General features: G+C 37.8%; 5 protein-coding genes across 12 annotated transcripts; 1 reads left to right on the top strand and 4 right to left on the bottom strand.

Annotated features, from left to right (window-relative positions):
• Positions 1-3,056: 3,056 nt before the first annotated feature.
• On the bottom strand, positions 3,057-8,792 carry LOC113068945 (proliferation-associated protein 2G4-like). Its single transcript, XM_026241906.1, has 13 exons — positions 8,560-8,792; positions 7,682-7,810; positions 7,213-7,318; positions 7,069-7,138; positions 6,903-6,995; positions 6,446-6,509; positions 6,291-6,369; positions 6,126-6,204; positions 5,900-6,033; positions 5,370-5,464; positions 4,977-5,104; positions 3,940-3,993; positions 3,057-3,849 (listed from the first exon to the last, which is right to left on the bottom strand). Exons 1-13 carry the CDS (start codon positions 8,645-8,647, stop codon positions 3,784-3,786), a joined length of 1,185 nt encoding a protein of 394 aa, XP_026097691.1. The 5' UTR covers positions 8,648-8,792; the 3' UTR covers positions 3,057-3,783.
• A 3,779-nt stretch (positions 8,793-12,571) lies between these two features.
• Positions 12,572-38,483, bottom strand: LOC113068944 (receptor tyrosine-protein kinase erbB-3-like). 2 transcript variants are annotated; one of them, XM_026241904.1, is made up of 29 exons: positions 37,956-38,480; positions 30,643-30,794; positions 30,370-30,550; positions 29,580-29,705; positions 28,879-28,941; positions 26,260-26,378; positions 25,977-26,118; positions 25,269-25,382; positions 25,015-25,132; positions 24,664-24,737; positions 24,441-24,531; positions 23,090-23,098; positions 22,535-22,731; positions 22,302-22,434; positions 22,132-22,225; positions 20,868-21,025; positions 20,699-20,752; positions 20,463-20,604; positions 19,540-19,659; positions 19,347-19,445; positions 19,081-19,266; positions 18,838-18,993; positions 18,242-18,317; positions 18,024-18,170; positions 17,834-17,931; positions 17,577-17,747; positions 14,920-14,985; positions 13,806-14,043; positions 12,572-13,716 (listed from the first exon to the last, which is right to left on the bottom strand). In XM_026241904.1, the coding sequence occupies exons 1-29, from the start codon at positions 38,032-38,034 to the stop codon at positions 12,920-12,922; spliced, it is 4,200 nt and encodes a 1,399-aa protein (XP_026097689.1). In that variant the 5' UTR covers positions 38,035-38,480; the 3' UTR covers positions 12,572-12,919. The 2 variants fall into 2 exon arrangements, with proteins under 2 accessions (XP_026097689.1, XP_026097690.1); XM_026241905.1 differs by lacking the exon at positions 23,090-23,098 and having other exon boundaries at positions 37,956-38,483.
• A 1,692-nt stretch (positions 38,484-40,175) lies between these two features.
• On the bottom strand, positions 40,176-85,849 carry wnk3 (WNK lysine deficient protein kinase 3). 7 transcript variants are annotated; one of them, XM_026241896.1, is made up of 25 exons: positions 85,389-85,849; positions 76,142-77,216; positions 63,451-63,623; positions 62,872-63,092; positions 61,861-62,018; positions 61,367-61,455; positions 61,066-61,285; positions 60,052-60,382; positions 59,829-59,935; positions 59,438-59,659; positions 53,806-57,168; positions 53,317-53,357; positions 53,100-53,229; positions 52,898-53,014; positions 52,664-52,765; positions 52,300-52,348; positions 51,936-52,088; positions 50,139-51,715; positions 49,692-49,947; positions 47,355-47,437; positions 46,490-46,818; positions 46,182-46,408; positions 45,982-46,080; positions 43,896-44,077; positions 40,176-42,777 (listed from the first exon to the last, which is right to left on the bottom strand). In XM_026241896.1, exons 2-25 carry the CDS (start codon positions 76,838-76,840, stop codon positions 42,313-42,315), a joined length of 9,393 nt encoding a protein of 3,130 aa, XP_026097681.1. In that variant the 5' UTR covers positions 76,841-77,216; positions 85,389-85,849; the 3' UTR covers positions 40,176-42,312. The 7 variants fall into 7 exon arrangements, with proteins under 7 accessions (XP_026097681.1, XP_026097685.1, XP_026097682.1 ...); XM_026241900.1 differs by having other exon boundaries at positions 49,833-49,947; XM_026241897.1 differs by having other exon boundaries at positions 50,145-51,715.
• Positions 85,850-87,369: 1,520 nt separating this feature from the next.
• Positions 87,370-94,740, bottom strand: fam3a (FAM3 metabolism regulating signaling molecule A). The gene is made up of 10 exons (XM_026241895.1): positions 94,481-94,740; positions 94,017-94,079; positions 93,823-93,930; positions 89,822-89,845; positions 89,602-89,725; positions 89,227-89,285; positions 89,091-89,141; positions 88,925-89,009; positions 88,652-88,778; positions 87,370-88,175 (listed from the first exon to the last, which is right to left on the bottom strand). The coding sequence occupies exons 2-10, from the start codon at positions 94,027-94,029 to the stop codon at positions 88,077-88,079; spliced, it is 690 nt and encodes a 229-aa protein (XP_026097680.1). The 5' UTR covers positions 94,030-94,079; positions 94,481-94,740; the 3' UTR covers positions 87,370-88,076.
• Positions 94,741-95,018: 278 nt separating this feature from the next.
• On the top strand, positions 95,019-102,750 carry LOC113068940 (isocitrate dehydrogenase [NAD] subunit gamma, mitochondrial-like). Its single transcript, XM_026241894.1, has 14 exons — positions 95,019-95,155; positions 95,511-95,558; positions 95,741-95,752; positions 95,876-95,973; positions 96,060-96,175; positions 96,245-96,305; positions 96,548-96,680; positions 99,851-99,984; positions 100,067-100,169; positions 100,284-100,430; positions 100,892-100,986; positions 101,208-101,268; positions 101,473-101,596; positions 101,832-102,750. Exons 1-13 carry the CDS (start codon positions 95,093-95,095, stop codon positions 101,572-101,574), a joined length of 1,173 nt encoding a protein of 390 aa, XP_026097679.1. The 5' UTR covers positions 95,019-95,092; the 3' UTR covers positions 101,575-101,596; positions 101,832-102,750.
• The last annotated feature ends 6,418 nt before the right edge of the window (positions 102,751-109,168 follow it).

Here is a 109,168-nt window from a genome sequence, read left to right as displayed (position 1 = left end):
GGAAAGCAACAAAGTAAAGTTTTTAGTACCTCAAGCGGTTTACGAGCTTTGGCAAAAAAAATTTTGAACTATAGCGCCCCTATTAGGCCGGATCTTTGCCAGGATGCCCCCTCTGGGAGCTCTACATTCTGACAAAGTTTCAAGTCTCTAGTCTCTTTCAAGTCTTTCCTAAAGGAAAACAGTTTTAAATTCAAGTAGAGTACTTCAGATAACATGCTATAATTCTGTATTCTAGAAGTAATGCAATAAACTGATTTAAAGCCAATCTAGACTGGGTTAAAAAAAAAAAAAGTTCTAGCACAAGGGAGTGACATGCACAAGTTAACACGAATACAGATTTAAAGCCTTCTACACATTGTGCCTCCCAACACTGGATTCTGCAATACCCTAGTTTGATCTTCCAAGTTTTATACAGCACAAATAAATCCAATAACTTCATACAAGAGAAAACACTAGGCAAGAGGACTCTTTAAACCGAAAGATTTATTGAAGACATTAACAAGTGTACTGAGCTGACAGGTCTGAGGAGTGTCCAAAACAGTTCACATGGTCATCAAGACCAGGATGCTTCTGCAGAACTAGGTGATGGAAAACCAAATCCTCATTCAGAAGCAGGCCTCACAGATGGTGGATGAGTGGAGCTTCAGTTGGGCTTCCAGCAGATGCTTGCTGAGGAGATAGAAGTGGAGGAGCACTCTCAGCTTCAGCAAACAGGGTCCAGTTTACTTTGACCTCTGCCTCATCTTTCTCCTTTTACGCTTCAGCCTAAAATAAAAAGGGAATTAAAAAAAAAAAACTATGCCCATTCCAAAGAGAAAAAAATATATAGAGATATAGCTCTTATATAGTTACACATTTACCTGCGCATGCGCTTCTTTCGCCACTGCAAGAAGAGTAACACCATTAATAAACAGATTAAGCGGTTATAAAAAAAAAGAAAAAAAAACACATTACAACTCGATCCCACACATGCGCATTTGTAGCTGGCGCCATTAGCTACATCTTCACCATGCAGCATGGCCGTTCAGACTGAACGGTTAAAATAAAACAATTAAACGATAAAAAACGACTACATTTAGAATAAGCCACCACTATCAACGTTAATAAGCAAGTTAAATAAGAAAAGCAATAAATGTGCAGCGACTGCAAGCTCAATCTGGTAGCCCTGCGACAAAGTGTGTTAGCAGGCTAGCGGAGTAACGTTAGGCCCGAGTGTGTAACACTACAAAACACTGAATCTCAGTTAATGACTATACTAACTGGTTAAATAAGAGTACAGTAAATTAGTTTAAAATGGCAACAAACAGTTGCATGGTTTACACTATATTAGTCAACAAGTAACGTTAACTAGCAAGATTAGCCAGATAACAAGACGCTCCATTTCACTTTAACATGAAAAAATGTACTTACCTTCGCTCTCATGATGAGAAGATGGTTCTGTAAACAAACAAATAATGTTAGTTATCGATGGATGGTGTGTAAATGTCTTAGATTGCGGTGGATTGTATGAGATGGTAACACAGCATCAGAGACAGAGCGCTCCTCACCTCGTCAAGCGAAAGCAACGACTCAAGAGAACGTCATGTGGGAGGACGGACGCTTTTATACGCTTCGGTTGCGTCATTTTTCAGCGACCACAAAAAGAAACGCGTGCCACACCTGTCAATAATTTTATCAAATTTATACAGTGGTCAGGATTTTTCAGTGTGTTCATGATGTGCCTTTGACTGATCGTTGAGCTTATTTATGTGATGCTTAAGCAGTGTTTATGGTACGTGGCCTGAAATAATAGGAAACGTTACAGTTAAAATATAATTTTAATTATTTTAAATATAAACCTATAATTAATTATATACTATTATTAGTTATGTTTCGATTTATAATTAATAAAATAAACCAATGGGTTTAATTAATATGTTTCAGAACTTATAGGGTGTTACCACCATGCGATTTATATTTTTGAATTTCACATAGATGACGCACTGTGTATTCTATAACAGTAGAGAGAAAAAAAAGATATTTAAAACAAAAAATTATGTAATTTCATTATGTCCAATTTAACGGACAAGTATGGCTCCTCTCACATTTACCTCTTTTTTTATTTTACTTGTGTTAAGAAACTATCGTATAAATGTAACATTCACAGGCATTTGGCGAACAGAAATGGAATAATGAGTCCCTGAACAAAGAGTGTCCTGTTTGACACCGGCAGCTGCTCATCCTCATGGACTACTCCAGATTAGCCTCTTCTTTCTGTGAGAGGTCTCGTGCATGTGTGGTTTGCCACTGCAAGGATGATCAGCTGTCCTTCCCACCTGCGTCTGACATCACAGACAAGGCTGTTTATTGCCCTGGTCACATCTGCGGTCCTCGTGCCTCCCTGCAGCAAGTTTATATATGGCATGTTCATACAGGTGAAAAGGAGCCCTGGGCGGACATCTTTCCTCTAATGTTTTTTTTTAATGAGTCAATAGAAAGGTCTTTAACGTAGCAATTTACTATAACTGTGACCTTAATCGCCTGCAGACATTGCATGTGCAATAACTGTTAATTGAACAAGTATGTAAAATATTGTTTAAATCCTTTCCAATAAATATCCCTAAAGCCTATTTGCCTTTTTTTTTTTTTTTTTTGCTGATTTTACCAAAACCGTGGTTTGGACCAACAACATATTCAGTAAAGGCTTATCATGAAGTATTTGGGCACTTGGAAAACAAAAATGAGTTAGGTTTAAGTCTTTATAAGTATTTCAACACTTTCTAGTTGTCAAACTTAGTAGACTATTTTGATAGTTAATATGAACTAAACTTGTGGATAATCTACTAGCACAACTAAAGACAGTAAATAACTCCATAGTTCCTGTTAAATTGCCTTGTGACCAGTTGCTTAACAGTTAAATTATCTCCTTACACACGTCATTGGTTTACAGATGACACTGGGTTTGACTTTTTTTTCTCTCATAAATGTTTTCTGTACACCGTATGACTGCTGTATTCTAATAGATTAATACATTTTATGATACTTGTGTTTGAACTGAAACAAACCAGGCTCTCATCTAACAAATGGCTAATTAAATTTATTAGATGTACGTTTATAAAATGGCAGGATCATTTCATCAGTTAAGTCAATAAACAATGGTTTCAGAAGTCAGGCCAATAAGCTGAGGGGGAGATCTACATCGAAACAGACTCTGGAAAAGCATTTTCATAATCCTGGAAACACTAGAAAACGAATGCTGAATGTCATCTAACAGATCAAGCTTACCAAATTGATTAACAGTGCTTCCAGTGTAGATGGTTTGCTATATTTAAGGTGTAGTGAGGCAGTTATCGCTCCAAAGACTCATTACAGGTCATCAATACAAATTATGATCATTTCCCAACTGACAAAAACTCAACCTTTAACAGACCTCAAACAGGGAACTCATTTGCATGGACACGAATGGCACTTTGTAGCAAAACTGCCTAAAGAGTGCCACCGTTAGACTTTTATTTTTCATGATGGCTTGTACAGTGACAGAGAGGGTCAAAAGAAACCCAGCACTCGCCTCCTGTCAACACAGTTGGACAGTATCTACCTGTTCATCCGTACACTCCCAGCCGCATTCAGAGACAACCAAATGTAAGTAAACTGCGCAAACCCTGTAGCAGTCTTATGTAACTAAATAGGAGGTATTCAAAAAGACAGAAGGCTCTCAGTGGGGCAGGTCATAATTAGCTTTAACGGTTCTGTTCTTTGGGCTGTGCAGAGGCTCTGTCAGTCAGATTGGTTGGCAGTGGGAGTCTATGCAGCAGCTTCGCTCTCAGCCTCCACTGCTTGTCCTGTGGCACTCTCCACAGTTTTGGATGCCTGGGAAAAGACAAATGATGCAAATAAATGTTTCATATTCACAACAAAGTGCCATTAGAAATAGGGAAAGGGGATGGTGATGAAGCAAACCTTCTTTTTCTTCTTCTTCTGTGCCTTGCGGCTGGCTGAGCTTTGCAGTAATGTCTGCAAATAAAACACATTGCCAGTTAATCTTGAATGTAAAAATCAACTAGAGAATTCCATTACCTAGAGTAGGTTTTTTTTTTTTGCTTATGGCCCCTAAATATTTGTCCCTTGTTCACTTACTAAAACAAATCAAAAAAATAATACAATGAACTAATAATGAATGATATTGAATTATAGACAACATTAGGGGTAGATATTGACACAAATGATTAAATTCAATTTTGATTTAGATAATTTTGGGTATATTTATCATGTACAACATTACAAAAAAACAAAACAAAAACAAAAACGAACTCTCTAAAATATACATGAGAGTTAGTTGGTACTACATTACTATATATTGAATGTTAAAATTAACTGATTTGTATATAAACACTTTACATTAAATGAAGTTATAATAAATTAAACATTGAAGACTATTAAAAAATATAATGAATATGCTATATGGTACATATATTTAGCTAAATACTCCTCTTTAGAGTAAAGTTTAGTTGCTGACAAATAAGTTTATGGTCGATAAATACACTTTTTCTAAAGTAAATGTGACGTTACGTGACATTTTTTACAAGCTGTTATACTAACATCTTTCTGCAGCTGAAACACGATTGTTTAACTTCCGTTTCATTAAAATTTTAATCATTTAAAGTTAAGAAATCAATACTTTTACCCAGCCCAAGAAGTTTATTTCAATATAATTTTGACAATAATGTTTTATTAACATTTTATTTTGAAAATACTTTTCATACTTTGACAATTATTCATACTTGGGATCCTTCTACCTATTATTAAAATATTTACATACATAAAATAAAATGTTCAACTAGTATTTAAACAGCAGAATAAAAAAATGCAAAACTTCTTTTAGTAATAATTCTACCAATTCTGTAAATATGAACTTTTAATTCATTCATTATTAAACCTCTAATGTAGCTTCCCTAGCAGCTCCCTGTATGTGTCTCCAGAAGCCCTGATTGTCTCACCTTGAGCTCTGGGTCTTGTACTTCATGCTCAGACTTGTAAAGCTCTGGATCAAACAGTCCAGTGGTGATACGCAGAGGGCCGTTTGCCATGAGCAGCACTGTGAATTTAAACTGTGCTACGTATTCACCTTGAAAGAAAAGAAGGGGAAGAAAGAGACAGATGGTTTGACAATGTGACTCTCGAGACTTTGCTGATGGCACCAAACTTCTAAAATAAGAACAGTCTTTGACCTGGTCATGTCATGCGGCAGATGTGCTGGACGCACTTCACTCCAGCGTGAAAGAAAATTACTTTTCATTTTCATTTTATGACTCGTTGCAAAGGTTTACCCTTTTCATCTTAATGCTTGGCTGAAGGTTTAACATTTTATGACTGTAGGTCTAATGCCTCACCTTCCTTCTCATGCAGGACACTGAAGGGCTGAAGCAGCTCATGTTTGGCACACTCGACCACTCCGAGTCGAGCTTTACTCTCATCCTCAAATGCCCTGAGAGCACAGACACCAGACCACACAAAGACAAGGAGAGCAAGAAATGTGATGAGCAACAGAGGTGAAGAGTTTGTTTTTTCCCATGCACTTTCATTTGACATGCTAGTAAATTCTAAGTCATACATTTGTTTTGGAGGGAAATGCACAAACATATAGCTTGAATACATTATCAGTTTAATGTTTATATATTTATATTATGCATTTATATCATTTATACATTAGCATTCAAAAAGGGCCAGTAGGATTTTGTTGTTGTTGAAGGAAATTAATACTTTTTAATAGTTTCATTAACAGCTTACCTCCCCTTTAATAATGGATTTCTTCATTTTAGTTTTAAGTGACTGCCCTTCTTTAAATGCAAATGCAAGTTTAACTAACTTTCATCTAGTGACAATAAAAATATCAAACCTCATTGAACATAAAACAGATTACCTCAGAGTGAATGGCATGGTATCAAATCGCCGCTCGACCTCACTGAAGAACACCCTGGAGGTCTTCATCTTCAGTCCATACTGCTTGTTGGGGTCCCGCTTGTAAACAGTGGTCCTCTGTCCAGAGTCTCTAGCCTGCAGGAAGAGAGAGAGCGCTGTGATCAGCTATCTGTCGCATGTTAACAGCAGACATCAAGAGACCAGTTGATGCTGAGATGAGTCTTCACCTTTCCCTCTCCGGTGCTAATGAGCACGTCCACAGCGTACACCTCATGCACTTCAAATTCTGCCTTCTCATGGTCTTTCCTTAGAGCAGACAAGGACAGAAAGCATTGAGCATAGAGGAACGCTCAATCATTTTCAAAAACAATCTAGCACTTCATTATCCTGACCTTTGCTGATCGCTGGGGTTCTGAATGATGGTCTTCTCTCCATCAATGACGTGCTGCTTTAACTGATGAGACAGCATGCCTGTGTAGAGACAGAAGGAGCTTTAAAAGCATGCTATGATGCTTCAACAGAAGAGTTCAGGTTTCGGTCAGCTCACCCTCGATGGCCATGCATTTGAATGATTGGGCAATCTTGTTCCAGGCCTCTGTGACCTGAGTGTTCTGAGAAAAGCAGAAAAACAGGCGCTTGATCCATTGCAACTTCCTACAATGCATTTGAAACTCTTTATGAACCACATTTAAATAATTGTTAATGGCTAAAAATTATTTTATTCAAGAAAAATAGAAAACTAATTACTAAAACTATTTTTTCATATAATTGCTATAATAGCACATAAATAATAACACTAAAATAACAATATTTTTTATATATTTTCCAATTTATTAAGTAGCATTCTTCTGAAGATACTGTCCCTTATGTGTAGACCAAGGTTTAAAGTTGGCCCCCACAAAGGGAATTATCCATTTTATATTTTATATTATATTAAAAAAATAGTTTTATTCGTGAGGATGTTATTAGCAGTTAAATACAAGACCGGATTGATTCTAACTAACCTGATTCCCAGGTTTAACCAGCCGGAGAGCAGCTTCTGCACACAAGTGGGCAGCTTTGATCACATCCGCTTTCCGTCCTGTCACAGGAGCATCCTAAAAGAACAGCAAAATTAAGTGCACTTAAAATGAAAAATGAGTTCTGTGGCATTCAAAACAGGAGACATACCTTGGATGCGCCAACCACAAAGCTATGGGCAATGTTGGAGATGAAGCCATCCACATGCACTCCAAGATCACTGTGAAAAAAACAATGTAATAATGAAGAAATGTGCATGCATACATTTATATGTCGAACAGAAATAATACTCACATTTTAACCAAGTCACCGTCCTTGATTGTGTAGTCTGGATCACTCTTCAGCGGTGAGAAGTGACACACACAGTTGTTCACGGACACACAGGTGGGAAAGGCAATCCCTGTCACACAAGAATAAACATTTATCTACTTTTTCATATAGAGTACTTTGTTATAAGTTTGGAATCAATGTTCAATGGTTTCTTATTCTCAGCAAGGCTGCATTTATTTGATCATAAATACAGGAATACTGTAAAATATTACAATTTAAAATAACTATTCATAAGGAACGGATGCTGAAAATTCTGTTTTGCCATCACAGGAATAAGTGACAAAAAACAAAACACTTTTTTTAAATAAATACATTTTTACATACATGACATTTTTTTTAAATAAAGAAAAAAAACAACACATTTAAAATCACTGGTTAAGGTCACTTTTGATTGTAATGAATATTATTTAGCTCTTTTCAGAAGCATTCTTACCTTTCTTGATCTCTTTCTCTTTCTTGAAGACCTTGCCTGTTTCGGCAGTGATGAAAGCGTCTCCTTTCTGGCACAGGCTGAGGACAGACACACCAGGCTTGGCTGCTTCGATGACCACCTTCAAAGCCTCTGAAAGAGAACAATTTCGCATTAAACAACAAAATCTCATACCCAAAGGATTCTGAAGCTCTCACTAAAGCAATATGTGACAGGACCCGGTATGAAGAAGATCAATTCACATGAATTCAGTAAGCACTTCTAATAAAAATAAAGAAATAAAAGATTTCGGTAGCTGACAGTAGCTAAAACTTTCTCAGAACCTGCCAATAAATCTACTGGATGCCTTTTTTCTTATTTTACTGCAGTATAATACCTACTTCTATATATATATATATATATAAAAACTGAAATGCAACAGGAGACGTTAGGCAGAATGACAGGGTCAGTCGCCATTAACTCTCATTGTAAAGAACAAGACGCAATGAAAGTGAATGGTGACTCAGAGACTATCAGTCACTTACATTGCGTCAAACATGTTCTATTGTGGTTCATAGTCATGCAGGGTTTAAAGTAACATCACGGTGAGTAAATGATGACAGAATTTAACTTTTGTGGTGAACAATCACTTTAAATCGGTACGTTACAACTACAGCTAACTGGCTAATCTGCTAGCCAAATATTTATAAACATAAATACCGCTCTTAAAATTACAAAACATCGGCTGCTGATGCTTGTCCGTAAGATTTCAAGTTAAGTGAAGTAAAAAAAAAAACTAGAAATGACTGACATCGATGTCTATCTCACTACTGTTCACAGACACATGGCCGAGCGCTAAAATCAACCCGTTATCACGCATAAAGCTCCAGAATCAATCTTACGGTTCGCTATGTCGGCCCCCATCTTGTACTTGGTGACAACCAAGTCATCAGCGATGGTGTGCTCTTGCTGGTCGTCGTCTCCTGACATGCTTGTCAGTGGTGGGATTCAAGACAAGAGAAGCTCGTAACTTTTTCCCTCGCTTCGCTTGTGGGATGATGGAGCTCAGCACGCTTCAGATCTCACAGCCTGCGCCAGCAGCAGCCGTGGGAACGCGCAAGATGGCCGATCCCTGCACCGCACTTCAAAATAAAAGCCGCAGAGCAGCGGATAAACTGACAGAGTGACCTCTGCGGGAGCTCGAGGAAATTATATCTCGTCACAAATGTTCCAGTTTTTTTGCAGATGCCGAAGAGGGTTTTATGTATAAACAAAGCATATTTAGGATAAATCTTTAACATCGTACATTTCTCATTCTCTCACACCCCACCTCAAGTTTGGCGGGGTGGGGGCCAGTGTTGCCAACTTAGCGACTTTTCAGACCCTCATAGCGACTTTTTTCCAAAAAAGCGACTAGCGACAAATCTGGCGACTTTTTTGACATACCTTATTTAGTCTCTGAGACTCTCCGGTACTGCCGCACGAGCTCTCTCTCTCTCTCCCAGCGTGCGCACACGCCTCTCTCTCTCTGCATCTGCTTCTGCTATGTTCAGCGGGCAGAAAGGAGCAGCACTTTCTGTTAAAAAATATATTCTGTTGCTTCTAACTCTATTTTACATACAAGTATAGCCGAAATCACAATACAATCACTATCTTAATCTTATGTGTATGTGATTTAATTAGACAATGTCGTGAATAGGATTTTAGTGCAGAGATTAACATCTTTGAGAGCTAGTTATGTATTCTTAATGGACCGCGTTTCAGTCATTATAATATTAATTCCGTTGTCGGACAACAAAAACATTAAAATATAATAATAAAAAACTTTTATTGAGAATTTTGGCTGCCTTAAAACGCAGTACATGAGCATAGAAAGGGCGAGATAATATGACGCACTTACGTCATGAATATGCTAATAAGCCTATGACGTCATCTAGCGACATTTAGCGACTTTTCAGGCAGGGTTTAGCTACTTTCCATTGAAAGAAGTTGGCAACACTGGTGGGGGCACTGGTCTGCTCATTTCAAACAATTGGAAATGTTCAACCCACTCTCCCCTCTGCAATTATAACTCATTTGAATCTCATGCATCACTATAACAGCTCCTATAAAACTCCTATAACAACCTTCCGGAGCTGAATGGACTGCTGTGCTCATTTCTGGAGGATGGCAGTCCACTTTAAGTCTTTGGCGACTTCAACATTCATCTGGACAAGTCATACGCTATAGACTTCCATTCACTCCTTGCTTCATTTGATCTCAAACACCTTACCACTACAAGCAAACACAAATCAGGCAAGCAACTTGACTTAATTTACAGAAGCAAAACAGATGACAATTTTTAGAACCCCTATGTCTCTCTGACCATTTCTTTATTACATTTAAACTATACATTTTGCTATGTGCCACCAACCACATACTGGTTACATTTAGACAAAAATACACTCCCTTTCACCCTCCTATCTTTCCTCTGTAGTATCCTACTCTCGTCCCTCACCTACCCATTTCTCTAATTGTGGATGTGAGTGCAGCAACTTGATTTCTTTACTGTAACCTCTTTTCTAGGCAATATTTGTCCTCTCTCATCCAGCATTGGCTGCCCCTGATTATCCAATGTTCTTCATGAGCATTGGACCAAACTCAGGGCAGCAAAGAGAAATGGCCCAAATCAAAAGATCCGTCAGACTCTGCTGAAGTCCATAACGCCAAATCTTCATACTGTATTTCAACAACAAGATCAACAGCGCTCCAGACACATGTAATCTCTTCAAAACATTTCATTCTCTCCTATGTCCCCCTCCACCCCCTCACACCACTTCTATAACAGCTGATGATTTTGCCACATTCTTCACAGACAAAACTAGAGCAATGAGTAGTAAATTCTCAGCCCCACACACACAGGACCTCAAACCTACCACACCCACAGCTAAAACTCCCATCTTCTCCTTTTGTCCCCTCACTGTTGCAGAAGTATCTAAATTTCTCCTCTCCAGTCATCCTACAACAAAGCCTCTCTAGACCCAATCCCCTTACACCTCCTCCAAGCAATCTCTTCTACACATTTACCAGCACTCACACACATCATCAACACATCTCTCCTCACAGGCACCTTCACCAGTGCATTCAAGCAGGCTGGGGTAACCCCACTGCTCAAAAAAAAACCCTACACTAAACACTTAATTTACAGATAGCTACAGACCTGTCCTCCTTCCATTCATAGCAAAAATCCGCAAATTAGTTGTTTTCAACCAGGTATCACTGTTTCTTTCACAGAACAACAAACTGGACACTAAACTGTCAGGTTTCAGGAGTAGCCATTCGACTTAGACTGCACTACTGTCATGGAAGCCCCCTGGATTACAAGTCAACAGTTCTTATTCTGCTGGATCTATCTGCTGCGTCCACTCTCTCATCACTGGGCATCACAGGGAATCCAGTTCACAGGTTTGAATCTCACTGGTAGGTCTTTCAGGGTGGTCTGGGGAGGGGAGGGGAGGGGAGGGGAGCTATCCAAAGCACATCAACTGGTCATTGGGGTTCCTTGGACCCGTTTTCTTCTCCATAAACACTACATCTCTGGGACACATTATACAGGCATATGGTTTTTCCTATAGTTATGCTGACGACACACAGCTCTATCTCTTATTTCAACCAGTTGATCCACTGGTAGCTTACCTCCTTGCATAGGCTACCGGTTGTGGCTTACATCAAGTTCAAGACATTGCATAATGCATATAGAACAGCCACAGGCTCAGCACCTGCCTACTTCCACTCACGCTTACAAAACTACATCCTCTCCAAATGTCTGAGATCCGCTAGTGAGCGATGCCTTGTGGTACCATCACAGAGAAGCTCAAAATCACTTTCCAGAACATTCTCTTTCCCCATTCCTGGCTGGGGGAATGATCTTCCCACCCCTATGTGGAATAATGTTCAAGCGACAGCTGAAAATTCATCTATTTCAACACTGCTTGACTTGAAAAAACATTATATATATATAAATATATATATATATATATATATATATATATATATATATATATTCCTAATCTAATATTTATTAATAATCTAAATAATTTAAATATTTATCAACACACACACACCTACACAAAATGTTATGTTCTTCTAAACCCTAATCTGCTAATCTGTGAAGAAAACAAAGAAAAATTCATAACAAATATCATGGCATTTTTTTTTGTGTAATTTCCTTTCCAATCAATCTGTATTTTTTCAAAACTGTCCTTCTTCAGATTTTGTGTTGTCTCTATCCTCAAAGTAACATGCATGCTCTTTGTATGAAATTACAGTTACAATAGTTTGCACTTTAAATGTGCCAACTGATGTCATTTTCAATGACCTTGCTGAGTTTATTGTGGTTCATGAAACGACTCTAGATCTGCTGTTTATCAAACTGTGAACATGTTAATTTTATTATTCCTGTGAAGAAATCTAAATCAATGTATTGAGTTTGACGGGTTTAGGATGTCCAAACAAATTATTCTTAAAATTCCATTAATTAAAGTGAATCAAAACACTGGTGGTTAAAGTAAATCCTAAATTGTCATGTTCGACTTGAAAAACCAAATGTAGTAGTTAATACTAGTAAAAGCTGACAAGTAAAATTTATAAACTGTGTTGCTAACTGGTAGGCTATTTTATATAATGTATAAATGAAATCAGGTAAACACCTAACAAAACAGTATTTTTATTTTAGACAAACAATGATCTAAATTTATTTATTTTTTCTAACTGCAACAATCTGACTCACAGACTTTGTTTAGTCTTTATGTATATTTTTTATAAAAAAAAAATTTAATATAATTTAATATAATGACCTGCTCTAACTTGACAAAACATTGGTGACAGCTAAATACTTTCCTATAATAATAATTAAACATGGGAGACAATAAACTTGAAAGATTCCTTTTACTGACAGAGAAAAATCAATATACAAAATTTTTTTTTTTTAAACTTGTTCCTCATTGAGTACACAAAAATCATCGTCTTAAAAAACGAGCTTAAATCTATACAAAACCACAGGAGTTGCACATCAGAGACACACACGTGGAGGTAGGACAATCTTCAACAAAACAAGTGATTTTATACTATAATAAAGTATAATATTTTGTTGGCACCATAGCTTCCATTTATATGTTCAAATACTGAACACATTGTAGATATATGTCCTTAGAAACTGCCAGTCCATTCTGTTTCCACCACTGATCCATCACATTATTTATGTTAGTCAGATGAAGTCAATAATTATGTGCAAACGGCATCCTGCTTGTGGAACTGTCTGCTGTGCCAGTAGTCTGGGTTGTCAAATGAAGTGTTTTGCGCCTCCACTCCCGCACACACTTTTATGTAGGATCTGAGACCAGTCTTTTGTGACTCCTCTCCCATAACCGGTCTTCCCTTTACCTGAAAGTTCTGATAATCAGCCTGATCTCTGTCCTCAGAGCCAGCTCTTCCAGAAGCCTCCATGTCCACATATTCACTACGCCGTGTAGTGAGATCAGAATCCTCGTTCTCCTTGTTCTCTCTTGCACATACATTTTGGTAAATCACTTCTCTTCTGTCACTCTCCACTTCATCTGGACTGCTCGGGGGACTGTTTTGCTGCGTTATGTCTATACGTATGTCCATGTATTCATACTCGACCACCTCTTCTTGTGGCAGTGGCTCTGTTGGTGGCTCTTCCTCTACAGGGCTGCTCTCAGACTGGTTCTCAGCAGTACATGTTACTGTTCCAACCAGGCTGTATTCACCAGCAGCAGCAGACTCCACACTGGACCCTTCAGGCGAACTAGCACCCTTATCTGACTGTTCAGTTTGTGTTGAGTCAGTATCTCTCTTCTGTGGTAAAATGCTGTATGTGTAGGGAGAAGCAGAGGAGGATGGGTTGCACAGTGCTGATGAACCGTTGTCTGTGGGTGAAGCAGAAAGCCGAGTGGGCCGTTTGTTCATTAGCTCATACTCTTGTACATCAGTTTTTGGTGGCGGAAGAGCACTCTTGGAGTTTCTGGATGCCCTACCATGAAGAACACTGCTTCTAGAACCTAAATGAAAATATATGTCTCATAAAAATGGCATACATTTGAGTTTCAATAATGACTAAACCGAAACTGTGAGTCCAGTGTTGGTTTACCTCTTTCTGAGGGCAACACGTATCCATAATGGTCCTCGTCTACACCTTCCTGACCTGAAGAAAACGGATCTGAGGCCACAGACACACCGGTGGACATGTAGGCACTGTCCATACGGCTGCGGCCTCTACGAAGGCTACCTGTTTGAGAAGAAATTTCAATGTCCACCATGGTTTCTCTGCCCTCTGAACACTCTGACTCTGTCCTCACTGAGCCCATCTTTCTCCTCTGGGCTCTCCTCTGTGTGGGAACAATACAAATAGATTACTTCATATTCATATATTATTTATATACATATACAAATAGGAAGGTTTGATTCCTCTGAGAAGTATGGTTTGGTTCAATACAGCATGGTATGCAACGTTGTGGTGCTCTTGTGAGTGGAAGACACGGACGAGAAGAAATTGTTGGGTAAAGTTGTTATTTTTGTTTACTTTGGACAAAAAAAGTATTCTCGTAGCTTCTTAACATTACAGTTGAACCACTGATGTCACTTGGACTTTTTTAACAATGTCCTTACTACATTTCTGGGCCTTGAACGTGTCAGTTATATTGTGTCTATGGAGGGTCAGAAAGCTCTCGGATTTCATCAAAAAATCTTGATTTGTGTTCCAAAGATAAACGAAGCTCTTATGGGTTTGGAACAACATGAGGGTGAGTAATTAATGACATAATTTAAAATGTTTTGGGTGTCCTATCCAATTAATCCACAAAATTAATTAGTTAAGTAATGTTATATGTCAATAAAAACAAGCAGCTTTGTCATTTTTTACAATGGAATTCCCGGAAATTCCTTTGAATCAAAAAGGTTGAAACCACTGCTTAATGCAAAGTCAGTATTTTCAATATCAATTATTTTGCTCCACTATGGTAATATAATGCATAATAAATCAAAAATATTTCATAATAAGTAATAAAAAACCTATTATTTAATGTTGCTTTCACTTACACAGTATAAAGTCTTTAAACAAACATATAAAGCTGACATTAGATTTGAACAGGGTTTCTTGTAAATATAAGGGGGTCCTTGGCAACAAAAAGTTTGAAACCCCTGATAAAATGCATGTTCATACTGTAATATAATTAAAAAACTTGAAGTTATTAAAGAAAGCTGACCTGTCTATGGTCTTCTCCGGGGGTCATGGGGAGATAGCCTATCGGTGGTGTGTGTTCTGTGATGCCCTGAAGAGAGAGAAAAATGATTTCAATTCAATGCTGTTCTTTTGAATTTAGGGCCATCAAAGAAACCTGAAAGAAATCAGGGATCATGTGACTCTGAAGCAGAGATGGGACCAAGTCACACATGTGCAAGTCTCAAGTAAGTCTCAAGTCCTAACCTTCAAGTCTCAAGTAAGTCCCAAGTATTTTTTTCTTGGGCAAGTCAAGTCAAGTCAAGTCACAAGCTATGTCAAGTCAAGTCCAAGTCAAGTCACCTTAATATTGTTATTTTATCTGCAGAATCTGATCTTAATAAAGTTAAAAGACAAGATATAAGTAACTGTCAGTAAATTAAAATAATTTAAATGTAAATACTCATGTTCAGTAAAATACATCATGGAATCAAACAAAATTGTAAGTTCCTAAAATTATTTATTTTTCACTTCTGCCAACAGTGTTTGAAATGTTTTACATTTTCAACATTGAGTCCATAAAACTAAACATCCAACAGACTCCTCTCTGAACACCTCTCTCTCTCTCTCTCTCTCTCTCTCTCTCAACACAGTTTACATACAACATTAAACTGTTACATTTCTCCTCTCTCTCTCTCTCTCTCTCTCTCTCACACACACACTCTCTCTCTCTCAGAGTATAGAATATAAATATGACGTATTTTCAGTTGTTTCATACTTTTTTGTTATGTACAGTACAGACCAAAAGTTTGGACACACCTTCTCATTCAAAGAGTTTTCTTGATTTTCATGACTACTGACTATTGTAGAGTCACACTGAAGGCATCAAAACTATGAATTAACACATGTGGAATTATATATGGAATTATATACATAACAAACAAGTGTGAAACAACCGAAAATATGTAATATTCTTGGTTCTTCAAAGTAGCCACCTTTAGCTTTGATTACTGCTTTGCACACTCTTGGCATTCTCTTGATGAGCTTCAAGAGGAAGTCACATGAAATGGTCTTCAACAGTCTTGAAAGAGTTCCCTGAGAGATGCTTAGCACTTGTCGGCCCTTTTGCCTTCTGTCTGCGGTCCAGCTCACCCCTAAACTATCTCGATTGGGTTCAGGTCCGGTGACTGTGGAGGCCAGGTCATCTGGCACAGCACCCCATCACTCTCATCTTGCTCAAATAGCACTTGATGCCTTCAGTGTGACTCTACAATAGTCAATAGTCATGAAAATCAAGAAAACTCTTTGAATGAGAAGGTGTGTCCAAACTTTTGGTCTGTACTGTACATAACAAAAAAGTATGAAACAACTGAAAATATGTCATATTTATATTCTGTACTGTGTATATATATATATATATATATATATATATATATATATATATATATATGTATGTAATATGCACTTGTCATGACTGGGTAATCGCGGCAGCTACATTTGTTTTTCTGATCAATTGTTTTGCTCTATGAGAAAGACAAGGTAACAAAATATTCGGGGCTTATGCCCCCTTAGCCCAACCCTAGCGCCGCCCCTGGAATGCGTTTTTTTGACGGCCTGCTAGCGGATCATTGGGGGCTGTTCACATCACGTATTTTGTGCGCGCAAGTTCGTTATTTCCAATGTAGGCGCGCGGTATGCGCGCTTATAATGGAAGCAACGCGCTCAACATCTAAACTTTTCAGAATGCCGCAAGCGCACCGCAGGTCATGTGACAATAACTAACCAATCAGCTTCATCCTTTCTCGTATCAACGTTGAAAGCTCAGCTAAGATGAAGGAACAGCTGTTCATAGCTGTATATGGATTGCCATTTTAAAATGAATTTAGTAGCAGAGCTACTGCGAGCGATTTTTAGTGCTGCAAATCCATTTATCCTTTGCTGAAATTTCCGCGTTTTCATTGAGAGAGAGCGTGTCATGGATGCTTAGCAACGACAGACGCCCCAGGAGCACTTCTGCCCGAGCGCTTTGGAAAGAAGGAGAAAGCGGCGCGACTAGCGTTTTCCACGCGTTTTTAGGCGCGAACTATTGAAGACAAAAGCGATGACCCTCGGTACCTCTCAGGCTGACATGTCGATGTGATGTGATATCTGATCTAAGTGGGCGTGGTGTGTGTAAGGTAGAGAGGACATGACTGATGATAGTGTCCTGATCCAGTCACGACGCTATTCTCAGCCTGCGCTCCAGCTGAGTAATCAACTTTATTTTAAAAAATAATTTATATATTTTATATTCAAACTGAAAACATGATGTAATTAACACTCAAGTCATTCAAGTCATCGTGTCTCAAGTCAAGTCAAGTCCCGAGTCTTTAACTTCCAAGTCCGAGTCAAGTCTCAAGTCCTAAAAATAGCGACTCGAGTCGACTCGAGTCCAAGTCACCAAGTCACAAGTCCCCATGTCTGCTCTGAAGACTGGAGTCATGACTGATGAAAATTAAGCTAGCAATCACAGGAATTTTAAAATACAATAAAATAAAAATGTATTTTCAATTGTAATAATATTTCATAATTCTACTGTTTTTACCGCATTGAATCAATTCAGCCTTGGTAAGTATAAGAGACTTCTTTCAAAAATCTCACTGAGCCCAAACTGAGTGTAAACATGAAAAAGATGTTTGTTGAAGTGTATTGCAGACTTGTTACCTTGTAGGAGGACATACGGAGGCGAGAATGACTTCTAGAAGGTGACATCTGGAGTGGAGGAGTATCAAACCCATCCTGCAATACCTCATCATCATCATCATCGGCCTCTAAATGACAGCTTTTAACATATCGTTGGTGGCTTTCATCTGCACCAACGCAATTCTGAGGATGCTACATCAGAAACAGAATTCAATGTTAAAATCAATCACAAACCTGCTTCCTAGTGAACATTTTCAAATCAAATCTTGTTTTCTTACTTTCACCACAAGGTATCGTGGTGGATCTCTTGCCATTTTCGTAAATTCACTGGCGAGCTCTTTAAATGTAGGCCTTACATTCTCATCAATCATCCAGCCTGAGGATAGAGGGGTTACAATTGTGTTTATAAAGATTTTCAGTGCTCTAACAGCGCTTAAAATCATTAAATCATTCTATCATCTGCCTTACACTTGACCATGACCATGTAGACATCTATGGTGCAGATCTGAGGTTGAGCCAGTCGCTCTCCTTTCTCCAGTAGACCTGGCACATCATGAGGATGCATGGATGCATATGGCTCGGCTCCATATGACATCATCTCCCATACAGTCACCCCTGGAAGAAGCAAGACTTCAAACAAACTGAACAAAACCAAACACCTGATATTCAACAGCACCGAGACTCACCGTAGCTCCACACATCACTCTGATGAGTGTATCTTCTGAAGAGGATGCTCTCTAATGCCATCCATTTGATTGGAATCTGAAAAACAGACCATATTAAAACATCAACACATCATACACATTTTTATTATTCATATTTTGTATTAACAGCTTACATTAATTTCATATATTTTTATACACTACTGTTGAAAGGCTACATTTAGCAATAATGCATTAAATGGATCAAAAGTAAATATTTGCAAATAAATGCTGCTCTTTTGAACTTTTTATTCCTCAAAGTGTCATAAGTTTCCACAAAACATTAAGCAACAAAACAGCGTTCAACATTGAAAACAATAAAAATGCTACAAATCAGCATATTAGAATGATTTCTGAAAGATCATGTGTGACTGTAGACTGAAGTAATGGTTATTTTGCCATCACAAATTGCATTTTTAAAATATATTATAAAATAAAAAAAAGTTGGAATTTTGTATAAACTGTAATCATGTTAAATTATTACTGCTTCACTGTTTTTAAATGCAGCCTTGGTGAGCATAAATGGAAAAAAAAACCCTAAACTTAACACCAGTGTTTCAGAAGTTGTATCTGTAAATTACCTTTTGTTCACTGTACACATATTTCTTATCATCTGGATACAGCAGGTCTACCACCCCAAAGTCTGAGATCTGTACCATGTAGTCACTCTTGAGCAGCACGTTGCGTGCAGCGAGGTTCCTATGGGCTATGCAGTGCTCCTCAAGATAATACATTCCCTAAAGATTCATACAGATGTTGTGTATAAACATTATGCACCGACACGTTTTGAAAAACATGCTATTTCTCATCTTCAGTCATCTCACCTTTGCAATCTGCACACACCAGTTGAGCAGACGCTGGGGATCCAGGCGGTCTTTGTGTTGGCGAAGGTGTTGCAGTAAGGATCCTTGAGGACTGAGCTGGGTGACTAGCTGCAGACTTGTTCCCGGACAGATCCCAAGGAGACGCACTATATACGGGTGATCTAGGCTTCCCATCGCAAGCATGTGCTGTGGACAGGTGAAAAATAAATATGAAAGCATGAAGGAACATATGTATTAATGTACATTATTGCAAGCTATTGTCTCACATCAGTAATCTCTGTGAAGGTCTGCCGGCCGCTGCGGTCCTCGATGCTCTTTACTGCCACAGGGATTTTTACAGAGTCTCCTTCAGGAATCCAAAAGCCCTGAGGATAAAGTCACTTAAGCTTGATCACAGTTCCGGTAACTCAGTTTAAGATTGATTCGAGGAAAAGCAAACTTAATGTAAGTCGTTCCAACCTTATTCACAGTGCCGAAGACTCCATGGCCCAGAAGTTTGCCCTTTCGCAGCTCTTGTGGTTTTAGGATGCGAGCATGCACTTTTGTGCCCTTCTCTCCTGGATCCAGCGGCTCCATGCTCTGTGTGAGGACAGCAGGAAATCCATCATGTGATATTTATTCAGTTGCTCAATATTAATACAATACAATGTTAATCTAGACTAGCTTTGCTGTATGTACAAAAATTTGGGGTCGATCTTTTTATGCTTTTGAAAGACTTTCATGCTCACCAAGGCTACATTTATCTGCTTAAAAATACAGTACAAACAGTAATACTGTAAAATATTATTACAACTAAATGTTTTGTATTTGAATATATTTTTGAATAAAATGTATTCCTGTGATGCCAAAGCCAAATTTACAGCAGCTATTACTTCAGTCTTCAGTGTCACATGATCCTTCAGAAATCATTGTAATGTGAAGATTTGTTGTACAGGAAACATTTTATGATCAATGTTGAAATCAGTTATGCTGCCTAATATCTTTATGAAAACATTGATTTACATACTACATTGTCTTCAGGATTTATTGACTAATAGAAAGTTTAAATGAACAGAATTAATTTGAAACAATAACATTTCGTTTTTACTTATTTACTTTTACCTCGCTTTTGATCAATTTCATATGTTTTTCTTAATACAAGTATTGGTAAACCTTACAATAAGTTCTCATTTGTTAACAATGATTAACACGTTAACTAACAAGCTCTAACAATGAACTATGAATTTTAAAGCATGTTACAGAAGCATGTATTTATAAAAAAAAAATCTGAGCTATTGTATAGATTGTAAATATAGATTTTAAAATACATGCTACCTTTGTTTAACTTTCATGTAGGTTAAGTAAGTGCTTTCTTTTGTATTTAAGCAGAAGAAATGGCTCACCTCACCACTCTCCAGGTACCTTCGCAGTGCTCTTTTGCGGCGGATGTTCAGGCCTCTGTGATACAGAAAACCAAGCGCAAACATTGCCAGGAGCACGATGATGCCAGCAAACACAGCAACTGATATACCTGCGATCTGAGAACTATGAGGAAGATGTGTGGTTAACAAAAACATGGTTGATGTTTACATCTGACGTTTGTACTTTCTGATTGTAACCAGAAGAGGGCGCTACTAACCTGTTCACAAGTCTGTTGAACTCAAAACAGCTTGTGAGTGCTGGGCCTGAGCATCTGGTGAGGGAACAAAATAACCACAAATGAAGTTTTTTCATTTCATCCACAATTTTCCCAGAATGAACAATTGGAACTGACACCTGTAGAGCACATTAGTTTTAGCCTGACTCACCCTGTGGTGCAGTTGAGGTGACAGAGCTTACAATGACCTTCTGCATTTGGATATTTAAAAATGGTCTGACCCTTTTCCCCATTCACTCCATTAGGACAAGTAGAAACACAGTGAGGGCCATCCATCAGGTTCAAACATGCTACACACTGATCAGCTCCCTGAAGCACAAAAAAAGACTAACTTATATAAGTTATTTATTAGTAGAACAAATATTCCTGTAACCAAGCACCTGTGCTAAGACAAACAGTTCGCATGAATTTCTTTTATTAAGTCACTGTTGTCACAAAAGTGATGTATTGCACAATGAACAGTTCTGAATCAAAGAGCCTGCAAAGCCTGTCTGGCAGGTTACTGTAATCAACCGAACATGCAGACATTACACAGAGAGTGTGTGGGATGGAATTTTCTTTTACCGTAAAATTGTTTTGGTCACATCATTATAATAACACCCTCTAGCACTATCATATACAATAAGAAAGATGTGAGAGGTTGATTCAAAGTATGTCAGATAGGCACAGGCAAAACCAAACCACATGAACAGCAGATCTAAGCCGGGAAAAATCTAAGCTAGTTTTCATGTTCTCTAAAATCGAACTAAAAGAGGATATGCAGACTGTGTTATTTTATAGACTACAAAAGCTAGGATATGACTTGTGCACAGAAACAGAAACTTGTATCTGAACGTTCAAGTTGCTTCATGCCTAAAATGGATGAACAGACTGATAGATGAAATCTATAAAGATGAGAGAGGGAGAAAGCTATGGAGCCCCAAATGTGGATGAAATAATCAGAATCAATTATCAAAACTTATAAATAAACAAATGAGTCACAAGTTCATTGCATTTTATTTTAAGTGCCACATCTGCACCAGTGTTATTTTAGTATTATTTATATACTATAAGTATTTAACAGTCATATGTTGAATTCATATATATATATATATATATATATATATATATATATATATATATATATATATATATATATATATATTTATTTTTATTTTTTTCAAATTCTTCATTTTGATTTATTTTTAGTTATTTTGCTATTCAGTGTATTTAGCTTTATTTTTTATTTCAGTTTCAATACAACATAAATTTGTAATATTGGCAAAACAAAAAGACATTTTATTTATATTTTATATTTGATATATCTAATATTTATATTTTATGTCAGTTTTATTTAATTCAATCAAATTAACAACAATATCAACACTGAAATGTTCCCACTGTGGACAGCTAGGCTAAGTAAAAGTGTTGCATACTTCTCCTCTGCATGTCGGTTTTCCATTTTGGGGTAAACACTCAGGGTGACAAGCAAGGCACTCTCCATTTGATGCTGCAAACTCCCGTGGCTCTCTGTGGACACACACAGCCCTTCAGACACTGTCCCAGCTTTTAATAAACTTACAATAAATCTACCAAGCACACTGACCCAGAGTAGAGGTTGCAGTGAGATACACAGGTGCCATGCCGACTGTGGTTCCTGCACGACAAACACTGCCCAGGCCCCGGGCCCCAACATCCTGCGTCTGAGCACAGTGGGTCACACACATGGCCCTCTTCCTCTGTTTACATGAAAACAGACATGCAGAACTGTTTGTGTACAGGTCAAAATAATAACATGCATATGTGAAAGAAGTAGCATGCATTCTAAACTTTATTTACCACACTTGATCTGGGGTTTGTTCTCCTTGATGTCATTATCACAGTTACTGGTGATAATCTGGGTCCAGTTAATGGTGTAATGGTAGCACAGGTTTTTATTTTGAGTGATGTACACACAGCCATCACTGATTTCACGCAAAGAGTGCAGTCCCAGAGACGTGAGGGAGGGAATCTTCATCACCAACAAAGAGAAGGGCCTGATGGAGAGGATCAAATGAATGAGAAATTGGATCGAAAAAGGGAGAACGAATGAAGGAAGAGACAGACCCACAGTGATTTCCCTTTAGAATTTACCGGTATATATAAGCACCCGTGCCAGATTACAAAACGAAACCAGATGAACCATTCGTGACCCTGAGTATGTGCTCATGCATGCCCCTCTTATCCCCACGGAAACATTTCACAACTCTCTTATTCAAAAGTAATACTTTCGTCATTACTTGGAACCCACAGCCGAAAAAAAGACAGTGTTTGTGCATTGAGAGACTGAGAGAGAGCAGTACAGGAATACCGGTTTTCAGACGGTTAGTTTTGTGGTTTGCAGGGAGTACATACCTCTTGCGGCTGTGGGACAGACATAAGCGCATGTGGAGAGTGAGGGGGGTAACATACAAAACAAGGGGAACACAAAAAAACAATGGTGAGATGCACACACAGTGTTAATCACTGAAGGATTAAAAAGCATTAAAACACTTAGTGGAGAGACAAGCATATTAAAGATTAAATAAACATGGGTTGTGATTGGGATACGAGAGAGGCACAAATTAATGGCTGATGTGCAACTGCATGAATGCACGTGCACACACACACACACACACACACGCACGCATGCATGCATGCACGCAAGCACGCACGCACGCACACACACACACACACACATAATTCAAAAGTACAGTGACAACCAGTGAATGATATTAAAATCAAAACAGAACACTAAAAACTAAAATCAATCTTTTTATTTTATTTATTTATTTTAGGCATGCAAATTATAATTTACATGAAAAAAATATATATTTATTTTGACACTTTCAGTAAGCATAAGATAGTGGTAAAAGGAGTGTTTACAATTAGCTAATGGGTGTAAACAATTAAATATTCAATACTGTCTGATATACCTGTATAAAGTACCATTTAAAAGTTGAGGATGATTAAGAATAAGAAATTCAAACTTTTTATCAGGGATGTATTAAATTATTTAAAAGAATGAAATGATCAAGTGACAGTGTTTATTTTTACAAGATTCCTCAATAAATGCTATTCTGAACAATTAAAAAAAGAAAGACAAAAACTCTGGAGACTGGAGTAATGGTGCTGAAAATCAGCTTTGCATAACAGGAATAAATAACATTGTTAAATGTATTATTAACGTGTATCTACTTGTCATCAGCCTGCCCAGGGACTACAGGTGGAAATTAGAATTGTGCTACAACCTGGTATAATGCATCTCTCCTTTTTAAGGGTAATGTATATTTTACAGTGTCCCTGTTCAGATAAATAAAGTAAAAAACAGAATATATATTAAGATATTTCACAACATAACCCTTTTAACTATATTTTTCTTAAATGTGCAGTCTTGGTGAGCACAAGAAACTTCTTTCAAATACATAAAAATAAAATTGACCCAAAATGTTATGTGCATCAATATTGAACAATATGTAAAGAAAAAAAACAAGTAAAGTAGAAAAAACTAAAAACTATATAACAATATATAATATAGAACAAAAGAACAAATATAGAACAATATATATAATGTTTGGAATAAGAATAATGCAGTATATAAATTTTAATGGCCAGTATAATTCACCCATATGAATGTGAATTCTATGTGTGGCAAAAGGTAAATACTGGACCCTGCAAACACACATAAATCACATATTCTCACACACAACTACACACTCAGGCTTACTTGAGTAGAGACCTTCCTTGAATGGTAGTGAGACTGGAGAAAACAGACAGATCGCTGAGTTCATCAGGCCAAGACTGAATGTCCAGAGTGCCTACAAATCACACACACACACACACACACACACCTTTGAATCCAACATAACACAAAATGGCGTAACAGAAATTAAATCAACAAGAACACAAACAGAGAACAATCAGTTTAAGCGTAAAATAAAGTAGCATACCAGTAATTTCACTGACAGTGTTAAACACTTTGAGTTTTTCAGGCTCCAGAGGGGGGATGTTATGATAGACGTCTCTGCAGAATAAGAAAAGTGTGGATATTAGCATAAACAATTTCAGTAATGGACTCCCTGTGGTCGCTCATCAATCAGCTCTGTTTATTCAGCAGTTAATAATATGAAATGAATCTAAGCTGAGAAAAAGTCTGTGAATCACATGTAAAGGCCTACTTAAACATTTCGATGACATTGCAGGGCAAAGGTCTGGAATATAGCACAGACTGTTTATGGCACAGTGTTGTTAAGGGCTGAAAAGGAGCTTATAAAAGGAGTGTGTTTATGTTTGTGTCTTACCCTTTGATACCTAAGATCAGAAAATGTAGACTTCCTTGGATCTTGGTGCAGTTGATAAAGCTGTCTATGTTACTGGAGTCCACTGTCTGTCTATGACTGGCTCCCGTTCCTTCACATACTATACAGAAAAAGAGAAAAATCTGAGGGGCCATCTGACACCAAATGAACTGTATCTTATTCAAGACTCATACGCATACACTGCATTCAGTTGCTGTGGTCCAGTAAATTAAATAATGGTTAGATGTACACTTTACCTTTGGGGCACAGGCCATTGCAAGTTTCACACTGCTTAATGCCATTTTTATCTATTTCTCTTTTACCAGGAGGGCAACTGCTCACACATGCACTGCCATCCACAATAAAGTGACCTGAAGAAAAAAAGAGGAATAGGTACTCTGAGATACAGAATACTTGGTATCTCTGATTTGATGTTGATCAAGACTAGCAATCATAGATTGTGGTTTAAAACCATGTATTATGTTGCAATTGCTAAAAATGGCACTAGTAATCTCTCCTGTGTTTTATTTACTCTGCTACGCCAACGCAGGTGGTGTTTGGCGAGCGTTAATTGTGGACTCTCCAGCCACAAATTTAATCAAAAAGAACAACACAGTGAGGGGAGTGGTGTAGCACCATTCAAATCTGGCGTTTTCATGTTTACCAAGTTGTTCATGGTCTTCCATGGATACGTCAGTGCAGTTCTGATGCACCGTCAATGAGGCATAGAATTCAAATCTCTCACTGAATGCTCCCAGAGTTCATTCACAGTTCATTTACAATAATTTACTAACCTATACATCATTTCCAGAAGGTTTCACACCAGCTATCTTTAGATCTTAGCAATCCTAGATCTTTATCGACCAAAGCCACGATTTCCTCAGAAACGGGTTATTCATTTGCCAGCTCAAGCTTTAGTAAAACTCTCCTCTGTGGTAAACTGAGTACCGTCGCTCGAATCTTACCAGGACATTTGGGTACGCAGATGGAACCGTACTGATACATGGCTTCAGAGTTGGGCTCCAGCTGAAAGGTCTGTCGGTTGTACACCAGAGGCCAAGGGCAGTGAGGAACGCAGGCGCCCGAGTGATTTACATGTAGACAAGCCTGTTGGGAGAGTACCAGAGTCAAAAGCTTGAGAAAAGTTTGCTATAATGCTTTGTTTTGTTTTCAGTGTAATTATCCCTTACAATAGATGTGGCAGATCTTGAGCAATTAGAGTATAATGGCAATGGTGCTAGTACTCACAAAGCAGTCTGTGTCTCTTGGTCCAATGCAGCCTCCAGCACACTCTGTGTGGCAGCACTCATTAGGGTTGGTCCCGAAACAGTGGCTATGACACTGAGGCGCGCACACTGTTTTTGTCACTGAAACACAGACAAAACACCTTCATATTATTCTGTTTAACAGTAGGACAGTTCATAAGGGACAAATGACTCGAGATAAACTATCAAGAGCATATTTGTGTTTGCAATCTGGAGAGCGTCAAAAGCTTTCTATTTACATCATGTTTTTTTTTCAGCATTCAGTAGTGTAGCCAATGACAGACTGTTGAACACAACTGCCAATCAGAGGCATTAAAGTTACAATCTACTCACCACTCAAAACACCAGGGGCCGGTTGCACCAGCTAGACGTAAAAAAGCTGGGTGTAAGTTCTACGCTGGGCTTTGCAACGTCCAGCTTTACGATAAATATGTACACCTGTTGCACCTGTTGACTAGCCTTACGAAAGAAAAATATATTTACCAATATATTTCTTAAAATATAATGTGATATATTGTAATATATTATTTTCCTTTTTTTATTTTCTAATATTTAATATATTTGAATACATTTAATAATATATTGATGATACATATATTATATAATATATTGCAAAATATACAAATGATTGCCGCTTTTAATATATTGCAATATATTGGAAAAATGTAAATATATATAAGAATATATGCCTAATATATTACATGATATTTTCCAATATATTGCAATATATTTTTGTTTAATAAGGGTATAACTACTAATGTAGAACTGAATTGCTTAAGACATCATAACAAGTGAAGCCACACACCATGATTTCACTGAGTAAACATTTCCTAAGAAGTCCGCGTTGTTAAATCTGAAGTCTCTTCTCTCTAGAGTTTTTTTTTTTTTATAGCTGACTATCAAGTTTATGAACAATGAATGTCTTTCCTTTTGTGTTTTACTGTCGTCTTTCTGTGGCTGAAAAAAACCCATCACGTTTATAGTTTGTATTTTGTGAAAATATTTGAAAGCAAAATTTGAAAGCTGACCATTTATTTCTGATGAAAAGCAACAAAGCACAAAACTTGTTGCAATTATTGGATGACAGGCACGCTACAAATAACGAATGGAAGTAAAGACTTGAAATATTTCCAAGCATTTACACTGTCCAAGATCTCAAATGGTTCAGATTTTTTTAATAATCCCAGTTCATATATAATGTTTTACTGCATAATTATTAGGCTACAGGATGTACAGAAAAATATTTTGTATTCGATTACTGTCGGCAGTGTGGTAGGCTACATCGAGCTTCGCGATTAATATCTCTTATCCTGCCCGAAAAGACAAGACCATAAGCATTAAAGTTCGTCTGCAGTAAGAATTAACTAACAGACGTGAATCCTGAAAACATATAATGTCCGCACAAATCATGACTTTTCACTTTACACCTACCTCTGACTAGGCTTAAGACTTAGTCTCAGACATAGCACTACGCCGAGATGGTGCTACTGGTATAAATTCTATGCACGACTTAAAGTGCATTTTACGTCCAGCCTAGTCTTTACGACCGGGTCTACGTCCAGCTGGTGCAACCGGCCCCAGAGCTTTTGTCTATTGCTGAGTTTGCAAGCTTGCGAATCCTTTTATTATAATTAAGCTTCCTGATATCATGACTAAGATGAGGGACAGCTTTTTAGTGATTATAAAGGGTTGCTCTTTTTTGCATTCTAACTTTTCTAACTAATATATTAATCCGTTCAGTATTTGTATAACACTTTTGTTTTTTGGCCACATATTGTATAGTACACACCGCAAGTTTTGACATCTGCATATTTATGTGATTTATATTTTATGAACATTTCAGTGCATTGAGGCTAGAGCACACTCACTTAAATCTGAAGCACACTCAGAATTTAATTCTGGATAAAACTGTGTTTGAGCAGTTATCATTGTCAGTAGTTCATATTTAGGTGATTGCATGGAGTTTTATGTGGCAGGAATCAAGTTGGAAACATTTGTAGTATATTTGATAATTTCCTCTGTGGAAATCTATATACAGTAAACATGAATGCATCCGAGCTTCATCGGATACTCCTTGCATCTGTTGATTTCTTCTAATGTGTGAATTATTTGGTTTTATTTAGTCGAAAACTCTGGTTTCAACAGCTCTGATAAGTAATAAACAACCTGATATGTGACTGGCCAGTATTAACCTTTTTTGTCTGTTACACATTTATAAACATTTACACGTTTATTTATTTTAAAGTCTATGTGTTTCTGTTCATGAAGCAAACTCATCGAGTGTATCATTGCTTGTAGAAAAAGACTTGAAAAACGACCTAAAGACCTAGACCTAGTTTAACACTGAGTGATGATGTGTGGTTGGGAGGCGGTGGGGGGTGGGGGGTGTAGGGGTTGTGATTGTTACGGAGGTTGGGCACCCGCCAACACAAACACAACCTGGCGCCTATGAGACTGTGATTAAAAAAATAAATAAAATAAAAACTGTGCAAAATATCACACAAAATGCACTATTCAAAAGTTTGGGGTCAGTAAGATTTTTCTTTTTTTAAGAAATTAGCGAATTTGGAAAGAAACTGAAAACTGAATGTCGGTCGCTCACATTTCTGGCACTGATCTTTACGTGGACCCCAGCAGAAATCTCCACATGCAGAATCACAGGATCCTGTGAAACACACAGAGTGGTCAATGATCAAAATAAATGAAATCACAGGCATAATTCTCTCAAGAGTAAAGATTTTGACATCGGTACCAGACCCTCATTTGTTTCTGACCCCTGACTGTCTAATTTTATCTAATTTTGTCCTTTTGTATCAAAACAATTTTTAAACAGTGACATCAATGGCATTTAACAACATTGGTTCTTGAACATATTCAAGTGACTGTTCCACACATGCACACAAAAAAGATTTGGTTGGCAGCAAAAGCCTTGTATATTATAATATCAACATATTATAGCACCATTGCGCTTTGAGTGTCCCTTTCAGAAATAGTGTTTTATCCAAATTAAGACAAAATGCCAAAGAAATGTATCTTTAAATTTTTTTTACAAGGCATCAGAAAGCTTTTAGGCACTTTTTTTTCTATCAAATCATCTACTTTCATATCTAGTAAATGACAGCTCATATGTTCTTCCTCACACCTCCAATTGTGTTTTACAGAAGAAAGACAACAATATGAGAATGGGATGACATGGGGTTAAGTAAATGACAAAAACAGTTTCTGTACATAAATATTACACACACATACTGTATCTCACACTCTCAATCAATAACCACCCAATCAAGGTGTGAATGCACAAACCTCTTCTTCCATTGCTCTGGATCTGGATGGGAGCATCACTATGTCTGACAATGTCCCGCCAGTTGATCCACGGAGCATAACTGAGATTCCTGTTCTGGACAATCTGTACTCCTCCTTCCAAGATCTCTGCGGACCCAATGAAGGAAGTCTGATTCATTTCAGCCAGAACATGTTATGTATAGAGGTGGAACAAACACCTGTTTGCACTTGTGCTCGTCTAAATTGTCTATTAACTGCACTACATCAAGTGTGAAGAGTAATTATAAGTTTCATTTTACTGTCAAGACAGAAATAAAGAGGTGCTGTTCTTATTATTGTAAAAGTAAGACACTGCTTGCTCAGCTAACACAGAAGACATAAAATGTGTGTCCCTTTCTAACATCTCAGATGAGTCTGAACAAGTCAACTGATGTGACCTACAAAACACAGAGACACACTACTGCCAAGCTCAAGCTCTTCTGAGGGCCTGTCTGTGTAGTATTCTGCTCTATTGAGTGACATGGGTGTGCCAGTGCTACTCTATGCAAATGTTCCAGATTCCTAAACACTCCATCACATTTTCGCAAACCACTGATGTCAAATCAAGCTGTCACATTCTTTTGTCTTAAGAAGGTACAAGACATGGGTCAAAAATGCTTCACAGAAAGGAATGATACACAAGTATAAAAAAAATCCCTCTTCCTCTCCCTCCAATTTGGACAAATGACTCATTTTTATACTCAAATGTGACATCTGTTTGACTCTTTTAGCACATTTCCCTCACTAAGAGTTTAGTACAATCTCATCTCACCTGTGAGGTTGGAGAGGCCCAGCTCTTCCAGGCCACTGTTACTCTCAAAATTAGTGAAGACAGAAAGAGCCCATTCCTTCTCATACAGGCTGATGCCACGAATCACTCTTAGTTGGTCCAGCGGCAACCTGCTGAACTGGTTCACAGCAATGAGGATGTAACCTGTGACCTCTCGGATACTCTAAAAGAGAAGAATAAGATCAGAATTTTATCTAATGGCCAAATCAACCTTTATATATATATATATGTGTGTGTAAAAAAATATTCTCTTACTCCAAGAAAGGAGAAGTCGAGGTCACTCTCCATATGTGTGATCTCAAGATTGCCCATGACGATCTCACATCCGGTGTAGCGCTCCTTCAGGTTGTTGTAGTGTTGTGCAGGCGTGCCTGTGGAGCTCAGAGCATTCTTGGTGCCTGTGCAAACTGGTGGGGAAAGAAAATAATTAGATCTAACTATGCTATATATGTGTTTGTTGATCATTTGAATAGCAATTTACTGTCACAACTCATATTGTCTTTTATAAAGAAATAATACTTTTATTCAGCTAGGATGCATTGGGATAATTCAACCTAAAATGAAAATGACCCTGAAATTTACTCACCCTCGACTCATCCTAAATATATACGACTTTCTTCTTTAAAAAAAAAAAAAAAGTCATGGCTCTTCCAAGGATTTTAATGGCAGTAAATGGGGTTTAAGATTTTTTGACTCCTTCCATCATAACAAGTGCCTGACATGGCTCAAAATCGCTGGGTTTGTGTAAGAATAATATTCATATTTAAAACTTTATAGCTGTCATACATGTGTTCATATGTGTGTTTTTAATTCGTGACTGGTGTTTTGTTTCTCTCTCTCCTCTGTGCTACCGCGTTCATCACCGTGTTCACATACATCCTATAGGTCATCCACTGGAATGCCACTTTCTCGCGAACTTAAGTATGAATATGGATTTTTTTTTTTTTTTTTTTTTTACAAAAATGCATTGATTCACTCCAGAAGGGTTTACTAACCCCCCAGAGCCATGTGGAGTAATTTTAATGATGAAATTATGGACGAAGAACATATACACCTAGGATGGCTTGAGGGTGAGTAAATCATGGGGTCATTTTTATTTTTAGGTGAACCATCCCTTAAAGTTGATTAAAAGTGACAGTAAAGATATTTATAATGTTACAAAAGATTTAAATAATTGCTGTTCTTTTGATTAATAAAAAGTACTGAAATAAACGTATCACAATTTCTATATTAAGCAGCACAACCACTTTCAAAAATAAATGTTTTTTTTTTTTAAATCAGCATAGTAGAATGATTTCTGAAGTACCATGTGACACTGAAGACTGGAGTAATAGCTGCTGAAAATGAAACTTTGCCATCACAGGAATACAACTTTTTTTTTTTATAGTTATTAAATTGTAATAATATTTCACAATAATTATATATTGATATTTGACTGTATCAAATATATGCATCTTTGGTCAGTATAAAAGACTTCCTTCAAAAACATTTACAAATCTTACCAACCACAAAATTTTTATCAGTGTATTATTAGTGTATTACAGAGAATAATTTCAGCCCTTCCAGTTTAATACTGTGTGTTTTAAACATTACTGTCATGGTGCTACTCAGTTGCCTGCATGACTTCTAAGTTCAAGTGTATTAATTGTACATGTATTAACCATTTACAAACCAACAGCCAAATAAAATATTCTATAGTATTCATCATATGCTATCCATGTAGACATATTAAGTAGTTAGTAACCCAGAATTCGTCTTTGTGATAACCCATTTAATATAGGCTGAAACCATCTTGTAAATAGCACAATTGTATGAGACTGTTCTTGCAAGATGCAGAAGTAACCTCTGTACACAAATATAGCCCTTTTGAAGTGGCCACTTCCACACAAGGCACCCACTCACAGTGCACACAAAGACTTCATGCAGTGGCCATAACACAAGGTCATTAACATAATGAAGGCAAGGTCAGAGGTCGCCAAGAAGCTGCAGGTCAGCATGTAGTACAAGACAACTGAAAGTCCCCAAACAGACTTAAAAAGAGAAGAAAATAATAGTGGGAAACAGCTTCAGACAGAGATGGAATCCAGGGTCATTTGCCCGAGGTGACAGAGAGACATGACAACTGTTAGAAAAGACTCTCTCTCTTGCTCTCTCTCCCTTCACCCCACCTAGAAAATACACAAGGGTCTCCATGACTTTAGGCCGTAACTCTTGAGTGTACTGTACTGCAGTGCATCTGCAGAGAGGCAATACAGAGGACTGTTCACCATGAGCACTTTACTTAACTGACAGTACATGCAATATAATATAATTATCTTCTTTGGTGTGAACGGGTCTTGAAGGAACACTCCACTTTAAAAAAAAATAGAATAAATGAATCCATTCAGTCGATCTCCGGGTCTGGCGGTAGCACTTTTAGCTTAGCTTAGCATAGATCATGAATTTTCAGGCACTGCGTAATACAACTGCGCCTGCTGCACTAGTGGTACAGCAGCAAAGTTCCTTGATTTTATGCCGGAACGAAAGTATAGTTCCTAGACATATCGATCTAGAAAATCACAACATTTCATTTTCCATTGGTCTTAGTACACAATGCAACTACAGAACAGTTAAGTTTAAAATATGAAAAATATAGAAACTCTTTGAAACTCATTTTTAAATGAGATGCTAATCTTGAATCCAATGAGATTCAATGATCTATGCTAAGCTAAGCTAATAGTGCTACCGCAAGACCCAGAGATCAGCTGAATGGAACGGTAAAACTCAAGTGTTTAACTCTAGGAGAGCTGGAGAGTGAGCCTATTTAAAAAAAGTGGAGTGTTTTATTTTATAGGACAGCTTTTCTAACAGTCCCATAATGTTAAATGAAAACAACATTGTTTTTGAGTGTTAGGAAAATGTTCATAATAACCCCCCCCCCCCCCTAATTTATTTTTCTAAACGTTTTTTTTTTAGTTGAATTATGATTCAGTGAGATTTCTCGGAATCTGAGTCAAATCTGTCCATCACAACACAGATCACAGTTTTACTCTGAAAAAAAATAACAACCCTTATAGGTGGGACGAGCCAGCCACAAATATGTCAATGGGGCGTGAGTTTAACTTGGAATATTCCTTTAAGAACATAGAAGGACTTGAAAATGACATTGTAAAACAAACACAGCAAGTTCTGGCTGGTGAACCTGCATACATTCGCATTCAATAAACCCATCCATCAAAGCGTTGCTATAGAATATTAATTGTGTGCAAAGAACGCTCAAGAAGAACAAAACAAAACAAAAATATCTTTAAATGTTGGGAGCTGGAAACTGCTGCAGTCAGGGTTTTTTTTTTTTTCAGGCGTATTTTTGCGAGGGGTTAAACCGTATATTCCTGAGACTGGCAGTGTGTAGTGCTCAGCTGCATGTGTGGTGCCTAAGGCTGTATCTGGCTATGAGATCTACAGAGGCATTATTAATGAACAAAGCACAGTATTGTCACTTAGCTATAAATGTGTGGCTCTGTTAATGTGTAGCTGTGATTGACAGGGGTTCTGTGTGTGTCTGTGTGCAGGGCTGAGAACATGCAATCAGACAATCGGATGAGTGTGAGTGTAGTACTCTATCAAGAGGAGGGGGAGTCCAGAGAAGGGGACATAAGGACATAATCTAAGAGTGGCTGCTGTCCACTACACTGCTCTATTCTATTTGTTACTGCATCCCCAAATGTGTACAACTACACCACTGAGTGACTTTACAACTACAGCAGTCAAACACACCCGCCTGCCCTTCCTAAAGTCTCAGGAATGAGGCTGGAGGGGACGACTTATATTAGCATGTGTTCTGGGAATGCATACAAGGAAGTGGTGTAACATGGGTTTCTGTTACATATCCTGCATGTTTAGATGGATGCACTTTGTAAACATCTTAAATGGTGTTATATCTTTTATATCTTTATCTCAATTTTTTGCAATGTAAGTTGTTACATACTGGCTCAAGTGTTTTTATCAGTTGAGTTTTAATGTTATCTTGTACAATTTATTGGACCTGTTTGTTATTGAACAATAAAGGTGACTTTTGATTGGTAGCAATTGATACTGGATATTTATTGACCGATATTAGACTTTAAATTGTAGATTCTCTTTTCTGCATGTTCTTACATTTTAGTTGGTCTTAAGTGCTATCTTAATTCACATAATGCATTCCAAAAACCTGCATACTGTACACTTTTTTTCCTTTCTGGGTCAGGTACAACATCAGAAAATTGAGATTACTCTGGAAAATATTTATTTTGCATGCAAATATGTTCAGCTTCAGATAAAAAAAAGATTCATTTTTCATGCTGCAGTGGTTCATCAATAAACATGTATATTCATGAATCATGTTTATTCATGTTTACCTAAAAATATCAGTCACGAAAAGTGTGCGCAAGATATTGGAAAAAGCTTAAATAGATACTCATATGTATGTACTCAAAATTTATAGAAAAAATAAAAAAACAAAAGTCTGCATGATATCATGATGTGTATATGATATGTACAGTTTATTCCAGGGTCAGAACTCTTTTCTTCTCTTTCTCTCTATTTTTTCTAATCTAAAAAAAGCAATGTGCATTTTTATAGTTATGGACCATCTGCAAAGTTAAGTTCCTTTTCTAAAAACTGTAAAAATTCATACAAAATATAAATAAAATAAATATCTTCCAGGTCAAAAAATAAAAAACAAAAACAAACCTGCATTACAGCAACATTACAGCAGATTTTTTTTTCACTCACTCTTTCACTTTTTTTATTTAACTCTTTGAGAACACTTTTTCATAAAGAGTGTTTTCAAAGACTTTCCACCTCTTTTTTGTCCTTACATTCTTTTGACAGATGTCAAAAGCAATAGTTATCCATACTTCATACTGTAAAATATAATATTGTGGTCCCTAAAGTCTCTTAAGCATCACAACATGGATTCAATTATATTCTATAGACAAATCAGTTGAAGTTTTTAATACTGAATAACTGAATAGTTATTGTACTTGCCAGAATTTTAATCAGTGCATCCCTATTATCTATCCAAAATGACGAAATGAAATCTGAGAAACAACCTTACACAAAACTAAGGCTATGCATACATGCACGTGTAAAGGTGTACACACCCACATGACTTGCATACATATTTGCTATTACATCAGGTATTGTCTAGATAGCATATGCATGTTCAGTAACCTAACCCTAACCCTCACAGGAAATTTTGTGCATTTTTACTTTCTCAAAAAAAAAAAAAAAAAATATATATATATAAAAAAAAAAACTCATTCTGTATGATTTATAAGCATTTAGAAAAATGGGGACATGGGTTATGTCCTCATAAGTCACCCTGTCCTTGTAATACCTTTGTTATACCCATATCATTATACAAAGTTGTGTCCTGATATGTCACAAAAACAAGAGCACACACACACACACACACAGATACATGATGTCTGGATGCTAATGATGTATGGAGTCCTGTTCATTCACACAAGTAATCTTAAGTCAACAGTACCATAGATAGAGAGCAGAGGCCTCTGTGAAACATACAAAAGAATCCAGCAGTGCACAATGATTATAGCTCAATGAGCATTAATAGCAAAGTCAGGGCGGGGACTGAACATGTATGACAGGCAGAACAAGAGACACAAAAAGGGTGAATGGAAGAATCCATGAGGGAAAGCAAAGATAGATTAGCAGACACATGCAGAAAGACATGAAAATAGTACTAGTGTCAAACTGAAATAAGAGCCGGCATGAGACAAAAAAAAATACAATCTCCAAAACACACATCCACACCTATTCACGTCAATTTCTGCAAGTACAGACTGATACGAATCAGAGGCCATCAGGTTTGGCGGTTAGTGGGACGTATGCATAGTTTCTGTCTTAAATGAAATGATGCATTGGACTTTTAAAACAAAGAGGTATATATACACTCCTACAGGATCTTAATATTTGATATTGCACCATCAGGAGAGCTTTTATTGGGTCGGTGCAGATGCCAACCATTCAAAATCTCCCCTTCACCGGATGGAAAGAGTGATTACATTATTAACTTCCAGTCCTTCCTATCAAACCTCTTGTATGCTTAAAAGAGGCTGAACTTTGGAGCCATGGTTGTAAAGGAGTTATTAAAGAGCAGTTTATGATATGGCACTTCAGTCCCACACCTTATTTTGTACAGCTCAGTGACGTAATGTGATTGGCGGCAAAAGTAAGAGAATGGGATTGGCCATCTCTGGAATCATAAAGCTAATGTGCTGTGGAGAAAGAACTACTGAGAAAAAAAAGAGCTATTTCCCCTCAAGCTGTTTAAGTAGAAGCTGGTTTAATTATTTCAATAGTGTCAATATATCAAGTCAACATGACTCACAAAAGCTTGCTGTAAAGGCACAGAAGCCGTTCCCTTAATTAATGTTCAAGCATGCATTTTCCTATTATTATTATTATTATTATTATTATTATTATTACAGTTCACAAGAGCTTGCTGTAAAGGCACAGAAACCATTCTCTTAATTAATGTTTAAGCTCATCCCACTGACACATGCATCTCAAATTCTCAATTATGTCCTGAACACTTTTAAAATAAAAGTTCTTTATTGCCAGTGACAGTTTGAGAGCAAAAAAACAAAAAAACGTTAACATCCATGGATAGTTTCCTTTGCACAAAAGGTACTTTTTGAATGGAAAATGCAGAAAAGATAGTTTTTTGGGGAACCCAATATTGTTCTTCTAAACACTTTTTAGACCATTTAAAGAGCCCATTTTAAAAAGCGTAGGGTCAGTTGTGGTCAGATGATGTCTAGAAAGTTCAAGGTGGGTTATTGACGTGATCCTGGACCACAAAACCAGTCATAAGGGTCAGTTTTTTGAAACTGAGATTTATACATCAACTGAATGCCAAATAAATTAGCTTTGATGTTTGTTAGGAAAATAGAGAATAATATTTGGCCAAGATACAACTACTTAAAAATCTGTAATCTAAGGGTGCAAAAGGGTTCTTATCAATGCATATTATTAATAAAAAATTCAGTATTGATATATTTATGGTGTGAAATTTACAATATACATCTACATAGAACATGATTTTTTTTCTTATATCCGAATGATTTTTGCCATTAAAGGAAAATTGATAATATTGACCCATACAATGTATTGTTGGATATTGCTACAAATATACCCATGCATGCTACTTGTGACATCCAGACAGATTCACATATCAAGAAGTGACAGCGGTGTGACATGCTAAACATCTTCAAGCGAAACATTATAGGCCTATATGCCAGTTCTATACACAGGTGTGACAGGTACAGTCCAGATTCCAACCTATTAACTAGTTTATAGGTGGAACAACGAATTACATTTAATTAGGTGGAAAGGAGCTTAACCCAGGGGGTAGTCTATTAAGGAGCATACACCATGAAGGAAAAACAAATCAAATAACCCGTTAATTTTTTTGTAATTTACATGATGAATTAGGCGAGACGATAGTAATTAACATACGCGTTTCTCAGAACGCCATTAACAATAATATGTATAATCTAAACAAAATTCCAACACTTTTTTACCTTCTTGTGTTTGTGAAGTTCCAGGATGAGGTGCACAGAGAAACACGAGCGCGCTGAGCGCGAGCACCTGCTGTCTCATCTCGTCTCGTGAGTGAAGGATCGCCTCGAGCCCTCAGACATACCGCGGAAACACGGACACCAAGCGCTCCTTCTCTAGGAAGATGGACAGCCCGTGGATGATATTCCGGTGAGAGTAGTTTTTTTTTTTTTACTATAAAATATCCATGAAATTCTTCTATAAATATTCCTCGACTGCTCTCCCTGTTGAATAATCTCTGTTCCCTGTCACATAATCAACACATCAATCTGATCAAAAAGTTCCGGTTTTCGATAGCACATTTGCCATTGGATTTTCCCACTTAGTCAACGGACAATAAACAATTTACCAAGCTAAAACAAGATTAGAAGAGTGAGAGGGAAAGTTGGAGGTATGACGCAGGCTCACCACTCCCTCAGTGCACACTTGTGATGTTCACATTTGGATTGGCTCGATATTTACCAATCACTGCATGAACACTGCGCTCCTCCACCCTTCAGAAACTAGAGCAACAGCCCGTGACTCAGACTGATGGGCGATTCTGCATGAAGTGATGAGCTGCAATTACCTGTGTACCTTTGACTACTTGTTATCTTGAGGGAAAGAAAAAAAATCTTTAGACTATGTTGAAATCAAATCCTAATAAGCACAATTTCTAGCTACATCCAGCCTACATCACTCTATTCTTCTCTAATTATTCATGTTGTGATTAAAACAGTGTATAACAGAAAATATGTATTAACATTTGTTTATATTTATATGAATACTGAATAGATTAAAATAATTTACAATTGCCACCCTGATAAAAAAAAAAATAATAATAATAATAAATAAATATAAATATATATATATATATATATATATATATATATATATATATATATATATATATATATATATATACATATATATACATACATACATACATATATATATATATATATATATAATAAAAATTACAAATTCACCTGCAATAGGATTCTATGAATTTGGCTTTTTATATACACATTTTTACAATTTTAATTTTACAAGGAATTAAAGACACTATTCTAGGGAACAGAAACGTTCCCCTTCCAACTCAAGGAATCACTCATTTGCATGCCCACTAAACAGCTTCCTTCAGGACATATAGTTATTGCTAATTACAGAAGGCTGAGTGGCAATAATTCTACAGGTATCACACAGAAACTCCAGTCAGACTCTTGCCAGTGTCCTGCAGAGTTTTATGAGCGGGTCGTCATCCGCAGAGAGTCTTGCATGGGTTTCTTGTTCACAGTGAAGAACATTATTGTACTCGTGCCATGTCCACTGCAAAATCCCCCTATTGATGCCTATAGACCGAGCTATCACAATAGGCACATTGTCAAGGGGTTTGGTGACTTCTGAACCAGCAGCAGTACATCCCTGATCGCAACAGACCGTCCACTGTACAGTTCTAAACACTCACATCTGAGAGAACAGCAAATGCTTAAGACCACGCTTCATTACATATGAATTTACAGTTATGATGACAGCTACTGGATGATTCGTTGTTTTCATAGCTGACAGGAAAATCAGGATTTATGATTGTCAACATTTTCAGCTTTCTAGAATTCTGGCTAACCTTTCTTATTTAAAAAAAAATCAAATAAAACAGCTGGACATGTACTTTTCTCTGCATTGAGCCTAAAGAATCTTTGCTGAACAGTGCTTGTGATTTTTTACTACAGTAAAGAGCGCTTGGAATCCCAGGACACTTTTGAGACCTCTACTGGTATCACAGAATATCACAGTTTGAAACAATGCTCCTAAGTGACAAATGTTATGAGCAAGTAAATTAACATTTTAGTATTGGAATTTGGGGTCAGTCAGTAAGATTTTTAAAGAAAGGAATACTTTTTATTTAGCAAAGTGACAGTACAGACATTCTTCTAATTTTTCTATTAATCAAAGGCTCCTATATAACAGTGTTAAATATTAAGCAGCACAACCTTTTGCAATACTGATCATTTTAGCAGCAAATTAGCATATTAGACTGATTTCTGAAGGATCATGTAACAGTGAAGACTGTAGTAATGATGCTGAAAATCCATAATGCTGACAATAAAAAAAAAGAAAACAAAACAATTGGAATATTTTGCAGTTTTAATTAAAACAGTGACAATGTTTTCTGTGCTTTTGAAGGTGACAAAAAACAACAACACTTTGATGTTTAACATTTGATGTTTATTTTTGATTAGTTACAAAACATAAATAGAATCAACAGTTGAATTAGTTACAATTTACAGTAGCTAAAATCACCAGCAATGAGTTTAGACCTCTATAGATTATTTTCACTTAAATAACCTTTAATTATTGGTGGTCAATCAAGTAATTCTGGGGTCCCCCTGGTTTAACTGTACAAATTCACCCACACTTATACCTCCACTGTAGAAATTATTTGGCTTCTAATATTCCCAGTCACTAGCTTTGAAATAAAACCCTCTAATAATCTTAATAAATCCCATTGTAATCTTTGAACAAACGTTTGGGGTAAAGTTTGGAGCCAGGGGAACTCAAGAAACTGTTTAATGACCTGTGTCTTATCCAATAACCACAGCTTTCTCAACACTGATCAGTACACAATTTTACATTTTTACAACCCCTTTCAAAATACAAAAATAATGCTTTCTTTTTAGATTACATTTTGCTAACACTTCAGCAGAGGGGTTCCTTTACATTTCCCATTTGTACAGATCAAATGGATAATGTTTGGAGTTTTCTGGACACAACAGCCTTTTTACTCACCAGTACTGTACTTTTGGTTTACTGTGAAGAGGTGGGTCTTGTCTTTAGAAAAGTGACATAAAATACTGGCAACTGAATGATCGCAACCCTCTGTAGGCAGCAGCCATGTTGACCTCTTTTTGTAACATCCACAAGTTCAAGCATTAGCACGATTTCAAAAAGCTTCACAACACAAACCGGTTCCTCATTTCCCGTGCACCTTACACAATACATTCCTCCCTGTCCATCTCTCACCTACTTCTGGTAAAAATGCAGGTTGCCTCATTCGTACAGACCTTCCGTTGCTTTTTCCAAAAAACAAAATTAAAGAACACAGTCAGTTTTCTGCATATGGTCAATGCAGAATGCATTTTGACAGCCACTTTCTAAATCTCAGTAGACCGGCTGTACAACAGAGTTGCGTAGCTGCGGATTTAAAGGCTTGGCTCTGATATCTTGGTCTAGCTGAATCACATAAAAGCTTTATGTTCTGTAAAAACACACTGTAGTAAGGCAACCTATTAATTGATTTTCTCCCAAACTTGCTTGGCAGTTATGTATGTGTGTATATATATATGTAATTTTCCATCAGAGTAGTATCTGATGAAAAGTTGGATTCAATGAGGAATACATCTTTTTGCCAGTGTTTTGCTGATGCGTTACATTGACTAAAAGCAAACTCACACTTCACATTTCGGTGTGCACGGAAGCACGTTCATACGGGACAGTGCAAAAATACACAAGAACAAGCTGCATTCACTTCACTTGAGCTTTCCAAACAGCCGTCTAGTCTTGCACACTTCACCATGGGATTAATGTTAATAGTGTAAACATTAAAAAGAGAGGAAAATACTGCAATCATATTAGTTAGTTTCATTTGAAACCAAATGAACTTGTTTTTTTTTCAGAATCAATTGCAGGATCTTAAAAGGAATTAGTCAATGGCTATTTCTGTTATTCTAGAAAAAAATCTTGGCTAAATCTATAATGTTACGGCTATTTATCGTCATGAAATATAATACATGAGGAGCATGCCCTATCCGTGCACAAGGATTGTTTTCATAGCTACGATGATGGTTGCAAGGTTACCATGCTCTGCGCTGGAACATGCGTTCGATCCCGCCGCTGGCTGAATCCGTTGTGCTCTACAAAGATGGCGCTTCACTGCTGACGTCTGATTGTTGTTGTCGTTTCTGTGCGTATATATAAAAAATATTTCTTTTAAGCTATACAGATCCACATCACAACAACACAGAAAAAGATGAATTTAAATATCAGCTATTAATTGCACTTTTTAAAATTCAAATAGTCTTTTCATTTGAAGCACTGATAAATGAAAACAAAGAGGATCATATCTCAGGTCAAAAATGTCTCTATATAGGGCGAGTTCAGGTCCAACTAAGTCAGGTAGAAAACTTGACGGTGCGGAAACACACAGAGGATATGAATTGAAAAATGCAACACAAACGCACGCTCACACAAATACACACACTACAGTATTTATACACCCCCCATACCCACACCACTTTCTACTAGTGTCCCTCCAGTATAAGATGTACACCGGTATCCATATTCTCACTGCTGTCCTAAAGGAAGGGTGGATGTGGAGGGTTTGGGGTGAAGATTGGCACTGGGAGGCAGAGTGGAGGTGGAGCAGGAAGAAGAGGAGCAGGATGAGGAGGAGCACGAGCAGAAGACAGCGTTTTGATTGGTTGTGGAGGCAGAGGCAGCTGTGATGCTGGTGGCAGGGGGCAGCGGAGGCCCCGCTGGGGTTATGAGGGAAGGTGCGCCGGACACTGAGGACTGGGGTCCTGACAGGAGCTGGACCTGCTGCGGGTGCAGGGGAGACGGGCTGTACTGCAGGGGCTGGCGGTGCAGATGAGCGTTCTGCTGGGAGAGAGGAGCGATGGGAAACTGTGTTGGAGGCGGCTGAGTTTGTCCACCGATGGTACTATATGAGGTGGGCGCCACTGTAGACATGCTGACTGATACTGGAGCGCTCAAAGAGGATCCGGAAAACCAACCCGATGAAGCTGTTGTCTGCAAGATACAAACATTCTTTACTTGTTATTACATTTTTGTTATTACAAATACCAGTTAATACACTCTCAGACTCAAGGATACAAAAGCTGTCACTAGGGCGGTATACTTTTGTATGGTTTAGGTACTAATATGTTCACTTGAGATACTAATATGTTCCTTTAAGGTACCAATACGGACTATTTAGGTACAAAGGTTTATCTTTATAAAATGTTACCACCCTAGAGACACCTTTTGTACCCTATTCTTCTGAGAGTGTACACATGAATCCAAAAGTGGTTGGAAATAAAAGTGGTTGTTACATTGTTGCTATGCAGCTGATAGGGTGTCTGGGCGGTTGCTATGTGCCAAATTTATCTGACTTAAACTTAATTGATTAATGCTCTCAAATAGCAAGTTTTTTATTTTTACATTTTGAATGTCCTATTTAGTTCAACAGCATATCTAATGTAGGGTGGGACTTTATTCTGTCCATCATGAATTGATTGGATCATAGAACATGCTGTCGCTTGTTGCACTAATTTCATGAGAGTGACAGGTTGCTGGAGAGAACTTAAGCTCATCAGGCCATTGGACAACCTTATTGCCCAGCCCATGCATCTGTGTGTGTGTCATTATACTTTGTTTTGGTAATGTAAAAACCTGTTATGCAAAATCCACAGGTTTAATTGTCATGTTGTTGAGAAATGAAAGATTAGCAATGTTCTGCTACCTGTAGCTAAGTGTCTTCAAAAAAAGGCTAAACAAGTACGATGTTGAGCACAATATTTCACAGTTATGTACTTTCATACTGTTATGAACATTTTAATGTAGAGTCAGGGTCGCTCTCTGAGTCTAAGTGCACAGTTTACATCATGCTGCATAATTTCTAATTTAAAAAAAGTATTAAATTAGAAAAAAAAGCTAAATACAAGCACTTTTCAGCAATCATCAATGATAATTACTATTCTTCAACAAATGTTCATGGGCAAAATTCAGCAATTTCAATAGAAATCCATGCAACCCTAAAATTTCACACAGCAACTTTTGAACACCACTGTATATAACAGAAATATTTTAACTCATCCACCCTAGTCTATATTTGCATGTTTGAGACATTTATTTCATGGATGCTTTACCTCAGTAGTCTGGCCCCAACCGCCCAACTCCTGCACTTGTTGGATCTGTTTGATTTGATTCAGTGAAGGCTTGGGCTGAACAGGACAAACCGTTTCTTTGGACCACTCATCAACAAGCTTATGCAGCTCATCAGTGAATGTGCTCTTTCTGTTGGCAGAACCCTGGGCTGAAGGACTCTGGTCTGAAAACAAGATGAGGGAACTGTTAATAAAATATTGATTGATATTGATATTGATATTGAATTAATAAAAATGCTAGGGCTGCACGATATATTTAAATTATTGATATATTGCAAATGTGAACATTGCAAAATACATATACTGAAACAAGGGTGTGTGTAGGCTACTTGAAGGGATACTCCAACCAAAATGAAAATTTTGTCATTAATCACGTATCCCTATGTTGTTCCAAACCCGTAAAAACTTTGTTTGTCTTCGGAACACAATTTAAGATACTTTGGATGAAAACCTGGAGGCTTGAGACTGTCTCATAGACTGCCAAGTAAGTTACACTGAGAAGCTCCAGAGAAGTATGAAAATCATCATCAGAATAATCTATCTGCCATCAGTGTTTCAACTGTAACGTTATGAAGTGACAAGAATACATTTTGTATGCCAATAAAAATAATAATTACTTTATTCAACAATTCCTTTGTCAACAGTCTCCTCCACATCACTCAAACTACCTACACTCTTCTGTGAAAGCCGCGCCACAAGGATGCACTGTTTCTATGTGTATTTATGCTATGATCTGAAAGAAAACAACGCATCCTTGTGTCATGGCTGGCAGTCTATGGGAAGGTCTCAAGCCTCCCGGTTTTCATCCAAAACATCTTAAATTGTGTTTGAAAGATGAACAAAGCTTTTACAGGTTTGGAACAACAAGGGGGGTAAGTGATTAATGACAAAGTTTTCATTTTGGGGTGGAGTATCCCTTTAAATCAAACACATTACAAAAGGTCAAAGTTTAGTTTGACACGTATAGCAGAGAATTGCTTGACGTTAAAAAGACTTAATTAAGTCTTTGATGTTAAAAAGTGAAAGAAGTTGCAGAAAACAACTCTTTGCCACGTCGTCTTGATGTCTGACTCACACCTGAAGCGTGCACACAAGCCAAATCTCGCACAGCGTCTCTTCAGTTATGCCACATGTGCAAAGCGTGCATACACACAGACAAGTTTCAGACACTGCACGAACATTGAGTTTATTTGTCTTTCAAATCTCCCTCATGTTTGAACAAACACATACACACAGAACTATGTCAGTAATACCCATCTTGATGATCTTTCTTGTAAACCCAGTCAGTTATGTTTTAAATAAATGTAAACAGTGGAGAAAGAATTCATCATGCTTGCACTGGATCCGTGCAGTTGGATTTAAAGGGACAGAAGCCTATACATGTACAGTAAATACGTGCTGCTGAATATTTAGATTGTGGAAATTAAGTATCCAAATATTAGATGCCTTAAAAACCTTGATAAATAGTAAATAAACTTTTTTTTTTCTTTACAAAAAGTGCAAAGTGACGAGTATAAAAAAAGAAAAATGCACAACAAACTTGTATGGAGATTTCTCCATCTACAGATTTTTCCCAGACCTTCTTTTCTCTGTAAAAATACACAGTCACTACTTAACAGTCAGATGTCTGTATGAACAAAGGCACAGATCCCTAAACAAGACCAAATCTGCAGATTAAACTTTTTTTTGTAGAAGCATGTGTTAAATTTGAACAAGCTCCTCAAGACTACACCACACTATGAACGAGAAGCTCCAAAAGACACAGGCGGAATGTACAAAACATGGTGACATAATTAAGTAAATATAATGGGCGATATACTGCATCACCAAAAACGATTGAGGTCATGTACATGTATTGTGCAATAAGTCAATATATTGATTATTGCCACAGGCCTATATTCATAGTAACATTTTAGTAACAAAAATGTCTTTACTGATATTTTTGGTTAATTTAAGGCATTGCTAAATAAAGTTTTTTTTTTTTTTTCGTTTTTTTTTTTTCAAGAAACTAATACGTTCATTCAGCAAACTTGTAAACAGTAGTGAGCATGTTCTATAGGTTTAGTACCATTATTAGAGGTCAGTGATGGGGATTTCTCTGGCTTGCAGCATGAGAGAAGCCTGTTTTGCTCTCCACCAGAATAACTGCTAGACTGCTGAAGACTTCCTGAGGGTTTTTAAAAAATCAAAAGGAAACATGGTACAAGTGAAGTCTAGTTACAACAACATCAAAACAAACAGCGTTTTTTCTAACTCTCCCTCTAATACCTTGGTGTGTGACTCCGTTGTTATCCATGTGAGAGTGGGGTCGGGGCCGAAGCTTGGCTTTGGCAGGCCGGGGTCTGCGCGGGGACATGGCGAGGGGTGCGGTAGGCAGAGAAGAGGTACGGGGCAGCGTCATGGACAGAGGTTGCTTTAGAGAGCGGAGCTGCCTGTACAATTCCTGCAGCTCTCTGTTCTGCTGTGCCTGCAGGGACACCACTTCTTTGATGTGTCTACAAAGATAAAAGAGAGGAGGCATCAGTACCAAAAGAGAGGAAAAGAAAAACAGCATTGCAGAATTCTAATTCTCTCACTTCTCTCTCAGCTTGTGGAGTTCTGTCCTCAAATCTTCATCCTCCACCCCGCTCTCATCATCGCTGCTGCCCAGGGGCGAGTGTGCGTGACTCCTGGACAGGTGACTGGGCGCTGTAGTTCTCTTCTCGTCTTTCTCGCCATCTTTTGCTTTCGATTTTCTCCTCTCTCGCTCGAGGTCAGGTGACACGGGGGAGCTGTCGGTCAAATGTTCCTCTTTCTGTTCGGCCTGGGTGACTGAGAAACGCCCAACGTTTCTTTGTGAGATCCCTTGGCTTGGTTCAGCATCCTGTGATGGAAGGGGCTCTGCGGACTGGGACACTGGAATCACCTATGAGAAAAGAAAACTGGAACAGTTGATCTTCCACGCAGTATAAATTATTAACACTATACAGTACATATAACAAAAGACAAAATGAGTGTAAACTTGGTGCACTGAAGTCAAATTGGAATGCTGGCGTTTATGAGGTACGTACATGAACACTACCGAGGTTAGTAAAGTTAGAATTGAGAATTTTAATTTCAAAGTTAGAAGAGTCATTTGAACAATCATGGCAGAAGCAAACTGTTATTTATTTTTATTGTCCACATTTAACACTTATATAGACTACCATTAAAAAAAGTTAATAAGCAATGCATCAAAACACTAACATACACAACATACATACATTTTACCCTCAATGCACATCTTTCTAATTTGTCACAGTAAGCCTGAAAATCTACCTTTGACAGATCACAAATGTATATCTATGTTTACAGTTGTCTGAGTTCAAAGGCTGAGCTTTTGCAAAATAAGAAAGAATACTCTAGACAGTATACAGTGTGTGTGAAGATATGATGATAGTGATGATATAATGATGATAGTACCTGGAAACGGCCTCTGCGTGAACACGGTTGGTCATTTGTAGATGCCTCCCTATTCTCCTTCATCCCCTGGCTCAAGTTGCCATCTTATGATGAATAACGAGAGAGACGCAAAGACGAGGGAACACAATGACAATAGTAAAAAAAAAGAACATACAGAAAACACAGTGTATTTGGTATAAAAAACACAAGCACACAAACAGACAAGACAAACACACGAGAGACACCACAGACACAGAAAGGTGGCATTAATAACTAAAGCACACAAGAGATCTTTGACTAACAAGTATCCATGCATGTTCACGTGCTATTATTATAGAGTCAGCATGGCAAATTACACCATCACCGACAGTCGGTGGACATGAATAAGAATATGAGTGTCGTCTCAAGTGTCATGCAGAGTGTGATGGGGAATGGGTGTGGGGAAGGGTGGCAGGGAGCAGCTTTAACAGTGAAATCAGTTCAGGAGAGAACAATCTCTGTAGTACAAATTCTAAAACATTAGAGAATAATGAACACAAGTCATATGCCCCCATCCATCCACACTCACACGGTTGCATTCATCTGTCAGATTCTAATATCACTGCCTGGAGAGCAACAGTGATACCAGTCAGCATGTGTGAATTATTTATATCTACTCAGAGTGTGTATACAGAAACACTGTATCATTCCAGGGAATATTTCTAGGTGATGATGGTCCCAAGTTGTTTTTCATGATACACAACCATATATGCACAAATCTAAACTGTTGCTCTATTGTTTGGACTGATGGTACAAAAAATTTAATTTAGGTTAGTATGTTAGGAATAGCATACTACTGAATTATTTAAGTTTATGTAATGAGCACAGAATGCAAATGTTCAGTTTTTATAGAATAAAATTAAAATACAAGCAATAATGAATTACCTTTTAAAATATTAAAGTTTTTATCAGTCTGGCATTTTTAGTTCAAAATTAGATAATTTAACATAACTTTTTTTCAAAGATACCACTGAATGTATAGCATTCAAAAGTTTAGGGTCTGTAAGATTTGTAAATATTTCTTATGCTCATCAATGCAACATTTATTTTACCAAAAAACAAAACAAACAGTAACTTCATGAAATATTATTACAATATTTCAGCAGTCATTCCATATTCTACTACAATGATTTAATGTTCTAGAAATTAGGAAAAAAATGTAATTATAACTAAAATATGAATTACACATATTGTATAACATTTGTTGTATTCACTATATTTATACAACATTTCTATTAAGGTTCAGTATTTGTTCGAAATATAAATATTTGGTAACAAATGTCTTTACTGTCACTTTTGATAAATGTAATGGCATTGCCCACATGTAGCATTTATATACATCACATTAATTCCTTGCTGAAAAAAGAATTAATTTCTAAAAAATAAAAATAAAAAGTCTTACAGACCCCACACTTTAGAATGGTAGAACAACATGTAACAATTGTAACAAGTTTTCAAACTTATCAGTGTATACTGTGTACTGTTTCACAATCTACTTTTAAAACAAAAACTGCAAGGACAGCAGTATGCTAGGACTCCATTCCAAACATACCCATGGACATGCAAAAAATATAGTAAATAAAACCTTGCAAAAATCTACCCAGGTAAAGAACAGGATATAATCTAAAGTTCTTGAAGAAAATTAAAATTATTTTAAAATGTTTTAATTAAAAAAAGTTTGCAGCTGTTATTTTTGCATTAGAATAGACAGAAATGGACATGATGAACAATTAGTAAAATATCAAATAAACAGGTGCAAACTTCAGACTCTGGCCCATGTTGCTTATAAACAGGTGTGCTATTTTTGCGATTGCAGGTGCTCTTTGTGAGCGAGGCAGGGTGCAGGAAGGTGAGGGGCGCGGGCACTGCAATACTGCACTGCATACGGTGGGACTGGAGACTCAGATCCAGGTGCGACGCACAAGGGTCATCCTTCTTAGATTCTCTCCCCTTTCTACACTCCTCTGTTCTTACCCCTGGGTAACCCATGCAGACAAAACAAAAAGGAGGCTACAACATAAACGTTAATGAACAGCAGAGCAATTCAGTTCAAACAAGAACTAAAGCAGGAAAAATGTATGGCTGGGTGATGCAATGATTTCAGTACAGACTAAACAGCAACAACCACTTCATCACGGCAGAACTATTAGGATTAATAATTAATTATTAGTTCTAACGGTATTATTACAAATTAAGAAATCCCTATCTAGCAAGGTAAGAGTCAGCTACATTCATTTGGCTACATAAACATTTGTTTCAGGTCAGTGCCCACCCACACCCCTCACTCGCTCTCTCTTGCGCGCTTCCTGCAGACACTACCTTGCTGGACTCTGGGCTTCTTGAACAAGCTGGCGGAGTGGCGCAGTTTGCATGCCCAGCTTTTGAATTTGCGAGTCCAGGATTTCTTGCTAACAGGATTTCTGATACTAGGACATGTCAGGTTTAGGCCAAAATATCCACCTCCTTCATTGTGCTGCAGCTGCTGTTGTCCAGGCCACAGGGGGACAGGCGGCTGAGAAGAGGAAGGCAAGAGAACATCTCCAGGGGTGGAGCTTTCAGTGAGGGAAGGGGGAGCCTGGACACCACACATGAACAAGAGGAGGCAAACAAATTTAAGAAGTGTGTGAAATGGCTGAAACAAATCTGAAATGAATTACATCATAATGTTAGAAATGTATAGTGTAAATAAAATAAAATAGATTGGGGCAAAAAAAAAAAAGCATTATGTCACTGATCTGTTTTGTGAGATAAACACACACTACTTACACTTACAGATGATTCATTGGGCACTTTCGGGGATCCAGGCTCCTGTGGAGGGGAAACTAGAGAGCATGGAGGGGATGTAGAAGAGAAGGATGATGCCGGCTGGTGTTGCACAGCAGACGGGATCGTCTCCTCTTCACCTGCTCTCTCCCGCTCTCCATCCGAAGAGGTAGAGGAAGAGCGAGGGGTGGTGGAAGAAGTGGAGTGAGGGGAGGTGTCTGAGGAAGTTGCAGGAGGAATGTTGGGGGGCTCTGAAAGCTCGTCAACTGCGGTGGAGGCCGCAGCAGATCCCGAGGTGGAGCTGGGGGCAGGAGCAGAGCCGCTGGTGGAGCCACTTCCCAGTGCTGTCCCACTACCACTGTGTTCCTGATACAGAAGAGTCCTCAGCTTCTCATCCAGTGTCTTGATCCGGTTGTCCACAAACTCGATTTTGGGTGGGCCTTCGCTGTCTGACTCCGCTACCGAGGAGGGCTGGGCTGGAGAGGGTGTGAAAGTGTGGGAAAGGGCAGGAAGAGCCGTTTCAGATAGAGGCAGGGGTGGGAGAGAGGTGTCTGAAGATGGATGGGCGGGGGCACTGTCTTCCCCCTTGGACAGCTCAGACTCCAACTGCTGTATAGACATCTCCTTCTGCACAGCTGGAGGCACTGCGGTTTGTGTCATAGGCGCCATATCATGTGGTATCTGCTGAGGTAACATCTGCATTTGCTCACTGGGAAGCTGTTGCGGGATCACCGGTTGAAATGCAGATTGAAGCTGTTGGGGATCCTGGGTCTGGAGGCCATGCTCTGGATGCATGGTCAGTAACGCTGTGGTTTCTTGAGACACACACTGATCTACCTTGGGCTGTTGGATTTGCTCAGCAGTGGCTGTTTGAACGCCGTGTTGCTGCAAGAAAGCAGTCTGTTGCATTGCCTGCTGTTGAGATTCAACTGGTACTTGTTGGTGAGAAACCTGCTGAACTTGGGCAGTAGGCAGAGCTCCCTGCGTAGGTACGGTCTCCACTGGCATTGGCTGTGACAGTGTTTTTGACTCGCTAGACTGGAGTGTAGGTGGCTGCGGAGTGACCTGGCGCACTGGCTGAGGCATAATCTGCTGTTTCTGAGCATGTTCGGTGGTGGCCATTGCTGACTGTAGTGTCTGGGTTTGTTGAAGTACATCTGTTGTCTGCAAGGGTGCCATTGGGGTTTGTGCTAGAAGTTGCTGTGAAGTATCAACGTGGGTCACCAGCGACGCTGGAGGGGTCCCACAAGTGGATAAGGTAGAGAGGGGCTGTTCAGCCTCAACTGTAGCTTTTCCTTGGTCCATGCTGGAGCCGACGAGAGCTGCGACTGCAGGGAAAGGAGCAGCAGAGGTGCTGGAAGCCATGACAGGGACTGGGCCAGCAGGTAGGGCAGCAGAGGAGACTTGCTCTGCTGTTGGCAAGGCAGTGGGTGTTACATCTTTTTGGGCAGCAATGGCTGAGGCTGACATGGATGCAGGAGCTGATACAGTAGAGACTGGAGGAGAGGATGCAGACAGTGAAGAACTTGGGGAAGATGCTATCCCAGCAAAAGACTCGGAACGCTGATGGCTCTCATGATCTGATAATACATTAGACAGAGTAAATATTCAACAGTTGTCAAAGACAATTAACACAATTCTTATTAGTTATCATCACTATATCTCTATTTTAACAGAAAGCTAGTAGAAAGTAAACAGTAGAAAGGTTCTCAGTTCATTATAGTTTGGATTATGTAGGTTATTTCAATTGCAAATATCACTCCAGGCCAAAAGTAATGTGCGTCACAGTGAATTTTCTACCTCTCTCTGTTTCTGTGGAATTGGGAACTCGGGCCTCTCCCACTGGAGGGGGAGTGGAAGCTCCCTGGTTGGAGTGTGAGTCACGATGGCGAATGGTTTGGTTAATGAAGAATCGCCAGCGACCTACTGGGGAAGACTGAGGCGCTGAATCCACTTCGGAAATTAGGAAAATAGCACATAATTATTTATTTTACTATTAATTGTTACAACAGTGTAAAAAGAAAAAGTCTCGGTTGATATATATAATTTTTTAATCAAGATAAAAAGATACTGAAGTTATGAAGTTAATGCAACTTTACCCCATCTCAACTTTATTCTTCTGTTTTATTTGTGAGAAGATCAGACTGATTACAGTGTAACTCACTTGTTGCACTAGATGGGGTGCTCACATGGAGTTGCTCCAAGGACCCAGTCTGAGACAAATAAAGATGTAAAATCAAACATACACTACCATTCAAATGTTTGTGTTTTTAAAAAAGAAATGAATACTTTTAATCAGCAAAGACACATTAAATTGATCAAACATGATGCTAAAAACTTTTCTTTTTCAAATAAATGTTATTATTTTAAACTTACAATTCATCAAAGAACATAAATAAACAATATGTTGTTTCTTGCATATAGTTAAAACAAAATAATGATGATAAAAATATCACCAAAACTACATAAAGGAATAGTTCATCCAAAAATGTACATTTCTGACAACAATACAGTTGTGAATGACAGACCTGTGAGTGAGTGCTTAGTATTCCTTGAGCTTTCTTCACTATAGCTCTCAGCTCCTCAACAAATTTATCTTTTTCAGGCTCAAGGACAAAATCCTCCTCCACCTACACAAAACACGTTGTTAAGACATTTACTGGTGTAGACATACTTCTATAGCAAAAGCCACAAGTCACAAATTCTCTTAAAAGGTTTCTCAAAAAGCAAATGAATCATTCTAGCTGCTGAACATATTTAACCATATAATCTGCAATGTCCTCTGGTGCATCTCCTTCAATGTCAAACTTGAATGTGACCATCTTGTTGCTGTGAGTCTCCAACTGACACTCTACCATGTTGTCCCCTGTGCCTGAGACCTACAATACAGAGAGTTTATAGTATGATTCAATTTATATTTACATAAAAAGTGAAGTGAAGAAAATTACAAATATTGTGATATACCTGCAACATGCTGAGTTGAAAATGATTTTTTTCAGCTTTTTGACAGGATGATCTCCTCTGAGATTTTACCTTATCTTGTTTTCCACTGACCCATTGTGACTGGGTCTCATCTCCATTGGCAGGAGCAGAGCTAGATTTATTAAAATATTTAAAATCAAATCATAGATCACATTATTACATATGTTACAAAACAATCAAATAATACACAACTGCTTACCCTGATGAAGAGCCCCTATTGGCAGACTGATTTAGGCTCTCCTGTTAAGCCAGAGAAAAGACAAACACAAGAACAGCCACATACCAACAGAAAAGAAAAAACAAAAGACAAAATATCAGTTAAGTAATGAGTGCAAATAATAATAAAATAACATTTAAATAATCCATAAGAAAAATAGCAAAGTAAGTGCAAACCAAAAATAGAACTGTCTTTAATTGAAAAGATGAAATTGTAAGTTTGATTTAAGTTTAACTTTGGTTTTGCAGGTGTAAAAAGTGTTAAAAAAAGTAGTGGGTCTTGCATCTCAAGTTAACAGAGTTAGAAGAGATAGATGTTTGTATGCCTTCTACCCTTATTAACATGTTCTGCAGAATCCTCACATGCACATAAATGGGTAACTTTTATATACTGCCATATTCGCTGGTCAAAAATGTGCACTGCTATCGTGCAACACTGCATATCTGAAGCTAATTCAAGGTGCTTTTGTACCTGAGCAATGCCCAACAATGCAGCGTCACTTTCTGCCAGCGAGGTGGTGGGCAACACAGATCCATTAGAGTCATGGGACTGTGAAGCACTGAGAGTAGGAGGGGAAGCAGGGATCATATCAGCAGGCCTTGTCTGGTTTAGCTGTGCCTCTACTGTAACAGGAATTCCTGAAACTGGGACAGGTTGTAGGGCTGGGAGTGTGGCAGACGACTGAAGGGAAGTATGATATGGACTTGGGGGGATCTGTGATGGAATAAAGCCAGTTTGGGAGTAAGGAGGCTGCTTGAAACTCCCAGTAGCCTCTATGTGGGTCGGTGCCTGTTTACTTGAGTGTGCTTGTGACTGCATGCTAGTCTGTGTGTGCGCTGGGGCGGGAAGGGTCAGTTTCAGCTGGTTCTGTGGGGAGGGTGTTGGACCTGAGACCAAATGACTGCACAAAGGTACAGTTCCAGCTTGGGTCTGAGGTACCTGACTGGGTGCAATGTGAATCGGGAGCATATGCTGGAGTACTGGTTGAGGCTGACTAGGTTGTTGGTGGAGATCTTGTGGTAGGACAGCATTGGGTGGCAGAAGCTGCTGCACGGGTTGGGTCTGATGCTGATGGTGCAGGGGTTGCTGTTGCTGCACATGGTGGGCTTGAGGCAGCTTCTGCTCATATGGTTGGGCAGTCTGGGGTTGTACCGGAGGCATGGACTGCAAGAGTGTCTGCATTGAGGCCATACTAACCGGTTGTTGCTGAGCTTGGATTACTGGCGGCGCCTGGACCTGCATTTGAGATTGGTTTGACTGTTGTAAAAAGCACTGTGTGGACGAAGTGGCCATCGGGTTAATGGTAGGTGCGAGTGACATAGGAGACAGTACTGCTTGCTGATATTGCTGCAGATGCGGCTGTTGTTGTTGTTGTTGTTTCACAGATTGTGTGAGGTCTAGCTGAAGAGACTGGATGGTTTGTGAAGCGACAGGTGCTTGAGCATATTGTGTGGGTAGAAGTGTAGAAGCAGCTGGGACCGTGGCATGCACAAGAGGCGCAGGAGTAGTTGACCCTACTGCAACTTGACACTGGAGAGAAGCTGCAGCCTGAGGTGGTACCAGCTGAGATTGGGATGGAAGGGTTTGTCCTTGTGAGACCATTTGTGTTGGAGTCGGGATAAAGGAATGAATAGGTTGCGGTGTAGGAACTTGGGTTGGAGATGTGATCTGCTGGGTTGGTTGTGGAACTTGCAGCTGGCTTGCTTGAATATGGCCTCCCATTGACTGCGTTGCAGGATGACTTTGAGTCTGCAAGGGAATCTGACAATAAATTGCAGGCTCTCCTTGACTTTGGATCTGAACTTGTGCTGAAGGTTGAGCTGACATCTGCAGTGGTACCTGTTGCTGAATGAGAACTGGGGCTGGTACTTGACTAGGTATTGGAGCGCTAACCATTTTTGGTGCTGCCTGAACCAGGGTTGGTACTTGTAACTCTACCAGAGATGGTCTGTGCGAAGCCTGGGGGAGGACAGCTTGTTGCTGCTGAATCAAGACAAGCTGCTGCTCAGTTTGTTGTTGAGCAAGATAAGGCTGAGGTTGTGGGGGAATCATTTGTTGAGAGTGCTGAATCTGACTAATCTGTTGGATCATCTCCGTAGGCTGTGCTTTCACTAGGGTTGCTTGCTGTTGTCCGCTGTGATCTGCCAGAGGAGCACATTGCTCCAAATGTTGTTGCTGTAATAAAACTTGTTGCAGTTGTTTTTCGGATAGTTGTCGCTGTAATTCAATCTGGTGTTTTTGCATAAGGAGGTGTTGCTGCATATGTGACTCTCTTTGTTGTAGCATTGTCTGTTGTTGCTGTTCGGTCTGTTGTTGAAATATCTGCTGTTGCAGTTGTTGATCTGTCGGCTTCTGTAGTTGTTGCTGAAGAACATGTTGCTCTTTCTGCTGAGACTGCTGCTGCTGACTTAATAAAGTTTGTTGCTGTTCGATTTGTTGCTGCTGATGCAGCTGCAGTACTTTTTGGTCTAAGTGTTGTTGCTGCTGAATGAGCGCTTGCTGCTGCTGCTTTTGTAAAAGAGCTTGCTGTTGCTCCAACTTTTGGTGTTGCTGCTGCTGTTTAAACAAAGCCTGCTGCTGCTGCTCTAACTGTTGCTGATGTAAAATAGCTTGTTGCTGCTTTAATTGGAGTTGCTGCTGTTGTTGTAGCAAAGCTTGCTGTTCCAATTGTTGTTGCTGCAGAAGAGCCTGTTGTTGTTCACGCTGCTGCTGTTGCAGTAATGCTTGTTGTTGCTCCAATTGCTGTTGCTGAAACAAAGCCTGTTGCTGCTGTCTCTGCTGCTCCACCTGTTGCTGTAAAATAGCCTTTTGCTGCTGCTCTATTTGCTTTTGTTGTTGTAACGCTTGTTGCTGCTGCTCAATCTGTTGCTGTACTGCCAAGTTTTGTTGTTGCTGCAGAAGAATTTGTTGCTGCTCAACTTGTTGCTGTTGTTGTGGCTGAATATAAACTTGCTGTTGATGTTGTTTCTCCATTTGACTTTGCAAAACAGCTTTCTGTTGCTGCTCCATTTGTTGCCTAATCAGAATTTGCTGTTGTTGTTGCTCCGTCAATTGCAATGGCTGTTGGATTGTTTGAAGTACCGGCGGCTGTTGTACCAATGTCTTTACCAGGCTCTGCTCTTGTGATTCAGACATTTGTTGCAAAAAAACTTGCTGTGCCTGCTGTTGCTGAGTCTGATGCTGATATTGTTCCACTGGGGGTTGTTGTACTGACGCCTGATGCTGCTGTATCACAAGTTGCTGTTGGGGTTTGCCTGTAGTTTGTTGTATGTACACTTGCTGTTGTAGATCACTTTGCTGAGGGTTGGTCATTGTTTGCTGTTTCTGCTGTGGCAATGGGATATATGGCTGCTGAGAAGTACTGGAATGTGGCTGCTGTTCCTGGAGTTTTTCTACATGCTGTGGCTGTTGTAACAAAACCGCCATTTGTTGAGCATGGTCCGTTTGCTGTGGCAACAACACCGTCTGGTGCTGCTGTATTATATTTGCCTGCTTTTGTGGTGTTGGTTGCTGGATGTTCAGTTGCAATGTTCCAGGCAATTCTGACATTACCCTCTGTTGCATCTGAACAATAGTTTGCTGGGGCAAAACATCAGAGGGTTGTACAGAAGCAATAGTAGTTTGGGTCTGCATAGGTGGCATGATTTTGCCTGCTGATGCTATAGGTTCTCCTGGTGGGATGGAGGAAGTGAGGACAGTCATGGGTGCCTGGGGTGATATATGGGGGATGTATGACTGTGACTGTACAATAGAACTGTGGGGAGTGGAGGCATCACTGGGTTGGGAGTGTAACATTTGTGAGGATGTAACATCTGTTGAGTATTGTGGAAGGGGCTGGTGGGGAAAACATATTGGGATATTATTTGGTAAGATTGGATAGGGCAGAGTATGGTGTGGGGAAGTAAGTAGGGATGGGAGGGAGAAAAAGAGAGAGTAAGCATTAGTGCAGTTCATTAATCTTCTAAACAAGATCATAATCTACTAATCATCCATTCAGGAGATTATGGAAAGCAAAAGATATTAAACAAGATTCTGCATGTGGAGTCATTAGGTTATTTCTAGACTGTGTTCAGCCTACGATCAATAATGCGTTTTTTTGATTATATGCCTCATCAGATCACAGGTACTGTAGCTGTATTCCAAGAATGAAAGCCATTAAATATGTTGTTCAGGTCAACCCAGTCCACCAATAATGCTGTACTCAAAAGGACCATTCACACATTAGCCCTGCAATGCACCAATGGTTTTTGAATGACGGCAGCAGTTTTAGTCAGGTATGCCAACTTTTCAGTTTGAAAAACCCAAATTATACTTGATGTGGTCACACTGTTTTGATTTGTTGTTTTGCTCCTAGTGGGAATAGGCCTTAAAGGGCTAGTTAACCCAAAAATGAAAATCAACCTATAAATTACTCACCCTCAAGTCATTCTAGGTGGATATGACTTTCTTCTATTAAGGAAATCCAGTCAAGAGTTATATAAAAAATTATCTTTGATCTTTCAAGCTGTTAAATGGCACTTAGCGGGTGTTACAGTGCATCAGTCCAAAAGAAGGTGAAATAAAAAGTGCCCATCCATAAAATGGGGGGATGGGTGAACAAAGGCTTCCTGTAGAGAATCGATGTGTTGTGGAAAGAAAAAAAAATATATACTCAAAACGTAATAATCACTTGCGCCAACAGTTGTACAAGGAAGCAGCTCCGGGAGGATGACGTATGAGGTTAGCATTGCGTATGCGCTGGTGAGTTTGTTAACAGGAGCAAAGGAGTCAAAGTTTCCTTACTTTAGCAAATGAAAACCAGTCACGTCTTGGCTTATATCGAAATCCTCTGACATTCTTCTTTACAAATCCTTGTATTGTACTTCCAATTAGTGACCATTGTTTTGTTTTGATCTCTCCCCTGCATTTCCATGTGCGTCACTTCTGAGCAGCGCACACTCAAAGCAGACGTCATACGTCATCTGTCTGGAGCTGCTTCTGTGTACAACAGTGAGAGCAAGCTGGGCGCTTTTTTGTGATTATTATTTTTTCATTGCAGAATAGAACATGGTCAACATGTGTGACACAACTTAACTATATACAAAACCAGGGTTTGTATATGTATAAAATGAAATAAATAACAATAATGAATAAATAAATAGATAAATAAAATAAATAAAAGGAGGAGAAGGAAGGGGGGGGGGGTTCAGTTGATAGCACCAGCATGGATCTAAGATTAGGATGTGCGCTTTTTATTTCACTTCTTCATGACTGATCCACTGCAACACCCACTGAATGCCATTAAACAGCTTGAAAGTTAAAATACTTATTTTTAATATACTCCAACTGGATCTGTCTGAAAGAAGAAGAAAGTCATATACACTAATGACTTGGTAAGTAATATATGGGCTAATTTTCATTTTTGGGTGAACTAACCCTTTAATTCAGATATGTTTCCAACCCACTGCCTCAAGAAATGTATTTTCATTCTGTACATTGTAGCTTTCCCCTCAAATAAGGTTGCTAGCACACCTCTGTATATTTCATTTTATTTTTACAGATATATTACCATCTATAACCACAGATTTTTTTATATGACAAAACTGTACTAAAATATGTAATATAATTACAATTCAAGGATTGTATAGAGCAAATGAATACAATTTTGCTTACCAGCTCATGTGGTTCTGCTTATTAATTAACTCAATTTTACAGTGAAATTCAACAACAAATATGTTCTCTGGACCTAACATTAAAAATGTAGGTCAGTGAACATCATGCAACTCAGCACATGACCTAAATCAAAGTCACAGACTGCACAGAGAGATTCCTGAGAGGAAATCCAATTCAGTATTTCAGTAATAGTGTGCCATGTCTACGTATTGTTACTGACAATATATAGACATGGAACAAAGTTACCGCAACTGACAAAAGTCACAGAATATGAGGGATGTAATACTCTAGCAGTCCCTCAACATATTCCACTAAAATAAGATTTGACATTGAATGTACCAAGTCTCCCTGGATTGATTTGTTTTAGATATGAATTGTTGTGTCCACTGCAAGAGTGGGGCAAGAGAAGAAGAAAACACACAGTAAAGCTGGACACAAGGGAGACAGTCACCTGAGAATATGGTTGAGGCACATTTGATGGGACCTGTGATGCCATAGTAACTGGTTGAATGAAAGTCTGTGCCACAGGAATGTTAGGAGCCCCACCACCACATTGGCCAATGGGAATGCCAGATATTCCACCATTCTGGCCAATAGGCACATTTGGAACCCCTCCGCTTTGACCAATATGGGGCAACAGGGGGTAAGACATAACCCCTGCTCCTTTCACCCCCTAAATAAAGGAAACAATTCTTATCCAACCAAAGTGTACATTCAAACAACAACTTTTTTACTGAACTTCAGAGGTTTCAAATGAGCAAGAATGGTGGTGTCTCAGCAGCTGGGGATGTATGGCACTAGATAAAAAGTAGGAAATTGTTTCCTGAAGTAGCAGTACTTACAGATGTGCCAGTGGGGTAGCTGGTTTGATCAGGAGCACATTGGTTTGCTGTCTCAGGTACAGAAAAAGCTTGGCTTTGTCCACTGACAGCAGGAAGACTCTCACCCTCTGAATATGGAAAAGTGGATCAACATTTTCACACCAATTTGGAACAAATATTAAGTAAAAAAAAAAGTGCCTGATAGATCCTATTCATTAATTGAGATTCCAAATGAATTGTGTACCTGTGAGGCCCAATGCAGTGCCTTGCTGTTGGACATGTTGGTCCACTTCCGGCAGCTCCTCTGCCTCTCCCTGACCCCCAGCAGCTCCAGCAGCTCCAGCAGCTCCTGTGCACTGTGAGGAGGTGGTGCCGGAAGGCTGGACATAAGAAAAGGAGGAGGTTAGGACCGAGGAGTCACGGCGATCATCCAGAGATTGTTGTTGTTGCTGCTGCTGCTGTTGAAGAAGCTGCTGTTGACGCCGTTCACGGGACTTCTTAATCAGAGTCACCCTGTCTCTGATGGACTTCCCCACCACCTTAGCATCACTTTCATGGAAAAAGCCGGACTTCACCTATAAAGAAGCAGCAGAAATGGAGCATGAGTAAAAAAGATATAAGGGAGGGAAAGTGTCAATTATGTCAAAGGGATAATTCACCCAAAAATGAATATCCTGTCCTAATTTACTCACCCTCATGTCACACCTGTATGACTTACTGTCTTTTGTGGCACACAAATGGAGGAATTTTAAATAAACTACTGACGTGAATGAATGGGGACCGGAATTTTTACGCTTTTTTTTCAGTATCTTGTGTCGTCAGCTTTCAGTCCTCATTTACTTTAATTTCATTGAAAAAAGCAGATATGTTCTAAGAAAAATGTTCTAAACAAAGTCGAACAGGTTTGGAGTGACATGGATGAGTAAACATTTTGTTTTGAGTGTTGGTGAACATACATTTATTGCCATATCAGCTTCATAGCTCATACAGATTACACATTCAACAATATAATAACTACAGTATAATAAATACATAAACAAAAACCAACATAAATATTCAACTTAAATTAAAACAAACACACAATACTCTAAAATATTAATAATATTTTTTTACATTTCTGGGTGAACTGTTCCTTTAAAAAATTAATCACGTGATTCATTTTTTAAAGGAACAGTTCACCCAGAAATGCACAAATTATAATTTGTATTATTTCTGTTTTTATAGATTTAAAACACTTGTCCTCTTATATGTTTCTCACCATCTCTAGTGCAACCTCTTCAGCACTATCATTCTCCAAGTCATAGCTGAACTCGATGGCCTCGTTGTCCTTGTGCTTGCCTTTGAGTTTCTTTGGGTCTTCAACCCAGATGCGCAAGGCCAGGCATTCTTTGGAGCCTGTATCTTCCTCAGCGAGCTCCACACGCACACCGGTGTCCTCCGCAAAGAAAGCATGATTTAGAAGGTCCTTCACTGAGAGCCTGAGGGTGAAAAGAGAGAATTGAGATGACACTGCATTCTCGCTTCTCTTACAGAAGAACTTCCATTGTTTATGTGCTTACCGCTCAAGTCGGTTTTGGCGAATACAGCCCTCAATTATTTCTTTTACCTCAGGGTCGTTTACTTTGTCAAAACTGGCAGGCTTGATACCCTGCAAAAAAAGAAAATGTATTTTGTTAATTCACAAAGCACCTCGACGCCATGTGCATACTAATTTAAAGTGCATAGTCCTGCATACAAAAATGTTGTACTTAAAACAATAATAAAAAAGGGTGAATTCACTAAAACTCATTGTGCCCACTGACAATAAAGTTTATTTGCACATGCTTAAACATCTTTGCCAAAAAAATCAGCATAGCTCTATTCCCAAGGGTGCAGTCTGAGTGTCAGATTGTGAAGTATGCAGCAGACTACCATAATATGCCATACTTTGTACATACTTTCCTGAAAGTATACTGGACTACAACCATGTGTCAGAAATTGAATAAAGGATCAGCATAAGTTAGTGAATTCACCAAATAATAGTCTACAAAACAAGAGTCATATAAAGACTTACACTAGTGACTTTGCGGTAGATCTGTGCAGCATTTTGGCATTCTGAATATGGGTACTCTGAGGTAGCCATTTCTAGCATGCACATGCCAAAGGCATAGACATCCACTGACTCGTCATAGTGCTCCTCGTACATCTCTGGGGCCATGAACTCTGGAGTACCTGAGAAATTATACAACATTAATTTGACATCCTGTCTCTTGTTTGCATCTGTCTGCCATTTCTGCTATCTTTATCTTCTGATGCTACACAAATCGGTACAACTCGTTACTTTTTTTCTCCTTTACAACGGCCAATCAATGTGCAAGTAGTTATGGCAACTTAATTATCACAATGACCTTGAAGTCTGAAGCCAATAAATGTGCACCATTCACATGCGAGAATTTTTTTATGTATCACAAATTCAAAACGAAGTTCAAACCATATTCCTCAGATTCAACTGAAAACCACAAGTATATCATATTTGAAGCTTGAAATTTCTGAAATTCTATTGATGGATTTCAGCCACTGCAAGCAGAAATCATTATATATGCAGCACCCTGGTGCTTTCACAGTTCTTGCTAATCATGATGCCTTTGCATCAACCTTGCAATAATTGTTTAAAAATGTCCAAGTATGCTGCTGCTGGAAGCTTTCAGGTTTTCCTTCTTAAAAAGAACGGTGTTATAAATGGAAGTGCTGCTTCCTTTTTCATGTTTGAACTTTCTGTGCTAAAAAAATCAATAGTTATTGATATTTTTGTGTGTGCACACATTGCCGTCAATAATGTGGAGCTGCAAGCAGTGCCCTTTAGTGTGCTCCAGTGTGGCAACACGATTTAAGTGAGCTAAAGAGACTGAGGAAGCAAGAAGAGACCTTTCTTAGATCCTTGATGGGCACCATGATTACAGCCACCAATGTGGAAGACCTGCACCCCATTCAGGACAAGCATTTAGCCAAAAGGCTATAAAGAGGTCAGTCACATGATCAAGAACATCTTTTACTCCCAACAGGAAACTGAATAAAAGGCACAGACCTATGACACTCTTGGCAAACGATGTTCGCATGAGGGTGGCAAGGCCCAGGTCCCCAATCTTAACTGATCCGGTCGGGCCTGTGATGAAGATATTGTCACACTTGAGGTCACGGTGCACAATGGGTGGCGTACGGGTGTGTAGGAACTGTAGACCCTTTAGGATTTGTCTGCACCAGCTTCGAAGAACCTTGGGCTTCATCACTTTAAAGCGCTTAAGGTACCTGAAGCAGGGAAAAAGAAGTCACAAGTTTCTCATGAAGAGGTTTTCACTCTTACTTGTTGTTATATAGGATGGATCTTAGCTGCCTGAATGGACCAAAAATAAGAGTGTAACATTTTGCACCACACACCAGCAAAAAATCTGCTAAGTTGGCCACGTTAAGAAAGATTTGCAGACAGATTTGATCAAAAACTGATGACGTGGTGCAACACATGAATAGTTTTTTTTTTTTTTTTTTTTTACAGCTATTGCACAAATCTATTAAAATTTTTCAAGCTAATATTTACTTTTCACACATATTTATATATGTGTATTAATTCAATATTAAATAACAATGAGAAAATGTAAATAATACACACGTTTTGAGCGTTCCTGAGGTCATGAGCTCAGTCACTAGGACAATGCACTTCTTGCCTCTAAGAACAGACTCCCAGGAGTCATAAAAGCGCACAATGTTGGGATGCTGTAGTCCCTTCAGCATTTCAGCCTCCTCTTTAAACCGCTGCTGCTCCGCTTTGGTCAGCTTTCGATCCTGACAAATAAACAAACACAAAACATATTAACTATTGTAGTAGATGTCATTTAACATAGCCTGTAATGATTTAAAATGTCCTCAAAACTGTTTCGTTTACATTTTTACTTCACAATCTAAAAAAAAACAACTGACTGGAACAGAGAGCGAAAAAGGGCTATAGACATGTCTAAACCAATTATGATTGTGCTTTTAAGCAAAAATGAAATAAGAAATGGAAAAGCTCAACACTTGCTTCAACATCCTCTCTATGAAAGATCGAATTATTTTCACACCCAAAAGTGCTGTCCTATTTATCATGTTAATGACCAAGTCATAAATATTACTAACTAGTCTGTGATCTTTGTATTAATGTGATTAAATTTTTTTTTACAGCGAAGTACTCATAAATTATATTGTAGTGCCTCATTAATTATGAATGTCAGCATACCATGATAGCACAGCACTCTTCCAGCCACTTGCTGCAGAGAGAAAATGAGTTCCACTTTAAAAAATGTGCTGCGAGAGAGGAATGTTCAAAGCTTTGTATCCATTCAGTTTTACTGCAAGAATGTAACCCTCCCAAACACGCTATGCTATGTCGTTCATCAGCCATCTTTGGTGGTTTCAATACAGCAGTGTGGCAGTTTAGGTGGAGGGAGAGTATTTTACCGACGGCTGATCACTGTAAAATGCTTGCTTCAGCATGGATAGTACACTAGAAATCAATGGCCACCAGGTGGCGCTGGCAAAAAGGAGATGTGTGGCAGGGAGACAACACCCAGCATTAGCCTAAAAATCACATTTCAGCCACAGCAGCCACCAGGACCAGATTGCCCCAGTGTGGCGGATGTTGATTAAATCCCTTCGCTGGCACAAATTGGGGAAAAACACCAAGCACACACACACTCACTGATTCACTGCACTGGCAAACGGCACACACATTTGTGCTGCCATGTGACACACTGATGATTAACTGTGCTCACCTTGAACAACCCACGATACTAATAAAACATATAAGATGAGGACTTGATTTACAAACTTTTAAACTTGATTTACAAACTTTATAAAAATTTTTAAAGGAAGAGTTCACCAAAAAATGAATATTATGTTATAATTTACTCGCTCTCATGTTTTAAACATGTAGAACTTATTTTTTTCTTTAGAGGACAAAAAGATATTTTGAATAACGTTTCTTCTGTTCGTGTCCATATTCACTGGGGTTTAAAACAACACTACAGCCCTTTGACTGCCATTGTATGGACCAAAAATATATATTTTAAATATCATCTTTTAAACAGATTTAAAAAGACATGAGGGTGAATAAATCATGACAGCATATTATGAACTATCCCTTTAAGACAAGCCACTGTTTGTTTCTTTTCTTCACTGAATCTGAACAGATTTCCCCAAAAAAGGCTTGTAATCTTTAATATGTGTGATGACAGAACATCTCTCTGATTCTGATTTAAACATAAAAATAAAAAATAAAATAAAAAGATCAGTCTAGCTGTGATACTCTGCATTGGGTTCATTCAGTACATGTAGCTGAACACAAATGAAGTTACTGCGATTCCTTGACCCTTAGGCTTTGAGTGTTAGTCTGTGTGACCTACATGGATAAAATAATCAAATATGTCTGGGTCAAAGGCCACAACATGAGTTATGCAAGCAGTGTGTAAAATAAACAGACAAATAAAAGTAAGAAACAACAGCTTTCACAGTTCGACAAACGCACTGCATGAGATTTACACACAATTTTACTTCAATTTCTGCTGTCTATGCATCAACAAGTAGAGCTCACGTCTGGAGGCTGTTTTGTGGTGTACAATCTGATTGCCATGTAATGAGGTATTTCTGTTGTTAAACCTCCATCTGTAAATCATGCCATTCTCTTTTAAGGAATCAGCTAACTAGGTGTTAGTTTGAGGAAGTATTCTGTGGAAGCTGAGGCCTCTTGTTTTCTTTTCCTCCTTTCTATGTCAGTAAATTGTGTGTAGACCCATGATCAGTCCGCCCACAGAACTGACAAAAGCACTGCATAATCCAAGTCATTCAAAAAATTCTTTGCATACATTACCATTCCAAAGTTTGGAATTAGTAATATTTCTTGTTTGAAATAACGGTATATTTTTATTCAGCAAAGATGTCAAAAGTGACAGTCAAAACATATATGATTGCTACAAAATAAATATTTTTATTAAAACAAATTATAAAAAAAAAAAATGTATTAAGGTTTATGCCGCACAAGTGCTTTCAACACTGAAAATAAGAAATGTTTCTTAAACTTTACATTTTCCTATTCAAATGATTTGGGGATGAAAGATCATATTTTAAGCAAAATGCATACATTTTTAATTATAATAATATTTCACATTGTTCCTGTTGTAAAAAAAATGCTGGTTTGGTGAGCATAAGAGACTGCTTTCAAACCAACCAAATGCCCCTGCATTGTTTATTTTTTATTATATTAAAGTTTTGAAGATTTCAGCTAACAATAAAATACTCTCAGCATCACTTAAAGCATATTCAGTCAGTTAAATTTCAATTCAAAGAGTCATAAATCACATCATAAATCAGTTTATCAACTCAGTTCTTCAGTAACAGTGTAAAAGGCACAAATATTTGTCTAGGTGTCCCTTGCTAATTCTGTCAAGGTTCCACATTGCTTCGATCAGCCAATAAAAACAGAATAAGAGGAAATCTGGAGAGGATTTTCTGTGCAGATTCTGTATGGTGTTGAATGCTCCCGTGTGTGCTTGCTTGTACAGTGCAAGCACACTTTTCATGGTATAAATGCCACTGCTGATATGCCACCTTTGCCATTTTTGTAGTGCTGCACACAGCGAGGGACTTTTCTGTAATGTTTTCCCCTATGCAAGCATTTTCAATAACCAGAATTATTGAATAATTCATATAAATTCAGATGAATTGGAGGATCGATCTGGAAATCATTTAGGAAAGCATGACAATGCATCTGTGAATGTTTTTTACCGCCTCCTCTCGCATGTACACAGAATTTGTTTAGAATCAAGGCTGTAATCAATTGCACAGGTTTAATAATGTCTCATTGAAAAAACAATATTGATCAACATTTATTCCGAATCATGACGCTTATAACAGTTTCAAACACACCCACATATCACTAAAAGCATCACCCTGATCCTTGAACTTTGACCATTCATTTCCAGCACAACAACAAGGTTTCTTTGTGTTGACAGATGCTTCCTGTTTTGTGGTGCATTGAAAATTCATGCTGAGCTCTGTGTTTTGTGGCTAAATGCTAACGTGAGTGTATCTGTGCATGTGTGTGCTGGTGTTCCGTCTGCTAGTGAACTCTGAATGCTGAGTTGGTGTCTTGTAAGGGGCGCCTTTATCTGTCTGAGTTTTACTGTTCCCTTGGCCTCTTCATGAGTGTCTTGTCCTGGCTTTTATAGCATTCTGTTCAGTAACCTGGGTCAGCAGTGGCAAGGAGAATTAAGAAAGTGTGAGATTAGTCATGTCATGTAAAACTAGATGGAAATTGTTTCTATTTACACACTACTGTCTGGCTATCTGGATGGAATTCCCCTTTTATTGAATAACAGATACAGGATTTGAACTAGAAACCTTCCAGGCTGCAAATCAACTGACCATGGCACTTGGTAAAGCTTGGTGATGAGTTTGGGTCGTTCAATATCTAAGGCTTATTAGTCACAAACGACGGCACATATTGAAATGAGAAACAAACAGGTCAGGCAACCTGTCAACCGCACTTAAAACATTATGCAAGTTGAGTTTCCATGTTAAAGTTGCATCTGTTGAGTTTGTCTGCGTGTTTGTTCAGTTGTCAGGTGAGGCTCCTGTAACTCAGGCTACCGTAAACACTGTAAAGCCTAAGCCAGTCTGACCCTTTCCACAAAAAGAAACACTTCAGGATCTGTCACCTGTTCAGCCTGAAAAAGCCCACAAAAACACTCCACGTGAGTGCTTGCTGAACTGCCCGAGTGCTGATGAAACATAAGAAGCATGCATTAGTACACAATGCATACATCATGGCTTTTAAATTGAGTTTCACTGTGCCATGCACATTCACTAATCTAAACGAATTCTCGGATCCCTGTGGATGTATAAAGCAATCATGACTATCATCTTTTTATTATTGTGCTAGTCGATATGCCTTTTGGGTTTAACTGCAAAGAAGAGGTAAGGGAGGGTGGATGATCAGCTCATATTACTAACACATTCACTGTAATACAGCTTCATGGCAAAAGCAACATAATACCCACTAGCTCAATGCATTGCAATGAAGACACATTCCTGTCTTCCTGTAGATGTGTGTGCGCTAGTGAAAACAAACATGACAAGAAACATTTAGATAGTTTGAGTAAGCAATCCTTTAATAACTAATAAATGCAATATTATGAATAACTGATTGCTTGACAAAATTATTCAAACATTTAATATCAAAGTTTAGGCCCAATCTCAATTCTACCTAGGGCTGCTCTCAACTAAGGATTTTTCTGGTTGACATTGTTCATTTGAAGCATTAGTCGACTAATTGCACGTTTATTAATAAGCCATTTAAATCTTTATAAAGAGCCTTTAATTGCAAACAAAGCCTAATAAGCAGTCAAGTACATAGTAGTAGTGTTCCTGTAGCTCAAGTGGTAGAACATTGTGCTGTCAATTGCAAGGTCGGGGGTTTGATTCCCCGGGAACACATGATAGGTAAAAATTGATAGCCTGAATGCACTGTAAATCGCTTTGGATTAAAGCGTCTCCTGAATGCATATATTTAATTTAATTTAAGTACATACATAAGCTTAACACAGCACACCGGCAGAAGTAATTATTATTAATGTTTCAGGGAAAAACATTAAGGAGACTACATTAACATTTGAATAATTGATCATTTTGTTTTGTTTTCGGATTAAGAAATGAAGTCGGTGAGACTGACTCCGCAGTAGTGATGCGCTTGTATGCATCTTTCACATGGATTACATAATCGGAGAATTTGTTTTCCATTTGAATTGGTTCATCTGAAAGTAGACATTTTACTCTCTATACATTTATTTTATTGTCTGTACGGCAAAGATATACACAGTTTTGCGCTCAAGTTCATAGACTGAGACGGCAGAAAGCGCATCATGTTTGCTTTCATTATTTTACAAAAGCGCGGTATTGTGAGTGCATACAAATAAACGTAGAGTGAGTCTATAGAGAATTTAAATATGTATTACTCTTATCTGTATGACCAAAAATGAGGGATTTTTTTGTGTGTTAGTTGACTATTAGGGGTCAGCCCTAGAAATAGCTAAACCTTTTTTTCAAATATTCCAATTCGAGAGAGATGGATAATTTCTTTGCTCCTGGATGTGTGAGCTGTGCAATCTCCGATATGTGTGTGTGTGTGTGTGTGTGTGTCAGTAAGCCGCACATTTATATAGAATGCTAAGGCTCTAATGAACCCCAGTATTGGTGTGTGTATTGTAGGAACTAGATGAAGTATGAAGACATGTACTGTTATAGTAGTGGGGTCTCATTTCTAAGGGGAATATTTTCACCCCTACCCCCAGACACTGCGTTTCAAGGAACAAGGGGAAGGAGAAGGGGTAGGGGGTAAGTGAAGGGGTATAAAATAGAATGTGGAGTGGGCCTTATTCATTTCTGTTCTAGCTATTAGACTATGTATTACTCATAATGAAACACATTTCAGAAATACCTGAACAGACTGATGCTTGATGATGATGACTAAATGTTGTTGATAGTGACTTATTTTCATCTTTTTTCTTAAATGACTAAAAATTGCAGAAAGGGTGTCATTAAGCATTTGTATTTAAAAAACAGAGCTCTAGAAAAGGATAACATTATTTCTATTTATATTTTTTAAGATGAACTTCTAGGTTTTAGATGGTTTCATGAAAACTGTGAGCAAAATTGTCTGAAAGAGATAAAGAGAATGATAGTCATGTGATCTTAATATGTCAGCCCCAATGATTTGAACTGCTCCGCAAAACAGATTTTATTACATTACTGATATGATTGGAGTCTTCATCTCATCATGTGACTGTAAATGATTTAAACATATTTTCAAAAGTACCATTCATTACTGAGGGCACCTATAAATACTCGCCTAGCCTGAACACACACTTGAATGTGATCCTACTGAAATGTTGAGGACACTGACCTTTTGCAAAGATGGGATTGGCTCAGAGCTTTGCCATCAGATTGAAGACGTTCACACGGAGCCATTGCCTCAGTTTCTCTTTTACTCAGAGCCACTTGATGACACTGAATGTCTGACATCAACATAACTCTGAATTAAATGAGTTTAGTCTGGGAGAGAGACAGTACAACTTAGAACTGCTAAAGCTCTCATTTCTGACTTTATTATGGACTTTTTCTGCCAACCTTCTGGCTAAAATGATTCTCATTATGCCGTAAGTGATATAATTAAAATCCCATAAATCTTGTCAATGGATTTTGTGAACACTGCTTCCAAAGCACATGATCCTTCATAACACCCACATTCAGACTGTAGTTAAACTACAGAGGACCCCAATCCAACATGAATATTCATTTAGTCTTTCAGAATAGTATTTCAGACAGTCTATAAAAAAAGAAAAGAAAAAAAGACAAGCATCCAAAGTAAAGCTGTTTTATTTTTACACCTTGTAAATTCCAAATTCTATATTCTAAATAAGTTCTATGGTCTGGAGTGTGTTTTGTTGTGGCAGGAGCTGAGCTGGGGCAGACTGGTCTGTTTTTTGCTGCTTACATTCAGCCAGTTGTGTTTCTGCGTGAGTTGTGCTGTCTGTGCAAGCTTTTTGTTCAGGCCTGACAGGCACCCACTGTAATTAACTCCCTGGATCACCCTGTATACTCAATCACACGGACAGAGAGAACACCCCTCCAACACTGTACGCCCCATACACACGCATAACAAAGCCACACAACACTGTAGTCCACGTGCCGGTAAAGAGCTGCAAGGAGTAGAGCACATAATAATCAATCTAAGTTGCATCTGCACTAATACATTAAGAGAGAAACTCCTACTGACATAAACTCAAAAATATGTTTAAGATATATTCACTGAAAGCTTCATACGAGACAGAACAGAGGGATAAACTAAAATGTGAACATCTATTTTCCACACTTACAAATGTTTTAACACAATTAATCCCTATCTCAAATACGCTGTTGGGATCAGCGAGTGGTCCCCATAAGGACCATAATAAACAATGTTTTAATGAAACGTATAAGAGCAAAAAAAGGATTTAGAAAATATAATTACTCAGAGACATCAAGGAAATTAAATGTCAAACCAATACTCACAAGCTGATCTTTTTTTCCCAATGTTATTCCAGACAATCACTAAACTCTCAATATAAAAATTGTATACATATTTTGTGTGTGGGATGCGGCTGTGATGCGCCATTTTAAACCAAAACAAATGACACCTTTTACTTTTAGCTATTGTAATAAATAGATATCAGATAATTTGCACATGTGAAAACAGAGTAAACTACATAAATCTACATTTGCTCCTGCAATGATATAACAACTTTTAGCTTCTAAAGCTTTTAAAAGCAAGGTGTCAATAAAGGACATGCAGGCCAGACAGAAACATCTTCAACAAACTACCTGGAGGCTGTGGAAGAATATCTGTCTAGCCAGCTCTGCTCGGCTTATTTAGTTGAAAAAAAAAATAGCCAAATTCACATTACAGGGTTATGCACTTGTCCGCTTTTATCTGGATCCAAGCCATATAGAGAACAAAATCATCACGGAAATGACAGAACAACATGCCTTCTAACCATCACTTCTGCTCTTACTGGCACCCAGTACAAATCTGTCTGGACTCAGTGAGGTCGAGCAGAGTAGCACTGTTCTGAAATAACCTACGCTGTGTCCTGCATCGAGAGGTGTTCTTCTATCATCGTAAAATGAATGCTAGAAACAGGGAAGAATCTCCTAATCAGAAATTAAAGTGAAAGCAATCCAGACCTCGCCTCATGAACAGGTTATTCAAAATAAGGCCAAATCCATGTTCAAACATTACACGATGAACTCCCGAGCAAGTCTTTATTTACATGTGTGGACATCCAATGAAGAAGACAAGCGCTTCATTTAATAAAAACAACGTATTTCTACCTTTCATTTACATAAAGAACTCGAACACTTTTTTAATGAATGTCTTGGGAGACGAGCAGGCTGTTGTTACCAGATATGCAAGGCTACTGTGAGAGGGACTCTTCACACCTCACTTGTCTCATTTTCTTCTAATCACTTATGAGTGTCTCAGTCAGTGCTCCACAGCATTGTTTTTATAGTTCTTCTAAACGTCACCCACTATAATCATGAGTGGGTTAGAACAGGATGTTTTGATGGCATTCTTGAGTTGAAAAAGCGAATAAAATTTTTTTTGTGATTCAATTAGGCAGAGTTATGAAGGTTCAATCAATATACAATTATAATAATTTATTAGGCTATTAAGGATTGTTTCATGAGAATTCATAATATGAAAGTATACCCAGGAAGTAATTTTGCTCGTTAAAGGAGAGATCATTTCAAATCATCAGTTCTGTGCTTGCGTTAACTGTAATTAAAGCGGATTTGTTTGATTTTGCCTGTGGCGGGGAACTGGTTTTATGAAAGACAGAGATGCATGGGTTTTTTTTCGCTGTAGGATTGCTCAGAGCGGGGTTTCTCTCACCAGGGAGTGAGAAATGGAAAACCCAGAGTGATAACAGAAAGCTTTGAGCAGTGAGAGGAAATCCTGCTGTTGCAAATGTCTGCAAGGCTACTAAACCACAAGGCAGCTGATATTCAGAACAGCAGCTCTTGCTCAAGCGATAATGCTCTTTAGAGTCATCTGTAATTATAATTGAAGATTATAAAAATGAGGAACTCACATGAAAGTCCAAAGGCATAACAGAGCCATTTTATGATTCCTTGTAAGTGCATTAGATCAGCTTGTATGGGCATCTCTCCATATATAAGGGTCTGTGGTTAGCATTAACCACTCAGCTTCTCTCTGGGACCGATGCCATGTTAATCCTCTATTTGGCTCATCTATCACCCAGTCCCTCTTACACACTCCTCCAGCACTTTCGATTGTGTTGTACACACAGTATAGAGTCCTTACCTGAATTTTCTTAACAATACGGCTGTCACTATTATGCACTTTTGGCTTATGATTATTTGTCATACAAATAATTTTGATCATGTCACTAGAATGATATCATATGAGCAAATATTTGTAAACAAATATTGCACAGAGTAGCATGACATGAATTTTGATTAATAATTTTTTTTAAAGATGTTTACTGTTCATTTTTTTTTACAAATTTCAATAGCATTTGTATAAAAACTATATTTACTAAATAAATAAAAAAAAAAAAAAAAAAAAATTAATCAAGTCGGGACATCTGAATCGATACCCAGCCCTAAATAGCACGGCTCAACAGTAAGACAGCGGTTTTGGTCAGGGAAGTGGTTAAGATTTTTACTTCATCTCCACACAATTTTATAGCATATTTATTTATTTATTTATTATTTTGTTATTTTTTATTATTAAATGAAAGACTACAGTTTTCCATATAAACAAAACAAAAAGGTTTTAAATTCACATATACACATTAACATTATAGCTTACAGCTAAAATAAATACACTTCTGTTCCAGTAGCTAGCTAATTCTACCCTGGACAAATTTAAATCAGCATAAAACACATCATGGACAAATCAGTTTCTTACTGTAACCTTCAGAAACCAAAAATGTTTGAATCGTGAATGAATAAATTACTTAAATGCGGAACTAAAGTGATCACCAAGCACTTTGCATTTTAACAATGCGCATAAGAAACGACCTGCACAATGGACACAAAGAGAAACACTTACTGAGAGTTACCGTACAGTAGCACACTGTAAACGTGAAATCTCTCACATAACGTAATACTGGAAAAACATGACATTTAAAATTTATCTTCAAATTCCCTTATTTGGATGGTAATGAGTGACTGGAAGTTCAGAATCACAAAATAACTGTACTCATTACAATTGAGAACAAAAAACAGCACCATCATCTACGACGCAGTTTCCTAACAAACCACATCATCATTTCACAAGGTTTCTTAACAAACCACAGTGTCTCATTCTGTTCTGGACTACCTCGTGTCACATCAACAGCTCACATCAGGACTCTACTTTAGGAGAAGGACAGCTTAGTTCTGTATTACATTACTCTTTCTAAGCAGAAGCATGAGCTGTTGTGGTCAAGGAGGCTTAAGAGAATGTCTCTTAAACTATGGATTCATCTCCTCAAACTCGGTCAAGAGATTAAACCACATTTCATAACGGAAGGATTAAAGTGAATATTACAATCTGTGCACCGAGAACAGTCTTTTAGGTTTACTTTATGACAAGTACCAGGCTGGCCCACCTGCTGGCATGAGGGTGGCTCAAAATATCTGCATTTATTTGCACTTGCTGGCCACATTTGTTTGAATATTATATCAGATAAGCAAACACAGGCTGAAATATTGCAAACTAAAGTGCAACTGTTTAGTAAATTGGCCCCTGAGTGTGTGTGGGATTAGCTCCAAGCCAAACACATGACTCCCGACCTTTCAACACAATGCAACCAAACAAACCAGACATGATAAAGAGAGAGAAGTGAGAACAAACATCAGATTGCTCATTCAGTCACTGTTCTGCCATATGTCATTGTTCCTCTTTTACTGTGATACTGAGTATCACAGAACTGTATTACACTATGGTACAACTTTCTTGTTTTTCTGTTGTTTGTTTAGAACCGAGTGTTAACATTTTTTCAACATCGGTCTTACATTTTCAAATCGACAGCAGAATTAAATCTAATTCACCCCTATTAGCCCACTGTTTGTACACGTATTAGGCAGAATTAGCATAAAAATACACTGACATGTTGTTATTTTTGTTTTTGTTCTGCCTCCATCCTGCTACTGGCAACAAATCTGCCATTATGAAGAAGGAACATAGACCATCCATGATGAGCAAAAAGACAATGATGTAGGCCAATAACAAGACTGGCCTGAAAGCAACAAGGTTAACAACAACAGTGTACTGCTGGATAGCTGTGTTTATTCATGTTTTTGTAGGAATATAAATTGTATGGTAGGTCTGAACTATGTCAAATTGTGTAAAATGATCAATGCAGGGTTTTCAAAATGGCCACCAGAGAGAAGATTTCAGAAAAAATAAAATGTATTAATATTCATTCATTCATATATATATAATATATTTCATATAATATAATACATAATATTTTTTTAACAATTTTGTTTATTATTAAATTTTCTAAATATTTATATTCATTTTTATAGTATACTAGTACAGATTCATGAATTTAAATAAAAATAATTTAAATAAATAATTTATTTATATTGACAGTACTACTTTTAAATAGAAAGGAATAGGCAAAAAAAAAAAAAAAAAAATATATATATATATATATATATATATATATATATATATATATATATATATATATATATTGTTTATTAATAAGCTTTCATATCTAACATTAACAGTGGAGATAAAAAATATAGATTTGAAAGTCCCTGGATCAATAAATAATTATAAATTCAAGACTAAATATCTATTTTGTAGTGAAAATGTGTAGAAAGGTACTTCCTTTGGAACACTGAGAGGTTTAAAGGATGAATTAGTAATAAGAGCCAACATCCAATGAAAAATTTGAATAAGGTGGAACCATGTAAATGATAAGCCTATATTCTCTGAATAATCTCCCTTGATCAGACCCATGATTTACATGCCATTTCAACCTTTTAATCAATAATCGGATTCAGTAAGCCTCTTACGTCGCTGGTATTAACCTTCTTAAATGCACCTTACTGGTTAATTATTGTACTAAACACCATTTCAGTGCTGAAACGCAACAGGCTTTCCTCTGAGCTGGCCGTTTTGCATGAGCTGAAAGACTTTGCTTCATGAGAGGATTTAAAAGGACACGTGGCACAGAAATATTTCTGATGGCATGCTGGCTAAGCTACTGTACATTATACAGCTACTGTCTGTTGTGATATGTGGCCAATTCAGTCCCATCTACATATGCGCAGCCCTCTGTTTACAACAGCATTATGAAACAGTTGGGTCCCTATGGCAAAACCAATTATTCAGCGATGACTTTTCCTAGAAAATACAATCTGCAGTGGGCAACAATAGGTTCAGCATAGTGGCAAAGGCAAAAAGATTCAATTTCACAACAAGAGAGCCTCTTTTGGGCCGTGTTGTTTGTCCAGTCCATGAGTAGGCTTGACCCTTCTCTCCCACGGTTAGTCTCTGTGTAATCTATAAAGCTATTGAGCTCTGACTTTGAAACTCTTTTTTTTCTACTGTTCTCACTGCACTCAACTGTAACAGCCTAAAGAGAAACACAAGAGGCTTAGATTTCACCAACAAGCTTGGAAAACTCCTGAGTAACAGCATCCCAATTCAAACCAGCAGAGCTAAAGCACTTAGACTGAAAAGCATGAACTCAAATTCCAAGGCTCACCTGCAGTTCACACCAGGCAACTTCCACCCAGGTTTCAGTGTCCAGGCCTTTGTAAACGGTTTTGAATGCTCCTCTGCCAAGCTCAATGTCAAATTTTAAAAAGCGGCCACCGGGTGAAGTGGCGACGGCCTTCATCTCAGCCTCTTCTTCCTGTTCGTTATCTCTCTCCTTCCCCTTCAGAGCAGGCGCTGTGAGGCCGGTCTTATCAGGATGCTGCGTGCCATGAGTGCCATCCTCACCCAGGGCCGCCGAGGCACTGTCGGGTAACTGCTGGGCTCCGCTGGTGAAAACAGAGTCGGAGGCACAAAAGTCGAGGTGAGGGGCGCTGTGAAAGGCTGCGGGGGGTTCTTCCACCTCATCGACCTCTTCGCATATCTCCACGCTCTTCCGGAAAAAGCGCTTGTTCTCCCGTTTCCGACACGGTTCTTGGGCTGCCGGCGGGGAGGGCATGAAGAAGGTCAGAGGTGTGGCCGGCACCTCTGTTTCTTTACCGTCCTCCACTCTACCACCTCCTCCTCCGGCACCCCAAGCTCTCCTTTCCTGGGTCTGGGAGGAGGGGAAGTCAGACGGAGTGCTGTGCAACCTCTCTCTCCCCCGGGCGGCCCTGTTCCCCTGGTCGCTCTCCTCCTCCCTCTCTCCATCAGGTTTCTCTCCGGAGGACTCCTCCGTGGCAGTGGGCTCTCCCGGGTCCGTCGCCATGACGACTGACCTTTCCCACTCCTTTGCCACCGCCCCCTCCTCCTGCACTCTGGATCTCTGTCAGTCCCCGTCTCTCTCACTCTGTGATCACCCGCTCACCCTCTTATGAATGTCTGTAGCTGTTCCTTCCAGTGGAGCCAGCTGTCAGCGACAAGAATTACTTGCTCTTTTCCGCGGCTCTAATCTTCCACGTTCGTTCGAGTTCACAGGAGTATCAAAGGGTGCTTGTTTTTTTTAATGTATCTGCAGGTTAATTCAGTTATTGCTGTGTACTTTCCTTATCTCCATTTCCTGCAGAGAGGTTCTTGTGGATGGCTCAGATATGACTGATTCCCAGGTGAATGGCCTTCAGTGAGGAGGGATTTTCAAGTGTATCCTACAGAAGAAAAACACAGGGTATCATCATTGACTTCATTTAATAAACATTACACAAAGTCACAGTAACAGTCACTTTTTCAATATATTGTATAATATATTATAAATAAATAAAAATTATGTTTCTGAAAAAAGTATTGTATATTCAATGAAAAACATACAGTACTATTGTGAAATATTATTATAATTTAAAATAACTTTTCTGTATATTTTAAAATGGCAAAGCTAAATTTTCAGCAGCCATCATTACTACAGTTTGATGTAATAAGATCTTTCATAAATCATTCTAATATGCATATGTGTGCACATCACATTTCATATGATCAATGCTGAAAGCAGAAAACAACAGATTGTTTTAGAAAGTTAAAATGAATAGCAATTACTGTAAATAGAAATGTTCTTTAACACAATGTTCTTTGAACAATTTAATGTCTCCTTGTTTAATGGAAGTATTAATTTAGTTTAAAATAAACAAACAAATATGTACCGCTCCACAACTTTTGAATATTATTTTTTTAATACCTAAAAGCATAGTTAAGTAGTCCTTTAACCTTAATTAAAAACTACAGTGGAAGACCTTAACAAGATTATTATTTCTTAATTTGTACATAAACTTGACACTAAAATAAATAAATAAATAACAAATTGTTTTATTTAATTTCTAGTACATTTTAGAACACACATCATTAAAAGAGGATAGGACTTTCAGCTACTGTTTAAAGTTTATATCAATGGGCCTGCATTTCACAGAGGAGAAAATGTATGTGCCTGTTCACAACTGTAATTAAAAACTGTTCAAACGTGCATTTCGGCACATGGAATAACTTGTGAAAATTAATAAATCAATTAAGGTGTTGGTATCCCATCTATATTCTAAACAAGAGTCCTCAAACACAGGGGGAAGTAACAGACTAATCCAGTAATTAATTAAGCCATCCAAAATCAGGACGCGGGTACTGGTGCATAACAAATCTACAAAGTGCCAATAAATATTAGCCATCAAAAAACTAAAGGAAAACAGCAGCTTGTGATTGATTAATAATAAATGATGGCATAAAAGGCCCTTTAGGGTTAAATAATTCAGAGGCAGGGCGGATACAGAATGAACATGAGTGACCACCACAGACCATCGCTCAGGGATCACATGCAGTAAAAACTGATCATTAATTGTAGCCAGCAGTATTGCTCCCAGGTTACAGCTGTTTACAGTGAGTGGATCTTCCTTGTTCTTCTAGTTGAGTTCTCCAGGTCTATTCAGACACTGTAACACCGGACACATCTTCTCACAAGATTCAGTGCTCCTTTTGACCCATAAAACCTACTTCTGCCTCCTATCACAAACTCAATCTTCCTCTCTTTCTCTTTAGTGACATCATTATCTTCGGCTCTCCTCTTGTCATGCCCATCTGTCTTCTAGCAGGCCACATCCATCAGGTTAGTTTGCTACAAACAACAAGCTAATAATAACATGACTCATTCAGAGGTGGAAAAAGATGCTCATCTGAATCTCACACACAGGTTAACCATTTATTACGGTTTAGTAAATGATTTTTATTACTGGAAGTAAAGAAGAAATGGCAAGTAGTTCAATTCTGTTTTGGCATCACTGAAAGGTCTCTTTTCATTTTGCTTCTGTGCTTGATTATAGATTTCCTGAGGAAAATATCTTGAAATGCAAGTTTAGCTGGCAGCTCCGGTTCATCTAAAACTCAGCAGATTAGATCAAAGTAAAATGAAAACTGAAAGAATCCTGTCTGCACCACACACAAACACAAATGCTAACTTTAAATATACAAAAGCGAAGGCATTTGAGGTGCAAAAGCAGGCAGGCTACATTCACATTAGACGAGTTATACTAGTTGACATGAACCACTCCTCCTAAACTTCACAATCCCTCCATTCATACAATGAAAATGACACAAATGGGATGTCGGGTAACAACTGAAAGGCATTTAAATTTCATTTCTCATATGCAATAATTCTTATGATTCACTTGATTGACAAAAGAGGGAGTTGCAGTAGTTTAGAATTGGGGCTATAGCATTGCAATAAAATGTAAATGAATAGAGAGATGACGGTTATATAAAAGGGCATGAAGCAATGACATCAACAACCAGTGAGAAGAGGAAGTGCTGCTTTAAACAAGCTTATTTGCCTGTGTCCTCAGGGATAGGAGTTCCTGTGAAAACTACATACCGGACAGAGTGATTACAGAACGTCACACACCTACATCAGGCATATCACTCATACTCTCTCGCGCTTTCCCAAACTCATTTCTGATCAGATATTCATTGCATCTATGGCTTTATTCCCACATCAGAGGAATACAGTTGTTGGCCTTGTTTAAGAGAGTTTAATATGGATAAACACATTCGCACAGTCAGTACACATTTATATTTATTAAGGAGTGTCAGAAAGGAGCAAAATTTTATGACTACACCTGAAGAGTCAACTGACAAAAGTCAATAGAGAAAAAAATAAGGCCAACAGAGGTTTTTGGTCACTAAAAATTTTTGAACAAAAAAGGGACGCTGCCATGGACTGTCAATCATTTCATAGGGTAAAATGTGCTTATATTATCGAGAAATAATATCGAATAGAATCCAACATTTTAAAAGTTGAGCAAACACAATATGATAGTAATGTCACTTGAAGGAATAACAATATTGTTTCATGTTTTTTTTAAGTCTATTACGCTTACCAAAGCTGCATTTACTTGATTTGAAAATACATTAAAGTGTATTAATAATAACAATAATAATTCACAACAAACCGTTTTATATATACTTTAAGAATTCATTGTACTTTTTTATTATATTTTAAAACTATTTATTCCTGTGATGGTAAAGCAGTCATTACTCCAGTCTTCAGTGTCACATGATCCTGCAGAAATCATTCTAATAGGCTAAACTGCTTTGTCTGCTTAATATTTTTGTGGAAACCATGACGCATTCTGCAGTTCCCTTTTTATTGCCACTTTTGATCAATTTAAAGCTGCGGTAGGTAACTTTTGACGCTCTAGCGGTTAATAAACAGAACTGCTTGCGTCTTGCGGAAGAATATCGTAGCTGGAACTACTTCTCTCTGTTTATGTCTATGAAGAATCACAAAGGTACTGGGTTACTCCGCCGTGGTACCCCCGAAGCAAATCTAAAATAGTCCGAATATAAACACTTATTATAGGTGCACCCTAGTGATTCAGGACAAGCCAAAAACACGGTTTGGAAAATGGATTTATGGTGTACTCGCTTATTATATACATTTTTCTACATTTTGAACACAAACAAAGTTACGGACCGCAGCTCTGATTGGTTGTTTCTTACCGGGAGCGGTGTATTTCTGCAAATGGCAATAGGACCACTGGGAGGAGCCAGAGGAGCTTGATTTTTTTCACAGATTATCTGTCTCATATTCTACTGTCAGGACATAATGACAGGTTTAATAAATATGTAAAAAATATATTTTTACAAAAGTTACCTACTGCAGCTTTAATGCATCACAGCTAAATAAAAATATATACGTTTAATCCTACTGACCCCAAACTTTTGAAGGTTTTGATTCTGCACTTTATTCACACAAATCCAAAGCACACTCAGAGCTGCTTCGGTCACCAGGAGCTGAGGCGGGTCCCAGCTGCTTATTTTAGCATGACTTTTATGAAGCATTTCATATACACAAAACATTTGAAGGCAGAGATGAATCGGAGTAGCCTTAACTTGCCTGTGTAATTTAGCATATAATACTTTGGGAAAACCTGAATATGACAAGCCCAATCACCTTTAGTTTGGTACATCAGTTCTGTTATTCTGCATTCTCATCTGTCAGTGGAGCATGTGGGACTGATCATGACATACGCTGTTCAACCTCACCCAGATGTATCACTAATTTGAATATCCGTGCCTGTGATTTAATCCTCTTTGAAATGTGCAAACACTTTCTCTAGATGGGTTTAAAAAGGTTTGACAGGCTTTTAAAGTGTTTTAACCGCAGCTAACATTGGACAGGAGGATCATATTAAAAGTACCTGATATCACTTTATCATGCCATACCTGAGCTCTTCTTCAACAAATGGTACAGCTAATCAGTGAACTGTGTTGTTAAAGCACTCTCTCACACACACACATACACACACTCGCTAGGCTGTCCGCTCCCACAGAGCTCTGAAACTCCAAACACAACAGGCGCTACACAAAAATTGAGCGCTCTCTGCCTCTCCCAGTTTTTTCATAGCTCTTCACTGGCATACACACATTAATCCTCTGGAACTGAGCAGGCTCTGCTGATTTACTGAGGCAGACAAAGAGGGAGCCAGGGAACGTAGTGTGTGTGTGTGTGTGTGTGTGTTTCTATGTGTGTGTGTGTGTTTAGGGAGGGGGTAGACAGAAGGGTTTGGGGGTTGAGCAATGATGAATCTAGATGAAAAAGTGTGGATAAATTGGAGGAGGGGGGACAGGAAAGGATTGTGGGTAGTGAGAGAGGACATCAAGGTTTTAGGCAGCCAGTCGAGAGAGAGACAGTTAAGGAGGGGGGTTTGAGTTTAAATGGGTGGGAAAAATGTGTGTGAATGTGAACAAGAGAGGAAGATAAAGGAGGAGGGGGTTGTGCGCACACACACACACACACAAAAAGAGTTGGGGAGATTTTCCCGTGATAAAATATGTGCTGGTGTGAGTGTGAGTGACAGCAGTGACAATAGACAAAATTCCACCACAACAAAACCAACTGAAGTTCGGGCATGTGGGAGTGGAAGAGGCGTGGAGCAGAATATGAGTATGATGAGATCAACCAAAGAAATAAATAAAACAAGAAAAGATAAACTGAAGTGTCAGATATTGCACAATTTATTTATAATTGAAAAAGTAAATAGAGTGCTTTTTGTTGACAATATAAACATTGCAACTTCAATCCAGTTCAATCTTAAAGCAGTGTTTCTCAACCAGGGAGCCGGGGTCCACTAGGGGGCCTAAGCTAATTTGCAGGGGGGTTGAATAAATGCGCTGATATACCAAACCTCCCAACAAACAACTAGTTGTGTCAAAATCTGACTGTTGTTGTTGCCTGGTATGAAAAAAAGTTGCATTTGAACACAACTAACTAGTATAAATGTTCGCAGGTTCGTGAGATAAATTAACTTTCCATCTATATCAGCAAGATTGCAGTAGTCTATATTTGATTAAAGATTTAGCCATAAACAAGTGCTAGCTTACCAGTTTGAATATGAATCATGTTGTTTACTTTCTTCATTCCAAATTGCTTTGTTGTTATTAAAATATATTTGTATTGGAATGCTCAGGTAAGACAATTTAAAAATTAGAATAAAATGTATGTCAGGTTGTTGATGATGATTGCCTGCCATTCTCTGCACAGCGTACGTGAATGCACTGATGACGTATCCTCTCAAATAGTACACATGTTGACAGGCAGGTAAGAAAGTCAATCAAAATGCTCGGAACAATCACCTATTGCATCTTTAAACTGCCATCATATTTAGCGTTTACAAGAGATAAAGATAAAGTACAAGAGATAGACATCAAAATAAAGGTTCCTTGGCTTGGAGTAAAAAAAACTGAGAACCACAGTCTTAGAGACATCCAAAAATAAGTTCATTTGTTCACCTTCATGTCTTCAAGTTGAATACAATAGAATATAATGAATGCCCCCCCCCCCCTCCTCTATACAAAGAATGTGAAATGGCTCTATTCACATTTTAAACCCCACTGGGTTGGATTTTATAGACAAAAACAGCTGAAACATTCTTCTTTTCAAAAAAGAAAAAAATATATATATATATATTCCTTTGCGTTTTGCAGAAGAAAGGTAATCATGTAGGTCATGGGTGAGTAAATAATAAGATTTATAATTTTATGGGCTAACTGTTAAACTATTAAAGTCATTTAAAACCGAACACTCAGACATGTGGTGTCTGTCTTGGATTACTGAGGTATCTACATAATTTACAGCTTAGTTTGAAACCGAGTTAAGTGCCAGTTCATCCTGAGATGAAAAGGACAGTTTGCAAAGCAAGAAAGGTCTCACTATGGCCAACTGTTCATTGTCATTTCATTCTGATCCTCAAGACAAAATTCATCAAATGTATATTTTGACATGGATATGTGCACTTGCTTTAGGCACTGATGGAAGTAGGCTGGATAATTTGCTGTCACAATTGATTTCTTTTTAAACAATCATATGTATACTCAATCTATTAAATCTAGGAAAGGGAGGTTGTGTATTCACAATCATATCAGCTGTCAATTAAAAGTCTTTCTAAAACTAACTCAACAGAGCACTCTTTTTTTAAAGTAAAATAAATTCTGAGGAAGGGGATCCATTTAAGAGACCAAGCATAGCGTCAATGAAATCTTGGGCCTGTAATATTTAAGGTGTAGATTACTGCAAAGTGACATCTGGAGTTGAAGGTATAAAGTCTGTTCTCCTCATCCCATTAAATAACACCAAGAACAACACACAACAAACACTTTTGTCCAATCTAGGTCAAGCATGTGAAAGTGAGTATCACTATGGTCACAGCGGGTAGGGTACACAGTGAACCAGAAAAAAAAAGACTAGAGACTTCTCTTCGTTCAGTCTATGAGATAATCTAGGTGAGACCGGTTTAATCAAAGCTTGCCATGATGAATTGTGGATTATACATAAGTGGCTTACAATTGTGCTTTTGAGGTTTATGCCTGAAGTAAGCTTCTCTTGATTTATCCTATCATAGGAATATGGGGCAGATAACCACTTAAGTTGAGGGATTATTAACATCACTTTTACACTCATCACTGATTATTCCTCATCAGCATAGACTGCACAGATACACAAAGTTGCATACAATACTGATCAAAAGTTTGGGGTCATTTTTTATTTATTCAAAAAAATAAAGAATAGTTATTGAGCAGCAAAACAGCATATTAGAATAATTTGTGATGGATCATGTGATTGAAAACTGGAGTAATGACTGCTAGAAATTCAGCTTTAACATCACAGGAATAAATTTCATTTAAACACTTATTTTAAAATGCACGTTCAAAAATGCCTAGGTGGCATAACTGTGATTTAATGTCACAACAAAACCATAAAACAGTGCATTGCTTGTCTTCCAGTGCATCGACTGTCTTCCAAAGTCATTAAGATGTGTTTTCTTTTTAATCACAGGACAAATCAGGTCAGATCAAATGGCATAACAATAGATAAACCCACTTGATATTTGACCAAATTCATCACTTGTATAAAAAATTACTTTAAAAAATATTTTTTTAAACTATTACAAAAATAATCATTGGCACATTTATTCTAGGTGCAAGGACCATGTTTTGACCAATTTATTTCTTGATTAAACCGCTCAACATTTTTAGAGTCCATAAATCAAAACCGATTTGTAGAAACTGGCACCATCCATTTTCAAAGGACTTGCCAATTTAAACTAAATTTCTATTTTTCATCATATCAGACATCCTTATTTGTCAGTGGCACAAATAAAATCTCCTACAACATCATGATACTATTTAAACAAAGGCCCAAAGAAAGATCAAATGAAGTCAACTACTACACTGGCACCTTCTACTAGCCACTACACTGACCAACAGCGGCCAATGCCTTGAGTTAAAAACACATACTGTAGCAACAGAAGACATGGCAGCCACAAAGAAAATACACATTCATGTCCTCTTAGGTTGTAACTTACAAACTGAAACACCATCAGTCGATAAATTGAGAATTAGCATAAGAAAATATGTCAACGGCAGCATATGACATAACACAGGCAGATAAGAGAGCAAACGCCTGTCTGAGCTGCACATTCAGTCTTCATTTACACTGACTCGGTTAGCAAGACGGATGAAGAATATAAAAGACAATTTCAAGAGCAGAGACCTCCTCGAAATATAAAGTAAAAAGCAGATTAGGAAAAGATGGAAAATCCTTTATTTTGCCGTTCAAGCGGTAATAACAAAGCTTGTCTCGTCCACTGCCAACATCTATTTCAGCACCACAGTGTTGTGTTAGCATCTAAGCTATGTTTGCTTTGGATTCCTGTATGTCTGAGAGACCTACCTATACAGCAACCTAAAGAGGCGTTTTTATTTAACAGTTTATATCTATAAAGACAAGTCGTATGAATATCAAGAGTTAATGATTATTTAGCACAACAGTCAAAGGTAATGTTACTCACCGGTGTGCTGCTGCATCCTCTGTCGTTATTTAAACTGAAGCAGCTTGTCGAAAGGTCTCGCTTTCTCCAATTTATGTCATAGTCTCAATAGTTCGCCAGCATCTCGTTGGATATGAGCGTAATTTGTCGTGTAAGGTTACCGGTGTTTACTCCTTTTCACTGGAAGAGCGTGTGGTTCTCTTGTTTGAGCGGCGTCGTTAAACCCTGCAAATCCGCCCGGACACATCATCTGTTAAACAAACATATTGCTCTTCCATTCCGCGAGATTATCAGCACACCTTTCCGCCGGTGAATGTAACGGCTACGTATTCACATAGGTTTACTTTACATCGTTTACACAGCCGCGTCCGTAGCTGCAGAGTTCGTGGTCGTTCAATCGAGCACAATCGTTTCCCTTTTTTTCGGTTAAAGACAGAGACGTGTGCACGCTCGCTCGCTCGCTCGCACTGCGTGCTCCAACTATGCGCGCCCCCGCCTCTGTCTGACCACGCGAGGTCGCGCATCGTCCCAGCAAATTTCTGATTGAGATCAGGGCATTCTGATATAATTAATTTACATTTTAATTACGATAAAGGGCATGACTGGCTTTTCTTTATGTTTTATTTTTCTATTCATATCCCGATCCTACAATATAAACTGACAAAACTTACGTGATGTATACATCAAAACACATTATATAACTAATTAACTAATAAACAATTTAATCTACTTATTCATGTAAGTATGCTAACTAATAAGCCTTTCAATAGTTAGTTATATTTCAATATGATATTAGACAGTTGCCTTCTATAGGCAGTACAATACTTGACCGGGATGTACTCGTGTTAATGCATTGATTATGGAGCTTTATTAATAACTTTTTTTAAAATTTGTTATAAATAGATAGGCTAGTAGTTCCAAATAAAACTAATAAAAGTACTTTTAAGCCTGTAAGTTCATAGTCTAAAGTGTATAGTTAATATGTAAACCACAGATCCCTATAAAATTATGTGGCATAATTTGCAGTTTACCAACAGTAACAATTTAATAGACAGTTGAGAAAGGGTCTAGTAAATGAGTAATAGCCTACTGGGAATACAATAAGACTAATTTGAATGCATATGATTAATCAATGTTATGCTATTGAACCCAAAGATGAAGTGTATGTGATATAGGATATAGATATTGAAATTCAAAAACATAGCCTTCAAATCATTATTGGATTACTTATTACATAAAAACAAATACACTACAAACATAAAATAGGTACTAGTTAGTTTTAAGGAATACATAGCACCATACATAAAAAAGTCAATAAATAAATAAATAACCTTTTCATTGATGTATGGTTTATTTGGGATCAGACAATATTTGGCCGAGATACAACTATTTGAAAATCTGAAATCTGAGATTACAAAAAAAAAAGTCTAATTGCCTTTAAAATTGTTCAAATTAAGTCCTTAACAATGCTTATTACTAATCAAAAATGAAGTTTTGATAAATTTACGATAGCAAATTCACAAAATATCTTCATGGAACATGATCTTTGCTTAATATCCTAGTGATATATGATAATTTTGACCCATACAGTGCATTGTTGGCTACTACTACAAATATACCAGTGCTACTTAAGACTGGTTTTATGATCCAGGGTCGTAAATTAAGTCTACTACTTTTAAAATCGTACAGAAACTACCATTTAAGGGTCCATTTTAATTTCTTCCTTCTCTGCTGCCCTCTGGTGTATAAGAACTGTAACGCCGCTGTCCATGGTGCTTGTTTGAATCATTTTAATTTGCCGACAGCGCACGTGATCACGAGCTTCTATAAATGGGTTTACTGTGCATGTGAACTGAAATGTGATAAGTATGCAAAAGCAGCAGCCACAAATGACTTCCTTTGGAACAAACTGTATCATTCGCTTAAACCCCATTGCCTTTCGTGACTGCAAAAATAGGGCGTTTCAAACGGCCAACCGAATCACTGCTCAAACACAAGGGGATAAACATCTGTGAGAGTTTATTATAAGATAAGACAAACGTAATCCTCCCAAAAAAGGCTGTCCTAAATAAAACTACATGAATAACCTTTATGCTTGGGTTGATTCCCAGGAAAGGTTGTCTATGCAGTGCATTTCATCAGTGCATCATATTACAAAGAACAATTACATGTGGAAGAACATAGGTGTAACATAATTTAGATGAGTCTTACAAAACTGATCTTATCATAAGTATGGATTACAAATAGGTGACTATTTTTAGTAGACATTCTTAATGTGTATATAATAATCTGTCTTTGAACGTAAATGTATATTAATGGTATCCTTCAAAACAACTGCTGGACACAGATTTGTATAACAGCCTCAACTTCACACATTTTAAAACGTATTTATATATAAAGAGAGAAAACCTTTCTAAATATACTATTTAAATATTGTTAAAAATATTTAATATGCCTGTATTTTTTTCTTCATAAAAACAATTCTTCTTTTGTCAAATCACAACAATTGTAATTCCACCGGACCAGACAACTTCCAGTTATATTTTCAGTTCAATTTGTTTCTTCGCCTTGAAAAGATGCAGATGGCTCTACAAGGAAAATCCACTTCAAATGAGTAAAATCGTTAAGCAGCTGAGTTGTACTTGCACGTCATGCTCCTTGATCCTCATGTTAGAAGTGTTTGTACAGTTCATGAGCACCCATGAGGCCTTAAGTTTCTAAAGGAGAGCGCAGAGGAATGCAGCCATCCATCTCCAGAGACTCGGGCCAGCCTTCATATTTATTACTGCTTTTACTGTTCTTCATTCGCTGAAAGAATGAGAAAAAACTGTTGAGCTGCTTTAAGAATCTACAATTGTAAATTATTAACCCTTCAAAATGCACCGATAGCTAAACTCTGCCCTCACTTTTGACTGTTGCTCATTCAGACATGTTTTTCAAAACATCAATGAACAGCTCTATTTGCACTAAAATATTCTAAAATTGGCTGAATATTAATTGTGCATGAGCTAGAATGAAGACACTGAAAGACTCCTATTTTTGCTTTAGCAATTAATTGAATAAAACATTTAGCAAGAAGTTTTAATCCAAAGCGACTTGCAAATGAGAAATATTAGCAGCTATTTATTATACAAGAGCAAAACACACTAATAAGCAGTGCCAAGTTTCATAATAAAGCATAAATGAAAATTACATGAAAGACACTGTAGTTTTTTTTATTAAAGAGTTAAAATTGACCCGAGCTTGCGTGAAAAAATTAGCAAATTTCTTCCCATAAATCCCACCTGTTCAAATGGGCTCTTATTTTCTATTCCTTTGGCTCCAACAAACACCCAGCTGTCCCTGAAGCTCAGTTCTTTCGCTGCTGTGCTCCCCAGCTCCTCAAACAGCCGCCGAGCCTCATCATTTAACCTGTGAAAGGGTTTAACAGTAAGTAAATCCAAGAAACAATGGAGAAAAAGAGCCAAAAGATATGCTCTCGATTTAGGAGTGATTAAATCACAGAACAATGGTAATCTGGGTTTAAAAGTAGGCTGCAGAAATAAATAGACTCTTACTTGGTGGCCGGGTCATCAAAAGAAGCAACAAATACGAGCGTTCCTTCATGGAGCGGACGTAGAAACTTCAGCAGCTCTGAAACATCTGTGGCGGAGAGAGAGAGAGAACACTCGGAGAAAACGGAGACGTAACCAAATTAATACATCTACCTAAAAGTCAACTTACCTCCTGCCCACATATCAAATGCTTTTATTTCCAAAACCTCTCCATTAACCCCTGAGAAATGGAAACTGAATTGTCATCAACAATGCGTATGCAACACATGCAAAAATATAGCAGCATTAAAGAATGAGAGATTTACCATTCACTAAGGCAATATTGAGCCCTCTGCCAACATTGTTTTTAGCACTGCTGACAAGACTGTAAGACCACAAACAGAAGTGAAACAGCATCTCAAAACAACATTTTAGACAATTCTACGGTAGAAGTTAAGGAAGGGTCAGAAAATGGATTATGAATATGAACAAAAGATAAGCATGGAAAGAGAAACAATCGCCTACTTGCATCACATTCCCCAAAAAGAATATGAGTCTGGTAGTGATGGCCATAAGAAAAACAAAGATGATATGATGAATACCAGTGGAGACAGAACAAGAGATAGGAAAGGAGCTCATGCAAGCCAATTAAAGAGACCAACAGTGACTAAGCAGCAGCGAAAAAAGATCAGGCCACTTGCATTTTATCCTCCAGACAGATTTTGGGGCCGATGACATTGGCAGCCCCAGAGGTCAGCCGGAACGCGAGATGTTTAAGGGGACATGGTGCAGACAGGCCACATTTGTACTTGCGTGGCCGAGGTTCTACGGGAGAGCAGGTTATTGCAATGCACATTTGACGGCTTAAATATTTCTTGTTAAAATCTATAAATGCATGTTTTAATGTAAAAATCATTTTACCTGGAGTGGGCTCTTCTTGTCCACCTATGAATGATAAAACTTTGTGAATGACTATTAAGCCACTGATACTTATTACATAATATTAGATAATCTTGTGGTCGACCATGGTATTATCACCATGGTTGATATTCAGTATTTTTTTTTATATTTGGTTGATATAATGTAATATTTTATTACAGCAGTTATTATGCTTCTATCATTTACTATCTTTACATTTTATATATAAACACACACATATATATGATTTTGTAATATTTTGGAAAAAAGTGCAAGGCTCCATTTATTTAATCACAAAGACAGTAAAACAGTAATTTTGTAAAATATTATTACAACTTAAAAAAGTTAATTGTTTTAATATGATTTAAAGGTTAACTGAAATAAAATTATTTCAGCTAGCAACATTTCTCATATTTATTTAATCCAACTTCATGTACCAAAATAACTAAACCTACAATAATATAAACGTCTTTGTGTGTGTATGTGTACACACACACCTATAAACATCATCAAAGTAGTCCATGTGACATCAGAGGGTCAGTCGAATTTTTTGAAGCATCTAAATTAAATTTAGTCCAAAAATAGAAAAAACTATGACTTTATTCAGCATTGTCTTCTCTTCTGGGTCCGTTCTGAGCGCGTTCACTGCAGTGTATGATAGCCGGTTCACGAACGAATCACTCGATGTAACCGGATATTCTTGAACCAGTTGAATGAGTCAATCGTTCGTTCGTTATCTGGCTCGGCTCGGTGTTCATCTTCAGTTCTCTCTTCACAGCAGTTCAGTCAGTGTACTGTTTGAGTAAATGAATTACTCCGGGATATTGGTTTGTTTTAACTCAGAGGGAGTATCAGTCACATTAAAAAAGTTCACAGCTTAAGCCATTTGTGGATTAATGCTTACTGGAGACGCGAACCGTTTCAAACGATTCAGTTCGATTAGGTGAACTGGTTCAAGAAGATTACCGGTTACATCAAGTGATTCGTTCGTGAATCGGATATCACTAAACTGCAGTGGTTTGAACTCACTCACAACAGACACGGAAGAGAAGACAATGCTGAATAAAGTCGTAGTTTTTGCTATTTTTGGACCAAAATGTATTTTCGATGCTTCAAAAAATTCTAACTGACCCGCTGATGTCACATGGACGGCTTTGAAGATGTTTTTATTTCCTTTCTGGACATGGACAGTATACCGTACACACAGCTTCAATGGACGGACTGAAAGCTCTCGGACTAAATCTAAAATATCTTAAACTGTGTTCCGAAGATGAACGGAGGTCTCACGGGTTTGGAACGACATGAGGGTGAGTCATTAATGACATCATTTTCATTTTTCGGTGAACTAACCCCTTTAATACACAAAAATAATAATAAAAAAATAAAATTAATTCTTAGTTCTGCATGTCTAATGAGTAATATTGTTTCAAATCACGAAACTGGTTTGTGTTGCTTGAAAATATTAATAGCATAACATTCTCTTAGAAATACACATTTGATAGTAGCTTGAGTTAGGATGCAGATGCATATTTATGTTTATTATCAAAACCAGTTATATTTGTTAAAATTTTAGCAATCTAATTTTTTATATGGTGAAAATTACTCTGAATGTTTGATGTGTTTTTTCAACCATTGGTCTTCCATTGTAGAAATACATTTAGATCATCAGTGTTGGCAGTCCCAAGCCATTCACAGATATTGCCAGATAATCACTTTACCTCTACCATACATTTAACATACTGGGATCGTTTGTGATTCTGGCCGTCATTCTTTCTTGCATCGTCCTGACTGAGCCTTAACTTTGCCAATTATAAACTATATATTGTTAGTTGCCTGGATAGCCCACAGTCATTATTCTACATCATGTATGTAAAATGCTCTGCAGTACATTTCGTCATTTCAGAATGTTTAATTCTACGTCTGTAGTTATTTTGGTGAAAGTAACTCAAAAGTAATACAGGAGTAATGTAATGCATTACAATTCTGAGACAGTAATATTGTAAGGTAAGGTATTACTTTTAAATGACAGTAACAACTAATAATGGACAACACTGATGATAATCACAGTTAAAACCACAAATATAGCACCTCAGTACCATGGTAAAAATGCAATAGGGCTTCTAGTATGTATGAAAAACAGTAACGCATAAACGCCATAAATCACAAAACAATACTCAACCCTCTATATTGCGAATAAATCAGGGTTCCTCAATTAGTTTTCACTGCGGGCCGAATTCTGCCAACAATACCACACCAAGGGCCATTGACACGCACACATAAATACATGTGTGTGTGTTTATTTATTATTTATTTATATTAGAGGTTGACCGATGGTTTTGTCAATTAATCGGCACCGATAGTTGATTGCTGGAACAATCGGTTATCGGCAAAAATCCATGCCGATAATTTTCCGGGTTGCGTCCATTGCTGGAGCATCTGAGAAGGGTCTGTTTTCATTATACAGTGCCTCTAGTGGTTGAAATCACTGAATGTGCTGTTTAGACACATGATGCTGCACGCTGAACAGGGTAAACTTTCACACATAACCCCGCCGGATGCAGCATCTTTTTCAAAAAAATAAAAATAAGTTCCAAACAATACCGTAGGTTGCTAGGTGCAAATTTAGATATGCATTGATTAGCTAATTTTCATTCATTCCGTTGGCAGTACTTCACTACAGTTATTTCGTTATTTTCGTTTAAGCTTATTAGCGTTAGGCTATACAGAAAGGTCTGATTTATGCACTTCTACTTACAACATTCATTGTTTTTTTGAGTTCATGATTTTAAATGTTGTTGTTTTTTTAGGCAGACTAAAGTCGTGGCCTAATGGTTAGAGGGTTGGACTCCCAATCGAAGGGTTGTGAGTTCTATTCTCGGGCCGGGTGGAATTGTGGGTGGGGGGAGTGCATGAACAGCTCTCTCTCCACCTTCAATACCACGACTTAGGTGCCTTTGAGCAAGGCACTGAACCCCCAACTGCTCCCCGGGCGCCGCAGCATAAATGGCTGCCCACTGCTCCGGGTGTGTGCTCACAGTGTGTGTGTGGGTTCACTGCTCTGCGTGTGTGCATTTCGGATGGGTTAAATGCAGAGCACAAATTCTGAGTATGGGTCACCATACTTGGCTGAATGTCACTTCACTTTCACTTTTCACTTTAAATACAGACTGTTGATCTTTGAATAAAAATATGTTTGGTTCAGGTTTGAAATTCATTATCTTTTATTATAGGCTACGCAGTCTAACATCATAGAAGCCCCCCATCCCGTCACCCCAAACCGCAGACACCTTAGCAGCGCTCATCTATTATCGTCCCTGTTTTGATCTCAGCAAATCAGCTTAACAAAACCTGATTAATATTCATGAATCCAGCAGCTCTTTAATCCTTAGTGTGTTTTATAGTTCTTACTAATAGAATTTTTTTTTAAATACAGAAACACTGAATGACCAACAAAGCACCACCACCAGTCCAGTTAAAATATCTATGCATTCACACATGGTAACCAAGTTTTAATTCTAATAACTAAAGTTCTATCATTAAATAATACTTGATTGTCATAATATAATGCTTGACTGAGTGATGGTAAGAATGTACTTTCAGATTATAAAAGAACTGTGCCATTTTACAAACATTTATTTGATATATAGATATAATCTTAGTCTGGCGAATAGACTAAAAAAAAAAATTACTATGCAATGGCAATTCAGTTGCCAAAATGTCCATGGAGGGTTGATACTGTAATTATATTCCATTACTCCTTCAAAACATGTCTACATTAATAATATAATTCGACAATACCATGGTGCATGGTGCAGTTAGTGGTACTACCAGTGTTTCTGTATCTAAAATGTTATAAAAAAAAATCTAATAGTAGCTCAATAATATTAAAAACTGGTGTGTGTGTGTTTACATACGCTCACTAAGAAAATTGCTATAATTTTTTCATGACCGATGCCAATGCTGTCAACCACCAATACATCCACTAATACTTGTAAGATCCTTACCACTAAACAGCATTCGTATCAAGGAGTTCCCATCCCCTCCTAGCATAGAATTTGCTAGAAGCCAAGTAAAGCCCAACAGAAGAACCAAAGCAACAGCTCGGAGTGCCACTGGGGAACACAGAGGAAGGAAATGTCTGAACGCTATTGTAAGAGGAAACTTCACTAGTACATGGAAAGCATGGAAATGCACAGACCTGCAAACCTCATGGTAAACAGATGTCAGAATCTGGTCAGCAAATGGCCAATGTGATAAGATTCTGTTTGGAGTAAGTGAGAACATTAAGTTTATAAAGCAGCAAACATTTATGAAAAAGTTAATCATGAAAGGAGCTTAAGTTTCCAAGTTAAACCCGGAGGAAATTTGTTAGACAATACATTGAGCAGCATGCCATTCCAGAAATGCAGCTCAAACCAAGTTCAATCATACTTTAGAGCAAGTTTGATGCCCATATTTTACACATATATTGTTTTAAACAATCCCCTCTTATATGACATTAGAGCTGTTAATCATTTGGGAAGCAAACCTCCCTGGAATTGATGCATAGACACCAGAATCACACTCTAGGCTGCTCAAACAACTATTTACAAATCGGATGGCAATCATGAAATCCAAACACACGTTGCACACATGTATTTTAAAAGAAAAATACCGTCGAACCTGAAATCTGCAGTGACCCTGTTTGAGAAACAGACTCTCGCTTGCGCTTTGACTATGTCACGACTGATTTCCTCTCGTTCAACGCAGCACGCTCATCTTAAAAAACACTGTCTACTGAATTAGTCGGAAATAAATATACCGAACATTAAACGAGCACACAACTTTGTAATAATGAAATATCCTTGTTCGGTGTCCTACAGACGCCTACATCTGTTGCCAATACACCAATCCCGGTGACACTCTTCCGGTTTGGGTTGCAAATTATTAGGACGTTGTTCTTGTGCGCACCAAATATGCAAATATCATCTCTTATTGCCCAAGATCTTATTGAGTTTAAATGCAAATTACCCATGATCCATGCAAAATAGTGTTATTTATATAAACAGAAAGTAGGTGTTTAGTACTAGACATTCTTTGAGACATTATATCAGAGCGACGTATTTAAATGTACAATAACAAATCTGTGTGAGTGTAAATTTGTCAATGGCAAAGTAATTGATATAATCTTTAAAGTAATTTAAAAGACTTATTTGAAAGAACGTCATCCGGAACCTTTCTCCACTGGTCGGTGTTTAAGTCCGGAATATAACGCACACGCATACAACTATCACGATGGCCAGTCTTACTAAAGCTTTAAAACCAATCTTGGAAAGGCAGTTTGGAAATACAACAAAGGCAAGGCAATTTATTTATTTACCAGAGAAATTTATGACCAGAGAAAATCTCTAAATGCAAAAAATAATATGAGATGTTTATCAGCGCGGCAAATTTGCGTGACTTTTCAGTAAGACAAGGTCAGAAGCTGGCTAAACAGCAGTTTAGTAGCTCTAAATATTGTTAATTTGTATTTCAAATTATAGTGCGACTTTTAATCAAAGCGAATACGACTGACTGACAAGATGTTTCAGGCAGTGTTTAAAACACAGTTTGCTGCTAACGTAGACTACAATTTGTCTAAGTAGTTAGCTCACTAGGTTTTGAAACACAGCCGTACTCTAACATCTAATGCTTCATGGGTCTGTTTTTGTAGATCTTTGGCGCAGCAGTCAACAGTCAAAGAGGAAAACCTACATATGCAGTAGGTTTACTGTGTTTACCTGGCAGCTGATACTATCTATCTATCTATCTATCTATCTATCTATCTATCTATCTGTCTTTTTGTACTTTTGATTAGAAGAAAACATGGAAGGAATTGTGGTTCCTAATTCTCTATAACTTCTCTATCTTTTTGTTTACATCTGGCCCTCGTCTATCTTGAAGAGACAAACCATAGTAAGTATGGAGTAGCATAAAAGTAAACATAAAAGCATGCTATCATATACCTCCGTTATTTCCACAATTATCATGCACATGTAATATCTCCACTGAATGTTTATTCATTATGTTTATTTGCAGCCTCCTCCTGCCAAGTATGGAGGCCGGCATACTGTAACATTAATTCCTGGAGATGGGATTGGACCAGAACTGCTTAACCATGTGCGAGAGCTCTTCAGGTTTGTCAAATCAATACTTTACATAAATATGAATCATTTCTGATAATAATGTATTGCCACATAAAGATTTTCCTGTTGAATCATAGGTTCAGCTGTGTTCCTGTGGACTTTGAGGTGGTGCATGTAAATTCTGCATCAGACAGTGGGGACGACATCAATAATGCCATTATGGCTATTCGCCGCAATGGAGTTGCTCTTAAGGGTCTGTACATCCAGCTAGTAATTGACAAGCTATTTTTGTTACATAGATAACAATTATCTTTTTTTTCAGGTAACATTGAGACTAGCCACACAATGCCCCCTAACCACAAGTCACGGAACAATCTTCTACGGTAAGCCCGAAAGGAAAACGGTTACACAATTAATCTGTTTATACCAGCTCCATCAGATGTTTATGCTGCTGTATATGAAAGTTGTTGGTCTCCTCAGTTTGAGTTTGATGAGTGATGGCAGCAGAGTGCCTCAGATTTGGCCTCCTGCCCATGACAGTGTGTCTAGACCAATTCACCTCTGTTTGCTCTCAGCACAGCTGTCACCCTCTCTCTCTCGCTTTCTCGCTCTCTCTCTCTCACAGCACAAGTCTGGATCTGTATGCCAATATGATGCACTGCCAGTCACTTCCTGGAGTTCAGACGCGCCACAAAAACATCGACATCATTATCATTAGAGAAAATACAGAGGGAGAGTACAGCAATCTGGAGCATGAGGTCAGTATTTTTCTGCACCTACTCAACAGACTTTCACACAGCTTTGCCTATTTCTCACACATTTTCTCTAATAAACAGGTAATTATAATGGTCATTTTAGATGACCTTTCGCATTTACAGGTCCATCTCAATAAATTAGACTGTTGTTCATTTATTTCAGTAATTCAACTCAAATTGTGAAACTTGTTTATTAAATAAATTCAATGCACACAGACTGAAGTAGTCTTTGGTTCTTTAAATTGTTATGATTTTTGTCTCACAGTTAACAAAAACCCACCAAATCACGATCTCGGCAAATTAGAATACTCATAAAACCAATAAAAACATTTTTAGTGTATTGTTGGCCTTATGGAAAATATGTTAATTTACTGTACATGTACTCAATACTTGGTAGGGGCTCCTTTTGCTGTAATTACTGCCTCAATTCAGCGTGGCATGGAGGTGATCAGTTTGTGGCACTGCTGAGGTGGTATGGAAGCCCAGGTTTCTTTGACAGTGGCCTTCAGCTCATCTGCATTTTTTGGTCTCTTTCATTGTCCTTTTGACAATACCCCATAAAGAATCCTAAACTTAACACTGGACTTCAAGAAACTTGGGCTATGAGTTTCTCCACCCTTCCTCCAGACTTTAGGATCTTGGTTTCCAAATGAAATACAAAATTAGCTCTCATCAGAAAAGAGGACTTTGAACCACTTGGTAACAGTCCAGCAGCCAGCTTCCTTGGCAATGAATGTTTGTGGCTTACTCTCCTTGTGAAGGGTGTCAGTGACTGTCTTCTGGACAACTGTCAGTTCAGCAGTCTTCTCCATGATTGTGTAGCCTGGTGAACCAAACTGAGAGACCATTTTGAAGGCTCAGGAAACCTTTGCCGGTGTTTTGAGTTGATTTGCTGATTGTCATGTCACCATATTCTGATTTGTTGAGATGGTGAATTGGTGGCTTTTTGTTAAATGTGATCCAAAATCATCACAATTAAAAGAATCAAAGACTTAAACTACTTCAGTCTGTGTGCACTGAATTTATTTAATACACGAGTTTCACAATTTGAGTTGAATTAGTGAAATAAATGAACTTTTCCATGACATTCTAATTTATTGAGATGCACCTGCACAATCAGGAAACATAAGTGACTAGTCAAATGAAATCAGCATTAACAATTCATTTTTACCCTCAGCACAGAAGAACACAAATGTGGCATTACAGACTCTTTGACAAGACCCTGAGGTGGTATTAATGAATTTTATAATAACAATGTTATTAGATTAATGGTTATTCCAGAGTTTGCGAACGAAGTAGGAAAAGGTTCTGCCGCCCGCAGTTGATTTTGATATTCAAGGTATTATCAAATTGCCTGAGTTTTGAGAATGCAGCAGACGTAGAGGACTGTAATGCAACAAGAGTTTGTTCAAATTCTGAGGTGCTAAACCATCTAGGGCTTTATAAGTAATAAGCAATATTTTAAAATCTATACAATGTTTGATAGGGAGCCATTGCAGTGTTGAGAGAACCGGGCTAATATGGTCATACTTTCTGGTTCTAGTAAGAACTCTAGCTGCTGTATTTGGGACTAGTTGGAGTTTGTTTATTAAGCGTGCAGAACAACCACCCAATAAAGCATTACAATAATCTAACCCTGAGGTCATGAACGCATGGATAAACATTTCTGCATTTGACATTGAGAGCATAGGTCATAATTTAGATATATTTTGAGATTGAAAAATTCACTTTTACAAATGCTAGAAATGTGGCTTTCAAAGGAAAGATTGCTATCAGATAACACTCCTATGTTCTTAACTGATGACGAAGAATTGACAGAGCAACCATCAAGTCTTAGACATCGTTCTAGTTTATTACACACAAGAGTTTTTACTGAAAAATACTTTTTCAGTATTTAGCATTAAGAAATTACTACTCCACTAATCCAGGTTTTTATATCAACTATACATTCCGCTGTTATGTTTCTCCGGGCCTCGAAGAAATATAGAGCTGAGTATCATCAACATAAGTGAAAGCTAACAAAGTGCTTCCTGAAGATATTTCCCAAGGGTAACATGTAAAGCGTGAAAAGTAACAACCGTAGTACTGAGATTTGAGGTGAACCATACTGCACATGTGACCTCTTCATTCACTGCAACGAATTGATGGTGGTTAGATAAGTACGATTTAAACCATGCTAATGCACTTCCATTAATGCCAGCAAAGTGTTCTAGTCTATGCAAAAGAATGTTGTGGTCAATAGTGTTGAACGCAGCACTAAGATCCAATAAAACTAATAGAGAGATACAACCACGATCAGATGATAAGAGCAGGTCATTTGTAACTCTAAGGAGAGCAGTCTCAGTACTATGATACGGTCTAAATCCTGACTGGAAATCCTCACAGATACCATTTTTCTCTAAGAAGGAATAGGAAAAAAATAAAAGAAGATGGGAGTGAACTTCTTTTAACTTGACTCACGTATTTAGACCGCCGTTTAATGCATGAGATGCTGCAAGAGATGAGAAAAGTTCAACAGTCAAACACATCCATGTTAACATAGGGAAAAAATAGTGGAGAGGCAGGTCAAGCGAATAAAAAAACCTGCAACAACAATTGTATTTCATGTTTGCATCATTGTGACGGGCTGAAAGCTGACGTTGTTTTTATAGAACATTTAAAGTTAATAATGGTCTACTGTGTTATACTTTTAAGTCAATTTGAATTACCTTGGCTTTCTGAACATATAATATGTGTAAGACACATTGTACAATATTTCATTCATCTTTTCTGCTAAGATATTTGTGATTGGTTTTACACTTATATCATGCTGATATCTTCATGGGTGGTGCCGTGGTGCATTTGGAATTGCATTTTCTTTAACTAGAGGGTTAATAAAGAAAATTACTTGAATCAAGTTGACTAATAAAAATAAAAAAAAAAATCGAGATTTGGACAAATGTTCTAAAGAAAAAAATCTAGAAATATTTATTTTGCCAAATCACCCAGCTCTACAGAAAATATATAAATATATATATATATATATATATATATATATACTTGTTTTCAATTTCATTATTTGTTCATATATCTCTATGCATTACACTTTCTATGTCCTCCATTCATGTGAAAACTTCAATCCAGTGTATATCCTTAAATAATATATAGAATAAATAATTTCCTGTGTGTTTCAGAGTGTATCAGGAGTTGTGGAGTCTCTAAAGATCATCACACGGAACAACTCCCTCCGCATTGCTGACTATGCCTTCAGACTGGCCCGAGAAAAAGGTCGCCGCAGGGTCACGGCTGTCCACAAGGCTAACATCATGTTAGTTAGTCTAGCGCTTGTCTTCTGTACTATTAAATCACAGTTGTATGGTCACTGGTCTCATAATGTGTTCTCCTAACAGGAAGCTGGGGGATGGGCTCTTCCTGCAGTGCTGTAAGGAGGTGGCCTCTGGATACCCAGACATTGAGTTTGATAGTATGATTGTAGATAACACCACCATGCAGGTGAATTACTCATGCACAAGTAATCAAACAAATCACGCCGACAGTTGTGATGTGTATGAGAAAGCGAAAAAAAGCTCATTACTGTATTTACTGTGATTATGTCCTTTCTTTCAGCTCGTTTCCAAGCCCCACCAGTTTGATGTCATGGTGATGCCTAACCTCTATGGGAATGTGGTCAGCAATGTGTGTGCGGGGCTGGTGGGTGGACCCGGTCTGGTGCCTGGTGCCAACTACGGGCAAGACTACGCTGTGTTTGAAACGGTTGGTCTGAAGGAATAGAAGTTAGAAAATGTCAACTTTGATAATAATATGAAATATATCTTAAAGCATGATTCCTGAAGGATCAGTCATGTGACACTGGAGAAAGTCAGCTTTGCCATTGCAGGAATTAATTACATTTTAATTTTTTTATAAAACAATTTTTAGTTAAAATATTCCACTCTCTTCACAATGCTCTTATTATGTTATGATCAAATAAATGCAATCTTGGTGAACGAGAGGCTTTCAAAAAAAAAAAAAAAAAACTTTAGCCACAAACCTTTAAACGGCAGTGCATGTATCAGTAGGTTAACTACTGTGTGAACGTTACTTCATCTGGGCTGATTAATATTCACAATCCAGAGTTTATGATGTGCTTTTGTTATAAGATACTTCTTTGCATCACTGAAATTGAAATGTAAATTTCAAATGACATTTGAATGATGTTAAATTTGTTATAACAGGCCACCAGGAATACAGGAAAGAGTATTGCCAACAGGAACATTGCCAACCCCACTGCCATGCTGCTTGCCAGCTGCCTCATGTTAGATCATCTCAAGTAAGTGCTGAAGGAGAAGCTTGTGTGTAAACTCTTATGATGCTAATTTTGCCTTTCTGTTTGTTTGTCAGCTGTTACATCTCTAACTTGATGAACAGCCAGAATTTCCCTGTTGTATTAAATGAGCTAAATATGCACTGACAGCACTTTCTATAGTATTACTGTAGAACATTGCTTTGGATATGATTTTTTTTTTATTGGCTTCTTCTCTTCCTCTGCAGACTTCATGACTATGCCAACATGATCCGCGGTGCGATTCTCACCACCATGAACGAGACTAGGGTCAGTCACACCCACACTCTCTAATTTATTAACCTACCTTTCCAGTTTGATTCAGGCATTCTTAGGATTGATGCATAAAATAACTTTATGCTAGCGTGCCGATTTATATAATACAATATAAACAAGTGTTCAAAAGTTTGAGGTTAGTAAGATTTAATATAATGCTCGTCATGTCTAAGCATGTTTTGATGTTTTCTGTTGCAGTTGCACACAGCTGACATCGGGGGTCAGGGCACTACCTCAGAAGTGGTTCAGTCGATCATGAAGATCATCCAGAGCAGCGGTCCCCTCACCACTGAGATCTAAACGCCTTCGGCACAACTGTTCGGTACAGAGCACTTTGTGCACATTCTTTTTTTGGCATCGCTAGCAACCACAAGCCTGCGTTATTTATAATTCCATTTCCTGTTCGGTAGAGCTGTTAATGTTTCAACTTTCTCAGAGGGTTTCTTGTAATATGTCACATCCACTTAAGTGCTCTTTCTTCTTTGTTCTGTCTGTGATCTTATTGATGTAGTTCTGACATTCACCATTATCTTTTCCTCTCTCCGTTTGACTTTCAGACATCAGCTTCTTAAGGACATCTGCACTTCATTTTGTGTCTCAAGAACACTGCTTACACTTGAGACAAGAGATTTATTCTTGAATCCAGCAGCTTTTATGGGGATCAGGGGAGAGGATGGTGTTACATGAAATACAACATACTCCAGCGCTATGATTGTGGGGTTTCTTGGGCATAGTGGTCTTTCTATGGGAACTGCAGAGTTTCTAGATTTATCATATTGTATTTGAAAGGTTATATTGTTTTAATGCTATGCTAATACAGTATTTATGATGAGGGTCTTGCGTTGGATTTGTGTTTCTACTGCTCCATTGCATTCCACGTTTTATCCATTATTTCCATGTTATCCTCAAACACAACATATTCATTTTGGTTTTATAGCTTTTTAGTTTACGTTGGTCTTATGCTGCATCCAGTAAGTTTTGACTTTTATGTTCCTATTCTGTCTTTTGATATGCAGTGCTTGACAGTATTTGATAAGTCTGCATCTGGCACACTGTCATCTATTGAATTCAGCATCTACATTTTCCATCATTTGAGTCAGTTTTCAGATTAGTATAATTAGAATACTGTAAAGAAGTGGTTCTCAACCTTTTGGCTACAAGGCTCCCATTGTCCACAACAATATTCAGTTTTATTAAACTATAAATTTTCTGATAAAATGTACCAAAGCTTGGCATAAAAAGAAAAATGTATAAACTATTTAAATATAATTGTTTGATTTGAACGATTTACATGACTTTTCCAGGTCTAGGAATCACGCTTTAAAAATAAAGTTTAATTTGAAATAATTGTTAACAATTTTAATTCATTTACTGGGTTGAGAATCACCACTGTAAAGGGTTAAAATATGGACTGTTGTACAAATCCTTAATGGCTCGCTGGTAACAGACATAATAAAATGGTTGTCCTCTTTAAAATGTCTTGTTTATTGTTTTGTCAACTCAAGCTGGTATGATCACCAGCAAATTAAAATCGAACATGGACTGAAAAATTGGACGTCACATTGAATGTGCCTTAAAGGGTTAGTTCACTGAAGTCATAGCAAATACATTTCCATTCTGGTAGAAATAAGAAATGGACACTAAAATGTTCTTTGATTTTATCAAATTATAAAATAACATTAGAGGGATAGTTCACTCAAAAATGATAATTCTGTGATTGATTACTCACCGTCATGTTGTTCCAAGCCCATACGATTTTGGTTCATCTTTGGAACACAACTTAAAATTTTTGATGAAATCCGAGAGCTTTCTGACCCTCCATAGATGGCGACTTAACTACATTCAAGGTAAAAAAATACATTTAAAAAAGGTGGTAAGGACATCGTTAAAATAGACCATGTGACATCAGTGGTTCAAGTGTAATGTCATGAAGGTGTACAAAAAAATAATAATTAAACCAATGATTTTGTACCTCAATGCAGTGTGTTCTGACATAGAACCCGAATGTGCTGTGCTTCATTTACAAGCAGAGGATGATGCACTCAGGGATAGACAACTCCGGTCCTGGAGGGCCACTATCCTGCAGAGTTTAGCTCCAACCCTAATTAAACACACCTGAACAAGGCAATCAGTGTTTTCGGGATTTCTAGATAGATACAGGCAGGTGAGTTTTTATGAGGGCTGAAGCTAAACTCTGCAGGATAGTGGCCCTCCAGGACCGGTGTTGCCTATCCCTGCTACATAAAACAGTCTTCGTAAAAATGATTTGCTGTCTATGCAGGGCCTATGAAATATGAAATCTATTGGATTTCAGCAAAAATATCTTAATTTGTGTTCTGAAGATAAACTAAGGAACAACATGAGGGTGAGTAATTATTGAAAGAATTTTCTTTATTGGGTGAACTAACCCTTTAATAATCCCCCATAATGCACATTTGTTTAGTTTCTCACATCTCAGATGCCTAATTATTTGAGATCTTGGAGTTCTCTATCACTGAGCTAAAGATGAATCTGTCTGTTTAATAAGGGATGTTGTCAAAATGTGTAGTGTTGGGTTTTTCGGGAGCAGGATATTTGGCAGTACACTTAATACAATCCAAGCAAACAGGCCAACATAGTGCCTACAGGATTGATGTATCGAGTGTGATTCTGGGCACCAGAGGGCAACAAATCAAAGATATATGTATCTATGTGCCTAACCTCTGAAGTCTGTTCAAATTGATTCTCAGCCAAAAAACCACATGCACTTTTTATTTATTTATTTTTATATATAATATGACAAGTTGACAGTCTCACTAACAACAATGTCTTTTTTGATTATTTACAGCTGGACCTTTGTGTGTGTTAAATAAAAAATAAAAAATTGTATGCTGTTCTGAGTGGAAAAACCCAAGGGACAGACTCAAATCTTATAAAAATAAAAATATTAGGACTCCTAAATGGAAATATAATTTCTGAAGAAATAGCAAACAGTCTTTCCAATCGCTAACAAAATACAGCAGCTGGGGAAAATATGTGGAATGTTGTTTGTAGTAGATTATGCAAGTCTCTGAACTAATAGACATGTCAAGGACTAATGTTGTGATTAAATATCCTGTAACTAAACTAAGTGCTTCCAATGAGAGTCAATGGGAGTGAGAAGACTTGTTTAAAGCTGTCAGTATCAGAACACAGAGACTAAAGGTGATGCAGAAAAGTCTCGGATGTACTCTGAATTCAATCTAAAAGTCAATGTTGAGTTATTTTTAATGTCCATGTATTTATTTATTTGTTGGGGAGTTTTGCAATAAGCAGGAAGTTGCTTGATACATAGAAAAATAAATTACATTTGACTAATTTCTGCATTGAATTGAAACTACTTGAACAGTGTGTTTGATTTCATGCCACAATATTCCTATGAGGCTGAGGACAGTATTAAATCTCCATTCTAATATGTGAAAGTTTTTTAATTGTGGTCATGACCTCATGACTTTACAATCGTTTTTTGGATCACACACAGACACCCACATATTTTGCTTCAGAATTTCCTGATACAACTTGGAATTCATTGATCTCATCATGAATAAGCCATCCCGGTCTTGAGGAGGTAAATCATATTGGATATTGCTGTGTACTTGTCAGATTCACAAGTACACAGTAGATCTATGTGGATTTGTGAACACAGATTTTATTTGAAAGAAATATCTGATGATCTATATCTTCCCCTCTAGGGTTCAGTTTCATAAAATCTTTGTTCAGTTCTTCCACAGATTATTGCAGGATGTTTCAGCAATTCTTCTTCTGTGATCCTTCAGAATTATGATATGACGTACCAAATTGTATATATGGTAGGGCTGAGTGAACAACCACCTATTCCATGACTGTTTAAATGTGCATTATTATCAGAAATCTGATGAAAATATGTCGCATATCAATTCAAATCCAGATTATTTTAAGGGGTTCGTGAACTTTTTCACTTTTTTATTTTTTATTTTTTACTCAAAGATTACATTCCAGTCAAGAAAGTATAACTCAAAATACTGGCAGTCAGTGAATGTCAAGGGAGCTACAAGGAAATATGTTAGAGGTCTGAGGTTCAGTACTTTCAAACAACTTCTGTTCAGGGCACATTTTGTTTCCAGATGCATCCCCAGTGTGATTAGGAAATAGGCGTTACTTATTAGACACTTATTCTATGATGACATCCTGAATTAAAGTAATTTTATTTTCTGCGACCTTTGAGCATCCTCTCAACTCTATTAATTCACCATGCTTTTCCATTTAATATAACAGCACAAAATGAAAACGATCACTTATTTCTATGGCACCATTTCTTCACCTTGCTTCCCTACACATTTCCAGCAGCTTTTCTTCAGCCAATTCCACAGTGGATTTCAGCCTCTTGAGTTCAGGATTATGGTTTTCACTGCCCTCATTTGAGTTTCTCACACATTACCATGATTGATGGATGATGTATTTTACACTACCTTAAACTGGTGTTTAGCCAATTTGAACTGAGCCAGTAAGAAGTGACTCAATCCGGCATTGATAATGGATAGAAAAGTCATATTTATGGGTATGGGTGTCAAACTGTCACTGGATTAACAATCAGAGTAAAACACATTTATTTGTAATGTAATTTAGTAGTATTTAAACAATTCTTAAATAAATGGGGCTTAATGGAATAGTTCACCCAAAATGATAATGACATGAGTTTGTTTCTATACCAGAGCAGATTCAGAGAAATGTAGCATTGCATCACTCCATCGTTTATCGTCTTATGAAGTGAAAAGCTGTGTTCGTATGAAACAAATCCATCATTAAGATGTTTTAAAACTGTCTCCTCTGGCCAAAATACCAGTCCATCATCCATAGTAACGCTTTCTCCAGTGATGAAGTCCATGCCCTGTTTCCGCTCACATCAAAATCAAACAAAGATTCATTTAGAGCTTTTTTGAGATACTAAGAAAGCAATTATTACAGAACTCTCATTCTGACGGCAGCCATTTAAGGCATATGATTTATTGGTGAGCAAGTGATGTAATGCTAAACTTCTTTAAATATGTTCTGATGAACAAACACACTGTTGGATAGCCTGGGGGTAAGTACATTTTCATTTTGTGGTCAACTATACCTTTAACTTGAACTCATTTTACTCTACTATATAATCAGTTGTCAAGATAATTTGTTAACGTTTTCAAACCTTTTTTAGTATTTATGTATTTCAGACAAACAATACAAAATACAAAGTATAGTACATTGAAAAAAAGGAAGGGCTCTTTAAATTTCCAACAGGAGTCTTTGCTCTTGCTTGAAATGTGTAGCTTGAGAATAATTCATTCTCCTTTCCTTCTTTGAAGGCTAGGCTATTTGTAATTCTCTAAGTGTAATTTAACATCAGCCTCGGCTCTTGTCACATCATTCATAGTTTACTTTTACTGTCATATTACAACTCTCCTATCTTTCCCTGAGTGCTGGAATCATACCATCAATTATGTGAATGTGTGACCTCCCCCGCTCCCTTTAGTTTATATACCGCAGGTTTTTAGGGAGCACAACACATTAAAAGGGGGAATCCATCACATGAGCTGTCAAAGAGCAGCGGTATTTTAGCTCCTCCAGTTTCTGTCTCTCTGTCGTGAATGCCAAAGACTTGTCAAGACTGTGAAAAAGGACATTTAAAGAAATTCTGATGAATGGCTTTATTTGGGGTTTGAAGGTAATAATATCTAACCATGTAACAATCAGCGGGGAATAATGTGATGCAATTATTAAAACAGACCAATGAGCCCTTGCCCAGCTATAACAAAAAATATTTTCATCAAGACGTAGCTTTAATTCTTCAGGCCACGTTTAGGAATTTGTGGGAGTTTAGGCCATCACCATGCATTTCCCTCTTTATGTGGTTGATAAATAATGTCCACATACACTGACAGTATTCTTTGGCAAAGACTGAGCTGAATACTGATGAGATCTGAACACATGTAGTCACACAAATTTACTTAGTTCATTTTCAAGCGCACACTTCACAATCGTGGTTCCATAAATGGTTTGACTTGGAATGGAATTTTGAGTTCAGAAAAATAGAGCATGCTAACACAGTAGCCTGCATCAAATTCTATTACTTCAAAAGCCAACTTTATTTATATAGCGTGATTTATTGAAACAGAGTGTTCAAAAGAACAAGGAAAATCCGGTTTGACACATTTAATGTGTCAGCTTGAAAGCAACGCATTCAGTGTGCATGTACGTTTTGAGGATAAAAGGGCAATTGTTCCAAGCTCCAAATGAACATGGGCTCTATTTAACATTCCTGAAAATCAGTAGAGAAGTGCTCCGAACAACACGCAAGGGAAAACTAAACTGACCAGACAGTCTGTGTAAGCATTTGGATATTAATTTGATGTGTTTTTTTACTTAAACATCATGAACACTGTGAACTACAGATGTTGAAGTTGTCTCCCATTAGATATGAACTGTATATGATAGCCGTCTCCTGTTATGCTGGAGAACTGTTGATATTTGTCATATTTTTCAGATACAGGCTCCAGAAGTGGCCAAAATAGTTTGTACTGTAATAATTTGTTCGAAATATTCACAAAAGATCCTGCAAATTATAATCCTATTATATTTATTTGACAGCATATAGGCTATTTGAGCAGCAAGTCAACATATTAGAATGATTTCATGTGACACTGAAAACTGGAGCAATGATGCCGAAATTTCAGCTTTGCCTTTACAGGACAATTCTTTTCACAGTTCTATTAAATTGTAATAATATCTCACAATACTGCTGTTTTACTGTATTTTTGCAAATAAATGCAGCATTGGTGTGCATAAAAGCCTTCTTTAAAAAAAAAATCTTTATTATTCCAAACTTTTGACTGGTGGTGTCAGTACATATATTTATCAATATTCTTTTGGCTCAGTTTCATTGTGTTATTTTGGCATGTTGCACATTTGGACTACTGTAGTCGATCACATCCTAACATAGATTCTAGCACCTCACCGCCATCGCTGCCACTCAACTAGCTGCTATGGTTATAATCAGCTGTTTATGCCAAGCACTTTTACTTTCCATAAAGGTATCTTTACTTGGACTCCAGTGTGACTGGGTTCTTTACACACCCCAAGCCATTACCATTAAGGCTTGCTTTCTCACATCAATAATGGCTCTAGACCAGTACATGAGTATTGCTTTTCCATGTTCCTGATGCTACTCAAAGTGGTGCTGTTTTTAGTCAGCTCATTTTCTCCTGTCAGCTTCAAACATTTGCTCATACACGCACATCCTCAGCAGGCCTTTTCCAACACAGATTGACAATTTCCATTACTGCTTGAACCAAATGTTTAGTTTTTGTCCGGTGTTTATTGGATATGCCTTCATGTCCTCATGGGTGGATTGGCACATGCCGGGGGGGGGGGGGGGGGGGGGACAAGAGGTAGCTGTTAGGTAAAATCTGAATCAGGAGAGAAATATGCACAAAATCTAGCACAATGTTGGTGTATATTGAGAGAGAAGCCACAAGAGAGTGGACATTTTCACTGGAGAAAGTTCTGTATTTTGTCCAGAAACAACATCTTATTTATAGATTTATTTCTAATTGATAGACTGGAGTAATTGTTGATTACTTGTGTATTATTGTCGCATTTTTATCTGCTGTTTGAATTCTCATTCTGATGGCACCCATCCACTCCTGAGAATCCATTGGTGAGCAAATGATATTTTAAAATATGTTCCAGTGATTATCCATACTCATCTATATCTCGGATAACCTGAGGGTAAATTTGCAGCAAATTTTCATTTTTGAGTTAGTCCTTTTAACTGCGAGAACGGATTTTTATTTCACCATAAAAGAGTTGATAGGACTTTGGCAGGAAAGTCCTATGATGATATAACGCAGGGAAGAAAATT

This window comes from Carassius auratus, unplaced genomic scaffold (genome assembly GCF_003368295.1).
Source record: "Carassius auratus strain Wakin unplaced genomic scaffold, ASM336829v1 scaf_tig00000254, whole genome shotgun sequence".
NCBI classification, from domain to species: Eukaryota; Metazoa; Chordata; class Actinopteri; order Cypriniformes; family Cyprinidae; genus Carassius; species Carassius auratus.
This window is presented reverse-complemented; position numbering and strand designations above follow the sequence as displayed.

Coding starts and splice junctions, on each gene's coding strand:
- LOC113068945 (XM_026241906.1), bottom strand. CDS start 8,647: ATGTCAGGAGACGACGACCAGCAAGAGCACACCATCGCTGATGACTTG. Junction 7,811..8,559: donor GGGGGCCGACATAGCGAACC/GTAAGATTGATT, acceptor GTTCTCTTTCAG/AGGCTTTGAAGGTGGTCATC. Junction 3,994..4,976: donor TACAAGACCCAGAGCTCAAG/GTGAGACAATCA, acceptor TTTTATTTGCAG/ACATTACTGCAAAGCTCAGC.
- wnk3 (XM_026241896.1), bottom strand. CDS start 76,840: ATGGCGACGGACCCGGGAGAGCCCACTGCCACGGAGGAGTCCTCCGGA. Junction 53,015..53,099: donor TTCAACTCAGCATGTTGCAG/GTATATCACAAT, acceptor TCTGTATTGTAG/GTCTCAGGCACAGGGGACAA. Junction 51,716..51,935: donor TTCCACAGAAACAGAGAGAG/GTAGAAAATTCA, acceptor ATGTATTATCAG/ATCATGAGAGCCATCAGCGT.
- LOC113068944 (XM_026241904.1), bottom strand. CDS start 38,034: ATGAGACAGCAGGTGCTCGCGCTCAGCGCGCTCGTGTTTCTCTGTGCA. Junction 29,706..30,369: donor GGGCCTCTCCAACCTCACAG/GTGAGATGAGAT, acceptor TTGGGTCCGCAG/AGATCTTGGAAGGAGGAGTA. Junction 20,753..20,867: donor CACCTCAACTGCACCACAGG/GTGAGTCAGGCT, acceptor TTCCCTCACCAG/ATGCTCAGGCCCAGCACTCA.
- LOC113068940 (XM_026241894.1), top strand. CDS start 95,093: ATGGCCAGTCTTACTAAAGCTTTAAAACCAATCTTGGAAAGGCAGTTT. Junction 95,974..96,059: donor CATGTGCGAGAGCTCTTCAG/GTTTGTCAAATC, acceptor GTTGAATCATAG/GTTCAGCTGTGTTCCTGTGG. Junction 100,170..100,283: donor TAGATAACACCACCATGCAG/GTGAATTACTCA, acceptor CCTTTCTTTCAG/CTCGTTTCCAAGCCCCACCA.
- fam3a (XM_026241895.1), bottom strand. Junction 89,846..93,822: donor GATACGAATGCTGTTTAGTG/GTAAGGATCTTA, acceptor TATCATTCATAG/GTGGACAAGAAGAGCCCACT. Junction 89,010..89,090: donor ATTTGATATGTGGGCAGGAG/GTAAGTTGACTT, acceptor TCTCCGCCACAG/ATGTTTCAGAGCTGCTGAAG.